This window comes from Schistocerca piceifrons, chromosome 8, assembly GCF_021461385.2.
Source record: "Schistocerca piceifrons isolate TAMUIC-IGC-003096 chromosome 8, iqSchPice1.1, whole genome shotgun sequence".
In the NCBI taxonomy this organism is placed as follows: Eukaryota; Metazoa; Arthropoda; class Insecta; order Orthoptera; family Acrididae; genus Schistocerca; species Schistocerca piceifrons.
The window spans coordinates 192,500-336,678 of record NC_060145.1 but is presented as its reverse complement, the minus strand read 5'-3'; positions in this window follow the sequence as shown (position 1 = coordinate 336,678).

Below are 144,179 nucleotides of genomic sequence, written 5' to 3'. Positions count from 1 at the left end.
GAAATCCCATTGTCCAAGTCAAAGCCTGCTGGCATACGAAGTGTTTAAGAAAAGTATTCTTCTTGTGTAGACCGGTGTGTTCATGTATTCCAGATGCCCAGTCAGAGTTTCAGCTCCGTACAGCCATCACGTGGGTTTTGAGAGCGCCATCAGTGGAGTTGTGTTTTTGTTGTGTGTTACGGAAACTGAACAGCTGGATTTAGAGCAACTACTTACCATCAAGTTTTGTGTTAAACTTGGATAATTCGTGAGCTGAAAAGTTCAAACAGGCCTGAAGGGAGAACACAAGGTTTTCGCTGGCGCAGATAATTTTCTTTTCAAAAACTAGCCGAAACATGTTCTTATGCGCGTTCTTATGAGATAAGACAGACGTTTAACAATAAGAATAATTGATGACCTGTTAAATAGTTTCACCGTACATCATATTTTGTCCGAAGTTTTGCACATGGTAAGGTTTGTGCCAAAACGGTGCCAAAAGCCTCCCAACTGAGCAGGAGCACAATCGATGAAACGAGTGCCTTGACCTTCTTGAGGCGACTGCCGATGACCACGACTGTTTCAGTAGTGCGACCACAGGCTAGAATATGAACGATTTTTCAGTACGGTCCTGAGACAAAGCAGTACAATGAGGTGGTCCACACTGAGACATCCCTGCAACCGAAAAAAAGATCGACTGAGCGAATCAAAGGTAAAAAAAAATCTGATTTTCTTTTTTGACAGTAGGTGTATTGTACATAAAGAATTTGTTCGTCCAGCGCAAATTGTCACCAAGTACTTTACTAAGATGTGCTTGAAAGGCCCAGGTAAAGATTGAATCGAGTGAGGCCGGACATTGCAGACAAGTGAATGCTGCGTCATGACAACGCCCCATCCCACACGATTAGTTCCATCACGGAATTTCTTACCTCAGAAGGCATTCCTCTTGTTTCACAGTCCACCTATTGACCTAATCTGAGTCCTTGTGACTCTTTTCTTTTCCAAAAATTGACTCTGGAGAACATTCGAATGTGATAGACGTGGTAGAAGCCCCACCAGTTGAAGCTTCTCGGCGCTGCTGTGAAGACTGGGAGCAACGAGCAAGCGGGTGTATAGCTGCAGGTGGGAGCTACTTTGATGGGGACAGTATTGCTGTTTGAAAAAAAAAACACCTTGACAGATAAAAATCATTCTTTTTCATTTCTCACACTCCTCGTATTTGATTGAAAAGAAAAGTTCTACAAGAACTAGCCTCGCCCGTCTTTATGGCAGTGTCGTGCTCTACGGTTACAGCAGCCACTGTTAACATAGAGAAACCAAGAGGTGAAATCAGAAGCACTAGCTGACCCGGTGGACATACAGTTTCAAAGCAGTTGCAGCTCCTATGAATATCGCACAGTACAAATCCGTCCTTAGAGATGAGTATGTCAGACGCCCGGCCGAGCGACCTCTAATCGTCACACATTTGTATCAGGCCTGCTGTGAGAACGTTGTTGCTAATTCTGTGCGAATTCATAACTCAACGTGCCTGCTATGCGAGAGAACTCTGAAGGGAGGCCTCTAAGCAGAGGGGCAGTCCCCCCACTCCAGCAGTGTATTAGAAGTAAACATCTTGAATGCTTGGTGAGCAGCAGTTTCCAGATACTTATTAAAAGACGTCCTCTATACACCATGAGCTGCACTAGAAATGTCTTATTACCCAAAAACGGTTTCCGAGTTTATAACCCATCACATGTGGCATCTGATACAGAGGAACTAACAACCGTATGTACATCGATAGTAGTGGGACAACCTATGAGCCAAGACAAGCTGCATTGTTGCCAAATTTATTCAAAATGGCGGCGATGACGCCATCCAAGATGGCGGTATGTAGACTTGGCAACATCGCATGACATCATCCAAGATGGCGGCTTTTGGCGGGAAAATAGGCCAATTGTGCTACATCCACTAACCTAACCTTCAGAAGAAAAAAATGGCGTGAAGTTTGAATTCCAACAGGATAATGCATCGGGAAAATAGGCCAATTGTGCTACATCCACTAACCTAACCCTCAGAAGAAAAAATGGCGCGAAGTTTGAATTCCAACAGGATAATGCATGCTAAAAACCATACTTGTCTTTATTACTATTGATTATCATTTATTAATATTCATTATCATTCATTGTAATTTATTATCATTCATTATAATTTATTATTATAGGCCGACCTCCACTAGAAAATTGCACCAAATTCAAATACCAACACTATATTCTCTCGAAAACTGTACTTCCATTAATTATTATCATTTATTATTTATTCAAGATAACATAAATCTATCAGAAGTTCAAATCCCAACACAATAATTGATCACATGTACGAGATTTCTCCATCACTTATCTTTTTCCACTGGTAGCCTATCATAATCGCGTCAGATAATAAACTGCACTTATAGTAATGTAAGTAACGTCCTTTGATTTTTCAGGGGGGAAGGGACTGAAGACTTTATTTCTAGCAGTACAGTCATCACTTGTTCTCCAACACAGTCAGCACACACATCTTTGATATCGCAGTGCAGTCACCACGACGTCCGCGTTCCAACTGAATTAGTTCAAATCCTCGCCACCCCTGGCCAGCGCACGGAGACACTGCCGATGCCTGTCACGTGAGGCGCCCATCCGCACTGGACTGCCGGTACGCTGGGGGCGAGTCCAGCGATCACTCCCACGTTGTAAACATGTTTTCGCTGGACACGCTGGAACTTGCCGAGTTTGACATCACAGCGGTCCCTTGTCTGCTCACGACGTGTATTCGTCGCCTCCGCACGTTTCCCGCCAAAAATTGTTTGCCTCAGAGCCACATCACACAATGGTCGGCTGTTCCCTGCTACACTTTTTAGGCGCCAAATTTGTTTTCCTGGGCACGTACAAACCTGTCGATGCCGACCACTCACCATCCACCACGTGTCCCTGTGCGAGCGAGAATGCAGTGTTACACTTTTCGCGGCAAAGTTTGCTCGACAGTGGAATCCGCCATGACTATATAACAGCAGGTTTGGACCGCACTAGAACGCTCGCTAATTGACTCTCTCTCGCGCGCGCGTAATAAGTGTACAATCGCTGTGCCGCCGCCCCGCATACGTCATACACCCTCCGTACACGCAACGGACCTAGTCTTCTGTAAATACCTAAGTACTTAAATCCATTTCGTTTTTAATCATATTAAATAATTCAATTTACAATTTCTTATACGTATGCAAAGGTGTTCAACTACCTAATTTCAATTACTTTTCGAGGACCAGACAGCCACCTCTTCCTAGGAACCAGCGCCAAGTTTGAATTCTGGCAGTAAAGAAAGGTCACTTCTACTTTCTCTCCCAACCTTACAAAATTGTTGTAAATAAAGGGCACTTGTACTAACCTCAGCAACCCAACCGCCACGCCCTCATAGGAACCAGTGCCAAGTTTGAAATCTGCCAGTAAACAAAGCTTACTTGTGCTCCCGCCACCAACCTAAGTAAATTGTTGCAAACCAAGCTCATCACCACTAAACTAAGCCACCAGCACTCAACCTCTTTGTACACGTTTTGGGTAAAAGGACTCAACCTGCACTAGGCCCATGGATGGAGGACCCAATTTACTTTATTTAGGAATGGAGTATATGTATCATACCGACATGTTCCACACCATACAGACCTGCAAAACAATCCTACATAACTCATGTATAATGCTCTAGACACACACTTGCTAATTGTAAACAGTTAAAAATAACTCATAGCCCAGCCTACAGACATGCGAACCGCTCGTAAATAATGCAAAACATTTGCGTCCCAATAGCCAAACAACTGCTAAGTTTCCGCAATAATTTCAGTGCCTAGGCTGATGGAAGGAGGAACGAGTGTACTTTATATATTTGGGACATATCTTTTTGAAACTTTTACTTCTCATAGCTTTCGATATGTAAGGCTGACATATGGCAGCTTCTGAACTCCAGTAGTGCACTACACCCTAACCTGCAGAAAAAATGGCGGGAATTTTGAATTTTGGCGGGAAAATAGACCAATTGGGCTACATTCACTAACCTAAGCCTCCAGAAAAAATAGGCGGGAAGTTTTAACTCCAATAGGACAATGCATGCAAAACCGTACATGTCTTTATTATTATTCATTATTATTGATTATCATTTATTATCATTCATTATCATTTATTATTATTTATTATTATTGGTCCACCTCCACGAGAAAATTCACCCCAAATTCCAATACAGTAAGGGCTTCAATATCATACTTGTATTTATTATTATTCACTATCATTATTTATTATCAAATATTATTTATTATTAGTAATTATCATTTATTATTATTGGCGTACCTCCACTAACATAGAAAATCGCTCCATGTTCTAATTCACATTCCATAATCTCTGGAAAACCGTACTTCTATTTATTATTATTGCCATTTAGTATTATTTATTATCATTTGTTATTATTTATTATTATTTATTCAAGATAGTCGATTTTTGCGGCAAGAAAGCCAGTTCCCTAACTTCCATAATAAAAAAAAATCCCTCACAATTTCAAATTCAAACACGATAATCTGTCACATCTACGAAATAAAAAAAAATAAATATAAAAAAAAAATCAGACCAACTGGGCCATGTGCACTAACCTAAGTCCACCTCACCCTACGAAGTTTGAATTTTTCGTTGTCACTTATTGTTTCACTCCTAAGGTATGAAAATCGCGTTAAATAATAATAAAGTGAACGTAAGTCACCTGTGAATTCGTGGGATAAGGACTCTGGCCATGGCCTACACCGTGTGGATTGAACATCAGTATTCGGGCCATAGTTTAGCTACAACATTTACAGAGGAGTATGTCCGACGCGAGTATAAAGGTCCAGGCTGTGAAAAGGGGCGGTCTCGCGCTCGTGGTGTGTGAGAGAGGCAAAGCAGACGATTTTGAATCATGACAGGTGACTTAGGTTAGTGGCATCGTTTGCCACAATTTTCTTGTGTTGGTAGCGAAACACGAACTGACCTTCAGAATTCAAACTTGTCTTATTTGTATAGAAAAAATGTGATATACGTCAATGTAGGTTGGTGCACGTTAGTAAACGGCAGTACACATTAGTACATGTTAGCCGACGAACATGGGTTGGTAAGGGGCCGTGGTGGTCGCTAGGGATTTTAACTATTTCATTCCAAGTGCAGGGGGGGGGGGGGGTGAAAATTTATTCCCAGTCTAGGTGGACGTGGAAGTTTTCCGCATCAGAGAGGTTAATTAATTGATCAATTTAATTAAGTAGTCATGGGAACTTTGTTACATTCACTTGCAGAGGTACTAAGCTTGGCGCACACGAAGGCTCACATGTACGGGCGTGTGTTTTTGCGATGATCTTCGATTAGGTAAGTGCAGAATGTGGATTGAATAATGTGAGTGGGTTGGTCAATTAACTTAGCGGGACATCGTGGCGAGCGTATGTGCTGGACCACTTGTGACGTCATGGAAGATTCCACTGTCGAGCAAACTTTGGCGCCAAACGTGCGGCAGGGCATCCTTTTTCAACAGGTACTGGATCAACCGACCGACCGTTATGAAGGCTGCATCGGCAGGTTCCAACCTGTCCACTGAACAGCTTTGGCGCCAACTGGTCGGTGGGGGGGGGGGGGGGGGGGGAGGTCGGACCCCACTGTCCACGAAAACATGTTTACATCGCTGGACCAACGCGGGCCTGCGAAGCCAGCCGGCGGCAGTAGGCTCTGACGTGAGCGGCAGCTGGACCGGCAGCTGGACCGGCAGCGGGCACTGGCGCATCACACGGCCGTCACGTGAGGCGACCGCTCGCTTGCCGGTGGCGCGCGGTGCGGTGCGCATCGGCGGCGACCATATGAACTAATTCAGTTGGACTGGGGACCTCGTGGCGGCTGTACTGGGACCTCTTGAATGTGTACTAACTCTGTTGGAGAACAAGTGCTGACGGTACTGTTTGAAGTAAAGACTTCAGTCCTTTTCCCACGAATTCACAGGTGACTTACGTGCACTTAATTATTATTTAACCTTAGGAGTGAAACAATAAGTCACAGCGAAAAATTCAAACTTCCATATTACTGTCCTCAAGAACATCGCCCCTGTATAGACCCTCTATATACTCCTTCCACCTTTCTGTTTTTCCTTCTTTGCTTAGAACTGGGTTACCATCTGAGCTCTTGATATTCATGCAAGTGGTTCTCTTTTCTTCAAAGGTCTCTTTAATTTTCCTGTAGACAGTATCTATCTCACCCCTGGTGAGATAAGCCTCTACATCCCCTACATTTGTCCTGTAGCCATCCCTGCTTAGTCATTTTGCACTTCCTGTCGATCTCATTTTGGAGACGTTTGTGTTCCTTTTCACCTGCTTCACTTACTGCATTTTTGTATTTTCTCCTTTCATCAATTAAATTCAGTATCTCTTCTGTTACCCAAGGATTTCTACTAGCCCTCATATTTTTACCTACTTGATCCTCTGCTGTCTTCACTATTTCGTTCCTTAAAGCTACCCATTCTCCTTCTACTGTATTCCTTTCCCTCATTCCTGCCATTTGTTCCCTTACGCTCTCCCTGAAACTCTATACAACCTCTGGTTTAGTCAGTTTATCCAGGTCTCATCTCCTTAAATTCCCACCTTTCTACAATTTCTTCAGTTTTAATCTACAGTTCATAACCAATAGATTGTGGTCAGAGTCCACATCTGCCCCTGGAAATGTCTTACAGTTTAAAATCTGATTCCTAAATCTCTGTCTTACCATTATACAGGGTGATTCAAAAATGCATGTAAATATTTTAAGGGTGTATTTGTGAGGTAAATATAAGACAAAAATGTTCTATAAATGTTTTTCCATAAACGTTTAATTCCAGAGTTATCGTTAAATACGAAAGTCATGTCCGTATCAAAACGACGGCAGTGCAAGCAGCAGGATGCCATATTCTGGTACGTAATTCACATACGTATCTCCCAACAGTTGATTCGAAACTGCATGAATGGTGTTTGTTTTTGTTTGCACGTGATGTTTACTCCTACTGTACCGAAGATGGCGCTGATGTTGTTGGTAACGGAAAAGTACGTCCTGTCGTTCATTCATCGTCGGAAGGCTAAAGGTTTCGTGCACATGATGTACTCAAACAGTGAGTATGCTGATATGCACCTTGTGTATGGTGCAGCAGATGGAAATGCACTTGCAGCAAGACGAAGGTACAGTGAGCTGTTTCCAGGAAGACGGTTACCAAGTCATCAGACGTTTGTATCTGTGGACAGACGTATGCGGGAGTATGGCATTCGTCCTGGGCCACATTCAGGTCGACCACTTGAGCATGCAGTGAACGTCGAGGAACATGTTTTGGACCTGGTAGACCAAGATCCATCTATCAGTACGAGACAAATTAGTGCTGCTGTACGACTTCCACAATCTACTGTATGGCGGCTGCTTCGGAGACAACAGTTGCATCCATTTCACCTGCAAAAAGTGCACGAATTGACACCTGAAGACTATCCTCGCCGTCAGCAATTCTGCCAGTGGTTACAAGAGCGTCATTTGAATGATCCAATGTTCATTCGGCGGATATTATTCACAGATGAGGCCATGTTTACTCGTACGGGTGTAATCAATTCGCATAATATGCACCAGTGGGCTGTCGAGAATCCTGGCGCGAGAATTGTGCGTGGATATCAACATCAATTCTCCATAAACATTTGGTGTGGTATTGTGGGGAATTACTTACTCGGACCTCATGTTCTGCCTCCAAGGCTGAATGGGCACGCGTACTGCGAATTTTTGGAGGGAGAATTGCCTGGATTGTTTCAGGATGTCCCTCTTGCAACACGAGCCACCATGTGGTTTATGCACGATGGTGCTCCCGCCCATTACAGCCGCAACGTAAGGGCGTACCTCAATTCTGCGTATCCACATCGATGGATAGGTCGCGGAGGACCAATTGCTTGGCCATCCAGATCACCTGACCTGAACCCTTTAGACTTTTATTTATGGGGCCGACTAAAGACATTGGTGTATTCTTCTGCAGTACCGAACAGAGAAGTGCTACAACAAAGAATTGAAGGTGGTTGTGAAATTATTCGTGGAGAGTTGAACGGACTGTGTAATGTGCAGAGATCATTGATGCGACGAGCACGGGTCTGTCTGCAAGTTCAGGGACAGCATTTTGAACATGCATTGCATTAAGATTTGTGCAAATACAGTACAGTACAGTACAGTCTGTAAAATGCTTCAATTTTCCTTAGTTATTGTGCATTGCTGTAGTTCAATCAACAGGACCTAAATTAATACAGTGTTCGCGAGGAATTGTTTCAGTTTGTTACGTCACGTTTATTTATCAGTTTGCGTTGTTAGTCCAAATGCACTGTAATTAAACTGTGAACTCTGGGAATTAAATACCTTACGTTGTATTGAATGTATTATCCTGTTTTGTTCATAACTCTGTAATAAGCCAAGTATGGAAAAAATTGTATAGAACATTTTTGTCTTATATTTACCTCACAAATACACCCTTGAAATATTTACATGCATTTTTGAATCACCCTGTATAATCTATCTGAAACCTTTTAGTATCTCCAGGGTTCTTCCATGTATACAACCTTCTCTCATGATTCTTGAACCAAGTGTTAGCTATGATTAAGTTATGCTCTGTGCAAAATTCTACCAGTGAGCTTCCTCTTACATTTCTTAGTCCCAATCCATATTCACCTACTACATTCCCTTCTCTTCCTTTTCCTGCTGTCGAATTCCAGTCACCCATGACTATTAAATTTTCGTCTCCCTTCACTACCTGAATAATTTCTTTTATCTCATCATACATTTCATCAATTTCTTCATCATCTGCAGAGCTAGTTGGCATACAAACTTGTTCTACTGTAGCAGGTGTGGGCTTCGTGTCTATCTTGACCACAATAATGCGTTCACTATGCTGTTGGTAGTAGCTTACCCGCATTCCTATTTTTTTATTCATTATTAAACCTACTCCTACATTACCCCTATTTGATTTTGTATTTATAACCCTTTATTCAACTGACCAAAAGTCTTGTTCCTCCTGCCACCAAACTTCACTAATTCCCACTATATCTAACTTTAACCTATCCATTTCCCTTTTTAAATTTTCTAACCTACCTGCCTGATTAAGGGATCTGACATATCTCGCTCTGATCCGTAGTATACCACTTTCCCTTCTCTTGATGACGACATCCTCTTGAGTAATCCCCGCCCGGAGATCCGAATGGGGGACTATTTTACCTCCAGAATATTTTACCCAAGAGAACGCAATCATCATTTAATCATACAGTAAAGCTGCATGCTCTCGGGAAAAATTACGGCTGTAGTTTCCCCTTGCTTTCAGCCGATCACAGCACCACAACAGCAAGGCTGTTTTGGTTAGTGTTACAGGGCCAGATCAGTCAGTCATCCATACTGTTGCCCCTGCAACTACTGAAAAGGCTGCTGCCGCTCTTCAGGAACCACACGTTTGTCTGGCCTCTCAACAGATACCTCTCTGTTGTGGTTGCACCTACGGTACGGCTATCTGTATTGTTGAGGCACACAAGCCATCCCACAAATGGCAAGGTCCACGGTTCATGGGGTGATATGAATGATAATCAATAATAATGAATAATAATAAAGACATGTACGGTTTGCACGCATTATCCTGTTGGAGCTCAACTTCCTGCCTATTTTTGCAGGAGGCTTAGGTTAGTGAATGTAGCCCAATTGGTCTATTTTCCCGCCAAAATTCAAAATTCCCGCCATTTTTTCTGCAGGTTAGGGTGTAGTGCACTACTGGAGTTCAGAAGCTGCCTTATGTCAGCCTTACATATCGAAAGCTATGAGAAGTAAAAGTTTCAAAAAGATATGTCTCAAATAAATAAAGTACACTCGTTCCTCCTTCCATCAGCCTATGCACTGAAATTATTGCGGAAACTTAGCAGTTGTTTGGCTATTTGGACGCAAATGTTTTGCATTATTTACGAGCGGTTCGCATGTCTGTAGGCTGGGCTATGAGTTATTTTTAACTGTTTACAATTAGCAAGTGTGTGTCTAGAGCATTATACATGAGTTATGTAGGATTGTTTTGCAGGTCTGTATGGTGTGGAACATGTCGGTGTGATACATATACTCCATTCCTAAATAAAGTAAATTGGGTCCTCCATCCATGGGCCTAGTGCAGGGTGAGTCCTTTTACCCAAAACGTGTACAAAGAGGTTGAGTGCTGGTGGCTTAGTTTAGTGGTGATGTGCTTGGTTTGCAACAATTTTCTTAGTTTGGTGGCGGGAGCACAAGTGAGCTTGGTTTACTGGCAGATTTCAAACTTGGCGCTGGTTCCTACGAGGATGTGGCGGTTGGGTTGCTGAGGTTAGTACAAGTGCCGTTTATTTACAACAATTTTGTTAGGTTGGGAGAGAAAGTAGAAGTGACCTTTCTTTACTGCCAGAATTCAAACTTGGCGCTGGTTCCTAGGAAGAGGTGGCTGTCTGGTCCTCGAAAAGTAATTGAAATTAGGTAGTTGAACACCTTTGCATACGTATAAGAAATTGTAAATCGAATTATTTAATTTGACCAAAAACGAAATGGAATTAAGTACTTAGGTATTTACAGAAGACTAGGTCTGTTGTGTGTATGGAGGATGTGTGACGTAAGCGGGGCAGCGGCGCAGCGATTGTACACTTATTCAACGCACGTAAGAGAGAGAGACAATTAGCGAGCGTTCTAGTGCAGTGCAAACGTTCTGTTATACATTTATGGCGGATTCCACTGTCGAGCAAACTTTGCCACCAAAAGTGTAGCACAGCGTTCTCGCTCGCACAGGGACACGTGGTGGATGGTGAGCAGTCGGCATCGACAGGTTTGAACGTGACCAGGACAACAACTTTGATTCGAAAAGTGTAGCAGGGAACAGCTGACCATTGTGTGATTCAGCTCCAAGGGAAACATTTTTGGCGGGAAACGTGCGGAGGTGACGAATACACGTCGTGAGCGGACAAGGGACCCCTGTGACGTCAAACTCGGCAAGTTCCAGCGTGCAGTTTATTATTTGACGCGATTATGATAGGCTACCAGTGAAAAAAGATAAGTAACGGAGAGAGCTCGTATGTGTGATCAATTATGGCGTTGGGATTTGAACTTGTGATAGATATTTGTCATGGATGTAAGGAAAATGGCTTTCTCGCCGAGAAAATCGGACATCTTGAATAAATAATAAATGATAATAATTAATAGAAGTACAGTTTTCGAGAGAATATCGTGTTGGAATTTGAATTTGGCGCAATTTTCTAGTGGAGGTAGGCCTATAATAATAAATGATAATGAATGGTAATAAATGACAATGAATGTTAATAAATAATAATCAATAATAATAAAGACAAGTACGGTTTTTGCATGCATTATCCTGTTGGAATTCAGACTTCCTGCCATTTTTTCTTCTGGAGGCTTAGGTTAGTGGACATAGCACAACTGGGCTATTTTCCCGCCAAAATTCCCAATTCCCGCCATTTTTTCTGAAGGTTAGGTTAGTGGATGTAGCACAATTGGCCTATTTTCCCGCCAAAAGCCGTCATCTTAGATGACGTCATGTGATGTTGCCAAGTCTACATACCGCCATCTTGGATGGCCTCATCGCTGCCATCTTGAATAAATTTGGCAACTATGCAGCATGTCTTGGCACATAGGTTGTCCCACTACTATCGATTGCTACAAGATGATAACTGTACATATACTGCAGTAATATAAGTCTGCTTACATTATGCACTCCTATAGCAATGACATGCTTGTCATTTAATACGATTAGATCTGAAATATGACATATAATATAGTACACAGTTTTTCATTTACGTCATGCTGTCAAATTTAAGCAGTGACAATTCTAGATAATGTTTGACGTAACTGTCATATAGAGTAAACATGGAACTGACAGGAAATTTCTAAGAGCATACTTATATATGTCTGTGACATGATTTCATATAATTATGAAATTTACAATTTTTGTCAGTTGTCATGTAAAGGTAGAATGTACAAAAGGCATGAGACAGCAGAATATTCTAACATATGTCGTCAAATTACACAGTTTTTTGGTGTAGACTAGGACTAAAAACCAAAATTATTTGGTAAAACACTGTTGAAATTTTGTAGATACATCTTATTCTGTAACTCTATTTGTTCAGTTATGTTGTTTGCTTGTTTTGTCAATACGTGTGTATATTTTCATTTCTTCTAGAATATCTAATAATCTGCCATTTTCTGCTTTCTGGAGAATGGCGATGTCTTTGTTAACATCATTAGCAGAATGCTTGTATTCTCTTAAAAATTTGTGTAATTTGACATCATATTTTGGGTCATTCTGCAGCCTTATTCCTTTTGTGTGTTCTACCTTTACATGCCAATTGTCGAAAATTGAAAATTATGTAACTACATGAGTGCATATCACAGACGTATGTAAATATGATCTTACAAATAACTAAAGACTGGTAATATGTGATATTTATGTCAAACATTATCAAGACTTGCCACTGCCTAAATTTGACAACTGTAGCGTGCATTACAAGCTGTGAACTACGTTATAGGACATATTTGAGGTCCTGTTGTATGCCACTGCTGTAGAAGAGCATAATGCAGGTAGACTTCTATTACTATTGTATATGCACATTTATCATTTTGTAGAAATCGATGCACATACAGTTGTGAGATGCCACTCATAACGGGTTATAAACCCGAAAACCGGTTAAAGCAAGTAAGGCGCTTCTAGTCCAACTGATGGAGTACAGATTATGTCCTTTAATAAGCATCAGAAATGGCAACGGTCAGCCCAGTCCCACCGAACGGCATAAACGCGACAGTATCGCTATTATAGTTTTACCAAGAAAGGCAAGGAACACATCTCGCGAAGTTTGAGAACAGAGACTATTGCTCATAAAAACGTATGCTTTTTGAAAAGAAGGTCTCGGCGTCAGTGACACGGACGCCTAACCTGTGACGGTCGAACGCCGACATGGAAGGTTGCATATTCGCATCTCGGCTCTTCGCAGCTACCGAGCGAGAGGTTAGCGCCATGAAGACAGTTCAAAGCCGCATCTGCCCTTCCTGATTTAGGTAACCTGTGATTTTCCTAAATCGCTCCAGGTAATGGCCGGGATGGTTCCTTTAAAAGGGCACGGCCGATTTCCTTTCCCATCTTTGACACAATCTGAACTTGTTCTCCGTCTCTAATGACTTCGATGTCAACGAGACGTTGAACCCAATATTCCTTCTTTCCTCTTCGCAGTTAGCACTGGTACAAGCTTGACTCTTCGTAGAACTTGAATATCTTCAGATCTCTTTTCCTTTGATAGCTAAATCCAATACATAAACGTTTATTTGTGCGACATCCACAACTGTTCTGTAACATGTTCATGGTAAACAAACCCGCTCAGTCCCTCACGCCGCTCGCCACTCTTTGGTAGCTTCGTGCTTGCAGCGTTTTATCTCTTCCGCGCTGCATGTCTATGCTCTTGCTATTCTTTTTCCCCTCCCTAGGGGAGAACATGTGTATGATGTTATTTCGAATGTTCCGCATTGTCTGTCGCTGACCTAAGAACAGTCTCACCTATGTTTCTAGCTCCCTTTCCTTTCTTCGTTTCCCTTCTCTTCTCGTTCATCCGCTTCGGTGTTTGAGGTTCCTATTTTTATTCTTCCTCCTTGTCCGCTCCTGAAGACCGGCCCACGCCTCTGACGCAGAACAGGTGACTGGGTAATGCGTAATTCCCAGCCCTGCGTCGACAGGTAGGGTTCGCACGTACCCCCTGGTACAGGCTAGGCACAGGGAAGGTGATTGCCTGAGCTGCAACCTTCACAGAATGCCGATCGGTCCGCCTCTCTGTCAGATTTTCGGGATGTGTGACCTGAGGTGTGAACAATCACCTAAGGTGGGCGCCACCCTTGTGAAGGAAGCCTCCAGTTGGAAGGAGCGCACCATTGGAGACGCTAGCAGTCATGGGGGATTTTCTCGGAATAAGTCAATCATCTTCCCAATCAACGTCTACGAAACGTAAACATAATGAGGCTAATGATTCGAACACCCATCCCGCTGCATCACGGTTCCTCATGGTCTCACCTACTGAAGACGGTCAATCTTTAGTCACGGTAAATCCGTTTATTGTTCAGAAAGGTGTTGATGCAATTGCTGGCCCTGTGAAATCCAGCACTCGTTTACGGAATGGCACTTTGCTTTTTGAGACTGCTTTTGATTCTCAAGCACAACTTCTTGCTGCCTCGCTTGTCCACGGCTACCCTGCGCGTGTAGAGGCTCATAGAACTTTGAATTCTTCCCGTGGTGTAATTTACACCAGGCTGCGCGACAGTCTAACTGAAGCCAAAATCTAGTCTTACCTCTCTGATCAGGGTGTCATTGCCATCCGTCGTGTAACGACAAAGGTAGATTCCTCCTTAATGTCCACCTGTAATCTTTTCCTCACCTTTGATAGAGTGGTGCTGCTGTCTAAGATCAAAGCAGGCTAGGAAATTATCACAGTTAGGCCATACATTCTCAACCTGATACACTGCTACCAGTGTCAACGTTTCAACTGTACTCAAACGTCTTGTTGACACCCAGCCAAATGTGGAACATGTGGTAGGAATGCACATGACAGCGATTATCTGCCTCCTTCTCCCCACTATATCAACTGTGATGGCTGCCATGCCACCCACTCTCGGGATTGTCCCGTGTGTCTTGATGAGCGAGTTGTCCAAGAGATTCGGGTAAATAAGAAAGTGCCTCACCCAGTAGCTCGCAAATTACTGGCTAGTCGCAATGCCTGTGTTCTGGCACCTATAGTTCTGTTCTTGTTACCCCTCGCTCCATTTAGGACGTGGCCACGCAGACATCTAACATTCTGGGTGGTGTCTGTTTGTTCTATATCGTGTCTCCCTACCACTTTCGCGCAACAACACTCTGAGCGTGTTTTTAGGGAATTCACTAGTTTGAACCTGGGACCTGTTGCTGGTAAGGAGATGCCACACCACACATGACATGTAGAGTTCAGAAGAGTTCAGTGAGACTAGCTATGATATAACCAAATACTTAATGATTTCAGCAACAGCTCCACTGGACTCCCTGTAAAAGAATCTTAATACTAACTAAATTTAGTGGAATGGGTTCAAGGCTTTCCTATTTTTAGTTAGCTGGTAAAATAACGTCGAAAAAGAAGTTCAGTTTACCATTGGTAATTTTATTCTACTCACAAAACATTGTTTATAAATTGCACTATTGATAAAAGGAAATGTTTTAATACAGGATGATAAAAACCAACTCCGTTCAACAAAAATGTGAACGAATATTCCCTGAGTGGGTTTCCAAGTTCTACAATGGATCGAAGGATGACCTATGCCATATCACATCTATAATCTAGGTTTAAATTAACTTTCATGAAAGAGAAAACTATCAAAATGGTCTACAGTGACCCTCAATTATCTTAAATTACTTATCTAACTTGTCGTAAATTACAGTGACTGATGTGGCTTCTCAATAACTATATAACAGAAAAATCATCGCGTTTCAGATTTTTACTTCATGTGACAAATGTGAACACCATGAGCTTTAATTGACGATTGACACTAGTATTACGCAAAAAGGGGGTGTAACAGATGAGACTTCTGCAGTTCTGAGTGAAGCTTTATGCGCTGTTATGCGGCATCGCGTGCGTTCATTACCTTGTCGGTGTTCGTCAGGTGGCGGCGGGCAGCACAGCTCCGCTCACCTCGCCGTCTCAGAAGCAACTCTCTCCTAACTTCTCCTTACTACAATTTACCGAAGTTGGTTAAAAAAAACTATCTAGCTGTGTTTTCATCTGACCAGTTAGGGTCTCAATGTTAACCTTAAGCTCCACCTACAAAATTTCTATCTATCCAATGAGAAACGTTATACTTTTCGTGGTGGGGCAATGTTTTTAAAATTTGCAATGTAACAGAGACGCGAAAAAGTCTCACGCTAAAACTTGCAGCTGGGGGTGGCCCTTTTTGTGTTATCGTAAGATCTATACTGTTCTTCTGGAGGGCTCTAGCTTTTAACATGGGCTGGGGGGTGGTCCTAGCGGTTAGCTAGCTATGTGGGTTTCCGTCCCTTATCGTAGGGCCTTCTTGCTTAACACGGTTCTGCTCTCGGCTTCTGTTCTCGCTTCTCCCCTCGGAACTGCATTTGTCTCACGGTGGGAAGGTATGACGTGCATTTAGGCATTCTTGTGTTAGTCTGTGTTATTCCATTTGCTGACTCGTTACTCGTATTACTTTGGTTAATTTAATGTCACGATTTATTTGGAGCTATGTGACGTACTACTGGATTTGCTTATCATGTCAGGGTTTTCATGGAAGGTGTTGGATTTGCCTGACACCTTACGTATCACCACCCTTCGAACTTAATTTTTGCACTGAAGTTAGGCAATGATTGAATCGTTGTCTAAGTCAGTCAAAAATTATTCTGTTATCTAAATTTTGTTGTCTACTGTTCAGCCACGTTATTCTGTTCTATGCTAGTTTGTATTACTAATTTATATTTTTATATTCTTCCACATTATTATCAAAATATGTTTATATTGACAAGGGAAGAATATTTTTATTCTATTATAATTAGCATTTTTTAATTATTTTCTTTCTTCATTTAATTGTGATGTTTGTTTTTTAAGAAGTTTGCTATCGAAAGTAAGGAGTCTTTCACATCGATTTTCTTAGAAATATTGTTTTCATAAATGTAGTAATTAAGTAAAATCTATTCGTAACACATTTTCTAAATATCATGTACAAGTAAAATTTTTTTGTTTCTAGACACTCATTTCAACATTGTTACACTAACAAATAAGAATTATTTCCAAGAATTGCTTTGACAAAGAAATATACATACACAAGTATTGACATATTATCCTAACAAATGGTACAAATGTTAAAAAAAGGGAAAACAACCAACAAGATAATTTTTTATTCTTTGTTTTTATAAGGAGAAAATAAGTAAATTATAGCTATCCTTTTATTTTTATGAGGAGAAAATAAGTGGCATATAGTTTTAGTGTTTATTATGCCTTACTTTGTTTTTTTATATACTGTCCATTTCAGAACTGATGACTTATTTTTTATCGATAGTCTATTTTTTACCTAAGTCCATAGTCAATGACTGTTATTTTGTAGTGTATTAGCTGTCTGGTGTGCTTAACTTATTTAGTTTTTCATACGTTTCTTTTGCACAATTCCTACATCACATAATTTGATTTCACACATTCACACAATCGTATGAATGTTTAAGCATGAGGTTGGCGAATGTCTTTGCTCAAAGGTGATGGACTTGAGCGAGATAGATGTGGCGAGATGGATGTGGGCAAGTATTTGATGTACAGCTTCGTTCGTTGTTCCTTGTTGGCTTTTGCAAGTGTGTGTTGCTGTTATGGAGGTCCCATAATGAAATTGAGCTGTGAGTGCAGAATCTCGTGGTTTACTGGCTTTGTATGCGTGAAAGTCATCGTTATGTGTCGCTGAAAGCAGTCGTTTTTCGTTTTAATACTTTGCAGACGACTAGTTTACAATAGGATAGGGATTTGGGAAGGTATGTCGTCTATTCTTCACCCATCTTCTTTCTTGATCTCAATCTTGCGAATCTTCAACTTCTGCTCTTCCTGCTTTTTCTCTGCTTCTTACTTGCTTCTTGGTTCTTCTCCGGGCAAGATATGGAAATATTTATTGATAACTAGTCGCTTTGAAGGTCTCCTCTTAGTAACAATTTGATAAATTGTTTGGGCATGTCATTTTTACTTTGTGGAAGTTTTCTTCAGTTTCGTGCATCAGCTTGCTGTTTAATAGCAGTAGTGTGACTTTTACACATATTTTTTTGCCAGTGGTGGCTTTCCCAAGCAGTCTTCTCGTCGGGCTGTTTTTTGCTCGCTCCGCTGAATGGGGGTGTTCTGAGACCCTTCTGGCATTCGGTGTCCTGTCGTGTCTCTGCAGGGTTCTGCAACTGTGTGGTTCCGCGTTCTGTCCCAGCAGGGTTCTGCTTAGCGGGCAGATCTACATCCCACTTACAATACAAGGGCCTTCTGTTGGTCTCGCTGTCCTTTCCTTTCTCTCGACGGTTCTGCCTTGTAGGAATCATGTCTTGCTAATTATGTCCTTTTTTTTCTTGATACTTCTCTTGTTGCAACTAGTGGGTCATTGCATCTTGTCCTTGCTGGAGTTTTTACAATGGTTCTTACAAAAAGTTTTTCTTATAATCATCTATCATATGTCTAGTACCTACATTGTTTTACGCCTTCTTAAAAAGCTTTACAAATTTCGGCGCCCTTTCCATGTTACAATTCTAAGATAGTTTGAGTCTTAACTTCTACAAAAATCCTCAAATTCGTTTCTTTATTTTTTGTGTAGTGTCGTGGTGTATAGCATTTTTGTATTTCATGCTGTTAGACTATCTACACTTCATCCATTCACCTTTATGTATGGTACTATTGATGTTATTATTGTTTTCGGTTTTATTGAAACTACTTTCTTTTTCCCACCTCCCTCTCTCTTCATTCTTCTTTCTCCTGACGATCTTATCTGCAACATAATCTTGAAATATTGTGCTGATTAATTACCAGTAATAAAATTAATCTTCATACTTGTACTGAAAGTATTTAATACTGCCAGTCTTAGGTAAAAATACCTCTGCTTTATCTCGTAAAATACCCTCTAATTCTCTTTTACTGTGTTCCGAAATACCTTGAACTTATTTCAGTTTTTCGTCGATTTCTTTATGAACTTCTAACATGAGTTGAGGCGATTCCCCCTTTTGTGCATACCATTCTAATTCTTCATCCTCTTTATCTCGCGTCATTCTTAATTGTTTGTTTACAGCTGGTATTTCTTCTAATTTTAGTTTTTGCTCAAAGAGAAGTGTGACATTCCCGAATGTTACGCTACCTTTTCCCATATCTATTATCGCTCGTCTCTCATTTAAAAAATCTGCACCTATAATCAAATCTACAGTTAGTTTAGGTATAATCACGAAGTTGGCTTCGATCTTTTGACCTTGACACGAAAGAGTTAACCTTGTTTGTCTCGTAACTTCCGCAGCATTGTTTCTAATAGGACCTCTTACTTTAATCTTAGGTGTTTTCAGAACTGGCAATTCCTCATTGGCATTACACTGCATGAATAAATTTTCTGAGATCGCAGTCAGTTTACTTCCGCTATCAATTACAATATTGACTGGGATATGCTTTACCATGGCCTTCACAATTGGTTGAATTTGAAAGGGTTGGTTCTCTTCTTCTTCTTCTTGCATCAACGAATTGTCCACTGAATCATATATGAGTCTTTTTAGGAATTTCCCTTGTGAATTCGAACTTTCTGTAGGATAAGCTTCGACTGCTACTTCTCTCTCTTTTATTTCCTCTTCTCTATTTCTTCCTTCATTCATGCTTTCTTCAACATCCTCTACTTTTTCCTCATAGTCGTCTATCTTCTCCTTCTTCGTCGCTACTTCCACATAATCGCATCTAAATGCTCTAATTATCGCTTCATAACTTCCTTCATTGTATACGTTGGGTTGTGTGCCCACTCGTAACTTATTTTCAACTTCTGTCGACTGCGCATTATCCTCATTGAATTCGCTTTCCCTGGTTTCCATCTCAAATAGCTCTGCAATACTCATTACTTCGTCCTTTCCTCCTACATTCGTTGTGCATGCCTCTGGTAACTCATCTTCCTCGTCAGTATTCTCCCAATTAATTTCGTCCCAACACGATATTGTTATTTTCTTGTCTTCGTTTTCATCTGGTCCCTGCGGATTTGTTTCTTCTTTCTTCACTTCTCGTGTTAAGATTTTTACTTCTCTGTTCAAGGTGCTGCAATTGTCCTGGGTCGGTGCGTCATTCTCTTTGGCATGGGAACTTAGCTGTCAATTCGAACGTTTATCGGGGTTTGGTGGTCTTACCTCCCCCTCTTCTATCTGTATTCTCTTTTCTTGTTCAGCTTGTTGATAGTGGTTTCTTTGTTGATAATTTGTCGGTCTATTGGTTCTCCAGTACCCGTTCCGGTTGTCGTTATTCCCTCTGTAATAGTTGTTGCCGTTCCTGGGGGAATTATAGTTATTGCCATATTCTCTTCTAAATCCATAACCGGTTCCTTGTTGAAATCTACTGTCGTTTCTTGGTGCGAAGTTATCACATGGTTCGTAATTATTGTTTCTTCGTACTGTGTCTTGTGGATTCCACTGCTTTTTGCTTTCGTTTTGACGTGCGATTCGTCTCTTTCTTGCGTCATCTTCCGAAAATATGAACTCTAGTTCCCTTAGAATACCTTTAAATGCTTCGACGTCATTGCCTCCGCGACCTACTATTGATAGCTGCTATTTCAATGGTAGCTTCATCGCGTATAATTTAATCAACTCTCCGTCACTGTATGGTACATCTAAGCATTGATTTTTCTTTGCCATTAATTCGAAAAATTTCACGGGACTCTTCTCTCATGAATTTTGAAAATATGGGTTCTGTAATAATTCGTACTTTACTCTGTTCTGTGCTTCGCTGGACCAATATCGTGAGGAAACTTCTCTCTGAAATCTTCGTACGATCGGCACGTCGCTGCAACATTCTGCATGGTTTCTGCGACTGTTCCTGACATGTGTGCACATATAAAATCTAATTTGTGTGCTAGCGTCCAGTGTTCTGGTAATCCTACTCGGAATTGATCAATAAAAGTTCGTGGATGTAATGAGTTTCCTTCTCGAAAGTATTGAAATTTTCTGACTGTGAGGAAATGATCGTTGTCGTACTTCGTCATAGTTCCATATGAAATTCGCGATTCTTCGTCACTTTTGTTTCTGATCATTTCTCCCGTCGTTCTTTCCGGTTGTGGTAGATCCATTGGGTATTGTCCACTGTAACTTTTGCCTACCCTTACGTAGTATCGTTGGAGTGGTACGCAATAATTTTCTTCCATCCGTTGTGAACGTGTAGCTGAATGTATTGCACTGTACTCTTCGCGACCCGGCTTTCCATTGTCAGGTATTGGTTCGGTAGCTTGTCTGGCTAACCTTGCTGCTTCATTGCACGATCCAAACTGTCTTGAAACATACATTTGTGGTTCCGCATGTGTTTGTGATGACGTTTGTTCATCAAGAATTTCGAAACGTGTTTGTTGCTGTGCAGGCTGTCTGATTTCACATATGTTACTTTCCGCCTGTGATTGGAATCACAAATGCGTAATATCTTCGTTAATTGCTTGTTTTTCCGGTGCTGTTACAGATACGTATGTGGTTGCAGACTCTGTGCTTGTTCGATCCTGTTCACTACGCTCTTCAATGGTTTGCAACAATTCTGTTCGCAATTTCTGAAATTGTCGCTTCGTTTGCGCTTCTATTTTGACTATGCGGTTATCATATCTTTTCAGCGCTGCTTTTGTGATACGTTTGTGTAACACACTATTTTCAACAACTTCACGCGCTGTACCTGCTGCTTGTCTAGTAATTTCGTTTATATGTTTCTCTAGTTTCTTGACTTCTCCCTGGGTGTTGTTACGTAATGTTTTGATCTCGTTCGCTATGTCTTTATTTTGCCTTGTCGTGGTTTCCGTAATTTGTTGTAATAATTCTGCCAGATTGGTGGGTCCTATTGCGTTTTCTTCCGACAACGCTCTGTGTTTTCGCCCAGTGTTGGTTCGCAACCGATTGCATTGAACTGTGCTGTGACACGTTTCTGCTCGCATTCCTTGTACTCTGTGGTGAGGGAGCTCTGATTACTTGTACTATGGGTTCTACGTATTCAAGACGCAAGTTAGAATCCTCATCGACTGTCTCTCTACTTTCCTGCTCCTCTGTCGTATGCTGACTTATGTTTTCTATGCCTTGACGTACATTATCCACGTTATGGTGCGTTATATGTCCTATTTCTCACGATACTGCATCGTCTGTTGTACTGTCCTCTATTCTCTGTCCATTTTCATGCTGGGTCTCTACCTCAATTCGTTCAAGGTCTCGATTTGCCATTGCTAACCTTTTCGAATCCCTTATTTTCTGTTTTAAAAGCAATTCACGCGCCCTACTTCAACATGCGCTCATACGATCTCAGGCGTTTCATAAACTTTTTGTTCACACGACTTGACAAACCATTCACTTACTTGTTGGGTCAGAACCAACTTGTCAACGATGTATCCGCCACCTGTGCGCTTGCATAGGAGAGAAAACTTAATTCTAAGAATTTTTAAAATTCATAACTTCATTATGCTATTGTCTCTGCTAGAATGTCGCACTTCTTATTGAATGCTTTATTACTATCTATCGCTGCAGCTACTGTTTTCAACTATTTATGCCTTCAAAAATATTTTTTATTACGAAAATTTTTTAATAGGATATTTTCCTGACCTAGTTAGGCATGTGGTCGACCTTCAATCATGGTATTTTACCATCCTGGCAGGCTCGCCATTCTCTAACATTATGCATGGTGTCTTTCGCGCAACGACGCTCAGAGCGTGTTTTTTAGGGAATTGACTAGTTCGAACCTGGGACCAGTTGCTGGTAAGGAGACGCCAGACCACACATGACATGTAGAGTTCAGAAGAGTTCAGTGAGACAAGCGATGATACAAAAAAATACTTAACGATTTCAGCAACAGCTCCACTGCACTCCCTGTAAAAGAATCTTAATACTAACTAAATTTAGTGGAAGGGGTTCAAGGCTTTCCTATTTTTAGTTAGCTGGTAAAATAACGTCGAAAAAGCAGTTACGTTTACCATTGGAAATTTTATTCTGCTCACGAAACATTGTTTATAAATTGCAATATTGATAAAAGGAAATGTTTTAATAGAGGATGATAAAACCAACTGGGTTCATCAAAAATGTAAACGAATATTCCCTGAGTGGGTTTCCAAGTTCTACAATGGATTGCAGGATGACCTATGCCATATCACATCTATAATCTAGGTTTAAATTAACTTTCACGAAAGAGAAAACTATCAAAATGGTCTACAGTGACCCTCAATTATCTTTAATTACTTATCTAACTTGTCGTAAATTACAGTGGCTGATGTGGCTTCTCAATAACTATATAACAGAAAAATCATCGCGTTTCAAATTTTTACTTCAAGTGGCAAATGTGACCACTATGAGCTTTAACTGACGATCGACACTAGTATTACGCAAAAAGGGGGTGTAACAGATGAGACTTCTGCAGTTCTGAGTGAAGCTTTATGCGCTGTTATGCGGCATCGCGTGCGTTCATTACCTTGTCGGTGTTCGTCAGGTGGCGGCGGGCAGCACAGCTCCGCTCACCTCGCCGTCTCGGAAGCAACTGTCTCCTAACTTCTCCTTACTACAATTTACCGAAGTTGGTTTAAAAAACTATCTAGCTGTGTTTTCATCTGACCAATTAGGGTCTCAGTGTTAACCTTAAGCTCCGCCTACAAAAATTCTGTCTATCCAATGAGAAATGTTATACTTTTCGTGGTGGGGCAATGTTTCTAAAGTTTGCGACATAACAGAGACGTGAAAAAGTCTCACGCTAAAGCTTGCAGCTGGTGTGGTCCTTTTAGTATTATTGTAAGATCTATACTGTTCTTCTGGAGGGCTCTATCTTTTAACATGGGCTGGGGGGTGGTCCTGACGTAACAGAGACGCGAAAAAGTCTCACGCTAAAACTTGTGGCTGGGGTGGTCCTTTCGGTTAGCTGGCGACGTGGGTGTCCGTCCCTTATCGTAGGGCCTTCTCGCTTAACACGGTTCTGCTCTCGGCTTCTGTTCTCGTTTCTCCCCTCGGAACTGCGTCTGTATCATGGTGGGAAGGTATGCCATGCATTTAGGCATTCTTGTGTTAGTCTGTGTTATTCCATTTGCTCACTCGTTACTCGTATTACTCTGGTTAATTTAATGGCATGATTTATTTGGAGCTATGTGACATACTACTGGATTTGCTTATCATGTCAGGGATTTCATGGAAGGTGTTGGATTTGCCTGACACCTTACAGACATGCATCCTCAAATTCGGGTCTGAGGTTGTGAAATCACCCAGTGTCAAAGTCGAATCCCCCATCCCACAGCGCAACAAACCATCAAACTCTCCCTTCAAGGGACGAAGAAACCAGGTACACAACCAGTAGGCAGGAAAGGACCAAAGGAGTACTCCCGTGAAGACTTCCTCCATCCCTCCAGCCAAACAACACCTGAGTCTCCCTCTAAACGGAAAAGCTCGAAGAAGTCCACCAAAGGCAAATGGTCTTCTCCTTCGCTAACTCGAAGATCCTGTTCGACAGTGTAGCCATATGGTACCTTAGCCTGGCCGGCCTCTGTCTGGACGGTGTGCACCACCAACCGTTATCCAGCGTTGGACTCCATGGAGCGACCACACAAGCAAGCCGATCATTCTGTGGACCCCATGGAGCAGGATACTCCTGATTCTGTGCCCTGTAGTAGCGACTCAACACTGGCTGTCACTGGGCTGCCGCCGAGCTGACACCCCTACGTCTCTTCTTCCTCATGACTGTCCTGCAATCGAATGTTCGCGGCCTTCGGTCCCACAAACAGGATTTACAGCTGCTTTTAGCATCGGAGCATACCCTTGTACTCTGCCTTCAGAGCCGCGAGGGGAAGCCATGCTGTCTAAGGCACCTTGACATGGTTCACGGGGCTCCCCCCTGTCGGAGGTTCGAGTCCTCCCTTGGGCATGGGTGTGTGTGTTGCCCTTAGCGTAATTTAGTTTAAGTTAGATTAAATAGTGTGTAAGCCTAGGGACAGATGGCCTCAGCAGTTTGATCCCACAGAAGATACCACAAATTTCCAATTTTTTTTCTGCCTTCGCCGGTTCTAGGTGCTTCAGTCCGGAGCCGCGCTGCTGCTATGGCCGAAGGTTCGAATCCTGCCTTGGGCATGGATGTGTGTCATGTCCTTAGGTTAGTTAGGTTTAAGTAGTTCTAAGTCTACGGGACTAATGACCTTAGATGTTAAGTCCCATAGTACTCAGAGCCATTTGAACCATTTTTCTGCCTTCAGGAAACGAAATTGCGTCCTCACGACCTCTTTGAGCTTTCACATTACTCATCTATTTGTTTTGACCTTTCCCCTGAAGTCGGCATTCCACCTCATGGGGGCGTCACGTTGCTCGTATGGGATGACATTCATAGTCAACGCATCTCTGTGACTACTCATTTTCAAGCTGTGGCAGTTCGCACTTTCCTTCCGCACCTGACTTTTTCCCTCTGTACCATTTATGTCACTCCGTTCATTCAATGTCACCAGGGCAGACTTCTTTATTGGGGAGCTACCTCCCCCATTTTTGCTACTCAGTGACTTTAATGCGCATCATCCCCTTTGGGGTTGTCCCAGGACCTGTCAGAGAGGTGCCCTCTTGGCTGACCTTCTTAAGTTTCAAGCTCTTCCCACTATCACCCTGCCTTCCACTTTCTGCTTAACACATACAACCGCATCTGGGCAGAGGGCACATTTCTTGGACGCTGGCGTGAAGCCACCGTCATGCCCACACCTAAGCCCGGTAAGGACAAATATCCTCCTTCTAGCTACTGCCCCATCTCTCTTACCAGCTGTGTTTGCAAGGTGATGGGACTTATGATTCATGCCCAGCTGGTATAATGGCTCGAGCCTCGCAATTTACTGACGAATGCACAGTGCGGATTTCGAGCACGGCGTTCTGCAGTTGACCATCTCGTTGCTTTGTCCACTCTTGTCATGAATGGTTTTCTGAGAAAATCCCAGACTGTGGCCGTGTTTTTCGATTTGGAGAAGGCCTGTGACACCTGCTGGAGAACTGGTATCCTCCGTACTCTTTACACGTGGGTCTACCGTGGTCGCCTGCCCTGCTTCCTGGGCATTTTTATAATGACTACAAGGTGAGTGTGGGTTCTGCCTTGTTGGACACCCTTATCCAGGAAAACGGTGTGCCTCAGGGTTCCGTATTGAGTACTTTCCTCTTTGCTATCTCCATTAGCCCTGTCATAGCCTGTCTCCCAGCGGGCATCTTCAGCTCCCTTTTTGTTGAAGATTTTGCGTTTATTGCAGTTCTCCACGGACCTGTCTCACTGAGCAGCGTCTTGATCGTCTTTACTCCAGGAGCATCTCCAATGGCTTTCATTTTTCCACTAGCAAAACCGGAGTATGGATTTCTGGTGACACAAGTGGTTTCTCCCACCATCTTTACATCTTGGGCCTGTAGCCCTTCCGTTCATTGAAACTACGAAATTCCTGGGGCTCATGTTCGATAGGAAATCCTCTTGAGCCTCCGATGTATCTTACCTGGCAGCCCACTCTACATGGTTCCTCCATGTCCTATGTATCCTCTATGGTCCTTCCTGGGGTGCCAATCGAACCACCCTCTTCCGTTTGTACCAGTCCCTTGTCCATTCGAAACTCGACTATGGGTGCTTTGTTTATGCGTCTGCACGTCCATCCCTCTTACACTGTCTCAAAACTATCCACCATCGTGGCATCTGTTTGGTCACACGCGCCTTTTACAGCAGCCTGGTTGAGAGTCTGTATGCTGAAGCTGCCTGTCCTAACGCCGTGATTTTCTCCTCTGCAGGTATGCATGCCGTTTGTCTGCCATGCATGGCCACCCATCCTATGTCTCCATCTTTGACGATTCCTTTGACCGTCAGCGCTCGTCCTTCTTCTCTGTTACCTCCTGGAGTCTGCTTTCGGAATTTGCTATGGCGGCTTAACTTCACACTACCTGCACCTTTTCGAGTGAGTGTGAACCCTTCACCACCTTAGCTTCGTGAAGCTGCCCATGTTAACCTTGGCCTCCATCGCTTCCTAAGGACACTACTCCAGCCTCGGTCTATCGCCTTCAGTTTCACGACCTCCCCATGGAACTTCGCGATACTACCTTTGTATACACTGATGGCTCTCGAACTGATTGTGGGGTCGGGTGTGCCTTCGTCATTGTACCACGCGTGTCCTTCGATATCAGCTTCCGGCACACTCCTCAGTATTTACAGCCGAGCTCTTCGCCTTGCATCAGGTCACGGAGTACATCTGGCGACACAGCCTTTTCAATTGCCCTATGCTCAGACTCACCCAGTGCCCTTCAAAGTCTATGTGCGCTGTTCACCGCCCATCCCTTAGTGCATCGGGTGCAGGAAAACTACTCACTCTTGGTCGAGCCAGTGTGATGTTTCTGTAGGTTCCTGGTCATGTTTGTCTGCCAGGAAATGAGGCTGCTGACGCTTCTGCCAAAGCCAGAGTCCTCGTACCTTTGCCCACGAGTACCTGTATTCCCTCCGATGATCTCTGTGTTGCTCACTGTCAGGAGCTGGTGCCCTGTGGCATCGCCAATGGTCCTCCCTTCACGGGAATAAGCTCTAGCTTATTAAGCCTCTCCCAGCGGCTCGGACGACCTCCTCTCGGCCTTCCCGCTGGAAGGAGGTTATTTTAACTCGGCTGCGTATTGGAAACTGCCTTTTTAGTCATCGTCATTTGCTAATTGGCGCTACCCCACCACTTTGTACACATTGCACTCAAGTTTTAACTGTCCGCCACTTACAGATGGAATGTCAATTTTTTACACTTTTACGTTTCATTTTGGGTTTGTCGTATGAGTTATCGGCCGTTTTAGTAAATGAGGCGTCGGCTGTCGACCGCGTCTTACTTTCTATGCGCCAAAGCAATATGGTGAAGGCCATATAACATTTAGCTTTGGACATCCGTTTATGTATGGTGTCTTTTTTCTAGCCCTTTTTCCACGTGCCTGTTTTAGCTGTCTTCTGTTGTATCAGTTTGGACTGACATATAGTCGTTTTTTAACTCCTCTCTGTCTTCGTGTTCTACAGTTTTGACTCGGGGGCGTATGACCCCAGTTGTGTTTGCGCCCTACAGCAAAACAAGAACAGAAACCCGCTCAGTTGTAAAATTCTTTATTGAAAAAGCCTTGAACGATAGAAGTCTCTGTACACTACCACGGTTTCAGGGACTTGGCCAAATTATGAGGTGTATATGAAAATCTGAAGTGTAACACAGTTCTAAAGTGCTCCATTAAGCTATTAAGAAATTAAAAAAATTAAATGTTGAAATTTAGAAACTGAAAAAACAGATAAAATGACTGAACAGCAGCCTACCTAGTGGAAGTAGGATGTCATGTCCATGGTCTAACAACTAAAAGGAAAACATCTGCCGTAGGTGAACCATCAAATAACATCCCAAATTGCGGCTGCAAAGTACTCTAATGACACTCGCGGCCTAGGAAAGTTCCTCTTGTCCGTAAGTTGCCATCGGGATTGCATAAAGTCTACAACAATAAAGCCTCCATAGGACGTTAGGTCGAAGCCACGCGCTAAACCGAAGTTAAACTAAGTAAGGACCCTGCGCTGCAGAAAGCGCAAGTCAGCTTACTACCTAATATAACGAGCCACACGAAAACGCCTACATTCGACGCCAAAACACACCAAACGGTAATTCAGCGCCCCCATGTGACCCTCGCTGAGCAATAACGCTATGGGGCGAATCCGTCGGACGCAACGCGAGGGGGCGGAGGGCGCATAACACGGCGCAGGGACGTTGCTTAGTTTAACTTTGCTTTAGAGCCTGACTTTCACCTAATGTCCTGTGATGCCTTTATTGTTACAGACAGTTTGCATTCCCGTTGGCAATTTTCGGACAAGGGGAACTTTCCTAGGCATAGATGGAAATTTAGAGTTATCCGCAGACACAATTTGGGATGTTATTTGATCGTCCGTCTACGGTAAATGTTCGCTTATTAATTGTCATAACATAGGTACATTTTAGGGGCAAAGGAACTGGTGCATGTGCCTAATATCGTGTAGGGCCCTCGGAAGCACCGCGAAGTGCAGCGGCAGGTCGTGGCATCGTCTCGATTAACTTCTGTGTTGGGCTGTCCATAAATCCGTAAGAGTACGTTGCAAGGCATCCCATATATGCTCAATAATGTTCATGTCTGGGGAGTTTGGTGGTCAGCGAAAGTGCTCAAACTCAGAAAAGTGTTTCTGGAGCCACTCTTTAGCAATTCTGGACGTGTGTGGTATCCCATTGTCCTACTGGAATTGCCTAAGTCCACCGGAATTTCACAGAGTCCGAGCATTAACAAGGAAGTCAAATGCTATGCCAGTACCGACAGGAAACAAGGTGACACCACGAAAAGGTCATCCATGCGGGTGGGTGAACTAGACCTGGGGGTATGGAGTATTTTTAATATTTTGGAAGACGAATGCTAACCTCTAAGTAACCACATAAAAGTTCGAGTTCCGACTCTTAAAAAGATCGATTTTTAAACAATTTTCTTCCGAAAAAAACTCCTGTTTTCCCCATATTTTATTTCCTTTTTCTGAGAGATACGGGTTGGTGGCATGCCCCCCCCCCGCCACCCACCCCCTACCCCCCACCCCCCACCGTTGCCCACAAGTGTGGGTGCCCATGCACCGTCAGAAATTGTCAAAGCATGAGCAAATACGCTAAGTGCCTTAGAAGTAATCACAGTGTACGAGACTGTAGACATGAGAAACAGGTATGCAGTATCGATTCAGTAACAACAACAAACAAATCCACGTGGGATATATAGAAATGCGCTAAGAGTTACAAAAACTGACATGGGGAACAGGAATGATAGAAGAAATACAGCAGATACGAGTGACTTCCGTCGGAACTGTTAGATAGACATACGGGCTATGAGACGCCGGGGTGAAACTTGCAGTTTACCAGGATGCAATGGTTTTTGCATACAGGCAGTACCAGTGGCATGTTACAAATGTAAGAGACCAAGGCAGCTAGCAAGGCACTGCACAAAGTTCACCAGGATTACACGGGGAGCAAACAGAACGTGAAACAGGCATAACCCATGTAGCGTGATGGCAATTGACTATGAGAATAAACATGAATTTACTGAGTTACGCATCAACTCGCCGCGCCGTCCAGCGCAGCTGGATGGCCTATGGGTGTACTCAGAGAACGATGATTGGCCTCCCGGTCGAGTGCAGCAGGACCGTTACAGGTGAACTTCATGCGCGCTGCGTTAGCTCTTTACTCTCTCCCTCTCTCTCTCTCTCTCGATTTTACAGGAAAAACAAATCTGATTTTTGCGTTACGTATAGCTTCATATGTCAGCTTCATGGTGAAGTGCCTGTCATCTGGCTATTGGTCATAGTTAACTGTGATATTCGTATTCATGTAAGACGCTGAACAGAATTCGAAAAGGTTTGCAATGAAGTATATGAGTTGCTAGGATTTTGTGTTTGGCGCTTATTTACACCATATGTTGTTGCAAATGAAATGTAGCCAAGATAATGAATTTTTCTTTAGACTTCAGAGAAAGTCTCTGTCTCCAGTGTCGATGAAATGAAATTGATGTAAAACGTTAGTTTCCGACCGCACGCACGTGGGAATGAAAAATTCATAGTATACTTCACACCTCCTAAACCATCTGATGTATAGAAACGAGATTTTGGCAAAAGATAGCACACAATAAGGAGAGCATTTTACCATACAGTTGACGTAAGGACTATTCTTATCTACAATGATATAGCCGAAACCACAGTTTTTATTTATTATTTTTCTATCCAGTAGAGCAATTTTTTTTTTAAATTTCATTGATAGCTAGCGACGAGAGAATTTGCTAATATGGAAATAAACATGAAATTTCTATCCTCATGTTACCGCAAATCGACACAGCAAAGTTCTCCATAAGGTACTTACGTCTCTAATCGTCTATTGCTTGTTTAATAAGCCACTGTGTTTCAAGATTTTGCCGCAATAGCTGCTGGAGGGAGAGTTTGTGCAATCTCCCTCTCTGTTGTTCACATCTTTGGTCGTCTCATGAGCGTATATCAACACAGCATGTCGTGCTGTAGTTTAAGTGACATATTGTAATGAAAAAGTCTACCTTTCTAAAACCGAAAACCTTCTTCCTTCCTAATATGGTGTTTGTTGGTCTTTTGACTATGTGTGTGCGTATCGAGTTTTATTATTTAATTTTTTTTCTCTAAAATCTTCTCGGTATACAAGCCACTTCACGTTGAATTAAAACACTGGAGCTTCCAACTGCTGTCTCCGTCATCGTTATCAGGAGTTTAAATGCGTCACTGCTTGTACTGTCTTGGTGTTCTGCCTGTAGATATAATGGCAACATCTGGAAGCTTCCCGAGAAGGCCGGAGTGACGCATGCCCGGAACGCGAGTTGGACAGCTCCTTTCAGCTCAGTCCCGCCACAGGGGCGAGTGACGTCACAGGGTGCGAGGGCTCGGCGCCACGTTTGAAACTGCCCCTCCCGCATCACTACAAGCGTCAAGCCTAAGTTTTTGTTTACACTCAGCAAATGTAAACTGGCCAGCGACTACTTCGTTTATTGCAAGCTTTCCAAATATTCCCGATGGTTTACTTTTTTGGTAAGTATCACAATAACTGTTGGCAATAACGAAAATTAAACCAGTTTGCTATATCGAAAAATCAATTTTTATTTATTTATTTATTTACTTTTGCCACATGTGTGAATCCCAAAACAGCTATTTTCAATTTGAAACCACCTGCAGAGGCGCCACTAGCGTTGCTTCACCGACATGAAACAATTTATTTGAGGCACTTCGTATGACTTCAGGCTAGTGAGAACAGCTGTGCGCCACCTGGACATCTTCGCAACTCGTCCACTCGGTGCGCCACTCGTGGTCGCCAACTGAGGTGGCGCGGTCCACGAAGCAACGCGACGCAACCACGCCACTCCATCTCTATGTGAACCGCTTCACTTGTTAACATGGAGGTGGTGCAAAACAGAACAGCGCCACGACCCCACCAGACGTCTGCGCCACGCGATTTCTGAGTGAATTGGGTCTTACTTGCAGTCATATTCCAGTTGTCTGCCGAAATCCTTCTTGAACACTCTGGGCAAGAATATCAACATTCGACAATAGCCCTTGAGTACAGTTTGTCCTTTACATGTGCCCAAAAATAAAAATCTAGTGGACTGAGTTCGGAGATCGAGCACACCAAGATGTTGCTGCCCCACGTTCTGAGCATTTGTTTGGGAAACTGGTTTAAAATTGTTCTTGCTTGCAGAGTAAAATGGAGCTGTGCCCCATCGTGTATGAACCACGCGTTATGACGTAAGTGTTGTAGAATGACTTCCAGCAAAACTTTCAAATATCCCGTTAAAATTTCACTGTATGATGCGCCAGTCACTGCTGCTTGGCAAATGGAAGGTTCAATTAATGTGTCTGCAACTATGCCTGCCCATATTTTAATGCTAAACTGTCGCTGATATATTATTGCAAAAAGTGCAAAAGGGTCCTCGTCCGACCACAGACGAGTGTTGTGAAAATTTTGAACTACATACCTGGTAAACTTTGCTTCATGTGTGAATAGTATTGCACACAAAACGTGTTAGTCGTGATAACACACCCCCCAGTAGCCAAGTACAAAAACCTTTTCCGAGTCGAAAATCTGTTTCGGTAAGATCATGCAATCTCGGAAGATGGTGTGGGTAAAGAAGCTACTTTGGTAATACTTTCCAAACTGTCACCTGACTCACATTCTCAGTTTCTGCTGGCATTATTGTCCGCAGTAGGGGGAAGTACTCGATCTTATAAATCAGGTGTTCTAATACAGTTTAGTCTTAGTCTGTGAAATGATCTTTCCTCAAAAGAGCACGTCTCCACAGGACGTTCGTGCATTCTTTGAAAGGTCTCATTGTTCGACAAATGTCTATTAGGAAATCCTCCTGACGAGGTCGTCAGCTTCAGTATATGCTTCCATGGAGTGCCTCAGACTGGATAGTACACACAACTTCACCAAAATGAACACGACCCTCACTACCGGAGCAGATGATACGTCCATCACAAAATCTTTAAAATCAAAAAATTCTAGTGGTTGTGATAAAATATCGACGAAGTTAACTTAAGAGAATGCTTCTGAATTGTTGAAATATAATGAAGTTAAGCCGTTGTTTAAGAAAGAAGAAAAAAAATAACGTCAAATTTCCGTCAAATTTCACTTTTGCCCCTATATTCAAAAATTTTAGAAAAGGTGATATACAGTCGGCTTCTTAGCATTTGGCAACAAATACAAGGTGTATCAAAAGTCTCATCTGATTTTTAAAAAATCGTAACTACGAGGGCAGTTCAATAAGTAATGCAACACATTTTTTTTCTGAAACAGAGGTTGTTTTATTCAGCATTGAAATACACCAGGTTATTCCCCATCTTTTAGCTACACAACACTATTTTTCAACGTAATCTCCATTCAATGCTACGGCCTTACGCCACCTTGAAATGAGGGCCTGTATGCCTGTACGGTACCATTCCACTGGTCGATGTCGGAGCCAACGTCGTACTGCATCAATAACTTCTTCATCATCCGCGTAGTGCCTCCCACGATTGCGTCCTTCATTGGGCCAAACATATGGAAATCCGACGGTGCGAGATCGGGGCTTTAGGGTGCATGAGGAAGAAGAGTCCACTGAAGTTTTGTGAGCTCCTCTCGAGTGCGAAGACTTGTGTGAGGTCTTGCGTTGTCATGAAGAAGGAGAAATTCGTTCAGATTTTTGTGCCTACGAACACGCTGAAGTCGTTTCTTCAATTTCTGAAGAGTAGCACAATACACTTCAGAGTTGATCGTTTGACCATGGGGAAGGACATCGAACAGAATAACCCCTTCAGCGTCCCAGAAGACTGTAACCATGACTTTACCAGCTGAGGGTATGGCTTTAAACTTTTTCTAGGTAGGGAAGTGGGTGTGGAGCCACTCCATTGATTGCCGTTTTGTTTCAGGTTCGAAGTGGTGAACCCATGTTTCATCGCCTGTAACAATCTTTGACAAGAAATTGTCACCCTCAGCCACATGACGAGGGACCCAGCGGGAACAAACCTTGAATATCCCAACTGGTGAACAATTGTGACAGCACTACCAACAGAGATGTCAAGTTGAGCACTGAGTTGTTTGATGGTGATCCGTCGATGATCTCGAACGAGTGTGAACCTGAAACAAAACGGCAATCAATGGAGTGGCTCCACACCATGCAATTGCAGGAGTCACAGCTGTGCACGGCCGGCCCCCACGCGGGAGATCAGTCTTGCTTGACCTTGCGGCGATGATGACACACGCTTTGCCCAACGACTCACTGTGCTTTTGTCCACTGCCAGATCAACGTAGACATTCTGCAAGCGCTTATGAGTATCTGAGATGCCCTGGTTTTCCCCCCACGCGGGAGATCAGTCTTGCTTGACCTTGCGGCGATGATGACACACGCTTTGCCCAACGACTCACCGTGCTTTTGTCCACTGCCAGATCAACGTAGACATTCTGCAAGCGCTTATGAGTATCTGAGATGCCCTGGTTTTCCGCCAAAAGAAATTCGATCACTGCCCGTTGTTTGCAACGCACATCCGTTACAGACGCCATTTTAACAGCTCCGTACAGCGCTGCCACCTGTCGGAAGTCAATGAAACTATACGAGACGAAGCGGGAATGTTTGAAAATATTCCACAAGAAATTTCCGGTTTTTTCAACCAAAATTGGCCGAGAAAAAAAATGTGTTGCATTACTTATTGAACTGCCCTCGTATATGTTATGTGAAATAAGTGCATGAACAACGTATTGTTGGAAAGAGCAAACTCAAGTTTTACATGGTTCCCGCGAGCTAGCAGCAGTGTGCTCCCACTTCAGTATTGGTAAAAATGGTCTCGGGAAAACAGAAAGCATTTTATGTTCTACCGTTTTGCGCAGTGTGGGTCAGTAATAACTGTTCAGAGTGCCCTTCGTACTAGGTATGCTGTGGATTCTCCTACAGCACACAGCATTAGACGATGACATAAGCAATTTCGAGAAAGAGTTTGTTCGTGTGAGGGAAAATCGTTGGACCACCATGGTTTCACAAAAACTCCGCAATATTCCATTCGCCGTGCAGCTCGACAGCTCAACATGCCTCCGATGTCCATTTGGCGTGTGCTGCACCGACGTTTATACACGAGACGATACAAAATTCAGCTACTGGAAGGTCTTTATCAAGGTGACAAACAGCAACATGTGGAGTTCGAAACTTTCGTTCTTGGCAAGATGAAGGATACCAGTTTTCTTCCACGTTTATTGTTTAGTGACGAGGCAACATTCCATTTAAACGGAAGGTGAACTGTCATAATGTGAGAATATGTGGTACGGAACAACCACATGAAGTTGTACAACATAAGAGTGACTCTACGAAATTTAACGTGTTTTGTGCAGTTTCACAGGAAAAGGTGTATGGACCATTTTTGTTTACAAGAAGCACTTATCTCGATATGCTTGAGAACTTCCTTTTCCCAAAGCTGGAGACTGATTCGATCGACTTCATTTACCAACAGGATGGTGCTGCGCCCACTGTCATCTGGAAATGCGGAAATTTTAAATCAAAGGATTACTGAATGACAGATTGGTTGCACTGGACGAAATGATTTAGCCTAGCATTACTGGCCTCCAAGGCTACCGGACCTGACTGTGTGTAATTATATCTTGTGGGGGTTTATAAAAGATTCTGATTATGTGCCTCCGTTACCAACAACAATGAATGAACTGATACATTGCACAACAGCAGCTGTGGAAACTGTAACTCAAGACATAGTCGATGCTATGTGGGAACAATCTGAATACTGCATTAACATACGCTGTGGATCTCAAGGGAGGCATACTGGACACCGGCGAAAAGGTATGAAGAAACACTTTTGAGTTTCTCGTTCATCAAAAAACAAAATTTATTGTATATGTTTATTAGTTTCAGAAAAATGGACTTGCCAGATTGGATGATTTGTTTTGATACATCATGCATATTGCCCAAGCCTCAGTTCGGATTCGAAAGGCTTCTGATATTGAGAAGGCTATCTACATATACAGTGAAGACGTATTTGGTTCTTAAGACAATACATTACAGGCTATTGTTATATTTTGTGACCTGTCTTAGACACTTGACTGTTAAATCACAATATCCTTTTAAGTAAAGTAGAATAATACAATGCAACAGAAATGGTGCAAAATAATTTAATTCCTATATCTCTGACAGGAAACAAAGGATGTAAGAAGGACAGAGACATGTATAAAGCTATGACGCATCATCCAACTGAAAGGTAATTACGTGTTGCGTCCCACAAGGTTCCGTCTTAAGGCACTTGCGTCTTCTTGTGTATATCAATGACCTTTTATCAGCAACATTACCAGATGCCAAGTTTGTTTTGTTTGCAGATGACACAAACATTGCAATGCATACCGAATCCAGTTTAGTCTTAGAAATATTGGTTAAATAAACATTCGTGAACGTAAATAAATGGTTCCTAGCCAGTTCTTTGTCACAAAGCATTGAATAAACAAAATAATAAAGAAACATCCAATTCAGAACTTGTAAGAGGTTTCCCAGCAGTATATGGCTGAAATGTGATTACACAGATAGAAGTGGACAGCATTAAATTATAGGAATTACAGCATGATGATAAATTCAGCTGGGAGTAACACACCACAAACTGCTGAAGCGCCTAAACAAATCACTATTTACAATTCGAATGTTGGAAGACATGGGAGACATAAAAATGAAAAAGTTTACATACTCATACTATGCTTACCTTTATTCCATAATGTGTGTGGTATTACTTTCTAGGATATCTCATCAAGCCAACGTTTCATGGATACAAAAGCGTGTACAGAGGCCTGTTTAGGAAAGTGGGAACATTAACTATAGCTACTAAATACACTTATTGCTTAATAAAATTTGTCATTAAAATATATCTGCTTTTCAAACCAAAACTTAATTCGTGGATTCAGTACTACAAGTAAGACTGAACTTCACAAATAATTAAAGTCATTTACTTTGGTCCAAAATGGTATCCATCATTCAGGAATACACATTTTGAATAACTTTCTAACAGCCATTTAAATTTTAACTACCAATCGGGTTCAGGTTCAGAGAAGACTAAAGGATTTACTGGTGGCCAACTCCTACTCCATTGATGAATTTCTTAGCAGAAACAACTGATGTGTGTGCGTGTGTGTGTGTGTGTGTGTGTGTGTGTGTGTGTGTGTGTGTTAGTAATAAAATCAAATAATGTGAATATTAATACAATATCATCTCTCTACAACTTCAATGCAATAATGCGATCATTGTAAATAAATGTTGAAAAACGGTTTTTCTGTTAGGATTTATTACTTCATAAATGAACATTTTTTGACTCATTGCACATCCATGACGATCACTTCAGGTAGGGTCTGTGGGAGGTACATAAGCATATTTGTTTTTAATTGTAAATATTGTAACATTCATTTAAACGGGAAACTTTAAGGTTACTTTGAATGAATGTATGAACTGTGGAATGGATACAAAACTCGAATTATCATGTTGCGTGTTGTAAGTTCAAGTGGTGTGCTCACTCTGTGATATTTTTTGCAAAACTTTACATGAATTGATTGGGCAGTGCAGCTCCCAATACCAATAAAGAAGAGCAATCACTGCAAAAACCCTTTACCCCCTTACGCACTGAATCACCTGGGCCTGTTCAAAACTGGTTCCTGTACACATAACAACTAAATTAAATTGTCCTACCTATAAAGCAGCAATGGAGTAGCGTGATATATTCTGGTCTCTTATGAAGAACAAAATATGCTAGCAATGCTGGCATTAATACTTGAAATGCACATGAAATGATTTTGGCTGATAAATGAGAACACTAAGAAAACCCAACTTCTTCAAAACAATATATGACCTGGAGAGGGAGGCGGTACTGATTATGATGAATTACAACACTGAGATTTTTTTGCAAAATTATATTGCAAGTTAAGTTTGGCTTTTCAAAAACATCTGACAAGTGCAGTTACATTACTCCCAATTGATTCACAAACAATGGGATTTAAATAGCAAGTAATATCTAACTTCGCTAATTTAACATAAGTGTACATAATCAAATTACATATATCTATGTTAACAAATCTCAGCAACATTACAATAGTGAAATATGTAACTGGCCTTTTTATCAAATCATTTTATGTATATTCTGTGGTTATTCAACAATTACAACTTATCAGCCAACTCATCTGTACCAACATGCCATCAAAAATAAAAATAATAGTTATTTAACATCTTTACCTTGGTTGCATGAAGAGTTCTATTTCCATGATCAACAATATCTACATACCTACATTACTCTAGCACTTGGTGGCTTCACACAGCGCACCACAAAGACTGCCTACTCCATCATTTTTCCATAACAGACAGCTGCCTACAACTGTGATGCAAGCGCTCTCTTACTCCAACTCCAGCAGTATCTCTGGGTCTGCGATATAAAGCATATCAAAGACATACATCATTTATAAAAATCTCATTTGGGTGCCACATACAAATGTGCCCCAGTATACTTTTTTCACAACTCTTCAGCAGGGTTTAATAATATTTGACACATGTGACTTACAACAAATATGTGGAAAATTTACCTAACTGTATATCATCATAAAACTCAGAAGAATTGATAGTGCTCAGGTGCACTAGTATAAATCATAATCTGGTTATATTATGAGTAAATTGTCTCATAAACAAGGTTGATGAGAAATAAGTTATGTAAAGACAAATCAGTATGCAAACCTAAATGTTAAGATAATGGTATAAGATTGAGCAAGGGAAAGGAGGAGACATGGTTGAAGCCTATGAACATGTTGAAGTGACTCCATCATAGGGTCCATTTCTTTTTGTTTTGTGCTGGTTCAACAACTTAGTGGTGACCCATGCGTATTGTATTCAGTGTACCAATACATTAGAATTCCATATTTTTTCCTCAATCATGTGCAGAGGTACATGAGGCAACAGATTGCCAACAACTGTAGTTGGTGATTACCTTAAGATCAGTAACGTGATGACCAGCATCATCACTGCTCTTTGCAGTAGAGACTCTTCTGAGATCCAAACAACATATAATGTCTCTTATGTTGAAGTATGAATATCAGTAGTTAATTGCTCCAATACAATGAACAGAGTTAGGAGACTGGATAATGCAAGGTACAAAAAAGCAGCAATTGTAAGGTAGTGGAACGTGGCCATTTCTACCTATGTCAAGATCAAGTAATCTATCTGATCAGAAAAAGCTCAGCAACCTAATGAAATTACAGACTGGATAATGCAACAATGCTTTATATCAGAGTGAATAGGCAAAATTGAAAGTGAATTCTGACTAAGATCACATCAATAAGTGGGGCATCAGGCTGCCAATTAGACATAGAATAACCTGACAGAAAACATTACTGGTTCATAAATTATACTGTGTCTCTCAGTGGCCTGGTATATGCAATATTGTGATATAAATACTTAATAAAATCTAAGAACTGATTGGCACCAATTGTCCTTGTACTTGGAATATATGCACATCTTAATATCTAAAACAAGGGAAGAGAAAATATTAATCATAGACTCCCAGTGGCCTTTCTACATACATAAATGCTGATCTTAATGACCATAAGATGATTGGGGCTGCAAGTGGTTTAGCACATGTAATACATGTAAATCTTAATATCTATAACAATTATAGAGGAAATATTACTCAGGAGCTCCAAGTAGCCTTTCTAGACGAAGCAGTTGCTGGCATTAACGATTAAAAGTGACAAAAATCTTCTTTGAGGCTCACAGTGGCCTGGTTTTACCTGAAGTAAGTGCTGATCTTAACAGCAAATATGTAACAGAAAACATGTTTGTGGCTCAAGGTGGCCTAGTTTTACACAGCATAAATATCAAAGCTGAGAAAGAACCATAAAATGAAATTAGATATAATTTTATATGGCCCTCAGAGGCTTATGAATAATTCACAATGAGTATACGTAACTCGACGTGGCTTTTACAAAAGCAAATTGTATAAATAACAGTAGTGTATAAAACTATGGCTCTGTATGACCTGTTTGAGTACATATTAGGCAAATAGAATCATAGAGTCACAGTATGGTATCATGTGAGTAAAGACACAATATTTATAGGTTGTGTACCACCCTCAGGGCTTAATAAAATTATGTGTTAAATTACCTATATCTCTAACAATGTGCATATCTACAGGGAAGGATATGGGAATGATTGATAAGGGCAGTTCATTTTATCTGCAAAGAAAATTATTAACAGTCTATCATCATTCTTCTTGAGTCAAGAACTGCTATGGCCATAGCAGAGAAGAAATGTGATTATAGTACACGCAAGCATAATCACAGGAGTACTAAGTGCAATATAGTTTTAGATAAATGTAACACATCACAGTAAATAATGAGATAAACATGCAAAGATATGAATGAATTTCAGAAATAGTGGAACTTGTGTATGTGATTAGTAACCTGGAAAAATCAGTCATGCATGCTAACATAAGGAGGTAGTATCATATGAAATCTCATAAGGAATGGTGAAAAAAATGTTTTCCAGGTGTAAAGCTGCTATGACAGTCTTCCCCAAACACCTACAGTCATTTGGCACAAGGTAAGACAGATTTTCCTGGAAACAACACAAAATATATAAAATACATATTAGCATCATATACTATCATTATAGAAAATCGTAAATATATCAATATAATCATTATTACTGGAGTGCAGCTCAGGGCATGAACACTCATTAAACATCAATATTCCATCATTATTCCAAAAATTTGGTGCAGCACATGGCATGAGCACTCAGTAAATATTCTAACATTACTCTTACACCCAACACAAAATGCAGAAAAAAATATACTTTATCCTAAATCTTTATAGGCAGTCTGCCTAATATACCTAGTACACCAACAGGAAAATCTTTATAAAAGCCTGTGAGGAAACAGTGTGAGAAGTGTCAGTGGAGTTTAGTGTTCCATATATGCTGCTTATGTCAAATTTTCTATGTACTTCAGTTCCTGCTTATGAGCATTATGGCTCGCTTGGGTACAATGAGACTTCGGTACACTGATTCTATAAAATACATGAAATGGGGAGTATATGTAATGGACATGAGTTATAGGGTACATTGATTTCTTAAATCTACATCGGTGAAAGCAAACAAACCATTGGCATCGTTAAGTACAAGAGGTACATCAAATTAGAGCACAAGACTGGGTATAAATGGAACATGGCAATATTATAAAGTACAAAGAGTGACTAACCTAACAAAAATTGTAATAATAATTCATCAGACGATAGCATAAATGTCAGCAGTAATACTATCTTGCCTAGGGTGTGCAATAATGGCAAAGTGGAGTAGCATAATATCAAAAAATTGCACATTTCATGGTATCAGTAACGACAAATAACAGCACAAATAAATCAACATAAGATATACAGAGGCTATGTACAAAAGGGGCACAAAACTCCGCCACAGCTGGTCCCAAGCCCGGTTGAAAAAGGAGGAGGGGGAGGAGTAACACCTCATTAAAAAGCCTTGGTTTACGAGGTCCAGGTGATAGTACCTCGTGAGGGTCCCTTGCCAGGGAAACGGTGAAGACGTCAACGACAGTGAAGGCGGTGATGAAGTTCATCAGAATGGCGGAACTGGCGGAAGAGGCACGCTTTTGTATAAGAGCCCCAGACTGTAGCGTCTGTTCAAACAGTGGGCGGCTGCAAAAGGCGACTGTCCCACATGTTAGTGGCGGCCTCACTTATAATTCTACGCTAAATGCTTGAATTTTTATCATCGAAAGGTTCAACTACCTTACACAATTTTGGTAAACATTTTTGGAAAGCAGTGATCAATTAATTGTTACATTTTGACTAAAGTTCAGTCTTGACACATCATGTATGTTTTAATAATATAGGTAACCGGTTTCGGTTCTTTCTATAAAACCATCATCAGACCCATGGCTCCCTTAGGATGGTAGACGGAGCTCTCCTCGCTGCGTAGCTCCGCCTACCATCCTAAGGGAGCCATGGGTCTGATGATGGTTTTGTAGAAAGAACCGAAACCGGTTACGTATTTTATTAAAACATACATGATGTGTCAAGACTGAACTTTAGTCAAAATATTTCAACTACCTTACCCCAAACCGAACTTTAACCTAAGACATGATGGTAAATTTCAAAAGGACAACTACTCCAGGAACTAACCAATCTTCCACCGCTATTCATTGCGGTGCAACTAGGCCTTTGGATTCTAGAGAGCCTAGAACATCATTTAAGAAAGAATCGGAGCTTCCTAGTACTTCTTCAAAGATAAGACCCAAGAAAAAACATCTACTGGGGACTCTGGACATCAACACACTTATGGAAGTCAAAATATCCACGGGTATGCTGCCGGTCTATAGTGTCCAACGGGCACAATATTTCGGCGATGATTCATGTTGCCATCATCAGGTGAACTGACGGACTAAGCTCCTCCCTCGTGATTTCATCTATCTCAACAGATTGTGCTGCAGTGGTTGGGCGGAGAGCACGTTGAATCTGCCACTCTGAGTACTCAGAGTAGGCACTGCATTTATTCCATACACAGGCGCACTCTCGGGGAAAATCGCCCGCATTCTGAAGAAACACCAGGTCGGAACTGTGTTTCGTCCTCCAAATAAATCTCGTGCACTGGTGGGGAGCGCCAAAGATGACCTCGGTTTGAGGAAGGCCGGCGTGTACCAGATTCCGTGTCAATGTGGCAAGTCGTATATTGGTCAGACGATGCGTACCGTCGAGGATCGATGCCGTGAACACCAGAGGCACACTCGACTGATGTATCCGAGCAAGTCGGCGGTCGCTGAACATTGTTTGTCGGAAAATCACGCCATGGAGTATGACCGCACGCGGATTCTGGTACAGACGTCGAGATACTGGGACAGCCTTGTTAGAGAGGCCATCGAAATTCGCACCAATGACGACCTCATAAACCGTGACTGTGGCTATAATCTTAGCAAGGCTTGGGAACAAGCGATTTGGTTAATCAAGAGTAAATCGAGCAAACGTATAGTTGTGACGACCACGGCGGACAGAGCCATCACACCGACGTCATCTCAGACGCCGTCGCAATCTGTTCCACCGCGCGACCGAGGCGCGGAGCGCGGACGGCGGAGGGAGCGAACCGCGGGCGGAGGGTATTTAAATCGGCCGCCGCCGCGACCGAACCCAGTTCCCTCTGAGCAGCCATAGCGTACTGATCTCCGTGCCGGCACGTTCACAGGAGCTCAGTCCGTCAGTTCACCTGATGATGGCGACATGTATGATCGCCGAAATATTGTGCCCGTTGGACAATATAGACCGGCAGCACACCCGTGGATATTTTGACTATCAAATACGCCAGGAGAAACTCAAGAATCACATCACACTTATGAAAGTTGGAAAACTAAAACACCTAACAGGCACCCTCAATTAACACAACATATTTATATTAGCACTTCAAGAAACAAGGCATCTGGATGAAAATGCCTTTGAGTCAGGTGGATACAGGATCTACAATGGAAAACCAGCCATTAAAAATTCCAATAATACGAGTATATTAGGGACCTCATTTGTGGTCAAACAGCAGCATATGGACTCAATAACTAATTTTAGCTCCCCATCAGGGCGAATTTGATTTCTGACGTTCAAGTCGGGCAATAAACGTTACACTATTATAAATGCACATGCACCTATCAACCAACATAACAGAACAAATGTTGACAAAGTGGAAGATTTTTGGGAAATGCTAGAACACGACACATCCATATTTTCAAAAGATCATATAAAAATTTTAGTGGGTGACTTTAATGCAAGAGTTGACAAAGAAATAAAATTTAAATCAGTAGTTGGAGATTTTCCAGCACATGCAAGAACCAACAGAAATGAGGAAAGACTCATTTAATCTAAAACTAATGTCGACATGTTTCAGGATACTTGCAAGAAAGAAAAAAACGTGGGTATCACCTAATCCAAATCAAGGTGGATATCAGTTGGACCATGTGGCAATAACGACTCGCAGCTACAAGGAAATCTTGGATGTCAGAGTGAGGAAGGCCCTAAACATAGACCATTATCTGACTGAAATAAAGACCATGTTCCAACCAAACAAACCTAAACCAGAACCAAGAAGATTTGAAAGAGTAAACACTAAATTTCTCATACAAAATCAGAACAAATTCTGTGATATACTAAACACAAGAAAAATGGGTGATTGGGAAGAAATTAAAGAAACAATGCTAGAGTCAGTTAAAGAAATGGGACAACCACGAAGAATACCAAAACACAGATGGTGGAACGAGCTGTGTGATGAAGCAATTGACAATCGACTAAAGGCATAAAAAACATGGAACAGTAATGAGAAACACGAATACTGGGAAGAGTTTAAAGAAGAAAGGAAAAAGGCAGCAAAAATCATCAGATCAGTGAAAAGAAAATATGACAAAGACAGATTAGAAGAAATGGGTTTCGACATTAAAAGGAACATCACTAGAGACTTCTGTAAGACTTTCAGAGAAGTTTTAACAGGATTCCAGTCACCAAGTTTACATTTTAAAGATAATAATGGAAAAATTGTTTTAAGGAATATAGAGAACTGCCAAATTTTAGCTGAATACTTTGAAAATCTATTAAATTGTGAAGAGCCTAATGACAGATTACACTTTGAAAAGCCACAACATGAAAATCCACCTTCTTAACCACCTACAGTAGAAGAAATAGAAAAGATTATGAAAGCATTGAAGAATAACAAAGCACCAGGTGAGGATGGGATAGTAGCAGAAATGTGGAAACTAGGGGGCTTATCCACATGGCAGAAAATTCACAAAATAATTAAAGACATTTGGACAAAAGGAATCATACTCAGTGACTGGAAACAACCATGGATCCATCCTCTCCATAAAAAAGAAGATAAAACAGACACCAACAACAACAGGGGCATATCCTTGTTACCAGCGACATACAAAATACTTTCTAAAGCACTTTTAAATAGAATAGAGGAACAAGCAGGACCTAATATAGGAGACTATCAAGCAGGATTTAGAAAAGGTAGATCATGTGCAGAACAGATTCTTAATTTAAAAACAATCTTGAGAGTGAGAGCTATACAAAGTAAAAATACAGTAGTTTCGTAGACTTCAAGAAGGCCTACGACTCAGTTGACAGACAAACACTACTACAGATACTTTATGAATCGGGGATAGATGAAAACACAAGAACACTTGTTGAACAAACGCTCACACATACAACATCAAGAATTAAGTTTCAAGGCGAAATTTCTGAACCATTCAAAATTGAAACGGGAGTTCGACAAGGAGACAGAGTGTCCCCAATTCTCTTTAACTTGGTTTCAGATAAAAGAGTAAAAAAATTGGAAAGCACATTAAAAAACAGAGGCACAAAGGGTATAAGTACGGGCCACGGAAAGAACAAATTTGAAGTGAAATGTTTAGCCTTTGTGGATGATACGGTATTGATAACTGCAAACCGAACAGACGCAACAGTTATGCTTGATCTGTTACACAAGATTGCTGAAAAGACTGGGCTAAAAATACCCTACGAAAAAACTGAGAATATAGAACACAAACATAACACAGAAAAGATTAGGAAAACAAAGTATGGAAAAATTAAAAGAGGGGATAGATTCAAATAGCTGGGGGAGTGGATCCAAGCCAATGGACTGGATAACACAACAAATAAAGAAAGAACGCAAAAGTTAGAATTTGCATATAAATTAACACAAAGCTACTACAATAAGAAATCAATATCCATACAAGCGAAGATTAAACACTATAATTCAGTTATTAGGACACAAGCAACGTATGGATCAGAGTGCCTAACACTGAATATGAAAGGCGAATTAAGAGAACTAGAAATAAGAGAGAGAAAAATACTAAGAAAAATTCTAGGTACTGAGAAAAACAGGGAAAATAGGTGAATTAAAAGGAGAAATGAAGACTTATACAAAAATACCGAAAAGATCACAGATTCAATGAGGAAGAGACGGCTAAAATTTTATGGACATTAAAAAAAATGGAAGAAACACTGATTACAAAGAGAATTTTTAATTACGTTAATAAGCTGAAAAAACCTGTAGGATGGATAGATGCAGTAAAGGAAGACGCCAACAAAATAAGTGTTACAGAAGAAATAGTATGTTACAGGAATCACTTCAGGCTACTGATAGAAAACGCGAACTATGAAGAAGATGAACCAAAACCTCGACCCAAGAGAGTGTGGACAGATGAGCAGAGACGAGTAGTTGGTGAGAAAATGAGGAAGTACTGGGAAGAACGGAAGAAAAAGAAACACTATAAGTCTTAAGTTGTATACGGTCCATAGCTGGCCAAATTCCTAAACAAAAAAATGGGACACAAATTCTTATTATATAAAAAATATGTTTTGAGTTACAGTGGTCAGACCACCCAAGAGATGTGACTCGGTGGGCACACGTCAAAATAAATAATGGTGTCTCTTTCAGTCGTTGTTTTCATGCACAAACGTATGAAAGTAGAAAAATGCAAGGCCTATACTTTTGGTAAGAGAACCGACCTGCAAGATTCTCCCTGCCAGGCACGTCATCACCTAATGAAATGATGAACTGTCGAGGACTCGTGAAAAAAAGGCACCAATAAAATTTGTATAAGCATAGGAAATGTGTCAAGTAAATGTTCTGGTTTGTTTTATAGGTATGTGGACTCGCATGTATAACTAAAATAAGCATAAGTTATTTACTGGTAATGTAAGTAACGACTTCTGCCAAGACTAATCAGAAATTTCATACTTTCTGAAACATAACAAAAAATTTTTATACATAGCAGAAAAAAGTGTTAAAAGTATATACATTAATAACAGTAGTGTAATGTCTTCAGAGTACAAGAAGTAGAACTGAAGAAATAATTTATGTCGTCAAGATTGGTGCATATCTGTGAAGTATATAAAGCAGCTGGTTACATAAATTTCGTAGACTCAATGCCGTAGAACTTTGTTTTCAAATGATGACTGCTGAAACAAGCATGCTTATAATTTGTTCATAATCGCAGCCGTATTCTGGGCGCTAAAACTTAGCTTATTGGTATTTCAATAATTTCTCATTATTGCTATAGGACGAAAACTGAAATTTACTACATATTCAGGTGTTGCGACAAAAGACGTAAAAGATTTTTGACAAATTCAGTGTATCAGTTTCAAAATAGTGTCTAACGCCGCAGTCCGGGAAAGCAAAATCGTATAAAAAGTAATTTGTGTGATGACAGAATATGCTACGTTGTAGTTACGTAGCGCTATGTAATTGATCCGTCTCTGTGTTTGGCTTGGGAGAATATTTTTGGGATGAACGTAGATGTGATTACTTTTGGAAATCGATGTTCTCAAATAAATATACTAGACAGTGTATTGGTGGTGTTACTGAACTCTGGCTATTCTACTGTTAACTGATTTCTTGCTAATGACTTTGCGATTAATTCCATAGGATCTATGCACTGTTGTTAAATCAGATGGTCATCGCGAGTAAAAGGAGGTAGCTTTGACTGGAACTGTTTTTGGCATTATCTTGACTAGCCGCCTCGTTAGACAGAACTGATTGATCCTTGTTGTTATTGTTGCCTGTAGTCCTGAGACTGGTTTGATGTAGCTCTCCATGCTACTCTATCCTGTGCAAGTTTCTTCATCTCCCCGTACTTACTGCAACCTACATCCTTCTGAAACTGCTTAGTGTATTCATCTCTTGGTCTTCCTCTACGATTTTTACCCTCCACGCTGCCCTCCAACGCTAAATTTGTGATCCCTTGATGCCTCAGAAAATGTCCTACCAACCGATCCCTTCTTCTTGTCAAGCTGTGCCACAAACTCCTTTTCTCCTCAATTCTATTCAGAACCTCCTCATTAGTTATGTGATCTACCCATCCAATCTTCAGCATTCTTCTGTAGCACCACATTTCGAAAGCTTCTATGCTCTTCTTGTCCAAATGTTTCACCTCCATACATGGCTACACTCCATACAAATACTTTCAGAAACGACTTCCTGACACTTAAATCAATACTCGATGTTAGCAAATATCTCTTCTTCAGGAACGCTTTCCTTGCCATTGCCAGTCTGCATTTTATATCCTCTCTACTTCGACCATCGTCAGTTATTTTGCTCCCCAAATAGCAAAACTCCTTTACCACTTTAAGTGTCTCATTTCCTAATCTAATACCCTCAGCATCACACGACTTAATTCGACTACATTCCATTATCCTCGTTATGCTTCTGTTGATGTTCATCTTATATCCTCCTTTCAAGACACTGTCCATTCCGTTCAACTGTTCTTCCAGGTCCATTACTGTCTCTGACAGAATTACAATGTTATCGGCGAACCTCAAAGTTTTTATTTCTTCTCCGTGGACTTTAATACCTACTCCGAATTTTTCTTTTGTTTCCTTTACTGCTTGCTCAATATACAGACTGAATAACATCGGGGACAGGCTACAACCCTGACTCACCCCCTTCCCAACCGCTGCTTCCCTTTCATGCCCCTTGACTCTTATAACTGCCATCTGGTTTCTGTACAAGTTGTAAATAGCCTTTCGCTCCCTGTATTTTACCCCTGCCACCTTTAGAATTTCAAAGAGAGTATTCCACTTAACATTGTCAAAAGCTTTCTCTAAGTATACAAATTCTAGAAACGTAGGTTTGCCTTTCCTTAATCTTTCTTCCTTAGAAGTAAGGTCAGTATTGCCTCACGTGTTCGAATATTTCTACGCAATCCAAACTGATCTTCCCCGAGGTTGGCTTCTACCAGTTTTTCCATTCGTCTATAAAGAATTCGTTTTAGTATTTTGCAGCTGTGACTTATTAAACATATAGTTCGGTAATTTTCACATCTGTCAACACCTATTTCCTTTGGGATTGGAATTATTATATTCTTCTTGAAGTCTGGGGGTATTTCGCCTGTCTCATACATCGTGCTCACCAGATGGTAGAGTTTTGTCAGAACTGGCTCTCCCAAGGCCGTCAGTAGTTCTAATGGAATGTTGTCTACTCCCAGGGCCTTGTTTCGACTCAGGTCTTTCAGTGCTCTGTCAAACTCTTCACGCAGTATCGTATCTCCCATTTCATCTCCATCTAAATCCTCTTCCATTTCCATAATATTGTCCTCAAGTACATCGCCCTTGTATAGACCCTCTATATACACCTTCCACCTTTCTGCTTTCCCTTCTTTGCTTAGAACTGGGTTTCCTCCTGAGCTCTTGATATTCATATAAGTGGTTCTCCAAAGGTCTCTTTACTTTTCCTGTAGGCAGTATCTATCTTACCCCTAGTGAGATAAGCCTATACGTCCTTACATTTGTCCTCTAGCCATCCCTGCTTAGCCATTTTGCACTTCCTGTCGATATCATTTTTGAGACGTTTGTATGCCTTTTTGCCTGCTTCATTTACTGCGTTTTTATATATCCTCCTTTCATCAATTAAATTCAATATTTCTTCTGTTACCCAAGGATTTCTACTAGCCCTCGTCTTTTTACCTACTTGTTCCTCTGCTGCCTTCACTATTTCAACCCTCAGATCTACTCATTCTTCTTCTACTGTATTTCTTTCCCCAATTCCTGTCAATTGTTTCCTTATGCTCTCCCTGAAACTCTGTACAACCTCTGGTTCTTTCAGTTTAGCCAGGTCCCATTTCCTTAAATTCCCACCTTTTTGCAGTTTCTTCTGATTGATCATAGACAGTAAAATCCTGTCATTTGCATACAATGTTGCTTGACAATGATGGTCAACTGTGTCAGAAGATAATTTTTTTATGAAAGCTGCTGTCGAGTGAAGTTCTCTAACGTAATCAGAGTGACCACGCTGTTCGTTAGAATTAGAAGTGGGCTGTTGAAATAAATTCGATATGTCGTGGCCATCATTCTTGCAAGCTGTGGCGTCAGATTGGGCTGGCTTATCGTCGATAATAAAACTCTGTTTGCTCAAAATATCATCTGTATGCGTGCTGGTATTCTGAATGTGACTTCCAGGAAGTTGCTGTGTTTTACTTTCTGTAGTAATCGACATCGTCTTCTTGAAGATGTTAGTGTTGGGTTCTGACTGTAGGTTGTCATGATTATACATAGCTGCTCTGAAAGAGATAAACGGAATGGTGATACATTGCGTGGTTTCAGAGGAAACCGTAACAACAGTAAAGCGAACAGGAGTGTTGTTAGAAAAACTTTGCTTCTCAGAATGTCAGTGGGCTGTGAGGGGTACACATAGTTTCCTTTTTGGCAGTACTTGTTGCACAATTCAAAGATTCAGTGTGAGGGAAATCGTCTTGTTCTTCAAAAAATTTATCATTGTGACGCAGTGACCATCTGAAATTTCTAGTATGCGTCACGGAGCGAAACAAACTCTGTTCTGTGTTGAGACAGAAGGTGGTGTCTGATGTTTGATTATTCGCATCATTGATCTGAGTGAAATAAAAGTTATTTGTTGAGGACTGATTTTGCTTTATGAATATGGTCTTCAAATCGATCGCTGGGGAATAGCATTTATCAACACAAAGGTTGACTGAAGCAGACGTGTTTGCACACGACGAAGCGGAAAGCTGTGGTGTGAACGGAACGTTTGCGTGACAAAAGGCGGCGTTGTGTGTACCATTTTTGAGTTGATAGAAAACTTCTTTCCTGTTAGTGTCATCATGCTTAATAACCCTTTCAGACCTGGCGGCCAATATACTGGACACTGATATTTATACACATTTTATAACAACAAACGATTTCATCACCATTGAAACCCAGTTGCTTGCTTACTGGACATCTCTCGCGTTACGTTCCATGCATCTTGCTACCCTCTTTGCTGGAACTGTGTACTACATCGAAAAACAATCAAGATGGCGGACCCGTTGCGAAATGCTCCAGGTAAGACATATTTACGTGTTAAATACTGTAATATACACATTTTCTGGTGCTGAAACAAATATATTGGGTAAGAGCCATCTGTAGAGATTGCGTTTAACGTAAGAGATGTGAGATTATGAACGTATATGAGCTATTATGACACAAAATTACGTCGTCGAAAATTATGGACATCAGGATTCGACGGTAATATTTTTTTCCTCATAAGCTGCAGTGAAGGCATTGATATAATGGTTGTTTTCAACCTACTACTGTCTTATAACGTTCTTACAATTAATGCTGCGTTTCTCTTTGGATTCATAGCATATTAGCTAATAAATTATTTTATCTGTGGTATCCAGTAGTTAGCTTTGTATTTTATGACTTTTCATCTGTAACATACATGGTAGTTGCTAAAACTCGGTTTTTATTTGTAGATCACAGGAAGGTATACAACACAACAAATCCAGACCAAATCAAGGAGATCCTGGATCTCTTAGCAGCAGGAGATGTTCCTGATATCGATATCGATATTTCAGATGACGAATATCATCTTGAAAATATTCCAGGCGCTGTTTCCACAACTCGAAGGATGGGAAGTGAGAAAACGACAGCGAAAGATGATTTGTTGGTGAAATAATTTGAATTCATAGAAGATGTGGTGGAGGTAGCGTCAGTTCATAATGATCTAGAAGGTGACGAAGTGCCACATGAGCTATCTGTACCTGCAGGGACTGTATGTAATAGTGAACCAGACAGAATATGACTATCTCACTAGGAAAGAAGAAATAAAGTACAGACGTCACCCTTGGTCACCTCCTCCTATTCATTTTGAGAATCAGTGTTATACTGATCAAGAAATTGAAGAAGAACCTGTCTCTTACTTTATGAAATACGTTACTGAACAAGAATGGGAAATGTTTTCAAGAAACACGAATATATATGCATTACAGTCTGGTTCTACAAATTTCAAACCAACTAACCCAGATGAAATAAAAGCTCTCATTGGCCTGCATATAGCGATAGGAAACTTGAAATTTCCTTGAGTGAAACTTTAATGGGACAAGTTACTTGGAATAGGTTTATTCTTAGATTCTATGACTAGAGATAGGTTTTCCCAGTTGCGAAATGCTCTGCATATTGTCAACAATTTGGAACGCCCTGTAAACTTAAGTGACAAATTGTATAAAGTTCGATCTTTGTACAATGCCATGAGAGGAAGATGTTTAGAGCTTTCCCTTGAAGAATCTTTATGTATTGATGGTTCCATTCAAAGGTCAGCTTTCAATCAAGCAGTATGTGAAAGACAAGCCGTGTCCTTGGGGAATTAAAATATTTGTTTTGGCTGGAAGATCTGGTGTTGCTTATGACTTCCTAATATATCAGGGTAGTCCAGAACAAGAAACTATTCGGTTTAGGTGTGTCTGTTGTTCTCCATTTGTGTGACAGAATAAAAGTGAGGGACACAAGCTATATTTTGACAATTACTTCTCTTCTTATCATCTTCTTCAAGTACTACAATACAGAAAAATTTTTGCTGCTGGTACAGTTCGTGTAAACAGGTTTTTTTTTCTTCTATGTTGATAAATGACAAAGATATCAGAAAGAAGGACAGAGGATTTTCTGACCTGGTTGTCAGTAGAGACCATAATGTAGTCCTGACAAAGTGTCTTGATAACAGAACTGTGGTATTGGGTTCAAATTTTGTTCGAATAAGTAAAGAAGACACTTCTGAACGATGAGACAAAATTTCAAGATCATATGTAAAAATGAGGCGGCCTGAAGTTGTTAAATTGCACAATGGATCAATGGGTGGAGTAGACTTGTTTGATCAGCTGACTGGACTGTACAGAATCTTTATTACATTCAGAAAATGGACTCTAAGAATGCTTATGAATGCTGTTGATTTTGCTTTGGTCAACAGCTGGTTAGAATATCGAAAACACTGTTCAGTGAAAAAAATTCGAGACGAAAAGTACTTGACTTACTGTATTTTCGACTGAGTGTGGCTCAATGTCTTGTGAGAGCAGGGACAAACAGAGAGAAAAAGAAATGGGCCAAGCTGGAAAAGAGACCCAACAGAAAAGATCCAGAGCAGAGAGACGACCTCAAGCAAATGTACAATACGAAGGTATTAACCATCTACCAGTGGTAGATCTACGAAAAGATGGAGATAGATGCAAAAACACACCATGTCAAGGGAAATCAAAAATAATCCGTTCAAAATGTGATGTTCACCTTTGCCCAAAAAAAGATGCAAATTGCTTTGTGGCTTTTCATACAAAAAGTGTGTAAAGAAAACTATCTTCTGTAAATATTCAACCTATTAACTGTTCTGTAAATCGTAATTCCAGTAGTTAAAATTATTAATATAACGTATAGATTCCTGTATTTTGTAAAAAAATTTCCACTATTGAAAAGATTTTGCACAATAAAATTGCTGTATACTTTGTAACTACTGACTTCTTATTTCACATTACCAGCACCTCCGAGACCCAATGTCCAATGTACTGGATATTTCATTTTTTAAACCAAGTATGACATACTGAAATTTTGCTCGAATATGCAATAAATAGGTCCATATAGACACGATAAAGTGAAAAAAATTTCTATTTTTAAAATAATTCAGGACTGAAGGGGATAAGGGCGCTTGATAAGTTCACTATTAACTGTTTCAGACTGCGTGTGTGGCTCAACAGAGCGGTCATGTGCGTCACTCCATAAATTTCTGACGTGGAAAACTTAGCTTTGTTATCAGATTCAGTAGGCACAATTGGTTCATTATTGTTTTCAGAGATCATCAAACTGCTGTTGCTGACCGTAGCGTTGGAGGAAAAACTGACATTTCATGTTGTTTAACAGAGATCATGGTTAATTTCTCAGTAAAATGTTGCTCTGTATTGTACACGGAATTTTCAATAGAATGTGGGGTTTGCGACATGGGAACGTCTGTAGCAGAATCTATATAGGCGTCACCATGAACTTTTGAGACATGCATCTAACCAAGTGTCTTGATCTATTCTGTCATCAACTGATTGTATTTCATCTATAAGCTTTTTATAGGTTTCACTACATTGATGTCTTAAAGCATTAATGTCGGCTCTCACAAGTTTGGTACCATCTGCGCATTGCCTGGCTATGGCTCCAATTTTATCGCAAAGACCTTTTCCACTGGCCTTAATGTGTATATCTACCTGTTTGAAACAGTTATCAGTCGTTTCTGTATACGATTTAAGCTCGTCACATATGATGGAAAATTGTTCATTGAACTGAGTGGTAGTGTGAATTCGTATTTCTGGTATTTCTTGTCATATGATGGTGGCACCATACACAATCATTAACCTGGCTCCAGCGAGGTAGGATGCCCTTCCCTATTCCTCCACTGGGGTAATTCCTGCCTGGCGTGTCCACGTCGCGGGGGTGGGCATCCTACACTTCAGTAGGCCGGAGTGCTAGGATGGCTGAGTTCAGGCGGGGACCCAGTCCCGTGGGGTATAACACGGAACCCATGCCCAGGGTTACGGGTGAAGACCTTAATGGCAGCCATGGCAGAGAAGGAAGACTTTGGAACGGCATAGCTGGCAGATGAGGCAACCCTCCTTTCTGGGGATTAAATGAGAAGGGAACCACTGCCTTGTGGTGGAGGAGAAACTCCAAAGGCTAAGGGAGACAACCCCAACAGAAAATTCTTCCTTGCGTTAGCCCTAGCAAGCCAGTAGGAAAGTCTTCATATATTGCTTTCAAAACACAGACGAGCCTCGGAACGAACCACTCAGGATTTGAACCCACTGCTTCTTCAAGTACTGGTGCAAATGATGGGAGACCTGATGATATTCATCAGTACAAGAAGATGAAACCAACTGAACTAAAAAATAACCTAAATATTGGCACCCTTAATATATTAACCCTCAATGGAAAAATGGAAGAAATGACAGATGTATTAACAGAGAGGAAGTTGGATATATTGGGATTAAGCGAAACAAAGTGGAAGGGAAAAGGTGAGAAGAATTTGAGAGGAGGAGGAAAATTGTACTGGAGTGGGAATAACTGGTATGGAAGAAATGGTGTGGCAGTGATGGTGAATAAGAATGTACAAAGCTGTATTGAAAATGTGAGATATATATCAGACAGGATCATAATCTTAAACCTGAGATTCCAAAAAGAAACACTAAATGTAATCCAGATTTATGCACCTCAAGTGGGATGTAGCGAAGAAGAGAAGATGGACTTTGAAAATGTGTTAGAAAACCATATAGAGAGTGCTAATATAGTGATGGGAGATTTTAATGCACAGGTAGGCAAAGACAGAAAGGGATTTGAGCAAGTATTGGGATGTTTTGGATATGGAGGCAGAAATGAAGAAGGGGAAAGACTCCTGAATTTGTGCCAGAGGAATGGAATGAAAATAGCAAACAGCTGGTTTATGAAGAGAGAAAGTCATGTTATCACCAGATACAGTTGGGATGGAGGAAAGAAGAGTGTAGTTGATTATATTCTAGTAGATAGGTAATGGGGAGAGAAAGTAACAAATGTGAAGGTAATTCCAAGTGTGAGTGCAGATGGAGACCATAGGTTACTGGTGGGACAACGGAAAATGAATCAGCGTATGAAAAATAGAAAACAGAAGAAAGTGATGAGGATACGGGATTGGAAATTGAAGGAGAGTAATGTGCTGAGAAGTACAGAGAATTAATAACACAAAAATTTCCAAAAGAAGTTTTCTGTGATGTAGAAAAAGAATGGAGTTTATTCAAAGACACTTTAGTCGAAGCAGCACAAAAAGTATGTGGCAGAACATCTGGAAAGGAAAAAATAAGACAGACAAGTTGGTGGGATGATACCACAATCCAAGCAGTTAGAAGAAAAAATGGAGCATGGAGAAAATGGTGGAAAACTAAAAATGATGAAGACCATAAAAGATATATAGAGGAAAGGAAGAAGTGCAAAGAAATAGTGGAAACAGCAAAGAAAAAGGCATGGGAAGAGTTTACAAAAAAACTTGAAGAAGATTGAAAAGCAATAAGAAAATGTTCTATAAAATTACGAAAAATAAGGCCTCTGAAGTACCAGTAAAGACGGAAACAGAGGACGGTACCATTATTGAAGATCCAGGGAATATAAAAGATCTCTGGAAATAACATTTTAAGAAGCTGTTAAACGCTGAGGAGCAGGTACATGAGGAAACAACAAATAATGGAGAAATTGAGAGAAGTTGGGAAGCAGAATTAGGACAAATTACACGGGAAGAAATGGAAAAAGCTGTGAAGAAGATGAATGGGGGGAAAGCCCCAGGACCTGATGAAGTATCAGTGGACATGATAAGAGCAGCAGGTCCAGTGGGAATGCAGTGGCTGTATAGAGTACTATCAAGCGTGTGGAGAAATAGTAAAATACCTGACGACTGGAGAACAGGATACATGGTTTCCATCTTCAAGAAAGGCAATAAAAGACTTTGTAAAAACTACAGAGGAATAACCCTCATGAGCCATACAGCCAAGATATTTGAAAGAATTTTACTAAATCGAATAAGTGAAAAGATAGAAAAGGAGCTGAGTGAAGAACAGCATGGGTTTAGGAAAGGGAGGAGCACGATCGACCTGATATTTTCTATCTGTCAACTGATGGAAAAAAGTTGGGAGTATAACAAGGGGGTGATAATGGATTTTATAGACAGAGAAAAGGCATATGACTCAGTTAACAGGGAGAGACTCTGGGACGAACTGAAGAAGATAGATATAGAAGATGGATACATTAATGTTATAAGGACAATGTACAGAGGCCACAATTGTAGAATTAGAACACCATTGGGGAACTCTGAATACTTCGAAATAAGACAAGGACTTAAGCAAGGAAGTATTCTATCTCCTGCGCTTTTTAATGTTGTGACGTAGGGAATGAATAGGGCAGTTAAAGATATAGTAAAAGAAAAAACAAAAAGATGATTTTTGCAGATGATATGGTAATATGGGGTGATAAAGAGGTAGATGTGCAGTTACAGCTTGATGGGTGGAAGGAAATAATGAAAAGGTATGGATTAAAAATAAATAAAGATAAGAGTAAAGTAATGCTATTTGGAAGGGAGAAAGGAATCAACGTAAATATTACCTTGAATGGAGAACCCCTCAAAGTGGTTGAAAGTTTCACTTATTTAGGGAGTGAAATATCTAGGGATGGAAGAATAACTAACGAAATTAATAGGAGGTTACAGAAGGGAGGCTATTTCTACCAAACAATAAAACATCTGATTTGGAATAATGAAGTTTCAGAAAGAGCAAAACTCCTTATGTATAAGAATTATTACATCCCTATTGTCACCTATGGTGGAGAAACATGGACAATGACAGAAAAGGACTGGAGCAGACTGCAAGCAGGGGAAATGAAATTTCTCAGAGCAGTTAAGGGAAAAACAAGAATGGACAGAGTAAGGAATGTAGAGATTAGAAAGGACCTCAAAAAAAAAAGTATGAGAGAAGAAATTGAAAGAAAGAGATTAAGATGGTATGGGCATGTTAAGAGGATGCATGGGCAGAGACTCCCCAAAATTATGGAAGAACTACAGATGGGTGGGAAAAGACCTAGAGGGCGCCCAAGAACACGGTGGAAAATGGGAGTGAGAATATCTGTTGAAAAGAGAGGTGTGACCTGGCAGCAAGTGGAGGAAGAAAAGTGGTGGGAGGACCGAGCCAAATGGAGAGGACTCGTCAGCACCCAGACCCAGCAGTAGCTGGAGCAGGATTCGGATATAAATGATGATAAAGCGTTCATCATTCTTAGTAAACCCTTCATTAAACTAAGTAAACTGTTTGACAATGATTAGCACGAAATTTTGAAGCGTCGCTTCCGTATTCTTTTTAAGTGGTGCGTCGGGGGTCACTTGTGTTTTATAGTGTGGAGACATCATCTACAACATGGACGTCTCGTTTGTTGCATTATCTGCACAATTACCGTTAATGAAATCTGACGGATTTTTAAGAACAGACTGAGCACTTTTCACTATTTTTCCTCTGACATACCATTGGCAATCTGATTAATTGTGTGAAAATATGATAAATCACTGACCTCATTCGGTAAATAATCAAATTCTGAATTGTGCCCATCCGCCATGTCCAGAGCAGTGGCGTCCAGAATACCAGAATCTAGCATCAAATTAGTGGGTGAAATTATAGTGTCACGAAACTGTAAATTATATTTGGAAAAGGCATTCATGTTTTCTGTAGTGCTTTGCAACTGTTGCAACGCAGAGTTATCACTATGATTCTCCACATTGTTGCCCATAATCGGAAAACTGTCCATCTCGACAACTTTAATTGTCAGATTATGCGCCGGAACTATGACACTTTTGCGCGGCATCGTATAAAATACAGGGTGCAAATCGAAAGAGAAAAATATTGAATAATACAATCAGTGGAAAACAAGGCGGGGCATAAGAATGCCGATGAACTGTGAAGAAATGTTGTACAAGTTAGTAAATTGCGTTGCGTCGAAAAATATCTAACTGTTATTATTGCCACAGAGTGGTTGAGAGAACAGAATATATATATCTGACTATTTTAATATCAAAGATTTCTCAAGGCAAACGACTGGCAGATCTGTCACCACTAGCTTTCTTTAAAAAACTGAAGTAATAAACTTTGTGATTACGTTGAATGAATGTCTGATATGTGGAATGAATACTGAACTCGAATTGTCGTGTAGCGTGTTGTAAGTGCAAGTGGTGTGCTTGCTCTGTGTTATTGTCAACAAAACTTTACACGATATTGATTGGGCAATGGAGCTCCCAATGCCAATAAATAACAATCACTGCAAAAAAAAACCTTCAGCGCCTTACGGTCTGAATCATCTGGGCCTGTTCAAAACTGGTCCCTGTACACATAACAAATAAATTAAATTGTCTTACCTACAAAGCAGCAATGGAGAAACGCGATATATTCTGGTCTCTCATGATGAACAAAATATTCTAGCTACATGCTCAGCAGTGTGCAATATCGGCCATAATATTGAAAATCCGCATGAAATTCTTCTGGCTGATAAAGGAGACATTAAGGAAATCCAACTTCCTTAAAAAATATATGACCTGGACAGGTAGGTGGTACTGATTAAGGTGAATTACTAACACTGAGTTTTTGTTAGAAGCAAAATTATATTGCTAGTTTGGCTTTTCAAAAACATCTGACAATTGAAGTTACATTACGCACAATTGATTCACAAACAATGAGATTTAAACAGCAAGTATCATCTAACTTCACTAATCCAACATAAATGCAGATCATCAAATTACATATATCTCTGTTAATAAATCTTAGCAACATTAAGAAAGTGAAATATCTGATTGGCCTTTTCATCAAGTCACTCTACATATATTCTGGGGTTATTCAAGAATTACAAATTATCAGCCGACTCACCTATACTAACACACTGGCAAAAACAGAAATAATAATTATTTAACAGCTTTACCTTGGTTGCATGATTACTTCTGCTTCCATGTTCAACAATACTGACATACCTTCATTAATCTTACACTTGGTGGCTTCACACAGTGCACCACAAAGCCTGCCTACGCCATGGTCTTTCTCTCACAGACAGCTACCTACAACTGTGCCCCAAGCGCTCTCTTACTCCAACACTAGCAGTATCTCTGGGTCTGCGATATAAAGGCTATCAAAGACATACATCGTTTACAAAAATCGCCTTCGGGTGCCACACACAAATGTGCCCAAGTATACTTCTTTCAATATTTATTGTGTGTTCTTGTTCTTCTTACATGTTCTATATCCTGCAGGACCTCCTCAGTATGGAGGAATCGGAACAAAAAGTTCACCTAATCTAATGTAAATACAAACATCTAGCTTCAGGTACTTTGCAGTTTGCAAGACCTTACATCAGGTACATGTATACCATGAAACTTCCTGGCAGACTAAAACTGTGTGCTGGACTGAAACTCGAACTCGGGACCTTTGCCTTTTGCGGGCAAGTGCTCTACCAACTGAGCTACCCAAGCACCACACAGGACCCGTCCTCACAGCTTTACTTCTACCAGTATCTCGTCTCTTACCTTCCAAACTTAACAGAAGCTCTCCTGCGAACCATGCAGAACTAGCACTCCTGAAACAAAGGATATTGTGAAGACATGGCTTAGCCACAGCCTAGGGGATGTTTCCAGAATGAGATTTTCACTTTGCAGAGGAGCATGCGGTGATATGAATCTTCCTGAAAGATTAAAACTGTTTCTTGTACCGAGACTCGAACTCGGGACCTTTGCTTTTCGCGGGCAAGTGCTCTACCAACTGAGCAACCCAAGCACGACTCACACCCCTTCCTCACAGCTTTACTTCTGCCAGTACCTCGTCTCCCACCTTTTCGGTCCGGCACACAGTTTTAATCTGCCAGGAAGCTTCATATCAGCCTACACTCCGCTGCAGAGTGAAAATCTCATTCTGGAAACACGTATACCATGTTCAGATTAGAATATATTTTAGCCAGAAATTTACAGGAGAGACTCGTCCAGTAAAAATACTACCAAGCAGGCGTCAGACCTGTGACGAGAAGTCAGACACAATAATTCGCTGTGTAGCTGAGGTCACTAACACATGTCCAGTGACGCCCCTCTCGGAAATAATCACTGAACACTAGTCCAATAAGAACTGTAGAGTAAACTTCCACTACTGACTGTATTCCTGAAACTAAAACTATCTGTGCACACACTGTACTCTGTACGTCGAGAGAAGAATATGGCTGGCAGCTGCCAGCGCAGTTGCCAGCATTCGAATCGGACGGTCAGCGAGCCATCGCCGGGCGGAGCGGGTTGCCAGATCTTCCCTTCCCGTCCCACCCTTCGGCCCGCGCAACACCCGGCTCCTTCAGAACGTGACAATGCCGCGTCGTTCATTGCAGCATTCCAGTAGGGGCAGCATTCTGCTGTCCGATGTGTTCCTTGATGGAATATTTTTGTCACATGCACTACCAGTGTTTGTCACCTTACACAACACACACACAAATATTTCCTTTAACTATGTTGCAGCCATTTGACTGCAACAGTTTTTATTTTATTGTTATACAGTTCAGATTTCGCTGTATTTCGTACCAGTCTGATATCTTTTGACATATAAATAAGTTACTGTACTTGAAAATGGTTTCTGGCCGAATTCCGGATCGTATAACAATAAAATAAAAATTATTACCTTCAAACGGCGGTAAAATCATTAAAAAAATTACTATGACTATGATTACAGTCAAAATAAAAATTACACACAGCCAGATTTTCAATATTAAGAAGGTAAAGCAAATCGCACAGATGTTACATGTAAAATATAGGCTAAAGACGTTAACTCTACTTTTCGTGTGGGAGAACGGAAATCCCAAGACCATCGTCATCTGATGGGTCATCTCTCGTCACTATCACTTAGTCTTCGGTATCTTCGCTGCTGCTGTCCTCATCGTCTGATAAAGGAATTACAATATCATGAACGGAGTCTCCTCTTACACCTTCTTCGATGTTTCACGTTGTAATCTCTTTTCACACTTGGTTCACGACGTTCTTGTAATTTTCTGGCGTTATTCATGTGACAGCCCCATTTACCAGCCTCTCTGTGCAAAATTTGTGGTAGGATCTTAAGGGACCAAACTGCAGAGGTCATCTGTGCCTAAGCCTACACACTACTTAATCTAACTTAAACTAACTTACACTATGGACAACACACACACTGATGCCCGAGGGAGGACTCGAACCTACGACGGGGGGAGCCGCACGGACCGTGACAAGGCACTTCAGACTGCGCGGTGCCTCTCTGTGTCTCGCAACGTGGAAGTTCTGTTTCGCTCCCGCAACATCTGCTTTTCTTTGAGCACAGGTGAGTTCAGTTGCGTTGTAATGGCCGTGGTACGGTGGAACACGTATAACTTTGTGGCCGTGGTTCTCTGCTGATGTATCAATCACATATTGAGTCTTCTGTGGCTTGCATTGTTACACTAATACCAGAAGTTCTGCTTTCTGCATATTCTGTTCAAAGTCTATTTCATTATCTTTCAACCGGCTGACTGTTTCGTCTCTCCTTGCAGCAGCCGTTAGTACCTTATTTAATTGTACAGAATGGTACAGCGCATTGTCCATTACAAAAACACTACCAGAACTGACGTTTGGTAGCCAACGAGTAACCACCCAGTCTTTGAATGTATCTGCATTCATCTCCTCGTGGTAGCCGACAGTTGTTTTTGACTGAAACATCATCACAGCACCGGACACAAAACTCTTCATAGAGCCAGCATGAAATACAGTTAGTCGCTCTCCCTTAACAGATGGCGCATAGTCCCGTGGCGCGTGTCGTCTGTCCATGCGACGGAACGTACATGAGGCACGTTGACCCATGTTTCGTCAAGCCATATTACATTTTCCAGGATCACTGCTAGCAACCTGCACAGGAAACGACATCTCCATGCGACAGTGTCTCCGCATTCCATTAATACCTTCCGTCCTGAGAACTTTTTCCAACGTATGACAATTTTTTTCAAAACAATGGGTGAGAACAAACCACTGTCCGACAGTGATGCCATCGACATTTTAAGTGTGGGATACTGCTTCCTGCCGTAGTACGCGTATATGTGTTGCCTGATAGCACTTTCGTCGAAGTTGTCTGCTTCAGTCACACTACAGTCTCTTCCTTGAATTTCCAGGCCTCACAGTAACAGGATTCGCGGCTGAATTGGCAGCCTCTTTATCATTTGTGACTCTCTTCACCGTCGCTGTATAGATGTTCAATGCTTCTGCCACTCAGTCAACCACTTTATTCACTGATATCAAAGGCCCACCATTGTCCCTTTCCCTTTCAAAATAAACACACAATCAGTACATAAATTCGTGTGCTTGGGATTTCAGCGTAGCTCCTGTCCCAAAAGCCCTCTTCTCTGCACTACAGGCACCCATTTTCCATTTATATACACTTATACACACTTTTCCACTTATACACACGGCAAGCAACTCACAGAAGTAGCGGAATGCATAAGTATACACACACCTGAACGTAGCATGTGGCACAACTGACTGGAAGCAGCGATCGGGCAAAACTATGGCAACACTGCGGCATTGCCACAGTAATGTAAACAAAAGCTCACAATCTGATTGGCCGTCGTGGATGCGCGAAGGATGTGCGCCAAGGCTGCATCACGAGTCAGGGCTCTTCTCTCGCCGTATGGAGAATAGTACCATGCAAACTAACACAAACGTAAGAAGGTATTGTCTAAACACTTCCAAAAGAAACAAAATTTGAAAACAAAAGCAATAGAACCGACGCTTCATATTTTTTGCTTCTTTTCAAGTCCTCTATCCATTCCCCAGAGCTTTCTACCATATTAGTTAACACTCTGTACACTAAGAAAGTTTACTTTATGTGATATCCCAAAAAGATCGCTGAATCACGCTAAAGTTGGCAACACACACTAGTACCACAGACACTAGCGATGTGTTACTTCTTGCTACAATCCGCAACGACGAATAGGAGAGGTTAAAAAGACACACACATTTGTCTCAGCACAGCAGTGCCCTCGCATGGAGGTCAATATAGGACCAACCATGGAAGCTCTCTGCCCAGTTAGTGACCTCAGCTGATGCAGTCAACATCATCGAATAGGAGCAGTGTTAGTCGTCTGAGATAGACATGTGCTTTTTATATGTTGAATATTGCACTTTAAGAGAAGAGTTTGTTAATTAGTACATAAAGCGATACTTTAATAGTCAATGACAGCCCTAAATTTTCAAGTACTCCTGCGGCAAATGATTGTATCAAGTTCTACATCTACATGGATACTCTGCAAATCACGTTCAACTGCCTGGCAGAGTTACGTAAATCTTTTTATCGTTCATGTAACGAAGTGAACTAACATTTTATGTGTTGCAGTTAAGATAAGCCGTCTCCCAGAGCCATCAAAGAACCCACAGTTATGGCTGGATGATTGTAGTTTCATGTGGTCATAACACTTGAGATAACACACAGCAGTGGTATGATAGCGAGTAAGGGATAGCTGCATAATAATGAAACATATTTCTCCCTCTTTCTGAGTTACTACATACTTAGTCTTTTGACAAACTAAATGGGAAAATGAGATTCTCAAAATGGAAGCCAAACATTATTGTCGAGTTTCAGATCTCAGTAGATAATGTCTGCAGTCACAGATGTTTAAAGAACGTAACGTTAACGGTTTACAGAACGAAATTTCTTTGAAAGAATTGGTAAGCCAGACATCACTTCATGCTAAGGAGAGACTGTGCTAGTGTGATGTTTCCTGCAGCTCTAGTCTGGACAAAGCAGAAAATTTGTATGCCTTTACAAGACGTCGCGCCCAGACGTAAATTGCTGTTTGGAAGCGAATATAGAAGACCCACGAAAGATGCTGCCGTCCTAGAAGGGCGTCGACCTCCCAGGAAGAAACGTTAAGAAAATACTATAATTAAGTTTTGTGAAATGCAGTGCAGTTCATTTAAAGTTCTATGAGAGTTCAGATAAAATTGTGATTCTTCGAAGAACTCCGCTAACAGCTGGTAATACTGTTGTTTATTGAAACATAACCGGTTCTGCAGCCTGCTGTAGCTGGAGAGTAAGGCTACAGTATTGGAATTACTTAAGAAGCTAAAGCGAAACGGAATGCTGTGCATGAAATTTACAAAGGGAGGATTCTCCATGGAGAATTTCGTAAGTATCATGGACTACGAAGAATACGAGACAAATTCTTGGAACACACGTGAATGAGCAGAGGATCATTCGACTATCTCATCAATAATTTGAATACGAATGTTTTTTACATGATCAAGAACTTTTAACAGCCAGTAAATGCAGAGGAATGACTGGCTATGATAAATAGAAAGATAAGCACACAGACTGATGTCATTGACCACTAGTTAGCTGTGGTGTAGGGATGACGTATACACGTCGTAATTACTGGTTACTAAAAGGTCCTGGGTTCGATACCAGACTTCTTATATTTTTACTGACTCAGTTACGAGTGTATACTACGTTTTATGTATACTGTTTACACTGCATCGCTAAGAATATTTTTAAGGTCTTGCCAAAGAACTCTATCTTCACACCTATCCCAGTATATCACACACATTTAATTCCTAATAAATTACAATGAACCATGAAATTTTACAGACATTTGATGCTGCGAATTCAATTCATCAGCAGTGTTAAGACTAAACATTTCAATTACTCTAAATACTCTGTAAAAGTGAACCTTCCAAATTTTTTTAAAAGAACATGAAACGTTTTGTTTAATAATTTGTCTAAAAGTATGAAATAAAAAATATCAGGTAAACGTTTGGTGCACCTCATTTTCGATTCATGATTTTGAGCATCATTCAGAGGCACATGGAACGTTTCTCTGATCTACTTATTTATTTTAAGCAAATCATTTCATAAAATATTTGACTGATTTCTTCCATTTATGAATTTCAAGTTTTATTCAGAAAGGATGATCTTACTGACTCCTCGTTTGCCTTCCTAACGTACTTGATTCGAAGCAAGACTTTTTGACTTTTAAATACCGCACCAATGTATCTTTTATGTGCAAAATACCTAGGTCTTGAACAGAAGAAATTTTTGACACTTCATTTACAACACCTTTTTGTGAAATATTCAATTTTTCTTCGAATTATTAATTAAGTTTTCATTCATTACCCTGATTACTTTCAAGCAGTTAAATATTTTCATGCCAAACTAGATCTCTTGCTGGACACTTTGATACCCCGTTTACCTGTTTCTCTCCCTTTGTTCGGCTAAGAAAATTTGAACAAAACCTCATGGTCTAAGTTATAGGGAGTCTTGTTTTCGCTCCCCGCACGCGTTCACAAAAACGTATCAAGTGTTAAAACATATGACAAAATAGTTCTTTCTGCGTGCTGTTATTTCCAAAATTCGTCGTTTCCATACCTTGAACCTTCTATGCGATACGACGATTTTTACGACCACTTGATTCCCGAAGTGCAGGAAAGGTTCGGACGCGACGCGAGCGACCCATCCGCGGATATAACAATCAATATCTCAAGAATGAAAAGAGATATCATTCCTGTCTCAACTTTAAATACAATTTAGATATATTGGTTTCATTTCATACACAATAATGTATGGCCGTAAGTGAACTATACGGAAAGTCTACACAATGTGATATATTACCTCTGCAAATTCTTAAAAATTTCGTTCAGCCATGTACTCAAGTTCATGCAGCACAGTAACAGTGAAGAATAAAGAAAATAAATTCTGACCTTTATCATTTATAGATATCAAGCTATAGGTCGCGGAAGAATCAAATTTTTTCACCAAATAGTTTTCTTAAAATCGGATGTTAAGTAATTCATAGCTGCCGTTGTATCCACTCCACTGCTTTGCAAAGAAAACACGTGGCTATCTCTCTGTGTTGCACATGCTGCAGTGACAAGATTCAAACACGTTTGAATTCAAACGTCGCCAGTTGCAGCGGCAGACAGGCAGCGACACAGATGTCTCTCACGTAGGACACTTCTGTAACTACACCTGCGGTTGTGTTTTGTTACCTGAAGCTGCTGCGCGCTGTCGCTCACTTCTGTCGCTCAAGTAGGACACGACCTAAAGCTACATCTCAGGTACAACCTACATGGTAAAACACAGCATCACCACATTTTGTGAATATTAAAACTACTAAGAGAACGTCTAAAATATACCCACAAAGTTGATAGATTCTAGGCGTATCAATCGCTCCTAGTCAAAATATACTTTTCAAGGAATGTAATCAACACTACAGCGAGCTTAAAGTAAAGACATGCTCCATTCTTTAAAATTAGTCTACATCGAAACAGAAAAAAAATTTATAGTGAGGGGATGCTAAATTTTTTAAAAAGAGACCGAATTGGCGATAAATTCTTGTCACTGCTAACATGATTAGTTACGACATTATGCAAATTACTACATCTACAGTATCGTGTGGCACTGTCTTACCAGTGGGACAGCAGTACACAAGAAAATCGTCCTTCCCATAGCGGATCAGAGGCAGATTTTATAACACTTAGACCAGCAGAGCAGACAAAGAAACGCTTTTTTTTTTTTTTTTTTTTTTTTGCAGAGTACCGAATCTGGGTGCAATATCCAAAAAATGGCATATACATCAGATCTAGAAACACTATTCTAATGTATTCTGCATTTTTGGTTCTAGGTAAAAGAAACAGGCACAAGGGAAAAGCTGTGGTAAATAGATATATTGAAGCGGGTGTATACTGCATTATAATCAATGCTTCCCCTAAGATATATATAGGCATGCACGTGTTCTTTACCTTACGCACTCCATAGTATTAATGATCTTCTCTGAACAGTAAATTTTGACTAGGAGCGATGGGTACGCCTAGGATATTTTAGTTGTGCGTATATTTTAGACATTCCTTTAGTAATTTTAATATCCAGAATATGTGGTCACGTTGTACTTTGCGTTTTACCATGTAGGTTGCACTTGACGATGCAGATTTAGGCCGCGGTACCTATTGTATTTTATTAAACAACAGTTTTACGAGCTTTAGGGGAGTCTTCCTAACATCATGCCTTTCAACAGCGACGGTTACCCAGAATATAAAACAGTTTCCGATAAAATTATATTGTCAATCAACAGTGGTTCTTCTGTATATACCATCAGAAGACTATATCACAAGTCGTAATATGTGAAGAAATTGTTCAAGTTGTGATTCGAAATGGACGTCAGGAAACTACACGCGGTGGCGACAACTAGAGCAGATCTAAATACGTGCGTACAAAAAGTGAACCTAAAATAGATACAGTCTTATAAAGGCAAAAATTCTGACAGACGAAACATTACACTACGTTGTGCTGTTGTTAACAAACCGGCCTTCTATATCGGATGGTGAAAGCTCAAACTGCCATTTCAATTTAGTTTTTGTACGGTTTCCGTAAATTACCTCAGACAAATGCCGGGATGGTTTCTGCAACAGGAACATGCTATACTACCTGCCCCAACTAGTACTGTATGTAAGTGAGTGTAAAATAAGTACGAGTTACGTATTTTATCTACATGTGTAAAGCCATGACATGCCCAACATCTTTTTTTAATTTTGAAAGTTGCCTGTTAACCGGCACTTTTAATAATTAAAAAGTTTTGCTATCAATAACACACGAACTGATGTTTGCTAACTTTTTGCAAAGACTTTCTTTCACCAGTACCAATATACAGTTTAGTCTTTGTGTCATCCGTGAACTTGAAGCTGGTTATAAGGTCGCGTCCTCGTAATTCAATCCGAGATATTATGAATTCAGTTTCGTCGCTCTCTCCTCCAACTTAGGCCATTTTACGTTTTGCTGGAAGTGCTGTCTACAAACGTAAATCTGTGTTACCACCGAAGTTCTCGACTCATATTCCAAGTGCAGGTTAAAAATCAAGTGTCTCATGTCCATTGTTTGCCTGATTTGAAACCAGCATACATCACTTATCTGCGTTTGATGTTACTCGTTACTCTTTTCCTAAGTTATTTATTTAATATTTATGCATACTTCTAGGGTACCTTTGTCTGGCGCCATAATCTGCGCCCATGTCTTCTTGTACAGTTTTTGTGGATATAAAATGAAAATAAATTAATCCTCACATAGTGATAAGCGCTGACAATACCCTGTTATACGCACGAAAATCTTCAGGTGCGAAGTAAATTTTGTCGTAGGCTGCTGAATGTAGAGCAGCTATTACTGATCCTTCACAGTGTGCATGTGTTCAAGTTTCGTGTACACTGACGGGAAAAAATCATAACATCAAAAAAAAAATTAATGTAGAGGAATGTATGCGCGAGCTAAACCGCTACAAATTTGAAATGTTGGTAAATTTATAACCGGTGTAACTGTCAAAATGTTGAATGCGAGCATGGAACCTTGCATGCATTGCATTGCATTGCAGAGTTGCCGGATGTCAGTTCGTGGGATGAAATTGCATGTCTGTTGCACTGGTGAATCATACAGGAACGGTGTAACGTTGTTGCTTTAATTTGTGGTGTAAGCGGTGCTCATGTTCAAGAGCATAAAAGTGGGTTAAAAGCTGTGAGCTATCTGAGGAAGTTAACCTTGCATTACTGTGCAACTGTTTCACCTGGAATTCAGTCTAGCTTATCAAATTCGCAACCAGACTAACATTAATTATAATTTTTAATCATCATACGACAACCGGTGATATATATATATATATATATATATATATATATATATATATATATATATATATATATATAAAGAGAATTTAAATAAAGGAAATAAATCATTTTATATTTGGAAATTTATTTTAAAATTGATCATTGAAATTTCAGCATATCAAGCTTGTTTCATAACTAAACTGGTGCCTTATTTAGGATTGTGAAAATGTGAGTTTGTAATCTTACGGAACACATCAAATATGGAGCCAAGATTGGGAGACTGCCTACAACACTGCATTCATAAAATAACACACGAAGAACGTTGAAACATATGCAAGAGGAAATTAGCCACAACCAACCGATTCAATTTTCACCCAAAGAAGTTAGGCTGATCTTGAGAAATCCATTGTCCTACGGACTTAGCAGACACGCGCTTAGCCGGAGATCTTACCACTTCAGACGCTCGCTGCGGACAGACTGACCTGCTGGGCTCCTACCGAGCGTACTTCAGAAATACAAACGGAAGTGACCAGAGAGGCAGCTCCCTATACCAACATGACAAGGGACAGACAGGACCATACTAAAAATAGAAACCTCTCTGCTTTTAGAAAGTGTAGCTACCTGTTCCGACGTTGGTCCTACTGTTCTCTAGCAGACAGGCTTGTCTGCTACCATCAAGCATGCAACTAGAAATACATTTGCTCATTCATCCTCTCACACAGAAGGGAAGGGAGATGACAGTATCTTATCATATACAGTATATAAAAGAAAGCGGATGTAGGTTCCGTATGAGACTGTGTGACATGAATTACATATAAACTGTGTTTTAAAGTGTTGTAGTGTGACAGATCATTCTTGTTTATGTGTAAAAGTAACACGTTTCACTGCTCAGTCTCCTCCCAGATAGTCAGAAACACCACAGTAAATTTAGAAGAAGAATTTATGCCGTAAATGACAACAGATTTAAGAAATTAACATGAAAGGGATCCAACAGAGACCTTTCAACGGTTAATGCTGTTTGTGGATGTCACTGGAGTTGTCATCCGATGATGTCACCTAAGCTCGATTGGAGGCAGATACGGTGATCGAGCATGCCAAGGCAACATTTTGACATGCTGCAGAGCTTGCTGTGTTAGACAGCGGTATGTAGCCGAGCGTTATCCTCTTGGAAAACACCCCTTGGAATGCTCTTCATGAATGGCTGCACAACAGGTCGAATCATCAGACTGACGTACAAACTTGCTAGCAGGGTGTCTGGACTAACCACGAGGGTGGTCCTGCTGTCACAAAAAATCGCACCCCACCCCTTAACTCAAAGTGTAGGTTCAGTGTGTCTAGGACGCAGACAGGTTTGGTTGCAGGTCCTCAGCTGGTCCCCTGACCAACGCATGGCCATCACTGGCACCGAGGAAGAACTAGCTTTCATCAGGAAACAAAACAGGCCTTCACCCTGCACTCCAATGAGCTCTCGTTTGGCACCCTGAAGTCGCAAATGGCGGTGCTTTGGCATCCGCGGAATGTACGTCATGGCCTAATACACAACCTCGTTCAAACTCAGTGAAGTGCTGATAATAACGTCTTTGTCACCTCAAAGGCATTTTTACTAACATGAACTCCCCACGTCCAGTCTCGAAGGTAAGTAACGCTTACGACAGTTACAGTGTGTATTTAAAGTAAACTTGATTTATTTCCTCATAGTGGCCTTACTAGCGCCAGTCATATGTGACTGCCGCGGAATTTGAATAGACATCATCATTCATATGTAGACACACGCCTACCAACATTCGGTTACGTCGCACGACTCCTTAGTATTACGATTTCCCTTCCGTCAGTGTAATAACTTCCACAGAGCATTGCACTAATGTGCTCAGAACTCCGAGACAGACATACATATTCCTTCGAAACGTGTCGCCATTAAAATAATTTGGAGACGTATATTCAGCAGCTAGTCATTTATCTAAGTACTGTAATTATAAACGGAAAACTCGATTCCCACTGCTCAGTGTAAACTACAATCTGGCCTTTGTTGGACTCTAGTAATTTCTATAGGATCTTGCGAATGATTTTCACAACGTTCGACATTAAGTTATACAAATTAAGCATGATATTGAGCGTTAGCTCTATTTAATTTAAATGTGAGCTGCTCAGTTGGTTTCTCATTCATTTTCGAAGTCAGCGTTACAAAATTGTCCATTCAGTCAAGAATTGGTTTTTAACAAGGTAAAATTTCACTAAATTACGGCTTAAAGATACTTTCCGCATAGTAGTTAAATATCTACAAACAGTAGCCACCTGTAAAGTGAACCACGGATGATTGAAACCACTATGAACGTAAATCATAGAAGGGTGCTGTTAAGTTGGTGGTATCAGCCTCCGCCCCTGTTGGTATGGCGGTTGCTGCTACATCTGGTTGACCGAACGCTGTTGGATAGCTGTGTGGCTTCACATAGTTTTATCGTAAATATCAAGACAAAGTTTTACGCCCGGTATCCCACAATTCCTTTTATATATTTCTAGGAATTTTGATGGGACTTGAGGTATCATTATGCGATTCGATGAAATGTGAAAGGAAGAATTGTTTAACACCAAACAAAGTTTGTAGTTTTATTTAATGAGAGGTACATATTAGCAGAACAACAGCACATTAAGTCGTCATAAGGACAGTGCGACGTACAGCTCGGATGATGCTTTAGAGTGCCCACTCATAAAGTCGTGCCGCTGTTTCCACTGCCTTCTTTAGGACATCTCGCGAACAGCATCTGCAGACAATTACAGTATTTTACTGAAATTGACCAGACACGTAAGAAACACGTCGTACTTAAAACATACACAACACAGTGTTATGAAAACAGACACGCGCCAGAAAGTGATAGGCTCGTACCCAAACCGTTGTAACACTTTGCAATTACACTGCTAATGCGCACATTTTACGAAGGTTGGAACTTAAATAGTGGCAACTATTTATTCACAACCGATACAAAAGAGTTTGTAATGGAACTGAAATGATGGTGGGCTGACAGTAATTTGGAGCCCGCGCGTCGGAAACGGGCGCGCTGGTGTGAGACTGCCAGGGAGTGCACCCTGATGCCATCTATTGGTGAAACTGGGAATTAGCGCTACCTGTCAGACAATGCACTAAGCTCTCGGAGTCAAATGTATTCTTTTTCTTGGTAATTATAAGTTATTACTGTACAATTTAATATTGTAAAGCACTAGTAGTAAATCATTATGACTGGTATGAACTCCAGGGTAATAAATATAAATATTCTAAAATACTAAATGATTTCGGTAAAAAGGTGGTAGGGGAACACCCCCACTCTTGGTGATACGAGCGTAGCTAGGGGTAGCTGGAGACGCAGGGACTGAACAATGGAATGGCCTGGGGAGTGTTGACTTCATCGGACGTGCGTAACTGTGCTCACGCAAAAGCGATTGTGCAACAGCGAAGAGGCGAATATCGTCGCCATTTGTGGAGTAGAACATGACGAATGGTTGTCGAAGCCGTCTCTATGCCACTGGGGCTGATTGTAAGAGTTCCTGCGCCCAGATTTTATGGCGGACGTGCAGTAGCTTATACGAGTGCTACAGCTCGTAGTTCCAGCCGCTATTAAGGGCATGAGGCGTGAAGAGCTGCGTTAGCCACCTGCATCTCACCACCAGCACCGACACGTCTACCCAAGGCAAGACTGCTTGCAATTGTTAAGTCGAACTTTGTATACATGTAAAAGGAGAATACCAGTTTTCTTTTATGCAAGTGCAGAGGACAGAATATAGTAATGAGTAAAATTACGATGCATGTTGTTAATTGTAAAGTGTAGTAACCTCAAACGTAGTATAGTGAAATCAGACTGAGGCCACCATCGCCTCTTTCATTTACAATTCTTTTGGTTGTAGAATACTTTAGCGTATAAGAATGTTGAAAAGAGCAATGGTCACACCAGAATGAGTCGCCTATTTAAAGTTACTTAAATTTTTCTGAGTAACCTTTCAAGTAAAGTCACTTAACTAATTCTACATCAATTGTCCAAAGAGTAATATCCAAAATCATTAAATAAGTTGAAGGATAGAATTTTGTTAACCTGAGTTGCATAAATTGTCTTGGTAGTAATTACCAAGCAAACTCACAGAAATTGAGAGAGTATTTGCTTTGTAGAATCACCTAGAATGATCAGAAATAGTAATATTCAGAATTAAGTTTAAATTCAACTCAAGCCGTTTCCCTTTGAAACGAGCCAAAAAATTGATTTATTCTTTTGCTCCTTCAGAGCTGGCGACCGTAGTTATAAGTATTTTCAGGAGGATTCGACGGTAAGTCTGCTGCTCTCGTCGTGCTGATAGGATCATCCACTGCTGCTAGCAGTGGTGATTGGATACATTAGCTCACTACCAAGTTAAGTGGGTCAGGCAGGCAGTGTTCCCGTGTGAACTGTAGGGCACTGTAGGCCGTGGATCGAACCCGTTCAATCACCACAGCTCTTTGGGAAATAGTCCGGTTAGGAGTGTACTAATCATTAGGTAAATACTGGCGAGTAACGGTCAAAAAATGTATACGCAAGTGAATCTAGCAAGGTCCATGTAGCACCTAGTTAATGTGGTGCAATGGCGAAGGTAGGAGTGGAATAAAAGTGAGCTGAGCTTGTGGCAGCTGTGCTGTATTCAAAGATTAACAACGTGAATTCACTACTACCTCTTACCATTAGGACTGAGCTATTTACGGTTAAAATACATACGTAGCAGTAAGCGCAAAGGCGTGACAGCTACAAGTCCGTATTGGCTTTATACATACGGAATTAGGAAGCGGTCATTCCGTCAGTGAAGGGGGTTAAAACAACCGAGTCAGTTGAGAACATACCCCATTTACTGATGGAAAGATTCGGCGGTTCGATCGCAAGTTACATCTTTGCACCTGTTGCTGTCCTTCAGAGTAGTCAGCAGCGTTGTGTAGAACCCGTTGCCAGCGATGTGGAAGGCGTAGTATACCGTTAGCAGAGCCTGTTCTGTTGATGGTGCGAATTGAACGGTCTACTGCCTGTCGAATCCCTCGAACAGTTCTGAAGCGAATGCCACGAAGTGGTTCCTTCATCTTCGGAATCAAATCAAAGCCACAAGGGCTTAAGTCCGGGGAGTATGGTAGATGGTACAGTACTTTCCAGTCCTATCGACCGAACAGAGCAGCCACAGCTTGTGCTGTATGCGCCCGCGCATTGTCGTGCAAAATGACGGGTGGGTTGCGCAGAAAGCGTCGCCGCTTCTTTCGCAAAGCTGGTCGCAGGTGATGCTCCAAAAACGAACAATAATACTGTGCATTGACGGTCTGCCGTGGAGGATCGCAATGCGTTAGGATAACACCATCACAGTCGTACACGAGAATCACCATAACTTTAGACAGCTCCATTCCACCATCAACAGAACAGGTTCTGCTAACGGTATACTACGCCTTCCACATCGCTGGCAACGGGTTCTACACAACGCTGGTGACTACTTTGAAAGACAGTAACAGGTGCAAACATGTAACTCTTTTCTATATTATAGTTGTATTAATATCACAGTCGTTTGTGAATGAAAGCACCAAATTTAATAGTCTGCGCAAATGTGAAGACTGCTATTCATTAGGTTTAACACCACACCGCGACATTTGGAACACTAGCATTAAATAAATGTAACTGTTCACATGCAACTGCACTTCGACCGTGCGACATACACAACATCCTCATACACACATCTAAGAGATGCACACAGATCTTTAACTTTTGGCTTATGTAATACAATGGGCAACATTGTCCCAGGAATCGATGGGATATGTTGATTTCCCCAGTCCCGTTCAAGACTTTATGGAGGTTCCCTTTGGTTATGTGGCGATTGCCGGAACTGGAATATCATTCCAATTTCCCCTCATTGGAAATCCCATTGTTCAAGTCAAAGCCTGCTGGCATACGAAGTGTTTAAGAAAAGTATTTTTCTTGTGTAGACAGGTGTGTTCATGTATTCTAGATGCCCAGTCAGGGTTTCAGCTCCGTATAACCATCACGTGGGTTTTGAGAGCGCCATCAGTGGAGTTGTGGTTTTGTTGTGTGTTACGGAAATTGAACAGCGGGATTTAGAGCAACTATATACCATCAAGTTTTGTGTTAAACTTGGATTTTTCGTGAGTTGAAAAGTTCAAACAGGCCTGGAGGGAACATTACTTTTGAAGAACACAAGGTTTTCGTTGGTGCAAGTAATTTTCTATTCAAAAACTAGCCGAAACATGTTCTTATGCGCGTTCTTATCAGATCAAGCAGACGTTTAACAATAAGAATGACCTGTTAAATACTTTCACCGTACATCAAATTTTGTCCGAAGTTTTGCACATGGTAAGGTTTGTGCCAAAACGGTGCCAAAAACCTCCCAACTGAGCAGGAGAACAATCGATGAAACGAGTGCCTTGACCTTCTTGAGGCGACTGCCGATGACCACGACTGTTTCAGTAGTGCGACCACAGGCTAGAATATGAACGATTCTTCAGTACGGTCCTGAGACAAAGCAGTACAATGAGGTGGTCCACACTGAGACATCCCTTCAAACGAAAAAAAGATCGAGTGAGCGAATCAAAGGTAAAAAAATACTGTTTTTTCTTTTTTGGCAGTAGGTGTATTGTACATAAAGAATTTGTTCGTCCAGCGCAAACTGTGAACCATGTGCCTTACTAAGATGTACTTGAAAGTAGGCCAATAATAATAAATGAAAGTAACTAATAATAAATAATAAATGATAATAAATAATGATAAGGAATAATAATAAAGACAAGTATGATTTTGAAGCCATTACTGTATTGGAATTTGGGGTGATTTTTCTTGTGGAGGTGGGCCAATAATAATAAATAATAATTAATGATAATGAATGATAATAAATAATAATCAATAATAATGAATAATAATAAAGACATGTACAGTTTTGCATACATTGTGCTGTTGAAGTTCAAACTTCCTGCCTATTTTTTCTGAAGGCTTAGGTTAGTGAATGTAGCCCAATTGGTCTATTTTCCCGCCAAAATTCAAAATTCCCGCCATTTTTTCTGCAGGTTAGGGTGTAGTGCACTACTGGAGTTCAGAAACTGCCTTATGTCAGCCTTACATATCGAAACCTTTGAGAAGTAAAAGTTTCAAAAAGATATGTCTCAAATAAATAAAGTACACTCGTTCCTCCTTCCATCAGCCTAGGCGCTGAAATTATTGCGCAAGATTAGCAGTTGTTTGGCTATTTGGACGTAAATGTGTTGCATTATTTACGAGCGGCTCGCATGTCTGTAGGCTGGGCTATGAGTTATTTTTAACTGTTTACAATTAGCAAGCGTGTGTCTAGAGCATTAGAAATGAGTTATGTAGGAGTGTTTTGCCGGTCTGTATGGTGTGGAACATGTCAGTGTGATACATATACTCCATTCCTAAATAAAGTAAATTGGGTCCTCCATCCATGGGCCTAGTGCAGGGTGAGTCCTTTTACCCGAAACGTGTACAAAGAGGTTGAGTGCTGGTGGCTTAGTTTAGCGGTGATGAGCTTGGTTTCCAATAATTTTCGTAGGTTGGTGGCGGGAGCGCAAGTGAGCTTTGTTTACTGGCAGATTTCAAACTTGGCGCTGGTTTCTATGAGGACGTGGCAGTCGGGTTGCTGAGGTTAGTACATGTGCCCTTCATTTACAACAATTTTGTTAGGTTGGGAGAGAAAGCAGAAGTGACCTTTCTTTACTGCCAGAATTCAAACTCTGCACTGGTTCCTAGGAAGAGGTGGCTGCCTGGTCCTCGAAAAGTAGTTGAAATTAGGTAGTTGAACACCTTTGCATACGTATATGAAATTGTAAATTGAATTATTTAATATGATTAAAAACGAAATGGAATTAAGTACTTAGGTATTTACAGAAGACTAGGTCCGTCGTGTGTATGGAGGGTGTGTGACGTAAGCGGGGCGGCGGCGCAGCGATTGTACACTTATTCCACGCACGTAAGAGAGAGAGACAATTAGCGAGCGTTCTAGTGCGGTGCAAACATGCTGTTATACATTTATGGCGGATTCCACTGTCGAGCAAACTTTGCCGCCAAAAGTGTAGCACAGCGTTCTCGCTCGCACAGGGACACGTGGTGGATGGTGAGCAGTCGGCATCGACAGGTTTGAACGTGACCAGGACAACAACTTTGGTTCGAAAAGTGTAGCAGGGAACAGCTGACCATTGTGTGATTCAGCTCCAAGGGAAACATTTTTGGCGGGAAACGTGCGGAGGCGACGAATACACGCGTTGAGCGGACAAGGGACCGCTGTGGCGTCAAGCTCGGCAAGTTCCAGCGTTTACGACGTGGGAGCGATCGCTGGGCTCGCCCCCAGCGCGAATGGCCGACCGCCTCACGTGACAGGCGTAGGCAGTGTCCCTGCACGCTGGCCAGGGGGTGGCGAGGATTTGATCTAATTCAGTTGGAGCGCAGACGTCGTGGTGACTGCACTGCGATATCCAAGATGTGTGTGCTGACTGTGTTGGAGAACAAGTGACCGTACTGCTTGAAAGAAAGTCTTCAGTCCCTTCCCCCCTGCAAAATCAAAGGACGTGACGTACGTTACTATAAGTGCAGTTTACTATTTGACGCGATTATGATAGGCTACCAGTAAAAAAAGATAAGTGATGGAGAAAGCTCGTTCATATGATCAATTATGGTGTTGGGATTTGAACTTGTGATAGATTTTTGTTATGGATGTAAGGAAAATGGCTTTCTCGCCGAGAAAATCGGACATCTTGAATAAATAATAAATGATAATCATAAATAGAAGTACACTTTTCGAGAGAATATCATGTTGGAATTTGAATTTGGCGCAATTTTCTAGTGGAGGTAGGCCTATAATAATAAATGACAATGAATGATAATAAATGACAATGAATGATAATGAATGGTGTTGTTGTGGTCAATTGGGCTATTTTCCCACCATAATTCCCGCCATTTTTTCTGAAGGTTAGGTTAGTGGACGTAGCACAATTGGCCTATTTTCCCGGCAAAAGCCACCATCGTAGATGACGTCATGCGATGTTCCCAAGTCTACATGCCACCATCTCGGATGACGTCATCGCCGCCATCTTGAATAAATTTGGCAACAATGCAGCGTGTCTTGGCACATAGGTTGTCCCACTACCATCGATTGCTACAAAATGATAACTGTACATATACTGCAGTAATATAAGTCTGCTTACATTATGCACTCCTATAGCAATGACATGCTTGTCATTTAATACGATAAGATCTGAAATATGACATATAATATAGTACACAGTTTTCATGTTTGTTATGCTGTCAAATTTAAACAGGTAAAATTCTTGTTAATGTTTGACAAAACTGTCATACAGAGTAAACATGGAACTGACAGGAAATTTCTAAGAGCATATTTATATATGTCTGTGACATGATTTCATGTAATTATGAAATTTACAATTTTTGTCAGTTGGCATGTAAAGGTAGAATGTACAAAGGGCATGAGACTCCAGAATAATTTAACATATGTCGTCAAATCATACAATTTTTATGTGTAGGTGCGGACTAAAAACCAAAATTATTTGGTAAATACACCTTATTCTGTAACTCTATTTGTTCATTTATGTTGTTTGCATGTTTTGTCAATACGTGTGTATATTTTAATTTCTTCTAGAATATCTAATAATCTGCCATTTTCTGCTATCTGGAGAATGATGATGTCTTTGTTAACGTAATTAGCAGAATTATTTTAAAAATTTGTGTAATTTGACATCATATGTTGGGTCATTCTGCAGCCTTATTCCTTTTGTGTATTCAACCTTTACATGCCCATTGTCAAAAATTGAAAATTATGTAACTCCATGAGTGCATTTCACAGACATATGTAAATACGATCTTACAAATAACTGAAGACTGGTAATATGTGACATTTACGTCAAACATTATCAAGACTTGCCACTGCCTAAATTTGACAACTGTAGCGTGCATTACAAGCTGTCAACTACGTTATATGACACATTTAAGGTCCTGTTGTATGTCACTGCTGTAGAAGAGCATAATCCAAGTAGACTTCTATTACTATTGTATATGCACATTTATCATTTTGTAGAAATCGATGCACATACAGTTGTGAGATGCCACTGATAACGGGTTATAAACCCGAAAACCAGTTAAAGCAAGTAAGGCGCTTCTAGTCCAACTGATGGAGTACAGATGATGCCGCGCGACTGCTACGGTCGCAGGTTCGAATCCTGCCTCGGGCATGGATGTGTGTGATGTCCTTAGGTTAGTTAGGTTTAAGTAGTTCTAAGTTCTAGGGGACTGATGACCATAGATGTTAAGTCCCATAGCGCTCAGAGCCACAGATCATGTCCTTTAATAAACACTGGAAATGGTAACGGTCAGCCCAGTCCTACCGAACGCCATAAACGCGACAGTATCGCTATTATAGTTTTACCAAGAAAGGCAAGAAACACATCTCGCGAAGTTTGAGAACAGAGACCATTGATCATAAAAACGTATGCTTTTTGAACAGAAGGTCTCGGCGTCAGTCACACGGACGCCAAACCTGTGACGGTCGGTCGCCGACATAGAAGGTCGCATATTCGCATCTCGGCTCTTCGCAGCCCCGATCGGGAGGAAGACGGTTCAAAGCCGCATCTGCCCTTCCTGATTTAGGTAACCTGTGATTTTCATAAATCGCTCCAGGTAATGACCGGGATGGTTCCTTTAAAAGGGCACGGCCGATTTCCTTTCCCATCTTTGACACAATCTGAACTTGTTCTCTGTCTCTAATGACTTCGATGTCAACGAGACGTTGAACCCAATATTCCTTCTTTCCTCTTCGCAGTTAGCACTGGTACAAGCTTGACTCTTCGTAGAACTTGAATATCTTCAGATCTCTTTTCCTTTGATAGCTAAATCCAATACATAAATGTTTATTTGTGCGACATCCACAACTGTTCTGTAACATGTTCATGGTAAACAAACCCGCTCAGTCCCTCACGCCGCTCGCCACTCTTTGGTAGCTTCGTGCTTGCAGCGTTTTATCTCTTCCGCGCTGCATGTCTATGCTCTTGCTATTCTTTTTCCCCTCCCTAGGGGAGAATATGTCTATGATGTTATTTCGAATGTTCCGCATTGTCTGTCGCTGACCTAAGAACAGTCTCACCTATGTTTCTAGCTCCCTTTCCTTTCTTCGTTTCCCTTCTCTTCTCGTTCATCCGCTTCGGTGTTTGAGGTTCCTGTTTTTATTCTTCCTCCTTGTCCGCTCCTGAAGACCGGCCCACGCCTCTGACGCAGAACAGGTGACTGGGTAATGCGTAATTCCCAGCCCTGCGTCGACAGGTAGGGTTCGCACGTACCCCCTGGTACAGGCTAGGCACAGGGAAGGTGATTGCCTGAGCTGCAACCTTCACAGAATGCCGATCGGTCCGCCTCTCTGTCAGATTTTCGGGATGTGTGACCTGAGGTGTGAACAATCACCTAAGGTGGGCGCCACCCTTGTGAAGGAAGCCTCCAGTTGGAAGGAGCGCACCATTGGAGACGCTAGCAGTCATGGGGGATTTTCTCGGAATAAGTCAATCATCTTCCCAACCAACGTCTACGAAACGTAAACATAATGAGGCTAATGATTCGAACACCCTTCCCGCTGCATCACGGTTCCTCATGGTCTCACCCACTGAAGACGGTCAGTCTTTAGCCACGGTAAATCCGTTTATTATTCAGAAAGGTGTTGATGCAATTGCTGGCCCTGTGAAACCCTGCTCTCGTTTATGGAATGGCACTTTGCTTTTGGAGACTGCTTTTGATTCTCAAGCACAACTTCTTGTTGCCTCGCCTGTCCACGGCTACCCTGTTCATGTAGAGGCCCATACAACTTTGAATTGTTCCCGTGGTGTAATTTACACCAGGCTGCGCGACAGTCTAACTGAAGCCAAAATCCAATCTTACCTCTCTGATCAGGGTGTCATTGGCATCCGTCGTGTAACGAGAAAGGTAGATTCCTCCTTAATGCCCACCTGCAATCTTTTCCTCACCTTTGGTAGAGTGGTGCTGCTGTCTAATATCAAAGCAGGCTAGGAAATTATCACAGTTAGGCCATACATTCTCAACCTGATACACTGCTACCAGTGTCAACGTTTCAACTGCACTCGAATGTCTTGTTGACACCCAGCCAAATGTGGAACCTGTGGTAGGAATGCACATGACAGCGATTATCTGCCTCCTTCTCCCCACTGTATCAACTGTGATGGCGGCCATGCCACCCCCTCTCGAGATTGTCCCGTGTGTCCTGATGAGTGAGTTGTCCAAGAGATTCGGGTAAATAAAAAAGTGCCTTACCCAGTAGCTCGCAAATTACTGGCTAGTCGCAATGCCTGTGTTCTGGCACCTATAGTTCTGTTCTTGTTACCCCTCGCTCCATTAAGGACGTGGCCACGCAGACATGCGACCTCAAATTTGGCTCTGAGGTTGTGAAATCACCTAGTGTCAAGGTAGAATCGCCATCCCCCGTCCCACAGTGCAACAAACCATCAAACTCTCGCCTCAAGGGACAAAGCTACCAGCTACACAACCAGTAGGCAGGAAAGGACCAAAGGAGTACTCCCGTGAAGACTTCCTCCATCCCTCCAGCCAAACAACACCCGTCTTCCTCTAAACGGAAAAGCTCGAAGAAGTCTACGAAAGGCAAACGGTCTTCTCCTTCGCCAACTTGAAGATCCTGTTCGACAGTGTAGCCATATGGTACCTTAGCCTGGCTGGCCTCTGTCTGGACGGTGCGCACCACCAACCGTTTTTCAGGTTGGAATCCATGGACTGGCCACACAAGCAAGCCGATGCTTCTGTGGACCCCATGGAGCAGGATCCTCCTGCTTCTGTGCCCTGTAGTAGCGACTCAACACCGGCTGTCACTGGGTGGCCGCAGAGTTGACACCCCTACGTCTCTACTTCCTCATGACTGTCCTCCAATGGAATGTTCGCGGCCATCGGTCCCACAAACAGGATTTACAGCTGCTTTTAGCATCGCAGAATACCCTTGTACTCTGCCTTCAGGGCCGCGAGGGGAAGCCATGCTGTCTAAGGCAACTTGCATGGTTCACAGGGCTCCCCCTATCGGAGGTTCGAGTCCTCCCTTGGGCATGAGTGTGTGTGTTGTCCTTAGCGTAATTTAGTTTAAGTTAGATTAAATAGTGTGTGAGCCTAGGGACAGATGACCTCAGCAGTTTGACCCCACAGAAGGTACCACAAATTACCAATTTTTTTCTGCCTTCGCCGGCCATTGTGGCCGAGCGGTTCTAGGTGCTTCAGTCCGGAACCGCGCTGCTGCTACGGTCGAAGGTTCGAATCCTGCCTTGGGCATGGATGTGTGTGATGTCCTTAGGTTAGTTAGGTTTAAGTAGTTCTAAGTCTACGGGACTAATGACCTCAGATGTGAAGTCCCATAGTACTCAAAGCCATTTGAACCATTTTTCTGCCTTCAGGAAACGAAATTGCGTCCTCACGACCTCTTTGAGCTTTCACATTACTCATCTATTCGTTTTGACCTTTCCCCAAAGGTCGGCATTCCATCTCATGAGGGCGTCACGTTACTCATATGGGATGACATTCATAGTCAACACATCTCCATGACTAATCATCTTCAAGCTGTGGCAGTTCGCACTTTCCTTCCGCACCTGACTTTTTCCCTCTGTACCATTTATATCATTCCGTTCAATCAATGACACCAGGGCAGACTTCCTTATTGGGGAGCTACCTCCCCCATTTTTGCTACTCAGTGACTTTAATGCGCATCATCCCCTTTGGGGTTGTCCCAGGACCTGTCAGAGAGGTGCCCTCTTGGCTGACCTTCTTAAGTTTCAAGATCTTCCCACTATCACCCTGCCTTCCTCCGTCGGAAACGAGTGGAGGAGGCTCAGGCAATTCCCCTTCTCGTCTCTGAATCATGAGTGCTACAATGCCGCCTTTACTATGAGAGAGCTTGATCATTTTCTCATTTCATCCCGATCCTGTGCCCCAGGCCAGACGCTATCCACATTCAGATGGTGCAGCAGCTATCTCTTAAGGGAAAGCACTTTCTGCTTAACACATACAACCGCATCTGGGCAGAGGACACATTTCTTGGACGCTGGCGTGAAGCCACCGTCATGCCCACACCTAAGCCCAGTAAGGACAAAAACTCTCCTTCTAGCTACTGCCCCATCTTTTTTACCAGCTGTGTTTGCAAGGTGATGGGACTTATGATTCATGCCTGACTGGTATAATGGCTTGAACCTCGCAATTTAATGACGAATGCACAGTGTGGATTTCGAGCACGGTGATCTGCAGTTGACCATCTCGTTACTTTGTCCACTCATGTCATGAATGGTTTTCTGCGAAAATCCCAGACTGTGGCCGTGTTTTCCGATTTGGAGAAGGCCTGTGACACCTGCTGGAGAACTGGTATCCTCCGTACTCTTTACACATGGGTCTTCCATGGTCGCCTGCCCTGCTTGCTGGGGATTTTTATAATGGCTTCAAGGTGAGTGTGGGTTCTGCCTTGTCGGACCCCCTTATCCAGGAAAACGGTGTGCCTCAGGGTTCCGTACTGAGTACTTTCCTCTGTGCTATCGCCATTAACCCTATCATGGCCTGTCTCCCACTGGGCATCTACAGCTCCCTTTTTGTTGAATATTTTACGTCTATTGCAGTTGTCCACGGACCTGTCTCACTGAGCAGCGTCTTGATCGTCTTTACTTCAGGAGCATGTCTAATGGATTTCGCTTTTCCACTAGTAAAACCAGTGTATGAATTTATGGTGACACAAGTGGTTTCTCCCACCATCTTTACATCTTGGGCCTGTTGCCCTTCCGTTCATTGAAACTACGAAATTCCTGGGGCTCATGTTCGATAGGAAACTCTCTTGGGCCTTCGATGTATCTTACCTGGCAGCCCACTCTACGTGGTTCCTCATTGTCCTATGTATCCTCTATGGTCCTTCCTAGGGTGCCAATCGAACCACCCTCTTCCGTTTGTACCCATCCCTTGTCCATTCGAAACTCGACTATGGGTGCTTTGTTTATGCGTCTGCACGTCCATCCCTCTTACACTGTCTCATAACTATCCACCATCGTGGCATCCGTTTGGTCACAGGCGCCTTTTACAGCAGCCCGGTTGAGAGTCTGTATGCTGAAGCTGCTGAAGTACCCCTGTCCTAACGCCGTGATTTTCTCCTCAGCAGGTATGCATGCCGTTTGTCTGCCATGCATGGCCATCCATCCTATGTCTCCATCTTTGACGATTTCTTTGATCGTCAGCGCCCGTCCTTCTTCTCTGTTACCTCCTGGAGTCTGCTTTCGGCACTTGCTATGGCGGCTTAACTTCACACTACCTGCACCTTTTCGAGTGGGTGTGAACCCTTCACCACCTTAGCTTCGTGAAGCTGCCCATGTTAACCTTGGCCTCCATCGCTTCCTAAGGACACTACTCCAGCCTCGGTCTATCGCCTTCAGTTTCACGACCTCCCCATGGAACTTCGCGATACTACCTTTGTATACACTGATGGCTCTCGAACTGATTGTGGGGTCGGGTGTGCCTTCGTCATTGTACCACGCGTGTCCTTCGATATCAGCTTCCGGCACACTCCTCAGTATTTACAGCCGAGCTCTTCGCCTTGCATCAGGTCACGGAGTACATCTGGCGACACAGCCTTTTCAATTGCCCTATGCTCAGACTCACCCAGTGCCCTTCAAAGTCTATGTGCGCTGTTCACCGCCCATCCCTTAGTGCATCGGGTGCAGGAAAACTACTCACTCTTGGTCGAGCCAGTGTGATGTTTCTGTAGGTTCCTGGTCATGTTTGTCTGCCAGGAAATGAGGCTGCTGACGCTTCTGCCAAAGCCAGAGTCCTCGTACCTTTGCCCACGAGTACCTCTATTCCCTCCGATGATCTCAGTGTTGCTCACTGTCAGGAGCTGGTGCCCTGTGGCATCGCCAATGGTCCTCCCTTCACGGGAATAAGCTCTAGCTTATTAAGCCTCTCCCAGCGGCTCGGACGACCTCCTCTCGGCCTTCCCGCTGGGAGGAGGTTATTTTAACTCGGCTGCGTATTGGAAACTGCCTTTTTAGTCATCGTCATTTGCTAATTGGCGCTACCCCACCACTTTGTACACATTGCACTCAAGTTTTAACTGTCCGCCACTTACTGATGGAATGTCAATTTTTTACACTTTTACGTTTCATTTTGGGTTTGTCGTATGAGTTATCGGCCGTTTTAGTAAATGAGGCGTCGGCTGTCGACCGCGTCTTACTTTCTATGCGCCAAAGCAATATGGCGAAGGCCATTTAATATTTAGTTTTGGACCTCCGTTTATGTATGGTGTCTTATTCCTAGCCCCTTTTCCACGTGCCTGTTTTAGCTGTCTTTTGTTATATCAGTTTGGACTGACATATAGTCGTTTTTTAACTCCTCTCTGTCTTCGTGTTCTACAGTTTTGACTTGGGGGCGTATGACCCCAGTTGTGTTTGCGCCCTACAGCAAAACAAGAACAGAAACCCGCTCAGTTGTAAAATTCTTTATTGAAAAAGCCTTGTACGAGAGAAGTCTCTGTACACTACCACGGCTTTAGGGACTTGGCCAAATTATGAGGTGTATATGAAAATCTGAAGTGTAACACAGTTCTAAAGTGCTCCATTAAGCTATTAAGAAATTAAAAAAATTAAATGTTGAAATTTAGAAACTGAAAAAACAGATAAAATGACTGAACAGCAGCCTACCTAGTGGAAGTAGGATGTCATGTCCATGGTCTAACAACTAAAAGGAAAACATCTGCCGTAGGTGAACCATCAAATAACATCCCAAATTGCGGCTGCAAAGAACTCTAATGACACTCGCGGCCTAGGAAAGTTCCTCTTGTCCGTAAGTTGCCATCGGGATTGCATAAAGTCTACAACAATAAAGCCTCCATAGGACGTTAGGTCGAAGCCACGCGTTAAACCGAAGTTAAACTAAGTAAGGACCCTGCGCTGCAGAAAGCGCAAGTCAGCTTACTACCTAATATAACGAGCCACACGAAAACGCCTACATTCGACGCCAAAACACACCAAACGGTAATTCAGCGCCCCCATGTGACCCTCGCTGAGCAATAACGCTATGGGGGCGAATTCGTCGGACGCAACGTGAGGGGGCGGAGGGCGCATAACACGGCGCAGGGACGTTGCTTAGTTTAACTTTGCTTCAGAGCCTGACTTTCACCTAATGTCCTATGATGCCTTTATTGTTACAGACAGTTTGCATTCCCGGTGGCAATTTTCGGACAAGGGGAACTTTCCTAGGCATAGATGGAAATTTAGAGTTATCCGCAGACACAATTTGGGATGTTATTTGATCGTCCGTCTACGGTAAATGTTCGCTTATTAATTGTCATAACATAGGTACATTTTAGGGGCAAAGGAACTGGTGCATGTGCCTAATATCGTGTAGGGCCCTCGGAAGCACCGAGAAGTACAGCGGCAAGTCGTGGCACTGTCTCGATTAACTTCTGTGTTGGGCTGTCCATAAATCCGTAAGAGTACGTTGCAAGGCATCCCATATATGCTCAATAATGTTCATGTCTGGGGAGTTTGGTGGTCAGCGAAAGTGCTTAAACTCAGAAAAGTGTTTCTGGAGCCAATCTGTAGCAATTCTGGACGTGTGGGGTATTCCATTGTCCTACTGGAATTGCCTAAGTCCACCGGAATGCACAATGCCCATAAATGGATGCAGGTGATCAGACAGGATTGTCATGTATGTGTCACTCTAACTTCACACGTCCCATACTATTACAGAGTCTCCACCAGGCTGAACAGTCCCCTGCTAACACGCAGGGTCCATGGATTCAAGAGGTTGTCTCCATAACAGTACACGTCCATCCACTGGATACAATTTGAAACGAGACTTGTCCGACCAGGGCACATGCTCTCAGACATCAACAATCCAATGTCTGTGTTGACGGGCCCAGGCGAGGCGTAAACTTTGTCGTGCAGTCGTCAAGGGTACAGGAGTGGGCTTTTGGCTCCGAAAGCCCAAGTCGGTGATGTTTCGTTGAATGGTCCGCACGCTGATACTTGTTGATGGCCCGGCATTGAAATCTGTAGCAGTTTTGGGAAGGGTTGGACTTCTGTCACGTTGAACGATTCTCTTCCGTCGTCTACGTCTGCTACATCTACATGGTTACTCTGCAATTCACACTTAAGTACCTGGCAGAGGGTTCATCGAATCATTTTCATACTGCTTCTCTACCATTCCACTCTCGAATGGCGCGTGGGAAAAAGGAACACGTAAACCGTTCTCTTATTTTATTATGATGATCATTTCTCCCTACGTATGTGGGTGTCAACAATATATTTTCACATTCGGAACAGAAAGTTTATGATTGAAATTTCGTAAATAGATCTAGCCGTCAAGAAAACCGCCTTTGTTTCAGTGACTGCCACCCCAACTCGCGTGTCATATCAGTGACACTCTCACCCCTACTGCGCGATAACACGAAACGGGCTGCCCTTCTTTGCACTTTTACGATGTCCTCCGTCAATCTCACCTGGTAAGGATCCCACAACGCGCAGCAGCATTCCATCAGAGGACGGAAAGAGTAATGTAGGCTGTCTCTTTAGTGGGTTTGTCACATCTTCTAGGTGTTTTGCCAACGAAGCGCAGTCTTTCTTTCGCTCTCCCCACAAGATTATCTATGTGTTCTTTCCAATTTAAGTTGCTCGTACTTGTAATTCCTAGGTATTTAGTCGAATTGACATCCCTAAGATTTGTGCGATTTATCGTATATCCAAAATTTATCGGATTTCTTTTAGTACCCATGTGGATGATCTCGCACTTTTCTTTGTTTAGTGCCAATTTCCACTTTTCGCACCATACAGAATTTCTCTCTAGATAATTTTGTAATTGGAATTGATCGTTTGATGATTTTAAGGGATGGTAAATTACAGCGTCATCTGCAAACAATCGAAGGGGGCTGCTCAGATTATCACCTAGATCATTTATGTAAATCAGGAACAGCAGGGGCCTATGACACTACCTTGTGGAATGCCAGATATCACTTCTATTCTACTCGATGATTTACCGTCTATCACTACGGACTGTGACCTCTCTGAAAGGAAATCACGAATCCAGTTACGCAACTGAGACGATACTCCATATGCACCCAATCTGGTTAATAGTCGCTTGTGAGGAACAGCGTCAAAAGCCTCCTGGAAATCTAGGAATATGGAATCGATCTGAGATCCCTTGTTGACAGCACTCATTACTTCATGGGAATAAAGAGCTAGCTGTGTTGCACAAGAATGATATTTTCTGAATCCGTGTTGGTTATGTATCAATACGTCATTTTCTTCAAGGTGATTCATAATGTTTGAGTACAGTATATGCTCCAAAATCCTACTGCAAATTGAGGTCAGTGATATGGGTCTGTAATTCAGTGGGTTACTCCTATTTCCTTTCTTGAATATTGGTGTGACCTGTGCTACTTTCCAGTCTTTAGGAACAGACCTTTCGTCAAGTGAGCGGTTGTATATGACTGCTAAGAAAGGCGTTATTGTGTCTGCATACTCTGAAAGGAACCTGATTGATATACCGTCTGGACCGGAAGACTTGCCTTTCTTAAGTGATTTGAGTTGTTTCGCAACACCTGAGATATCTACTTTTATGTCACTCTTTCGAACAGCTGTTCTGGCTTCCAATTCTGGAATATTTACTTCCTCTTCTTTAGTGAAGGATCTTTTTACGGCCGCAGCGATGTTGTAGCTTTGATGTTTTACCGGATTCCGGATACTCACGGTACACTCGTGAAATGGTCGTACGGGAAAATCCCCGCTTCATCGCTACGTCTGAGATGCTGTGTCCCATCGCCCGTGTGCCGACTGTAACAACACGTTCAAACTCGCTTAAATCTTGATAACCTGCAATTGTAGTAACCGATCTAACAACCGCGCCAGACACTTGTTGTCTTATATAGGCGTTGCCGACCGCAGAGCCTGTTCTGCCTGTTTACATATCTCTGCATTTCAATACGCATGCCTATACCAGTTTCTTTGGCGCTTCAGTGTATAACGTCCTGTTACTTGTAGGTAATCTTTTGCTCAATAATTTTATCTATTTTTATGTTTCTAAAAGCTGATCTTCAATTTTTTTTTAATTTTTTGTTTGCTTCATGGAGTAGGCTACAACTATTGTTTTACTCCGGATTTTAGAATCACTTGATGATGGGACTATGAACCCGAAACCGTGTTAGTGTATAGCGACTTCAACACTTCGGTCCATAAACAGCTTTACAACTGCGGCGGATTTCTTTACCACGTACATAACTCAGTGCAGATGCCCCTGCCATCCGCCTCTCGATACTTCCAGCGGGCATCACTGGTTCCTACAGGATGCGGCGCGGGAATTTCCTCACTTCAAACGCGCAGCTGTCACTCATTGTTGTGTGAGGTTGAGCGAATTCGAAAGGACGGAACCTAACTTTTTTTTTTTTTTTCAAAGCTTAGTTTAGTAGCTATCATCAAGTGGAGGAAAGAGGAACGCTAGTTCGACTTGCCGACTTAGTTTTCCAGTGGTCGTTCGGTCATCTCAACGCAGCGTTCATTCAGGAAACCGTTTAATACTGCCCCTGCAGGTCGTGTTGGTGATCGAAAATCGACAGTTACGTGGGTGGACACTTTCATGGACACTAGTAGTGTGCCGAAAAAGAAACCAGGATCTTCAAGGACCGCCAGGAAACAAGAAAATCGTACCGTCAAGGGATAAAGACTCTGCCTATAAAGTGAGTTTCACAGAGTCCGAGCATTAACAAGGAAGTCAAATGCTATGCCAGTACCTACAGGAAACAAGGGGACACCACGAAAAGGTCATCCATGCGGGTGGGTGAACTAGACCTGGGGGTATGGAGTATTTTTAATATTTTGGAAGACGAATGCCAACTTTTAAGTAGCCACATAAAAGTTCGAGTTCCGACTCTTAAAAAGATCGATTTTTAAACAATTTTCTTCCGAAAAAAACTTCTGTTTTCCCCATATTTTATTTCCTTTTTCTGAGAGATAGGGGGGGCATGCCGCCCCCCCCTCCACCCCCAGTAGTTCTAAGTTCTAGGGGACTGATGACCTCAGATGTTAAGTCCCATAGTGCTTAGAGCCATTTGAATTTTTGGATGACACTACAGTAACGGTGTTACGCTTAATCTCTTCGCAAGGATTTTATTATTTCTAAGGATCAAAAAATGATTTCTTAACACTTGCAGTTTTATTGGTCGTGTTTATTTAAGTGTCTCAATTTTTATTGTATGTAAATAAATTTTAAGAATTTACTAACATTTTTTGGCGAATTAAAAATGTTTCTGAGACCTCCACGATCCGAGATAACATTTTTTTTTTCTTTAAAGTCTAGTGGACGCAATTAACATTTTACAGCGATGCTCTGGATGGAAGTTAATACTAAATATTTATATTTTTCAAGGAAAACTACTAGGATATGCTTCATTTAGTTTCAGTGTTGTTAACTGAGTAATGAAATGAAGCGTGCAAGTGTGCAGCGCCTGAGATGGAGAGGGCGGCGGATTTCAGTCCATAATAAGTTTATCAATATAGCACATGTGTATAACGTAGTTTCCATTGTAATGATTTTATACATATTTCATATACTTGTATTATTGAATATTTGTGTAAATCAATAAAATTCTTTAAACTTGTCTTGACATGTTCCAATTATGTAACGCAACATTTTTGTATCAGAAATAATGAAGTAATGAAATAAGTGTTACAGAAACCAATAGCGAGTATAACGTAACCATCTTTAATTAAGTATAACGTTCGAAGTGTTTCATAATAAATGTTACTGTAGCAATACAAAATGATTAAAATGATGATAAACGTAAAATAAAATGTAAAGTAAAAAAAATTAATATTTTCGGAGCTATTTTGCTTCTAAGGCAAAAGTGACCGTTATCTTGTCCAAGTACTCCAGAGCAAGTGCAAAAGGATTTTTGTACGTGGTCCGGAAGCCGAGGTATCAAACACTGTGCGAGCGCAGGCCGCTCAGAATCAACTGTCAGGGCGAGCGATGGCCGCTTCCCACACACTCGGCCGCCCGCTACAGCTGGACCACCCCGTGCTTGCACGCGTCGCTTTATTACTCAGTTAGTGTCACTAAAAATCAGTGAAACGAATCAGATTCTTTCTCAGAAATACAAGTATTCAGTATTAACCTCCGTCAAGCACATCGCTGTAAAATGTTAAATGCGTCCTCAAGATGTTGAAGAAAAAAAAAAAAACTATCTCGCCTCCTGAAGGTTGTAGACTTCTTTATATTCGTGAAAAAAGTCAGTAATTTCTTTCTTTAAAAGTTGTTTTTTTTTGGACTTGTTTAATGCCACCACGAGTTCCTCTCCAGTGCCAACCTCTTTATCTCAGAGTAGCACTTGCAACCTACGTCCTCAATTACTTTCTGGATGTATTCCAATCTCTGTCTTTCTCTACAGTTTTTGCCTTCTACAGCTCACTCTAGTACCATGGAAGTCACTTCCTGATATCGTAACAGGTATGCTGCCTTCCTGTGCCTTCTCCTTGTTACTGTTCTCCACATATTCGTTTCCTCTCCGTTTCTGCACAGATCCTCCTCATTCCTTACCTTACCTAAAGTACAAACATTCTTCTATAGCACCACATCCCACATGCTTCGATTGTCTTCTGTCACAGTTTTCCCGCAGTTCATGTTTCACTACCGTACAATGCTGTGCTCAAACGAGCATTCTTAGAAATTTCGTCTTCAAATTAAGGAATATGTTTGATAACAGTAGATTCCTTTTGGCCAGCAATGCCCTTTTTGCTAGCGCTAGTCTGTTTTTAATGTCCTCCTTGCTCCGTCGTTTGGTGTACTGAGATACCACACAAGAAGGTTTTGCGACAGTTGGTACCAGAAGTATCGTCGACGGCAGTCCGCAGCAGGAACATCGCTGTGCCCAAACTAATCACACTGCCCGCGAGGACCACGCCTCCTGGAGCAGCGGCGCCACTAGGAAGAGAGACGTGCGCTTAAGTTGCCGTGCACAAGCACAAGTTGTCAGAGTCTGTCACGTAGGAGACCTGACAGTGTTTACTTGCGAGTACGCGCTCGTCGTTCGTTACGGTCACGAGTTTTGCTCAGCGTTGCTTAGCAGTAGTGTCTGAGCCGACGTTAATTTTTCGTTCGCTTTCTAAGGCACCGTTTTTTCTTTCTTTTCGTACTTGCCTCTTTCTACCGGAGATTTATAGGCGTCAGGCGTTAGTATATTCTGACTGCCAGTGCCCTGGCTACGTTAGTCGGGCCGTGGCAATCCATGAATAGGGCCAAGGACAGGAATCCGCGGCTCGGCGTCTCCTCCGCCGCCTTTCGCGCGGCAGTGTGGCACCGGCCGATCGACGGCCGTTCCGGCAAGCCGCCGGAGGCGCCGCTACGGACAACACCCAGCGGACCGAGGACTGAGCGCATCGGGCCTCCCGCCATAAGTCACCGGTAACCACTGACAGTGACACCGATTCACGTGAACCAGTCCACAGCCTCGCGTGACGGACCGATCTTCCTCTTCGTCATCCGACGACTCCTATGGCCGCCTGGTGATTAACCTCTCACCCAGTGACAGTCAAGCCCTGTTGGTCCCCAACATTGATACAACCGACCACCACATGGAAGCTCCGTCGGTTGCTGCTTCTTTTACATCACCTCGTCCGCCAAATGGGCCTTGTGAGGACTCTTACCCTGTGGGTCCCTACCTCCCACCCCCTTGTGGTCCAAAATCTAAACGGTTTTCCGCTAGTGCCCATCGCAGCGGCCGTGACTGGGATTCAGATGACTCCACACCTTGAGCAGCCGCACCTGTTGGTGCCATGTTCCAGGACATGGGTCCCCCTCCCGACTCCTTCTCATAAACCACTGCTACAAGAAGGAGAAGATCTATTCTGTTGTGGTTTACAGTCCCACAAACTACATTAAAGTGAACACGGAACTCCAACGCCTTATTGCAGGCCAACTGCAGCCAGTTCACCAGAAAGTCCAAGTCAAAAGTCCCTGACAGAAAGTCCTTAACTTTGTGAAGTCGAGGGCTATGGACTACTACACTCATCAGGCTTCTGGCGACAGAAAAACAGAATTCGTCATCAGAAACCATCCCTGCGAAGTTATAGAAACTTACGTCGGGGTTGAATTATTCCATCTCAGGTTTCAGGACCCTTTGGTCCACCAATACAACAAGAGGGATCCTGAGACCCAGAAGGTAATCCCTATGCCCGCCCCTTATTAGGAGAGAGGACGTCGAATACCTTCAGCAAATCTCCTATCTCCTGTGTGCCAAGGTGTGTATTGAATCATATGGAGGCCACAGTGCCCCCTCCATCTGCCGTACATGTCGGTGTTTGTGACACACCACAATTACTGCTCACTGCCTTTTCGGTGAGTCAAGTGTGCCAGCTCGCATCTGTCAGAGGGCTGCAAACTCCTTACCTTGGAAAAACCCACATGTGCAAACTGTTCAGGCACCACTCACGACCCACACCATTTGATTTCCAGGAGGGGTTGCTCTGTATACCAGAAGGCTGAGAAGGCTTGACACCCTGAAAGAAGGAAACCAGGGACTAATTGGTCACCCCTGCCTTCTTGGTCCGCGCCCATTTCTCCATCTGTGACACAGGAACCCCCTCTAACTCAAAGCCCTACAACCACATTCGCTGCTGCAGTTCAGTATACTTCTGCTCATCTGCATCCTGTGACGAATACCAATGCCTGCCAAACAGATAGACTGTCTGCAGCCTCCCACCCCCACCTGTTGAAGTGCCACAGGCCTCTATTGTGGCACCTTCTACACACGTAACCATGCCCAACCCTGCCCACTGCAGAGTCAAGCAGCCCACCCAAAATATTCCCCCAGTGATGGATACAGATGCTTCTTTCTGGGATGACATGAGAGAGATCTTCCAGGTTATCTCTCTCTTCGCACAGCCCCACATCAGGGCTATCATTCGTGAAACAGGTCAAAAGATCCATCTGTTGGACTGGCAGATTTTGTTATAATGGTGAATCACCCACTGCACAACCATCAACCCACTCGGGATCTAGTTGTCTGTATTTTTTATACTAATGGCATTCAACATATGAAGACTGAACTGAACACCTTCCTCTACGACCACCATGAGAACATTTTACTTGTCTCGGAAACCCATCTGAAACCTGCCACCGATTTTCGACTCCACAACATGGTTTGCTATCGCACTGACCGACTCCATTGACGAGGTCACGGCTCAGCAGTGTTCCTACATAGGACTCTCGTCCATAATCACGAGTCTCTCCAACCACTAGAACATATAGAGGCTATGGCGGTCACTATTTCTACCCGTCTTGGGTGCTATTACTTTCACTGCGGCGTATTTCTGCCCTAACCTACCACTTTTTGAAACAGACTTCTGTACATTGACATCATTTGACAAACTCATTGTTGGGACAGATATCAATGCCAAGCATCCAACTTGGCATTCTCACATTGCTAATGCCAAGGGTAGACACCTCCTTGAACTGGAAGATCCTCCAGCACTTATGGTCTATGGGCCCTGTAAGGTGTTAGGCAAATCCAACACCTTCCACGAAAACCCTGGCATGATAAGCAAATCCAGTAGTATGTCACATAGCTCCGAATAAATCGTGACATTAAATTAACCAAAGTAATACGAGTAACGAGTGAGCAAGTGGAATACTACAAACACAAGAAGGCATAAATGCATGTCATACCTTCCCACTGTGAGACAGATGCAGTTCCGAAGGGAGAAACGAGAACAGAAGCCAAGAGTAGAACCGTGTTAAGCTGAAGGCCCTACGATAAGGGACGGACACCCACGTCGCCAGCTAACCGCTAGGACCACCCCCCAGCCCATGTTAAAAGCTAGAGACTTCCAGGAGAACAGTATAGATCTTTTGATAACACTAAAAGGACCACACCAGCTGCAAGTTTTAGCGTGAGACTTTTTCGTGTCTCTTGTTACGTCAGGACCACCCCCAACCCATGATAAAACATAGAGCTCTCCAGAAGAACAGTATAGATCTTACGATAACACTAAAAGGAACACACCAGCTGCAAGTTTTAGCGTGAGACTTATATGCGTCTCTGTTACGTTGCAAACTTTAAAAAACATTGCCCCACCACGAAAAGTTCAACGCTTCTCATTGGATAGACAGAATATTTGTAGGCGGAGCTTCAGGTTAACATTGAAACCCTGACTGGTCAGATGAAAACACAGCCAGATAGGTTTTTAAGCCAACTTCGGTAAATTGTAGTAAGGAGAAGTTAGGAGAGAGTTGCTTCTGAAACGGCGAGGTGAGCGGAGCTGTGCTGTCCGCCGCCCCCTGACGAACACCGACAAGGTAATGAACGCACGTGATGCCGCATAACAGCGCATAAACCTTCACTCAGAACTGCAGAAGTCTCATCTGTTACACCCCCTTTTTGAGTAATACTAGTGTCGATCGTCAATTAAAGCTCATGGTGTTCATATTTGCCACTTGAAGTAAAAATCTGAAACGCGATGATTTTTCTGTTATATAGTTATTGAGAAGCCACATCAGCCACTGTAATTTACGACAAGTTAGATAAGTAATTAAAGATAATTGAGGGTCACTGTAGACCATTTTGATAGTTTTCTCTTTTGTGAAACTTAATTTAAACCTAGATTATAAATGTGATATGGCATAGGTCATCCTTCGATCCATTGTAGAATTGGAAACCCATTCAGGGAATATTCGTTCACATTTTTGTTGAACGCAGTTGGTTTTTACCATCCTGTATTAAAAGATTTCCTTTTATCAATAGTGCAATTTATAAACAATGTTTTGTGAGTAGAATAAAATTTCCAATGGTAAACTTAATTGCTTTTTCGACGTTATTTTACCAGCTAACTAAAAATAGGAAAGCCTTGAAGCCCATCCACTAAATTTAGTTAGTATTAAGAGTCTTTTACAGGGAGTGCAGTGGAGCTGACGCTGAAATCATTAAGTATTTGGTTATATCATCGCTAGTCTCACTGAACTCTTCTGAACACTACATGTCATGTGTGGTCTGGCGTCTCCTTACCAGCAACAGGTCACAGGTTCAAACTAGTCAATTCCCTAAGAAACATGCTCAGAGCGTCGTTGTGCGAAAGTGGTAGGGAGACACGATATAGAACAAACAGACACCACGCAGAATGTTAGATGCCAAGGGCAGACACCTCCTTGAACTGGAAGATTCTCCAGCACTTTTGGTCAATGGGCCCCCATAATCCCACCCATATACCATTTCATTCCAACTGCCAGCTGGACTTTCTGAACTGGCCTCTGACCCAGCCATCACTGACTGGGACAAATTTTTCAGGATCCTCAAAAATACCACCTGGCAAAATCTCAATCTGACAACATCTACCAATCTGGTTAACACTGGTAACCACGAAAATCCAGAAGGCAAGGAAGGCCTCTACTTCCATTGTCCCATGGTCTTTAACCCCACTGAATTACTTGCTCCTCCTCCTGTGAAAACCAAAAATCCGGAAGAACCGCTACTGCAGGTGGTGGAAGCAGTTTCGTGTCCCTCAGGATAAGTGTCACATGAGGAGTTTCCAATGTGAATTCTACTACCACCTCGCTTATTGTAAAACAGAACAATGGGAGGACGGGATGACTGCCTTGGTTTGTTGTGACAGCCCTATGGCGCTCTGCACTGAGGACCAACCACGCTATCCACACAGTAGATGGCTTAACTGAAGATGATCTCCAAGTGGTAGAAACTCTGGCTGATGCCTCTGGGGCTCAGAACCAATTGCACTTCCTGGACCTTACGTTCGATGAACTCCAGGATGGACGCCATATTGTGGAGGCCCTGGCAGAAGTCTAGTGGATCCTCCAGTAGAAGTGTGGGCAGTCAGCTCGAGGTTTGAATGGCATCTTAAACGAAAACCTCCGTCGGATCCTGTAGAAGCCATTGGCTTTGTTTACCAGCATCCTGAACTGCTGTCTCACAGCCGTCCTTCCCCCCCCCCCCTCCCCACAGCAGAAGCAGGTCAAACTGATTGCCATCCCAAGCCCGCAAAAGATCCTAGGGTGCATTCTAACAACAAACAAATTAGCCTTCTGAATACCATGGTAATGGTCCTAGAATCTTTCATCCTCCACCACATTTCCCAGCCTCTGGCGGCGGCTGAGACAATCCGTCCGCCAAAATTCGAATTCGCTTCCCACCTGCTGGAATCTCCAAGTTCCTAAGATAACGGAACATGTCAGCAAGAGCTTTAACCGCACCATGTCGATGGCAGTGGTTTTCCTGGATCTGCAAAACGCGCATGACAAGATATGGCAGGATAATTTTGTGCCCAAAATGCTGATACAGAAGACCACACCAGTCATCTATATCAAGATCGTAGATGATTTTCTCCACGACAGAACCTTCTTCGTTACTCAGCAAGGAAAATGCTCGAGCTTATGTCACATGTCCATGGGTACCCATCAAGGCTCTGTGTTGTCTCCCATCCTCATTAACATTTATGTTAATGATATGCCAGTCATCCCACACTGCAACCTGGCCCAGTACTCCGATGATACGGCGCTTTACACGACCGATCCCAACACAGACCAGCTCATCACTCGTCTCAAGAAGTAGATGGATGTGACTGTCACCTGGTGTCGTTCAGATAAGATTTCCCTTAATGCCACCAAGACTACGGCAGTCTATTTCACCAAACAGAGCCCTATAACCTTACACAACATCACTATTAGAGGCGTCCAGGTCCCATACCAGGTATCTATGTGATTCGATGGTTACAAAGCTGCTCTTCCATCGCCATAGAGAATACAACACCTAAAAAGGACAGAAGCTGATAAAAGCTATGTACACACTCTTCAACAGCAGGAAAGTGAACTTAGACACCAAGTTCAGATTACTGGTCGATTGTCCACCCTTCCCCCACCTATGGCTCCTCCATTGTGGGCCACGATGGTGCTTCCCGGATGCAGACCCTCCAGAACCTGCAGAATGAAGTGCTTTGGTTGAGCCTGCATGCCCCTCCCCTCACGACGGTTGTCACCCTCCGTGAGGAAACAAACGTGGTAACTCTAAAGACGTCCATTCGAGATAAGACAAGGCAACTCTGTGATAAAGTAGATGCGCTGCACGACATGTTCACTGGCTTAAACCACATTGGCAGCACGACTCCCCGGCACTGGCACCGCCACCCTGTTCCTCTTACCATCCTCGAGGAATCTGGACCATGGCTAACGAAAGCCCTGTTACGGCCACTGATAAAGTGGCTACGACCAGTGACGCCCATATTACGACCGCCGATTTCAGTACCATGTAGTTGTGTTCCTTGTTGCCTGCTGCCTTAAATTCCATCGTCGGAGAGTGGTACAGGGCTTCAAATTCCACCACCACACCTTCAACGTACACTCCAATGACGTCACTGGAATGATGTCATTGTAGACATAAAAATTTTACCCTTACACCAAGATAGTGAGACCGAGATCAATCGGTGACGCTGTACCCTAACGTACCACAAAAAATGTTGTCAGTTGCAAGATGTAAATCAGTCCGAGCCTTCCTAGGTAGTTCCTACAGACCGTTTGTCATGATTTCAGTCTTTGAGTCGTCGAGTTAGATAGAAATCGTGGCCAATAGACAGACAGTGGTTAGCCCTCAGCAGGAACAGAACAGTGAACAGAATTACCGTGTATGGACAGAGGCCGCCTACCTTGAGTTTTAACTGAGTACTGTTAGTTTGGAACTGTTCTTCGAGCAGTACCTCAGTGCAGAAGATGTCTTCTGCGGACCTGAGTTCAAAATACATTATTTAGTTTGTGTTCATGGAGCTGTAGTCAACGCAGGACAGATTGGCTAAACTTGCATTCTACAACTGCTGTAACCAGCGTTACCAAAGTTGAGTGATAAATTTTGCTATTTACTGTTGTGGGATACTGAGTGTGTGCTGCCCTTGAACCCACGCATCCGCCTTTCTAAGACCCCATTATTACTCTTTTTCAACAGCAGCGAGATTTTCATGGAAGAAGAACCCCTGAGTTCACAACACGTCCGTCATAGGTTATTTTTCTACCAAAGTAACAGAATTCCTTAACTTCATCTAAAACTTATTTTCATAAAATAAAAAGTGAGATAGTTAGCACAAAAAACAACTGACCAAAGTGCCAGTTCTTCGAAGCCATTTTTTGATCCTTACAATTAATAAAATCGTAAAAGTTCTTTAACAGCATGGTAGCACAACTCTTCGCCAAAAAATTGAGTCTAAAACGGTTACTGTAGGGCCAGCTATCGAGAGCGCGTTTGTCTCAAAAATCTATGTATCTCGAAGAATAATTAATATATTCTGATTTCTCAAACAAGTATTTTTTTGACTTACCAAGGGCTATATTTACAGTAAATAGCAACTATGGAAACATGATTGTTAATGCGTTGTACAGAACTCGATTTTTAGGGTTTTTTTCAGTTATTTAAGAAAAACCTGTTTTTGGATTTTTGCTGATTTGTTTGGCCATGTTTGCCACCTTGGTTTGAGTTTAATGAAAAATAAACTCCGTCTAAATTTTAATTTCCTATATGCTTATATTTTTTGTTTTCAGGCAATTATTTTGGCAAGTTTAAGATTAGACCGTCACAGAAGGCTTCGTCTATTACTGTTTCGTTCAACAATGCCTAGGCGCTACCGCTCATGCACCTTTATGTGAAACAGTTGTTCAGGTTTCGTGTGGAATAGTCAAATGCAGTCGAGTCACACCACAAGTATATGAACAGTTTGCAGATTTGAATAAGATAAGAGGTTCGAAGGTTTTGGTCACACAGTAAAGGAAACAGTCACTGACTAATCGCTTTATTTACGGCGACTGTGCGAAATTAGGATCGGATTTTTAGGTTTTTATAAAACGGATTTTAGCGCCTTATTTTCTTGGAATACCCCATATTAGGTTGAAACAAATTATCTCCCCGTTTTTGGGATCTTTTAATCAAAAGTACAATGAACGCTAATTTTAACATAGAAAATGTTACTATAGTTTTATTTCTTTGTAGAAAATAAACAATTAAATACTTCCTACAAGGGCACTCGAAAAAATGCATAAAAAATTGAGATAATTGAGATATTTACGCGTGCTACAATTATTTTTTCTTTGTAACATTTTAATAAAAAGTGTTTCTCACAGTAGTTTCATTGAAAGTTTTTGTGTGTCACTCACACAGAAGTACATTGGAATCATGTATCTACAGGGTGTGGCTAAATTCCCTAAACAGACTTTGAGGACAGCTCCCTTACAACTCCTCCCTCCCCCCCCCCCCCCCCCCCCCACACGTAATAGCGGACACTTTCTTCATATGCGGGATTCGTCAGACGTATATTCCTTAATTTAGTGACGCATATTATTCCCTCTGGACCAGGTATTTCCTCCAGATACATCTCCATCTCGGAGATTACATTTACTGCTTGGGTGCGGACGCTAGGCATTGAACTGCAGCAGATAGATGTTGCAAGTGAGCTCTTAAATATGTCAAGGATGCAACATTATTAATGTTCTTAAAGGCAGTCTAGGGTTTTTTAGTGAAAGCTGATTCACTAGAGTCGGATGTGTCTACTACCTCTTTGACTTTTTGGTAGTATTCTGCATAATATAAATCAGCCAGGTCCACAAATGTGTAAGTATTGGTTCAGGTGGAAGGAAGATGTTTGGAGCTATTTCCGTAAACAACTGAATGCGGAGAGGAGCTCTAAGAAATACTTTCTTGTCACAGAAAATGACACCACCGCCGCCCCACACGGAACCCAGTGTTCGTGTGCGGTTCGGCCCCCAGTGGACTCTCCCCCTCCTCCCCAGGAACGTCTCATACCAGACGAGTGTAACCCTAAATGTTTGCGTGGTGAAGTAACGGTGGTGTGTATGTACATGGAAACGGTGTTTGTGCAGCAATCGCCGACACAGAGTAATTGAGACGGGGTAAGGGGAACCAGCCCACATTCGCTGAGGCAGATCGAAAACCGGCTTAAAAACCATCGACAGGCTTGCCGGCACACCGAACCTAGACACTAATCTGCCGGGTGTATTCGTGCTGGGAGCCGGCACGCCTTGCTGCTCGGGAAGCAGCGCGTTAGACCGCGCGGCTAGCCGGGTGGGCCACTTCAGACTTTCTGACTTCCTCTGCCAGATGGCATAGGCCTTGGCAATGCGGGTGCCGTGGATCGTACTGACATGTAATTATTTCAGTGTTGCTCCCACTTTTAACATATAGCCAGCACAGCAGCACGAGTCGCCCCTGGAAAGTCCTCTTTAGACCCTTTTAAGCCTTTTTGTACCATTTAACCCCTTTCGGGCTCTATAATGTTAAAATATACAAATCCGAGCCCTAGTAATTAAGCACAAGTCATATCGTCAATCTTACTCTTGGTTAGTAGCATCCGTTGGCGGGCTACAGTATTATTTAAGCAGTTATTAAAGCTACCACGAACCGTTTTAGCAAAATTGGTTGGACTGGAAAAAAACGGTACAGCAATAAGAAACTCTAGTGTGAAAGTAGAACTAAATTTATCTGTTAATATGAGTATGAGTCTAGCCATTGTTAGAAAGTGAGTTCAATGAACGAAGTGAAAGGTACGAGTTACTATCCTTTTCACTTACAACGGAAGAGTTTTAAATTTCCTAAAGAAAAGAGATTCGTTTTTGTTGTAGGCATTACGATCAGCCAGTTCTCTTTCTGTTTATCATTCCCTACGCATCTCCAAATTATACTGTGAACGGAAAATATCTTGTGGCACCAGAGGAAATTCTTATGCTGAGGTGCATACATAAACGTCTGTATTTCAGTGGTATAATAAACGAGAAGTGTTAAAATGATTTGTGTAACAGTGACACGCGTGTCTTTTAATCATGAACGTCTTAAAAGTCTTTCACACCCAACTGCGAATGTAGAGTTCAGCGTACTATGAATGTGAGAACCAGAGGACCTATACCACGTTGTGAGCGTCGGTCAGCAACAAAAACACGCACTGGGGATTCCACTTTGTCGGTTGCTGAACTTGGAATATGAGAAACCTCCTTCTGTCTACCACAGACGTCTGTGTAAAACTACTACTGATCGCTCTTACTGCAGAGAGTGGGTGACTGAATCGCGAAAAAAGAAACCTTTTTTGGCCTGTCGACTTACACGTACGAGGTGCAACATGAAGAGTTGTAATGAGTGAGTTTGCTCGGCAAGATCGGTGGGCTATTTGTGTAAGAAAGAGAGTGCTCTCAGGATGGTGATTTTGTGTTACATGTGGCAAACCATAATGGTAACTGTGAAGTACGTGAGAAGGCTTTATGATTGTCACATAAATGTCAAATAATTAAACATCAGAAATTGTTAGTACAAAGTGTACTGAGACAAGTCACGTATTTGCAGGCATTGGTTTCCTTACAGAAAGTACACTGATCAGAGAGAACATCATGACCACCTACCTAATTGCTCGTATTTCCACCTTCGGCACGGATAACAGAGTTGACACGTCATGACATGGAAGCAATGAGGCCTTGGTAGGTTGCTGGAGGGAGTTGGTACCGCATCTACACACACAAGTCACCTAATTCCCTCAAATTGCAGGGAGGGGTCGCTGAGCTCTGACGCCACGTTCAATCACGTGCTAGATATGCTCCATCAGGTTAAGATTTGGCGAGTTGGGGCCAGCAGCACATCAACCGGAAATCGCCACTGTGTTCCTCCCGTGTTCCTCCAACCACTCCATCACACTACTAGCCTTGTGACATGGAGCATTATAGCGCTGAAAAGTGCCACTACCGTCAGGGAACATGATCGTCATGAAGGGGTGTGCGCGGTCTGCAACCAGTGTACAGTATCCTAGGTCACCACGGTGCCTTTCACGAGCTCCACTGAACGCACGGATGCAGACGTGAATGTTCCGCAGAGAATAGTGGAGTGGCTGGCGGCTTGTTTCTGTCCTGCAATACAGGTGTCAGGAAGCTGTTCTCCTGGAAGACGACATATTCGTGCATTCCCATCGACATAATGAAGATGGTATCTGCATTCATCAGATCATAAATCGCTCTGCCATTGCTCAGAAGTCCAGTGCCAATGCTCACGCGCCCATTTCATAGGTAGTTGACGACGTCGTGTTGTTATCATTGTCAAATGAATGTATCATCGGCTACTGAGGCCCATCGTTAGGAGTGTTGGGTGGACTGTGGGTTCTACACAATTGTACTCAACCCAACATTAATGTCCGACGTTGGGTCCGCCACAGTTCACCGCCTGTCCTGGTTTACCAGACTGCCCAGCCTAGGACATGCAACATCTGTAGTGAGGGGTGCCCTCCTAATTCGACGACGTCTGGACATGGTTTCACCTTGGTTTCGCCATGTGTTGAAGACACTCACCACACCTAAAATGCTAGTGTCAGGTCTCTGGGCAGACAATCTGCCATTGGTCAAACTCAGATACATTGAGTGCATTCTCAGTTGTATACACGGACAGCACACCCACTGACACTACATACGCCGTGCATGTGTCTCACTAGGAATCATTCCTCGCCAGGTGACGCTACTATTACCGCCTGGAGGGTGTTTATATCGATAGTAGGTCTGTGGTCATGATTTTCTGGCTGATCTGTGTAGTCAATTTCCCATTACACATAGCGTTGTCATCATAGTGCTAGTACACACACTCTAGCCCAATTTGCAAAAATTGGGGTTTAAGTGTCCACTTAGTACTATAGACAATTTGTATCAGGCCATTTGTAGAACACTTTAGTGAACGTGACAAAAGTTATAAGAAAAATATAATCCAATAGAAAACTTTCAGACTTCAGTACTTACATATTATCTACACTTTGGTATCATTGAGCACAAAAAGTTGATACCATCAGAACCACATCTGCAGACGTTACAACCAAGAATAAACGTTGATCCTGGGGTACAGTTGGTCCCTGTAGGTACAAAACAAAAATAACATCATAAAGGAAAGTCGATCCACGGAATATGGCGGGCATTGCCAGTTACCAGCAAAGAGAGCAGTTGCAGTATGTGATAAAAACCCTGAGTTGGCTGATGCCAGCACAAAATATGGAAGACTAAAATATTTCCTGATGGGAGCTTGTTGGAGAATTTGTCAACTATCACAATAGATGTATCAAGGAATTTTGACATCAACCTGAGACACTATAAGTAAATAATCTAATGTCCCAAGTTGCTGTCAAACCGTCTGCTCCGCATATACGCTCACCAGACAAGGTTTTAGTGATGTCTCCTCCCTTAAAAGAACACACAGGTCAATTTGAATAATGTAGATGTGTAATGCTTCTACCATGTAGTCGTGTGACTACTCCACCCTTCATTTAAGTGGTGGCAGTGAAGTCCTTACACTATGTGCCAGTGAGTTGTACGGAGACAGTGCCTATTATGGGTCGACATGCAGACGTGTAGACGTCACAGAATGCCAGGCAGTAGATTTCGTTGCTTTGTTGATTGGGGCTGGGGGCAGAGAGGTCATCCGTCCCACAATCGCTGGTAGCTGAAACTAAGGGAGAAAGAACACTGTAAGTAGGCTGTTTATGTTTTCTCTATGTAAGTAGGCTGTTTATGTTTTCTCTATCTATGTAAGTAGGCTGTTTAGGTTTTTTTATTGGTAACGCCACCTCTGTATGAAAATCACTGGCTGTGCTCTGTGCAGTCTGTGGCTGCTTTGCATTGTTGTAATACTCGCCATTGTAGTGTTAGGCAGCTGGCTGTGAACAGCGCGTAGCATTGGGCAGTTGGAGGTGAGCCGCCAGCAGTGGTGGATGTGGGGAGAGAGATGGCGGAGTTTTGAAATTTGTCATGAACTGCTATATTTATATATGATGATATCAAGGTAAATACATTGTTTGTTCTCTATTAATATCTTTCATTTGGTAACTATCCCTATCAGTAGTTAGTGCCTTCCATAGTTTGAATCTTTTATTTAGCTGGCAGTAGTGGCGCTCGCTGTATTGCAGTAGCTTGAGCAGCGAAGATTTTTGTGAGGTAAGTGATTTGTGAAAGGTATAGTTTAATGTTAGTCAGGGCCATTCTTTTGTAGGGAATTTTGAAAGTCAGATTGCGTTGCGCTAACAAAATATTGTGTGTCAGTTTAAGCACAGTCATGTATAATTGTTCAAAAGGGGACGTTTCATATGTCGACCCTTAGCCGAGGATACCTCACTGGAATCTTCTGATTTTTTCTTGTAGTTTGTGTAATTAGTGTAGATTTTGTTTATTGCTAGCGCGTAATTATAGAGAGAATTTCCTTTGTAGTTGTAGATTTTCATTGTTGTACAGTGAAACAGTTGTGGCATGCATGTAGATTTGCAGCAAGTTTTTCGCAGCTGCGCTTGCAATTAACTAAATATTATTTTCAGTGCTATGTTAATGTGTTCTCTTATTTTTGCTCTTCAAATTGTGCTTTTCTGTGTTGTCGTGTGAAATATTGTATGGCGTGTATGGCGTGTGAAAAACGTAATACTAGGCTCCAAAGTAAACTGAGAAATGACAGTGAAAATGAAAGCAGTGTGTTAGCGCCACCGAGTAATGAATTAACTGATGTTCAAAGTAGTAATTTGGTAATTGCGCATAGGGAAATGGAGCGGGCGGCAAACAATGGCGTGGACAGTGAAACAATTAGTGAAGAGGGAAGCATTATCGATCGATCGGTCGGCAATAGCTCGCCTCAGAAAGCCGAAATGACACGACACGATCTCGCAAATACTGTAGATTCAGGTTTTGGATCCTCACCGTTTTCTCAAATAAGCCAAGACACATTTTCTGCTTGTCAAAATGTGAATGTTTCCGGTGTAAATTCACTGCCGAAAAGCACTGAGGAACATGTTTCAGACACCAATGCATTGTTATTACAATTAATACAACAAATGGGACAAACACAGCAAAAGCTTCAAAAGTTAGACACAATGGAAAAAAATCAGAGACAAACACAGCAAAAGCTTCAAAAGTTAGACACAATGGAACAAAATCTTAAAAAGTTAGACTCATTGGAGCAAACTCTTGAACGAACACGTGAGGATTTAACTGCTGAGTTACATCACATTGAATCGAAATGTCAAAAAGTCTGTAATGACGTAAAAACACAAATTTGTGAGCATTTCCAACCTATTTTTTCGCGTCATGAAAATGCACTACAGAATCACGAAGCAGCCATAAAAGAACTGCAAACTATTGTTCATGAAAATGAGACCTTGCAAGCAAAATTTGACTCAGTTGCATCTACCGATACGGTTATGCAACTTGCAAAAACTCAGGAAAACTTAAATGTCACAGTAGACACGATTTCAACACAAATGGACACTCTGAAACTTGGTTCAGAAAAACATACAGAGGAAATGAGTTCACTATCGGATAAAGTAGCCGAACTTTCAGATCAGTTCACTAACTTATCTACAAAGGTAGATGATGATCTGAATGACACAACACCTGTAGCCTTCATAGACACTGAAGAGTATGAACAAATTAGAAAATTCAAACAAAATCAAAATCAAATCAATACACAGTACAAAAGAGAAATCCGGGAAGTGCAAGATCAGTTGGCACAAGTAGTACAAGAATTATGTATTTCAGAGGACACTCGCGCCCCAATACGGGAAGAGGGACATACAAATACGGAACAGACACAAAATAACAACACAGGGCACTTCGGAAATTGTGAAAGAAGTTGGCAAGGTACGCTGAATTTTGAGATGGAACCGCCGAAACGACGTAACAATGACCGACATGCGACTTGCCGACATGATGATTTTGACTATAAGCTGTTCATTACTACACGTAAATTCAAAACATTTAAGAATTCTGGCCACGACATTCATCCACAAGCATGGCTCCATCAATTGTCTCATTGTTTTCCTCCCAACTGGTCATTAGAGCACAGATTAGAATTTATGTGTGGCTATTTAGAGAATGAATCAGCTGAAAGAATGCGATCAGTAATTCACGATTGCCACAGTGAAGGAGAGTTTTACCATGCCTTCCTCTCAGCATATTGGTCTCAAACCACACAAGACCGTGTAAAACATAGCATCATGATGATGAAAAACTTTGAACAATCTGAATTTTCTTGTCAAATATTTTGAAGACATGTTGCATAAGAATCAGTATCTTTCAAACCCATACAGCCCCTCAGAACTCATCCGCATTTGCTTACTCAAATTGCCTGAACATTTACGACATATTATTTTGGCAGGACGTTGCAAAGATGACATTGAAGCTTTTCAGGGACTCCTACAAGAATTAGAAATTGACACAGATAGTCGCGGGATGCGAAAACAGGAAAACAATCACTACAGGTCACATCCGTCACAATTCCGTGACGACAGAAACAATAACTGGCCACGACAAGCCTATTCTTACAACGCAAATCGTGACCAAAACAGACACCTCCCATATGACAACCACTCGCAGAGTAATAGTTACAGAGAAAGATCACATTTCCGTAGTAATGAATATGACAGAGATAACCATAGAAACAGACAATATGGTAATCAGAACTATTATTATCAAGGGAGACAGAATAATTTCAGACGCAACAGTTCAGCGCGCAGTTACGATTCAGGGAGAAATTCTCCACCACATGACCGACACGAAAGAAACTGTGTAAACTACCGACAAAACGACAGACCTGAATTCCATCAGAACTGGCGAGCTTTAAACAGAGCTGGGCCCTCTCGGCAAGGCGAATTTGTGGAAGTTAGGCCTCCTAATCCCAGTAACGACGCGCGGCAACAAAGAGACAGACAATGACTCGCACCGCAGGCATACACGTGCGCCGGCTGGCTCCGAGAAAAATAACATTATATCTGGTACTGCTAATGAGATTTTAATGCAACATTTTGGTTCACTTGAAAATACATTCTGGATTTAAAGTACTTTCTGTGAAATACCAGATGAGACAGTGGTTAGTTTATGTGACAGCTTCACGATTTTATCACGACGCTACTAATGAGTGACAATTTACAATGTTGCTTTTGCGGTGTTTCTGTTTTATATCTGCACAGTTTTTCTGAATAATTCTGGAAAGTAAAACATGTTTTAGTAGTAACTTTTGTGGTATAGCAACAATGAGACAGCCTTTTTCGTGGCATAACAATACGTTACTGTACAGTACTTTCTTCATCACAACAATAAGCGTAATAACTACGATATCTATACGCAAAGCATTTCACTTTTGTGTATTATGAGGTAAGTACATTGACTTATGCAGAACTTAGCTTTCGGAGGACGATAACTACGACACTTCCACGCAGATTATGTTGCAACAAGACGCACATTTAGCGCTACAGTACACGTATTTGAGTGATTAATTTTGTACTTAAAACATTTATTTTTAAAGATTTTTGAATTACAAAGAAAGTTTTCCGTCATCATTTCATTCCATTGCTGTAATCTGTAACACCTGAGGGTATAATTACATTAATCCTCAGGGGGGTATACGCCTACTTTGTGTACCATGTGTTTGGCAACCACAAGGAACCCTAGCTAATATGGTATTTGCTTATACAACTTTACACATCGGTACCATATTTCTCTAACACACAAATTACACAGCTATCTGATCATGTAACTGAGAGATAAACTTTTTTATTACATCAGTGACATATGTTTACGCAATTACAGAGTTGGATTACTTCACACTTACGAAATTGTATTTTGTCTGTACTGTGTGAACTGTTCATATTTTTTTTGGAACCATTGTGATACTATGAGAGCTTTGAATGATGTATTTGGTATGGATTCATGATTTTTAAAGTACGTTTGAGGCAGATGACACTTTTGACATGAGCAGAGAATTTTTTTAATTATTGGAGGAAGCTACGACGATTTTGAGATTTGACTGAGGTGTTATGATGTTATTTTTACGACGACGATGTGTATTATGCTGCTGAGGTATGTTTACGATTAATAGGCTGAGGCTATATGAGTTATTTGATTATGCTTCATATTTATAATGACGAAATATTGACGAGTGTCGATGGATACATATATGTGTAATAAGGTAAGGAGTAATGAATAGTGGGTAGGGACTCTTGACTTGTGAAAAAGGATGTTGGAAACCAAGAATCGTGCTTTAAGAGTTATGAAATGTGTGTAAATGCGTGAATGTATCACAATGCCGGCGAAAATTTTTTGGACACTGTTATATTTATAGGATTTTGTTTCTACAGATTTGCAACGCTAATTCTTGACCTGTGAAATATTTTTATGTGAGACTGTCACTGTAGCGGAAACTGGTGTCGTAAATATTTCCGTAAGAAAGTTAAGTGACCACCTGCACGTAATGCGTCGTGGGCACGCAGCTGTGTCAAACACCTGGAGAACAGGCCATTAGGGTGTGCCTTTCCGGAAGCACAGGTAGAAAAAAAATAAAAAGGGAAAAAAGGCAGGCCTTTATCCTCGCCATTGACATTCCTTTAGAGAAAATATTGCAAATGCGACACCCTCATTACTTCCATTAACCTTGCTATTGACATTCCTTTGTAGAAAGCATCGCAAATATTACACGCTCATTACCTGAAAACATATGATTACTCATACGTTGTGCTAATTACTGCAATGCTTATGAATTGATGGGAAATATTCGTACATCTGCATACCTGATTATGACAAGTGTCTTTCTATGAGAGTTGAGAGCTACTGACTTACGAAATGCCACATGACTATTAAATGATATTTTTATGCTTTGCTTTTCGTAGTTGCTAATTTCACTTGATATCTGGTTTCCAGCTGTGTTGCAGCATTGCTTTTATAAAATAAAATGCATTTGCTAATGTGAACACTTTCTGTCAACAGATCTATTAAATAATAATTTTATGATCCACATTCTTTAAAAAAGGAGCATTTGGAAAGGAAAGAACAATAAGAAGGAACTAGTAACAGTAACACATAATTTTCTTTTCAAGTACATGGTAATATTTCTTTTTACAATCAGTTGTTGTGGTGCACCACTTTAATTTACATAGACATTAAGATGTGAATATACACTTCCCTTATCTGCATTGTTGTTTTTACTGTAATATCTTTTCTGCTTGAGCTATGTCATGTTTAGATATAAGCTGCTGTTTGCCAGGCATAGTGCTACTGAACTTTAATTTGTGTTACTCTGCTAAGCCAGATTTATTTTTTTGTTGCTGCACATTGGCTCATATTAGTTGTAATGTTGCATTGCTTGGTAATTTAGATTTACTGTAGCTTGCTTTGCAATTTTCCAATTTTTTTGGTCATTGCTGTTTGTGTTACTTATTTTGTGCTGCTGCATTGCCTCATCCCTTAGTTTAGCATCTGAGCTCAGTAGATTTAAGTTAGCTTAAGAGGGGGTAGCCTCTAAGAGAATGAGTTGCGATGAATTGGAAGAAATGCATTGAGAAAACAGGTTTAGGTAGGATTTTCTTGGAAATAAATGTTGAGGTAAGAAATGTGTGAACATATAAATACAGAAAGCATGCTTAGATAGAATTTTTTTGCTGGAAACAAAGGATGAAATAAGAGGAAAGATATATGAAGTTATGGGTTGGACTGCAGTACCAAATGTTACACTGAAAACGAACCCTGTCCTTTCCTATTGGTGTTATCCCACTATATGTTTGTGTACCCTTGTGTATTTGTTTTCTTCCTGTCTCTGTGTAGTTTCATAGAATTTTTTCTTCTTTTAATATTAAGCTACATTCACTATGATGAGGAATACTGTTATCCTCAAATATAATTGGCATTAATAATATGTTATTTACTTTGTAAAGATGTTAGACATTATTAATTCTGTTCTGTTCAATGCTCATGTGTGAAGTTGATGTTTCAAAAGTTATTGTGATCCCTTATGTATTTACTTATGTCATAATTCCTGTAACACTGATGTATATGTTTATTTCTATTCTTTTGTAAAGCCCCTATTACTACAAATGTTATCTGTACTATTATGTTCTTTAATGATGTATTTGTACCTTTGTTATTGTATTCTTATGTTATAAAATTGTAATTGTCACCAGTTCATGATATTATTAACTTGTTAGTTACATTTCACTGCACACGTTTCTGTTGGTCATAGTATATGGACAATATGTGAGAAGTTGGGACTGTTAGTGTTTGCACGTGTGTTAATAATTCAGCAAGGGACTGGATAACAGCATTGCTAGTTCTAAAGACAATTCCAAAAACTTTGTGAGTGCACAAGTGGTGGTTATGGACTTGCTATATTATCCGCAAGACTCTTCAATGGTGATTGTGCACCTGCACAGTCACAACAGATGGCTGCTGGCTATCTCTACAAGGACTACAGTGGGTCTGCATCTTTGCTGACTCACCAGTACCATTATCTCTACAAGGACTACAGTGGGTCTACATCTTTGATGATCCATCAATACCATTATTTCTACAAGGACTGCAGTGGGTCTGCACCTCTGGTGGCCCACCAATACCACAATCTCTACCAGGACTACAGTGGGTCTGCTCTGTGATGACCTAACTACCAATATTCTTCAAAACGTCGACTGACTCTGCTGTGGGTTTACTCTGTTGTGGCCCATTACCTGTCTGCATGTCGAGCAGCACTGTCTTTCCGTTGGAAGGACAACACTACTTCTTCAAGACTGCATGGAAATCCACTACTTCTGTGTGCATTTTCTTTTACTGTTCAGACTTTGAAAAAAAAAAAAGGAAAAACACTGTAATTTTACTGTGATGAATCAGGACTATCTTTATAGACTCTGAGAAAATTTTAGCTTTTGACCAACATTGTATCAATAAGTGTGTGCATTTGATTTCTTTGTTATTGTAATTATGAAAAATTTTATCAAATCATTATTGGCCACTGCCCAAAAAAAATTTGTAAAATTTTTTGTAGGGAGCATGGGGGCTATGTAAGTAGGCTGTTTATGTTTTCTCTATGTAAGTAGGCTGTTTATGTTTTCTCTATCTATGTAAGTAGGCTGTTTAGGTTTTTTTATTGGTAACGCCACCTCTGTATGAAAATCACTGGCTGTGCTGTGTGCAGTCTGTGGCTGCTTTGCATTGTTGTAATACTCGCCATTGTAGTGTTAGGCAGCTGGCTGTGAACAGCGCGTAGCATTGGGCAGTTGGAGGTGAGCCGCCAGCAGTGGTGGATGTGGGGAGAGAGATGGCGGAGTTTTGAAATTTGTCATGAACTGCTATATTTATATATGATGATATCAAGGTAAATACATTGTTTGTTCTCTATTAATATCTTTCATTTGCTAACTATCCCTATCAGTAGTTAGTGCCTTCCATAGTTTGAATCTTTTATTTAGCTGGCAGTAGTGGCGCTCGCTGTATTGCAGTAGCTTGAGCAGCGAAGATTTTTGTGAGGTAAGTGATTTGTGAAAGGTATAGTTTAATGTTAGTCAGGGCCATTCTTTTGTAGGGAATTTTGAAAGTCAGATTGCGTTGCGCTAACAAAATATTGTGTGTCATTTTAAGCACAGTCATGTATAATTGTTCAAAAGGGGACGTTTCAACACCAACAACATAGTCCTGTCGATAGGGCAAACAAAGAGGCAGAAGGAACATTCGGAGGGCAGGAAGACTAAAAAACACTAGGCGGGGAAAGAGGTGGAGGGACGACAGCAGGGGATTTCCCAGGAGCGCTACACGTTATGGCAGAGGATGGTAGATTCCACCAGGAGAGATGGAAGTAAGAGTGCACATGGCGGGCATTCCCTCAATTGCACGAAGTTTGTTAGACACGAGGATGGCCACCAAGAGTTGGCCTATGACTAAGCAAAACGGAATTTGATGTGAAGCCACAAATCCACCGACATAGGAGTTAAGGAGAATGGGGTTGGGGGTAGATTGCTGCTGCCCCTAGCCAGATGACTGGCTAGTTCATTACCTGGGGTACCCACATGGCCAGGAGCCCAAAGGAAATCAGCCACATAAACAGCATGGCCAAAATCAGCGAATAGGTTGCGGATGGCAGAGACAAAGGGGTCTCGGATAAAATAGTGGGCAATAGCCTGATGTCCACTATTCGAATCCATACATAATAAAACTTGAGCGAGGGAGAACAATTTAATAAATCAGAGGGACCAGCAAATGGCAATAGGTTCTGCAGTAAGCATACTACACGTGGCAGGCAAGAAATAGTGTTCCATTCCAACAGAAGACATGATGGCATATCCCACAAGATCAGCAGATTTAGAGCCACCGTCGTAAAAAGCGGTGGCATCCTGAAACCCCTGTAAGAGCAGGCAGAATCAACCACAGAGCACCAATAGAGTAATGGAGGCTTTTGGACCCTTGGACAGATCCATCCTAATCCAGGAAGGAGAAACTAACGAAGTGTGTGTGTGTGTGGTGGGGATGGGGGTGGGGGTGTTCAAGAGAGGACATGTGAAACACAACAAGGAATGGAAGATGAAATCATGGTGGAAAGAAGCGAGGTGGAACCTAACCAGAAAACCCACCCAAGTGACGTCAAAGGGGCAGTGATGTCCCAAAACCACAAAAAGAATAGAATAATAGGATTGAGCTACGAAGAGCTGATACCGAGAATTTAGCAAACCAGGAACTGTGACTGCTCAACTGAAAAGGTGAAGCGATCCCTGGGTCAGCAAGAAGACTGTCGTCAGGGCAGCGAAATGGATACCACAATGATGGACTGGGTACAAGAGGAGCATTATGTAAGGGACTGCTGAGCCATAAACCTGAACATCATAGTCCAGATGAGACTGAACTGAGGCCTGATAAAGGCGGAGAAGAGTTGAACGATCCACAGGAAAAATGTATGATTAAGGAAACAGCTAACCTTCAAAAGACTGATGTGGGGCCGTCAAGTAAGCTTTTGGTGAAAAACAAGACCCAAGAAACAGAACTGAGGGATCATGGTCAGGCGTTGGATGTTGAGGTAGAGCTATGGATCAAGATCTACCATTGCACAGCGACATACATGCGACATGCGATTTAAGTGTATAAAAGTGAGGACTGTGTAAGAGAGTTCACACAGGAGTGGGCTGGATGGAACCCAGGGGCTTTCATCCCACAGAGGGCACTCAGTGGGAACTAGCCCAGATACAGAAACCGTCCACATACACAGCAGGGGTGAATGACAGTCCGATGGAGGCCACAAGTCCATTAACAGTAGTGACGAAAAGGACACGTAACACAGAATCCTATGGAACGCCATTCTTCTGAGTCCACAGGGATTGGGAATGGTGCCAACCAAAACTCATAACAACCTGGGATGGAAGACAGCTACTGGAAACTTGGAGAGGTAGAATATATCCCACACTCATGACGATGGGACAGAAGAACGTAAGGAGAAGACAAAGTATTCTCAACACACACACTTACTATGTTTCATTAAGTAACAGGTTTCGTGACGAAGGTACTTAAAGGTATTAACACTGGCTGAGGTTGGGTGCCACTTAAGGTCTTGAAAATCTCGCCGGCGAATACAGATTATTATGGAAGTGACCATGCACCACCACAGGACCTGCAGGTGATGAAAGACGCCCGTCGAGGGGAGAGGGGGTTGCTGAAGGGGGTCTTTTAGGGCTGTGGGCGCAGGTGGCCTGTCAGAAGGGAGATCGATATTACAAATCATCACTGCAGTGATCGTCAGTGAACCCGACTGTAACTTGCTTAGGGAGTCCTCTTTGCCAAACTTGTCTTCAATATTTCCCACGAAAAAATAACGATTTAAAAGCTGTGAAAGTATTGCTGTCAGTCCTTGCATTGATGAGGTAGCAGGCAAAGGGTTTCACCCCAAGCCAGTAAGCCTGGCACTCCTCCCAAGGTGTAGCCAGGGAAGGGAAGGCTGCTGGATCGTAATAAGAAGCATTAAAGGGTCCATTCCTAACTTAAGACATGGCCATAGAAGAACGGCCAGTTGTATGAGCTTAATACATTTCATACACAAAGTGTCCCTATGATACCACCCACTCCGAGCAGGGGCTCTCCCAATGGGCGCCACCAGGCCACAGCAATGGCTGTCTGGCATGGCGGCCGTTGCCGTGAGTTCTGGTGCTGCAAAATGACACGCAACCACTCCTAGACATACACTGGAAGATAGCAGCTCAGGTATCAGTAGCGTAATCCCTGTGTTGTCACTGGGCTCTATCAAAAGGGTACATAACGACCTCACCACATGGACTGGCTACTGGGCTGGCTGTACAGCAATGAAGGACAATGGATCCGAGCAAAAAGATTGAAGAGGCGGTAAGGTCACACCCTGAAGACGCTAATTAAGATGGCCTTTGAAACACCCCCGTTTAAATTCTTTATTGGGTTTTATGTAATTTATCGAAGCCGCCAAACAGCTAATTATTATAATTATATGACCATGTGCTTAATGGATGAAAGGCTATCGGTTTTTCTGCTGTAGTTTCGGGGGCATTTCAACCGAGTGCGGCTGTTTTGCAACTGAATAGTGGAATGATTGAAAGTTTGTATATTATTAAGGACCATAAAGGTTGCGATATACAAACTGTATATTTTCTACTAACACACAAATTCTGAGGCAGTTGCTACCTTCGCCTTACACATCTAATTACGGTTACATTTCTTATTGGTTGCTGATTTTCAGGTATTTCGTCACACACAATGATGATGGTTAACATCCACAACAATCCTCACTGCAATCCATGGTTGTTGCTGGCCGACGCGGTTGACGCGAAACACGTAATTCGGCACTTGCCACTTTTGGTTTCATATCACTCGCGAATCGGTATCGATGAGGGTCCACCCCACGACGATCAGGGGGACGCGTTCATCTGTCACACATCGGTGAATTTACTCGACCACCATTCTTGGCCGTCTCTCCAGCACTACTTCTCACTCGACACTCTCCCCTCCCAGTACTACTTCGCATTCGACACTAGTCTCACTGCCTCCTGCAGCACTTGACAATCGACTCGTGTCTCCTATCGACCTGGGCGTCGGATACTAGCGTCTAAGTTCGTGGGATCACGGATCCCTTACACCTTCCCCAGTTGCCTCGCACTCTGGGGACAAAATGTAGAAGGGGAAGTCAAACCCCGAAGAGGATTAAAACCGCTGACAAGGAAAGGTGAGAATGAAAAACAAGAGGAACAACATTGTAAGGGAGAGCAGAAACCAGGGGGGCAGCACGGTCGGTGTAAGCAAGGACACAGAGAGAGGAATGGGAAGGAGCTGAGGGGAATGCTCAATGACAGGGAGGAAGGGCTCAGGGGAAGGGAATGCAGGCCAGAAAAGAAGAAAAGGCAGCAGGAGCTTGGGGCCCCATGTACGCCACATACAAACTCATGGAAGAGCCATGAGTCCCCTGGGGAAGAGGAGGTATTTGTGCTGGACTTGCCGATGACCACATTTCTTATCTATCCCCTTTTGTAGGTGTCAAACGCGTTTTCAAGGAATTGTATACCACTCGCAGCCATGTAATATGATATGAACAATGGTCACTAAAAATCCTAACCAACAGTGGCTGTGGACGACTGATGCGATATGGAAATGCAGTTGGTTTCAAACAAGACTGGAGTTGTCGCTGTAAGTGAATTCAGGCCCGTCTCAAACAGTTCCTTAACGGGCACTGGAAAGCAAACTGCATGCAGTGGTTATTTGGAGTTCGATACTTCTCAAAGGACGCTTTCTCGCTTTCTCATAGTGACACATAAAGACAGTTTCCAAAAGAAAGACAGAAGAGAAAAGAAACATTATAACAGAAAGGATAACTGGAAAAACAGAAAACACAGCAAGCAGCGATTCACTTTCTTTGTCTATATGATAAAGCAGAGAAGAGAATAGCGATGCATTTTACAAGAGAACCACTCTAACTGCACAGAAACACACAGTTAAGAATAATTCGGGGTTTCTACGTTAAGTGTTTTGCTTATTGTTACAGATATTAAGTGAAATTTACGGCAGCATTTCATCGACATCACTATCATAACCATACAAATGGAGTGCCCCAAGTGAGCCTGTGACGGGCGTGTACTATAAGCTGTTTCTGTAAAATATTGCGAGCTAGAAAGTTCGTCAATGAAGTCCTCACATGCTTACAACTGGTGTTCTCAATCCTTTCCATAACGCAATACCGCATATTGCCCTAACAGTGAGAGAAACGCTCGACAAAGATGGATGGGAACCATTTCCCCAGCCATCATACATTCATGATATGGACCTACTGGATTTTGATTTGTTTCACAAAGTGTAGAAACGCCTCTGTGGAAAACATTTTGATACAACTGATGACGTTTCCATTGAGGTGAACTGAGTAATCAGAGATACAATGACGGTGCTCTACCCGAAATACACAAGTTACCAAGACTTTGGGAAGCTGTCGTAAACAAGAATGGAGATTGTATTGAAGAGCTGTGAAGGTATTTTGTAAAATAAACTATTTTCTTCAGTTCTATCTTACTTTGTGTGGAACATCCCTTTAAGGTGCCTCACTTACCTCACCTTAATGCCTACTACCTGGTTCTTCCAAAATCTAAAAAGAAATATGGAGTTAGAAATATAGAGAACTTAAAAGTGTATAAGAATCGAACGCATGAGTGAGTGACTGGTAAATATAATTTTTCGAATATGAGGAACTTCATAATTAGTGATGCAGAGCAGAAACGTAGTAGATAAAGTACTGTGCAAATAGCAAGTAAAAATTACAGTCAGTCTACCAGAAAATGAACTGTATGTGTACAATGACAAAGTTTTAATTATCACTTATTTTCAGTACCAAACATTTGATGAGTTGATTAAAAGTAAATATGGACAGTATGTGTTTCAAACTGCAAAAACCTGTTAAACGAAAATGTTAATTTATGGATTGTGTTTTGGATTGGACCTAAATAAGATTTATTGTATATAGAATAATAGCGTGTCACCATTCCATTGTTTACTGATTTTACATGAGAACCATTTTGAATTAGTCAAACATGAAAGTCTTTTGTATTTCAGTTTCTTAGTATAGGACTGTGATGGTTATGAACGTTTCTTATGTATGAAATATTGTTTATTATAATTGAAAATACATGCACCTAAATGTAGAGAAAAAGATTGAACAGAATAATTTTCTATAATAATTACTTACATAAGTATTTACATATTTTTACTATTCTAAAATATGTTTATCTTATGTTATGTGGAAGAATTTTCATTAATACCTGTGTCTGTGCGTCATTTGCAAAAATATATAAAATATCTCCTTAAAAGTCTGATATAAAAATTAAATTAAGGAAAATATCCTTAAAAATTATGATTTATTTGTAAATTGAATGAGAATGAGATTTTCACTCTGCAGCGGAGTGTGCGCTGATATGAAACTTCCTAGCAGATTAAAACTGTGTGCCCGACCGAGAATTCAGAATTTCACTCTGGAAACATCCCCCAGGCTGTGGCTAAGCCATGTCTCCGCAGTGTCCTTCTTTCAGGAGTGCTAGTTCTGCAAGGTTCGCAGGAGAGCTTCTGTAAAGTTTGGAAGGTAGGAGACGAGATACTGGCAGAAGTAAAGCTGTGAGGACCGACCGTGAGTCGTGCTTCGGTAGCTCAGATGGTAGAGCACTTGCCCACGAAAGGCGAAGATCCCGAGTTCGAGTCTCGGTCGGGCACAAAGTTTTAATCTGCCAGGAAGTTTCAAGTACAACATGGTTTCGATGTTTGTGAGTTTAACTTCAAAACACTGCTCAAATGGTAACACTTCTACACAGTGTAACAAATACACATGTCACTGTGGTATTTCGTCTCATGTTAGTTTTGAGAACCGGTGATGAAACGAAGGGGCATGAGTAATGATACATATATTACCATAGATATAAGTTTTCCAGACTCAAGTTTTGCTTTTTGCATTTCCAAGAAATGTCCATAGTGTAGGTAAACTGTTACAGTGTAGGTGCCAGTATGTGCAAGCTCATTATGTCTAGCGGCAATGGTGAGAGTTGATGGAGTGCGACAGGACGAGCTGATACTATATTATAATGTTAATTGTAATTAATTTAACGCATTCTTTGTTTTGTTTTACCTAATGTTTGTTAAAGATTAAGATGTTAATACTTAAATTATGTTGTATATAAAACTAACAGTTAAAACGTATTGTCGAAGTATATATGTAATTAACGAGAAAGTAACTGCTGTAGAGAAATAAATATTACGACGCTTACGGGATTTATCGTTGTACAAAGATCTCGATATGATCTAGCCTTCTGATTGGAATGTCTAAGTCAGTCTTTGCTTGCCTTTTTGAAGAACTGTTTATGAGAGCGTTTTGAGCAGACATGGAATAAACCTCAGATAAACTCTGCAAATGCTGCTTATGGAACTGAAAATTATTACGAGTTGTTCCCCATTGTGATGGAATATGTTGGCTCTATATCTGCCACTATTAAAAGACAGCTTTGCACTGATGGAACGGACGTCATAATGCAGCTTGTTAATGATGGCTACCTATTTGTACGAAGGACCTAGCCACCTTACATCGATTATGGGCTGTTACATGCAGCCAAATCAGTAATTGATTATAGTTGTGTGAAATAATGTAGTTTCAACAACAGAGGCATATTAACTGCCCATTGAAGTAACTATAAAAATAAGTAATTCTTATTACTCGTATTGTGCAACCAGTGGACATATTCTCAGGAAGCCGTTATGCGAAATTAAGTTTCTGTTTCTATCAAGCCAATCTCTCTCTCTAGTATGGAGCTTTCATCTGCACAATAAGCTGCTAAGTCACTGCAACTAGTCTGACATGTTTCATTATGCGAGTAGTGAGTGCATCACAATCCAGTGTTCCATGTCGTTAAAGTTTTCTCATATTCAGCAGTTACAAAAGAAAGTTGGTACAATCTAGAGTTAACATGTTTTAAAATCGAGTAATACAACAGATCCATCTAAATAATAAATTGACTTTCAACCAATGCAACAGATCCGTTAAATAATAAACTAACTTCCAGTAGCACATGTGTCAAATGGCTGTTAAATATGCAACGAAACATATTCAAAAGGCAAAGTGCCTGAGTCACTATTAAGCAAAATAATTAACTACTGAAAATTTGTTGTTCTGGTACTGTTCATGCCACTGTGCAGTGCCACTTTCTGCACTGATGGCGACCATGGACCACATGTCACCTAACATCCAGCATGGTAGCCAGTCCGTTGTGGTGGGGCCGCAATGTACCCTGTTGGTTGTAGCCCCCTGACAACACAGGGATCGCTCTACTGATGCCTGCGCCGTTAACTCCCCACGTATGCCAAGGAGTAGATGCCCGTCTCCCTCGGGCATCAGGACTCCCGGCAATGGACATCCTGCCAGGTGGCTATTACTGCGGCTGGGTGGCGCCCTTGGGGAGGGCTCTTGGTCGGAGTAGGTGGCATCAGGGCGGATGACCCGCAATGAAGCGTGGTACATCATCTCTCGCTGGCGGCCAGCCGCCAGCAGTCTCTAAGCGTTCTCAGGCTCAATTTAATGCTCAGAAGTACGATGCGGAAACGTTCCCCTCTCTGGCGACGCCGTGGGAGGAGCGTAAGTCTCAGGATGGAGGTAACGGTTATTCGCCCCGATTCTTAGTTTGCACGAGAGCTGATGGGGAGTCTTTTCTATCCACAAAGCCTCAGTTCTTCGTCGAGCATTTAGAGGACAAGTTTGGGGAGGTGGAGGGCTTGTCCAAAATGCGCTCTGGATCAGTACTGATACAAACGGCATCCTCCGCCCAGTCACGCAGGTTACTTGCTTGTGACAAGTTACCATTACACCACATAAGAGTTTAAATATGGTCCAGGGTGTTATTTTCCATAGGGACCTACTTTTGCAGTCTGATGACGAGCTGCGCGCCAACTTAGAGCGTAGAGGTGTTCATTTCGTGCGGCGTGTTCATCGGGGTCCGAAGGACAATCAGGTTGCTACCGGTGCCTTCATCTTGGCCTTCGAGGGTGATACATTACCGGAGAAGGTCAAGGTGATGGTCTATCATTGTGACGTCAAGCCCTATATCCCTCCCCCGATGCGGTGCTTTAAGTGCTGGAAGTTCGGCCATATTTCTTCCCGCTGCACTTCCAGCCTCACATGTCGTGATTGCAGACGCACATCACATCCCAATACTCCATGTGCCCCGTCTCCCATCTGTGTCAACTGCGGAGAGCATCATTCACCTTGCTCGCCTGACTGCAAAGTCTTTCAGAAAGAGCGTAAAATCATGGAATATAAGACCCTGGACCGGCTGACCTATACCGAGGCCAAAAGGAAATATGACAGACTCCATTCTGTGAGAATGACATCTTCTTACGCAGCTGCTACAACAACTGTGCTAGCCCCATCAGTTTCGAGACTTCCAGCCAACTCGATGAGCAGTACGACTCCTCCTGCCCCCTTGCCCGTGGGGGGCTCTACCCAACCGGTTGCTCCTGCACCACCTACCTCAGGAGCAACATCCTCCCACCCATCGGGGACGTCCGTCCCCGCTTCTCAGCCGGAGAAGCGTCTAACTTATTCGGCTACTCTCGCCCGTAAGGGTTCCCTTGGGTCCCTCCCTTCCCAGGTTTCCACCAGCGGGAAGGATGACGGCCGACAGTGGCATAAGTCCCCACCAGCGGCCGGGCGTAGGGCTTCATGATCCTCCTCTGTCCCGGAGACTGAATTGGTGAAGCCTTCCCAGCCGGTGAAACCCAAGGTTCAGCGAGAGAAGTCCAAGAGAAAGACCTCTAAGGCCAAAGACCTTGTGGTGGCACCGACCCCACCGCACCCTTCGAGCTCTGTGTCTGAGGATGAAGTCGAGATTCTGGCGTCCGCTGAGGACCTTGATCTCGCCGGTCCCTCAGACGCCATGGATGTCACTCGCACGGGTACTGAATCGGTGGCAGTGAGTGAACAAGCGGCGTAAATTGCCTTCCCAGTCCCTTCACGCCTTTCTCAGCCATGGAAAATATCATCCTCCAGTGGAACTACAGTGGTTTCTTCCACCATCTAGCTGAGCTCCGACAACTTATCAGCCTTCACCCTTTCTTCTGCATTGCTCTTCTGGAAACTTGGTTTCCAGCAATGCGAACCCCTGCCCTCCGTGGCTATTGGGGTTATTATAAGAACCAGGCAGCTTATGAAAGGGTGTCTGGTGGCGTCTGCCTCTATGTCCTTCACACTCTGCACAGCGAGTCTGTCCCTCTACAAACACCTTTAGAGGCTGTCGCTGTTCGGGTGTGGAGGCCACAAGCTGTTACCTTCTGCAGTCTTTACCTTCCACCGGATGGTGATGTCTCGCAGCATGTCCTGGCTGCGCTGATAGCCCAATTGCCGCCACCTGGGGGTCAGTGGCAACAGGTCGAAGCGCCACCGTTGAGCATTTATTGTCGCAGCTCGATCTCAGGATTTTAAATGATGGTGCCTTCACACACTTCAGTGTGGCGCATGGCACATACTCCGCCATTGACCTTTCGATCTGTAGCCCTAGCCTCTTACCGTTGGTCCAATGGAGTGTGCATGACGACTTGTGTGGTAGTGACCACTTTCCGATCTTTCTGTCACTACCACAGCGTCATTCTTCTGGGCGCCCTAGCAGATGGGCTATGAATAAGGCTGACTGGGACTTGTTCTCCTCCACTGCCGCTATTAAGCCTCTCTCTAGTGATGACACTGATGCGGTGGTTCAATCGGTCACCACCGGCATCGTTACTGCCGCCGAATCTGCCATTCCCCGTTCCTCTGGGTCCTCTCGGCGGCGGACTGTGCCTTGGTGGTCGCCTGAGATCGCTGCAGCGATTAAAGATCGCCGGCGGGCGCTACAGCGTCACAAGCGACATCCCTACATTGAACACCTCATCACCTTCAAACGCCTGCGTGCGCGGGCCCTCTGCCTTATCCGCCAAAGCAAGCAGGAGTGCTGGGAGCGGTATGTGTCCACCATTGGCCTCCATGTCTGTCCATCGCAGGTCTGGGTCAAGATCCGACGCCTCTATGGCTATCGGACCCCTGTCAGCGTCCCTGCGCTCTCATTGAATGGAGCAGTTTGTACAGACTCCGATGAAATTGCCAACAGCTTGGCAGAGCATTTTGCTCTTGGTTCCGCTTCTTCCAATTACCCACTGGCCTTCCGCTCCATTAAAGAGCGGATGGAACGTCGGAGCCTTTCGTTTCGCACCCACCACCCAGAATCTTACAATGGTCCATTCAGTGAGTGGGAATTTCACAGTGCCCTAGCCTCTTGCCCTGATACCGCTCCTGGGCCAGATGGCATCCACTGTCAGATGCTGAAACACCTTTCAGTGGACTGCCAGCGATGCCTCCACGACCTTTACAACCGTCTTTGGGTCGAGGGGGAGTTTCCTTCGCAATGGCGGGAAAGCATTGTCATCCCCGTTTTGAAACCTGGAAAGAACCCTCTGGAGGTGGACAGCTACCGTCCCATTAGCCTCACCAACGTTCTTTGCATGTTGCTTGAACGGATGGTGAGCCAGCGCTTGAATTGGCTACTGGAGTCTCGGGGCCTTCTGGCTCCGTCTCAGGGTGGGTTCCGTAAAGGCCGCTCCGCCACCGACAATCTGGTGAGCCTGGAGTCGGCCATCCGTACTGCCTTTGCCCGCCGTCAGCACCTGGTCGCTGTCTTTTTCGACGTGCGGAAGGCGTACGATACGACATGGCGTCATCACATCCTTTCTACGCTCCATGGATGGGGTCTTCTGGGCCCTCTGCCGATTTTTATCCGCAATTTTCTGCCGTATCGTGCCTTCCGCGTGCAAGTCGCGGCCTCATCTAGTTCCTCCCACGTCCAGGAGAATGGTGTGCCACAGGGTTCTGTTTTAAGTGTCTCCCTGTTTTTAATACCCATTAACGGGCTCGCTGCGGCCGTGGGAAATTCTGTGTCCGCTTCCCTGTATGCTGACGACTTCTGCCTTTACTATAGCTCTATTGGCATTGCAGCTGCTGAACGTCAGCTACAGGGTGCAATCCGCAAGGCGCAGTCTTGGGCTGTAGCGCGTGGTTTTCAGTTTTCGGCTACCAAGACCCGCGTTATGCATTTCTGCCGGCGCCGACCGGTCCATCCTGCGCCGCGGCTTTATCTTGCCGGCGAACTTCTTGCTGTGGTGGAGACCCACAGGTTTTTGGGTGTTCTTTTTGATGCCCGGTTGACTTGGCTGCCTCATATTCGGCAGCTTAAACAGGCGTGTTGGCGGCATCTCAATGCTCTGCGATGCTTGAGCCACACCAGCTGGAACGCCGACCGATCTACCTTGTTACGGCTCTACCAGGCGTTAATCCAGTCCCGTCTGGATTATGGGAGCCTGGCTTATGGCTCCGCTTCCCCATCTGCGTTGCGGGTACTGGATCCAATACTACACAGCGGGATACGACTTGCCACTGGTGCCTTTCGCACCAGCCCAGTGGACAGCGTACTAGTGGAGGCAGGTGTCCCTCACCTGCGGTTACGGCGCCAACGTTTGCTGGCCGCTTATGCTGCCCATGTTTTTAGCTTGCCTGGGCATCCAAACTATCGTCTCCTGTTCCCGCAATCGGCCGTCCATCTGCCAGAACGTCGGCCCCGGTCTGGTTGTACGATCGCGGTCCGCGTCAAAGAGCTTCTCTCCGGGCTTAGGGTTTTCACTGTTCCACCTCCTTTCCGGGCCACTTTGCGTGCACCCCCATGGTGTGTTCCTCGCCCTTGCCTTTGGCTCGACTTGGCACAGGGCCCGAAGGACTCAGTCCCTTCAGAGGCCTTCCGCCGCCGCTTTTATTCCATCCTGGCCACGTATCAGGGCTCTGGCATTGTTTACACTGACGGTTCGATGGTTGCTGGTCGTGTCGGGCGTGCGCTCACTCTAGGGGACCATTCCGAACAACATTCCTTGCAGGATGGCTGCAGCGTTTACACTGCTGAGCTGGTTGCCATCTTTCGTGCCCTAGAGTACATCCGCTCCTGCTCAGGTGAGCCCTTCGTTATCTGTAGCGATTCCCTGAGCGGTTTACGAGCTCTCGACCAGTGTTTCCCTCGTTCTCGTCTGGTGATGGCTATCCGCGAGTCCCTCCCTACTCTTGCCCGTTGCGGTCGCTCTGTGGTCTTTGTGTGGACCCCCGGTCATGTCGGTATCCCGGGCAATGAACATGTTGACCGCCTGGCCAAACAGGCCACCGGTGAACCCACTCTAGATATTGGCCTTCCGGAGACTGATTTGAGGGCGGTCTTACGCCGCCAAGTCATCTCGTTCTGGGACGCTGAATGGCGCGGTCTGACCACCCATAACAAACTCCGTGCCGTCAAGGAGACGACGACTGTGTGGCACTCCTCCTTGCGCGTCTCTCGCAAGGAGTCTGTCGTCCCATGCCGACTGCGCTTTGGGCACACACGGATGACCCACGGCCACCTATTGCGACGTGAGGGCCCACCTTTATGTCGCTGCGGCTCCGTTTTGACAGTGGTCCACATTTTATTGGACTGTCCACTTATAGCTGTGCTCAGGCAGTCGTTCGCACTGCCTGACACGCTCCCTGCCCTTTTAACAGATGACTCTGCTATGGCTGACTTAGTTTTACGTTTTATTCGGGCAGGGGATTTTTATCATTTAATCTGAGTGTTTCTGTTTTATTTTATTGTTTTGTGTGGATTCTGGCCTTGGGGCCTACGATTTTAAACTGATTTTTTAATGTGTTTCTAAGTGGTTGGCTTTTCCTTTTTTAATTTTATGGTCGGCCTACCACCGTCACACTCTGTGTGATTTTACTTCGTTTTGTCTTGTCTTTGTCTAAGTTTCTCTTGTTCTGTATCGTCTGTGATCTATTCTGTTAATCGTTTTTATTCTCTGTGGGTATCCTTAGTATTTGGAAAAAGCGACTGATGACCGTAGCAGTCTGGTGCCTTTAATCCCACAAACCAACCAACCACCTGTCTATGAATGAAATTATAGTGTAGAAGCAAAATTTGGAAAAGGATTCTGGATTTTCCGACTATACACGCCCAGAGACAAACTTTCTTGTACCTAATGAACATTGGTCTCACCTAGCTCATTTAATATGAAATAGGACCAGACTGATCAATAGCACAAGAAAATTACCCAAAGTTTTAAAAATCATAAAGACCTAGTTACGAATACCACAAACACAGTTTCCTTTCATAGGTACATATTGTTTTGTATTTTATGTCGTTGACTTCTAAGTTTACTTTCATAATGTTTATATAGATTTTGTATTTATGTCTTGTAAAAGAATGTTTTGGGAGTAACAAAATTTTTTTCAGCTCTTCATAATGTTCTTATTTTTCCCTTACATTTTAGTAACTGGGTCATTCTTACAGAGTTTCCACGTTACAGTGAATAGATTGTAAATGTGGTTCCATATAATTTTCATTACCGTAGCGTACCTTTGGACTGTATTAACATTAACAGCGTTTTATAAAGTATTCATGAATATATTTCTTCAAACCTTAAGTTACTTATTTCAGGATATCATGTTTATTTTAAACACTTTTCATCGTTACATTGTGCATGGAATTTCATTAATCGATTTTTATGGCTAAGTTTTACAAATAATACCTGAATGGCTAGTACTAAATCGGTGATCCCTTGATGCCTCTGAATCTGTCTGAAGAGCTGATCAGCTGTACCACAAATTTCTCTTCTCCACAACTCTATTCATTACCTCCTCATTAGTTACATGATCTACGCATCAAATCTTCAGCATTCCTCTGTAGCACCACATTTCAAAATCTTCTATTCTCTTCTTGTCTAAATGGTTTATCGTCCATGTTTCACTTCCATGCATGGTTACACTCCATAAAAATACTTTCAGAAAGGACTTCCTAACACTTCAATCTATACTAGATGTTAACAAATTTCTCTTCTTCGGGAAAGCTTTCCCTCCCGTTGCCAGTCTACATTTTATACCCCCCCCCCCCCCTGCTTCGACCATTATCTGTTACTTTTATTTCCAAATAAAAAACTCATCTACTACTTTAAGTGTCTCATCTCTTAATGTAATTCCCTCACTATCCCCTGATTTAATTCGACTACATTCCAGTATCCTCGTTTTGCTTTTGTTGATGTTCATCTTATATGTTCCTTTCAAAACACTGTCCATTCAGTTCAGCTGCTCCTCCAAGTCCGTTGATGTCTCTGACAGAATTACAATGTCATCAGCAAATCTCAATGATTTTATTTTTTTCTCCCTCGACTTTAATTCCTTTTGAAAGTTTTCCTTTTTTTTTCGTTGCAGCTTGCTCAATATACAGATCGAATAACATCGGTTATAGGCTACAACCCTGTCTCACTCCCTTCTCAACCACTGCTTCCCTTTCATACCCCTCGACTCTTATAACTGCCACCTGGTTTTTGTACAAATTGTAAATAGCCTTTCCCTCCCTGTATTTTACTCCTGCCACCTATAGAATTTGAATGAGGGTATTCCAGTAAACGTCGTCAAAATCTTTCTCTAGGTCTACAGTTGCTATAAACGTAGGTTTGCCTTTCCTTAACTTCTCTTCTATGGGACGGCTTGGGGTCAGTATTGCCTCGTGTTTTCCAACATTTCTATGGAATTCAAACTGATCTTCCATGAGGTCTTCTTCTACCAGTTTTTCCAATTGGTTTTAAAAAATTCGTGTTAGTATTTTGCAGCTGTGACTTATTAAACTGATAATTCGGTAAGTTTCACACCTGTCAGCACCTGCTTTCCTTGGAATTGGAATTATCATATTCTTCTTGAAGTCTGAGCGTATACCGCCTGTCTCATACATCTTGTTCACCAGACGGAAGAGCTCTCTGAAGGCTATCAGTAGTCCTAACGGAATATTGTCCACTCCCGGGGCCTTGTTTAGACTTAAATGTTTCAATGCTTTGTGAAATTCTTCACGTAGCGTCATATCTCCCTTCTTACCTTCTTCTACGTCGTCTTCCATTTTCATGATATTGCCCTCAAGTACATCTACCTTGTATAGATCCTCTATATTCTCCTACCGCCTTTCTGCTTTCCCTACTTTGCTTGGGACTGGTTTCCCATTTGAGCTCTGAGTATTCAAACAGGTGGTTCTCTTTTCTCCAAATGTCTCTTTAATTTTCCTGTAGGCAGCATCTATCTTACCCCTAGTGATATATGCTTCTACATCTTTATATTTGTCCTCCAGCCATTCCTGCTTAGCCATTTTGCAGTTCCTAATTTTTTAGATGTTTGTGTTCCCTTTCGTCCGTTTCATTTATTGCATTTTTATGTTTTCTCCTTTCATCGATTAAATTCAATACCTCTTGTGTGACCCAAGAATTTCTACTAGCTCTCGCCCTTTTACCTAATTGATCCCATGCTGCCTTCACTATTTCATCTCTTAAATCTACCCATTCTTCTTATAATGTATTCCTTTCCCCTTGTTCTAGTCATTTGTTCCCTAAAGCTCTCTCTAAAACTCTCTACATCTCTGGTTCTGACTGGTTATTTGTGTCCCATCTCTGGTTCTGACTGGTTATTTGTGTCCCATCTCTTTCAATTACTGTCCTTTTGTCGTTTCTTCAGCTTTAATGTGTAGTTTATAATCAGTAATTTGTGGTCAGTGTCCACATCTGTCCGTGGGAACGTCTTACAATTTAAAAGGTGTTTCCGAAATCTCTGTTTTGCCATTATATAGTCAGTCTGAAGCCTTCCAGTGTCTCCAGGCCTCTTCCACGTATAGAGCCTTCTTTTATGATTGTTAAATCAAGTGTTGGCTATGATTAAATTATGCCCTGTACAAAGTAGTAGCTTCCTCTTCCATTCCTTTCCCCCTGTCTGTATTCACCTACTGCTTTCCCTTCTATTCTTTTTCAGTCAATATTCACCTATTACTTTCCATTCTCTTCCTTTTCCTACACTTTAATTCCAGTCTCCCATGACTATTAAATTTTCGTCTCTCTTAAATTTTCAATAACTTATTTTATTTCATCATACATTTCCTCAATCTCCTCATCTGCATAGCTAGTTGGCATATAAACTTGTACTACTGTGGTGGGTGTGGGCTTTGCGTATGTGTTGGCTACAATAATGCCTTCACTACGCTATTCACAGTAGCTTATCCGTGCTCTGTTTTCTTAATACATTGTTAAATCCACTCCTGCATTACCACTCTTTAATTTTAAATTTGTAAGTCCGTATTCACCTGGCCAGAAGTCATACTCCTATTGGCAGGGAACTAAACTAATTCCCACTATATCTAACTTCAGCCTCCCTTTTAAAATTTTCTAACCTATCTGCCCTATTAAGTGTTTTACCCAAGATGATGCCATCATCATTTAATCACACAGTAGAGTTGCATGCCCTCTGGAAAAAGTACGGCTGTAGTTTCCCATTGCTTCAGCCATTGGCAGTACCAACACAGCAAGGCCATTTGGTTGATGCCACAAGCCCAAGAAGTCAATCATCCAGACTGTTGCCCCTGCAACTACTGAAAAGGCTGCTGCCCCTCTTCAGGAACCACACGTTTGTCTGGCCTCTCAACGGATACCCCTCCGTTGTGGTTGCACCTACAGTACGGCTATCTCTATCGCTGAGGCACGCAAGCCTCCCCACCAACGGCTAGGTCCAATGTTCATGAGTGGGGGGGAAAGGGGGGGGGATGAAGTTGGCAGTATATCGTACGATAAAAGAGCAGCTCACTTTCACGTCAGTGATCCTTTCTGAAACCGTCCTGATTCGTGAACATAAACCATTCCTTCTCAGGAAATGTATCATATTCGATCTGAGAATATGTTCAAGAATTTTACATAAACCGATGTTCAGGATATTCATCTGCGTAATTCTGCAGGCCCTTTGTTTCACCTTTCTTACGAGTTTGTACAGAAGCCATCTACACTTCTTTCTTGTCGCTTGGGAGCTTTTGCTGGCCACATTGTCATTGCTTGAAATGAAACCAGAAGCAGAATGACTTTATAACCATGATGATATTTCATTGTTCATAATTCATGATGAAGAAAACAGAACTCAGTTACTTTCACATAGAAGTATTGAAATTTTATCATGCGAGACTGTGTGTACAAATTCCTCTAAAGAGGTGATGCTCAGTTATCTCCACGAAAGAAAAAAACTGCATTTATTTTTAAAAATAGTAACTGTCGTTTTGTGACACTTTTTTCCGCTAACTGGGCCCGGATTTTATTAGTAATGTAACATTAACAATTATTGTACTAACATCGTACTAAGGAATAGCAATAATGACCAGAGGTTTTCGACAACATTGGAGAAGTTGTGATCAGCAGGAACCATATATGGTCTGTCATGTTCAACTGTATTAGATTCAGAATACATATTTTTCCTTTTCCATATTGTATTAATGACAGATAAAGTTCTTGGTACTCTCTTATAGGAAAATAATTTGTACATAAATTTTAGAAAAACTATACCATGAACAAATAAATAAGGTGTAATTAAAACTGTGATATAAACATAATTTCTTCTTTTTTAATATTTTCCATTTAATAGAGATTTGTAGTTAAAAACCTACTCTTATTGCCTATGTGAATTCCAAATATTCAGATTAACATTTACCCACCTGTCCTGTAAGATGCATCTGATCTACTCTCTTCTGCCGTTACTCCTGAAATAAACAATAAAAATAACGCAATTAAACTCAAGTCTTTTGCTGTGTGATTCACTGCAAATCGCGCGGTTCCAGACTGTAGCGCCTAGAACCACTCTGCCACTCCGGCCGCCTTGCCCACAGGGATCGCCCGACATAGGTCCCAATGAAAATTTGTGGGACACATTGGAGAGGTCAGTTCGTGCACAAAATCCTGCACCGATAAAACTTTTGCAATTACCGACGGCTATAGAGGTGGCACGGCCCAGCTTTTGTGCACGGGACTTGCAACGACTTACTGAGTCCATGCCTCATGAGTTGCTGCATTATTCCGGGAGAAAGGAGGACCGGCACGATGTTAGGAGGAGTCCCATGACTTTTGTCACTTGAGTGTACGTGGGAAAGAAGATGTATGTGCGCGCTGACCACCAAGCGCTAATGTTCCTAGCATCAGTAAGATTCACGAGCAACTGAGTCATGTGTTGGGCAATACTGATTCCAAATACGACCTCTAGATCCGACTCTTAAAATCTAAACAGGCCAAGTAGTTGATTGGCTGGGCTATGCTGTGGGTGTTTGTGGCACTGACGGCACACTGGGATCAGGCATTCATACAGAATTATTAAAGGAAGACATTAGTGGAAAAAGACGTACAGCCAAACCTAACAAGAATAAAAGGCTTTCAGGTGCTCAATTAAGAGACTCATATGCCTCACGTGGAAAGTGAAGGACAGTGGGTGGAATGGTTGGCTACCAGAGTAGTTCATCCTAGCAATACCAATATATTTTCCGTAACGTGTACTACCAAAGGGAGAGTTAATTAATTGTTAACGTTTCCTAACAAACCACTTTTTAAACAGTTGCTGATGTTTAAATAAGGTCCAGAATCTTAAAATGTCTCTTAGAACAGTCTTCACAGTCCCCCGTTCCGTAGCCAAGGGGCAATACTTTATGACGACCACAAAAAAATTAAAGAGGTACAATTTCATTGTCACTGAGTTTTGTAAGAAGAGTCTTCAACGTGAAAGTATGAATATGACATGGGTGCGAAAAGCCACATCCACTACTAACACTTAAATTTTTGTGTTGAGTTTCACTGAAATATTTAAGTCAATTATAGAATCTGGTAAAATAATAACAATTTTTCTCAAAATTTTTAAGTATGGTGCACACGAGTAGATATTTTGAATAGGTGGGCATAAAATTCCCTGCGCTCCCTTGGTAATGTGAGGGTTAATAGAAGACGTGATAAGAATGTACCATAATCATCTTGGCCACGGCTAGACCAAAAAATTGAACAGAACTGTTGTTGTGGTACTGCAGGGCAAGCACTACTGAAAGGAACTGCAGCAATCATAAAGAGCTGTGACACGTGACAGAGGGCAAAGCGCGAGAACACTCGAGCTCAAGGTGAGGTTCAGGTTATAAAACCACCCACACTGACTATCTTCTGTGTGTGGATTTCTGTTGAGCGCTACTCAAAGGGCAATTTGGGAGACAATACATCCATGTTTTGGTGGATGTGTCCCTAAACGTATGCATCTGAATGCAACAAACAGTACCATGACGAATCTCCAGTTCCCGTAACAATGGTACATATCAGAAAGCCAGAAGCCAAAAAATTGTAGCAATTATCCACTGCGTCAGGATTTTTAGTGGGCGTTCTGTGTGAGCGTCTGAGGTGGTGACGCAACAGGTGCAGGAAGGCGAACTCGGGAGCTGGTGTGGGTTGCTGTCGGATTCCCTAAAGTGTTAGTTGAACAGCTTTGTCTGGAAACACATTTATTACTTGCGATTTTATGGTGTGGACAGTCTTCAGCAGCAAGGTGGGAGGCGCAGTGAATCACTCACTCTAGTGTGAAGAGGAATGTTCGCTGCAACTGTCAGTTGGCTTTGTCCACTGTACAGGTCAGAAGTGGGATAAAGCCTGCATGAGGACAGTTTCTTACGATGGGTTGCCTACATCAGGGGCAAGCATACATACAGAGGCAAAACTTATTGTTCTGACCTGTGTCAGCCCTCAACATATGTTCTCTTATGATTGACAGATCCTTAACATATCGATATACCACATTTTATATCAAACTGATATCAAGTTAATTAATTAATTACCCCCACCCCTCCCCTCCATAATCATCTCACCCTACCCCTCAAGAAAACTCCAACCCCCCACACCCCCTCGCCAACAGAGTAATAATATCAGGCTTCAGTTATTCTCATAGTCCCCTCACAGTCTATCAATTATCAAACTGATATCAAATTAATTATACAAAATAATTAAAATGATCAATTAATTACCCCCATCCACTGATGAGGACTTAGGTTTTCCCCATCCGGTACGTGTATCACTTCCTCCAAGACTCCTCTCCCCATTCACCTCTGGAAATGATGGGACATTGAAATTTTGGCAGAAAATTCAAAAAGTGGCGAGAAATTAAAATTTATTGTAGGAAATATCAAATATTGTGTGCTCACCCTGAGGTTTGGAGACCGACTTATATACTTTATAATGTCACTACGAGAGGACGCTGTTGTCCACCCCTCCCCACCAACACCCCACCCCTCCCCCCATTACTGCACCCCCACACCCTCCTGCTCCACTTGCGAGGGAGCTTCAGTCTGTGCAGAGCTGCCTGAGAGGACAGATGTAAGTCTTTATTTTCAATGCAATACAGTATATTGTTTATTTAAACAATTTGAGCTGCGATTGATCAAACACTAGGCAGTGGCTCCATCCAGTTTCGTCAATAACAGCTGGATGTGGAGTGGATATTTTCGCTATTAGTCTAGCATTGGGCAGTTGCCCTATTGCATCTAGCCAGTAGACCTATGTGTTAGTACGGGTTGATAATAATAGCAGAGCAGCAGGCTATCACTGAAATACAGGGGAGTAGCCTCCTGTCGGTCTACAAGTGCATACCTGCTGGTGTGGAGAGGATATTTTCGCTTAGTGTTGCTCCAGCCGGTCTAGCCAATAGCCCTATATGGGAAGGATGGATAATAATGGAAGGACGGCAAGCTATCACTGAAGTACGTGGGAGTAGCCTCCTGCTGATCTACAAGTGAAAAGCTGCTGCTGAGGAAAATAAGGATGGGTAATAATAATATTAGAACAGTGACTAACTGGCCCACTGTGTCTGTATTTCCTTTCCTTTTTTTCCTTTATTGCAATTTCAACCCACTGCCTCATGTGGGAGGGGGTGCGCTGGGAGCTTCCCTCTGATGCCGCTTTACAGCCGAGAGATTTTAAAAAGGACAAGAAGATATAATGTGAAAGAAATATATAAAACAAGAAAAATGTAAATGGGAGACATTGTCACAAGTGAAAACCACAGAGAGCATAAAGGAAAACCTCACTGGATGAAGTTGTTTTAGAAACACTGGCGGCACTTATAAAAAATTGAAAACGTAGATCACAGCATTAAAACCCACAAAGTAGGAAAATAATTTAAAACACTGTACTTGTAGCAGGACATTTAAAGAAATCAAGGAGCACTACACAAGCTAAACTGGAAAGAACTGACAAAGGAGGGGAGGGAAGAAGGAGGGAGAAGAATAGGGAGATGAGGAGGTAAAAAAAGGTGGCAAGGGCGAATTGGCGTGCTACCTACAGCAAGCACGGGAAGTAAGTCAAACAGTTGGCTGCCAGCAGTGACTGAGGCAACAACTTTGTAGAGCAGGAGAAGCTTTGCCTGCAAACTCGAACAAAAATGCCTCAGATGAAGACTGCAAGCGGCTTATGGCATTCCTGTAAGTTGTTGGGATACTGTATGTAAAATTGAACGATGCCAAGAAGAGAAATTGAGCCCATAAAGCGAATGTCTAAGATGGCGGCCACTGAGTGACGCGCGTTTCTTTGGCTCGCGAGCTTTTCCGCTCATTGAAGGTGTTACAGAGAAGTGCGGCAGTCCACAACGTGTGCATCCGACTAAACAAGTGTTACTTGCCGTGGTGTGTTGTTCTCCGTTGATTACCACAAGTGACAAGTGATAAGTGAGTGAAAAATGGGAAGAGCACGAGTAAGCGGCAGCAGGCGAGGCTACAGGGGCGCAGGCAGCGCGGTCACCCGGTCTCCGGCGGCAGGTGAGGCCTCGCTTCCCGACATCGGGGAGCTCGTCCGGTCCCAGGTGAGTGCGGCGCTGCACAGTAAAGACACGCTAGACGTAATAGTGCAATCCATCACGGACTCTGTGACGGCCGCGGTCATGGACAAACTGCAAGAGTCTGTCGGGCGCAACAGCACCGAAATCCAGTCTCTTAAAAAGTCCCTGGCCGCACAAGAAAAAAAAGCCGCTGACCTAGAAGCTAAACTGTCTGCGGCCACCGATGAAATTGAGCAGTATCAGCGAAGGAACAGCTTGCGCTTGTTCGGGGTAGCTGAAAACGATCGAGAAAACACCGACGACCTGGCCATTAGCCTCGTGCGTGAGAAACTTGGCGTGCAGATCGACGTGGCCGATATTGACAGAAGCCACCGTGTTGGGCGCAGGATACCAGGTGCGATGAAACCCAGGCCCATAATAATTAAATTTGTGTCATACCGGAAAAGAGCTGAAGTGTTTGCTCAGAAAAGAAAACTCGCCAAGAGTGGGGTTACCCTGAGGGAAGATCTGACGCGCGAAAGACTAAAAGTTTTGAACACTGCGATCACACAGTTCGGCCTTCAAAATGTATGGACCCAGGACGGCAGGATCGTAGTCAGGACGGAAGGAGGGAGGAAAACGGTGACGAACATGTCCGAACTGAAAGACTGAGCGAAATCTCGCGAGACACAAAGTCTCATATTGTACTCTGTCTAATATAAGTTAATTTTTATTCTTTCTTTTCATTTTTTTATGTAAATATTGCTTCGTTATTTCTATATGTACCATAAGTACTCTATTTAAAATCAGTCAATTGTTTCACATAAATATTGCTTCTTTATTTGTCTATCATAAGTGCTCATGTATATTCATATTGTCGGTCAAACGGGAATTAACATTCTCCATTAACAGGAACCTCCTTAAAACCGCCTTTCTATATCTGTTATTTTCATCCTCGTCACTACCACTACTACTACTATTATCTTTTTCGTAACCACTACTGCCACTTTCCCTCTTTCTTTTCGCTCCCTTCTCCGATACCTCCAGCTTGTCTTTCACCTTTAGCCCACAGACGCTTGAGTCAGTCACGACCTTGGACACACCTGTAAATATGTCTTCCCCCGCGAAATCCAGCTTTTGTCCCTCTTCCGGCCAGCAGGTAGACGGAGCGCGCTCGGTCCTACAGGCGCCCACAATGGGACGGACCGGTTCCGGCGGCGGGCTCTTTGTGGCCCACGCGAACGCTCAGTCGCTAACGGCTCACTTCGACGAGTTCTGTGACCTGTTCTGCCAATCGCTGTTTCATATTATCCTCGTCTCTGAAACTTGGTTGAAACCAAACATTTCTTCCGACGCTATCCGAATCACTGGTTACTCTCTCCTAAGGGCAGATCGTGAAACACGACGCGGGGGTGGTGTGGGTGCCTATGTTCGCTCTGATCTGAGACCTACTATACTATGCACATCGGATGCAAAGGGCGAAGGAGAAGCAGAGTTCTTGTTTTTCGAAATAGATACATCAAATCAGAAACAGCTAATTGGAGTAATCTATAAACCTCCAAACGTCGGTGCTATGTCCTCCTTTCAGTCTGCCCTGTCCTCGCTCGTGACACTGTATGAACACATAATCATTATGGGCGACACAAACATCGACTTACAGTTAAAATCTCCCTCTGCAGAAAAACTAAGGAGACTGTTCCACTCCAATGATATGAGTTTAACACCGCTGGACCCAACTCATCACACGCCACACAGCCATACACTCATAGATATAATAGCAACAAAGCGACCAGATAAAATAATTCGCGCCAATCAGACATCCGCTCCAGGACTCTCTGCTCATGACGTGATATTCTTAAATTACTCAGTACATACTACCAAAGAAAAATCTCACCTGGTAACCTACAGAAACCTAAAAAATGTTAACCACGACGCTCTTCAAAGGGATTGCTCAGACATCCCTTGGCATGATATAAGCAATGAACCGACTTTAGACGGAAAAATTCGGGAATTATGTCGCAAAATTATTGCACTGTATGATAAACATGCTCCTCAACGCACTGTCAAGGTAAAGAGAGCTCCCGCTCCGTGGCTCACCACTGCATTACGCCAGTTAATGAATAAACGTGATGCTGCACATAGGGCCTTCAAGCGTAACCCAACTCCCGAGGCGTACGAAGCTTATAGGAATCTCCGAAATAGAACCAAGCAAAGCGTGAGGAATGCCAAAATCAGACACGCCCGCTCTGTCGTATGCGGCATATCAAAACCTGCTGCACTGTGGAAAAAACTGCGCAGTTTCGGTATAGGGAAGCGAAGATCTGACGCTGTTTATCAAGCGTCTGCAGAAGAATTAAACGATTTCTTCTCAACAGCTGTAAACTGCCACGCAGCGACAAATTACCAGCCCCAAGATATCAATCTCTCGAGAGACAAGTTTTTCCTAAAACATGTCACTACCGGCACAGTACACAAGGCAATTATGAGAATCTCTTCCGAGGCAGTAGGAAATGATGGAGTGAGCAATGGCATGATTAAGAACGTCGTAAACACTATTACTCCAGTTATCGCAGACATCTTCAACCTGTCTCTTGTCAGTAGTACATATCCTACTGAGTGGAAGCAAAGTTTAATTCAACCTATACCCAAGACTGACAACCCTAAGTCGCCAGGTGACTACAGGCCGATCAGCATACTTCCTGCAATATCTAAAGCCCTAGAATACATCGTCCATGAACAGCTGACGGATTACCTCAAAACTCATCACATCCACGACAAATATCAGTCAGGCTTTCGAAAGCACCACAGTACAGCAACTGCATTAATCAAAGTAACTGATGACATTAAACATGCTATGGACAGACGTGAAGCTACCATCCTAACACTGCTTGACTTTAGCAAGGCTTTTGATACAGTTGACTTTGATATATTACTAATTAAAATGAAGCAACTGAATTTCTCAAACAGCGCAATACACTGGTTCGACAGCTACCTCAAAAACAGAAGTCAACAAGTCATTTGTGGGTCGGAAAAGTCATCATGGAAAAACGTGCGCTCTGGAGTTCCCCAAGGCTCCATCCTTGGTCCATTACTCTTCTCACTTTACATTAATGATATTTCTTCAGTGATTCACTCCTGCAACTACCATCTATATGCCGACGACATCCAACTGTACATAAGTGCAAGCCCCAAGAACATTGCTGACGCAGTAGCGAGTATGAACGCAGATCTTCGCTCTGTTTCTCGATGGGCACAGAACCTAGGTCTGAAACTAAACCCCAAGAAATCCCAGGTCATACTTATATCTCATCCAAAGTTAATCAGTCGGTACTTTCGCGAAACAGTCCCTCAAATACTCCTCAATGGTACCCAACTACCATACCAAAAAACAGTAAAAGACCTTGGAATAATCTTGGATGAACACCTAAACTGGGAAGAACAAACAGTCACAGCTTGCCGGAAATCGCTCTCCTCCCTACATGCAATTCAAAAATTTAGAAAAATATTTCCAACCCATGTTAAACAAAAATTAGTCCAAACACTAGTCTTGCCTAATCTTTACTACTGTGATGTAGTTCAACACGGCACAAATAGTGAAAATTCGAGATGCCTCGAGCTAGTGATGAATGCTTGCGTTAGATACGTATGCAATATACTGTTGTATGATCATATCAGTCCTTCATACTCCCAGCTAGGTTGGATACGCCCACATAAGGCACGCGATCTCCACACGATGTGCTTACTTCATCGATTTCTTAGCCACTGGTGCCCCCAATACTTATCTTCTCATATTAAACACCTATCATCATTCCACAACCGCAATACCAGATTGGATACATCTAGCATCTTGGCTGTACCTTTACATAACACAAAATCTTTCTCCGTGTCATTCTCCATCTCAGCCATACGACTATGGAACGCGCTCCCCTGTGATCTGCGTCTTATCCAAAACCACTCAACATTCAAGAGGGAACTCAAGACTTACATATTAGGGACGGTATAGCCACCATTGTTGTGCCCCTCTCATCTTTTTCTTTCTCCTCTCCATCATAGCTTCGAATCTTACCATTCTATTTCTCTTCCTCTAACCTATCTACCTCTTCTATATCTCTTTCACCCCACTCCATCGTCTTATGTCTCTGCTTGATGAGAATAACTCACAAACTGCAAGAATATAACGAGAAAATTCCCAACTAGCAATAGGACTGACATTCATAAAAAAAAATATGTTTACTTTCATATACATAGTCATTATTATTATTATTATTATTATTCTTGATTGTCATAATTATTTTTTGATTGTTATAATTATCATTGTACTACTTTTATAATCTCTATTTTTTTCTTTAACATTAATACTGTATAACATGTTATATGTCCTTAATGTTCTGTAGAAACTGAAATTTGTTGAATCTGAGTATGCCTGGTTAGGTGTAAGAGAGGGCCTGAAGGCCCTAATCTTGCCAGGTAAAATAAATGCATAAAAAAATAAATAAATAAATAATAAGATACTTGCAGGCTGTACTGTGGGTAGAGTAGCAGTCATGACTGTTCGCCACACCCAATCCTACAGCCATCAGATCAATTTTTTTTTTACTTTTGTACAGAGTGAATCATTAATTTAAACTGTGTTTTAATAATCATTCTTGAATTTTGAAGAAACTGGTTCCCCCTTTTATTTCATCCTAATCATACACCTACATAGGGTTCCTTCCTTGTGTTTGATTAATCCGAGTATCCTGTGTTACAGATTTGTGAAGTGCAAAGTCAATATAAAAAGGCGCCATTTAAATTGTTTTTGTCTTTTTTTAACAATTGCAAAGTGTTATAGTAAAGGTTTGCTTAAGTAAAATTCAATCCGAGTGTGTCCAAGTTAATGGAATCTGTTAAATGACTATACAGACTTAGTTCAAAGAACGATAGCTTTTGAAAGTAAATTCCAGTAAGAAAGAGGTTTTCTTGAAGTGCTCACTATAAAAAGTGTGTGCTTTAGTATCTAAGTATTTTAGTATTTAAGTTTGTTGATTATATAAAATACTTTTCTAAAGGTCCCCCCTGGTCAAACTTTTTTTGGTTTCCTTGAAGTTATCTACCGGACCGTTTCTCTTTTAAAAATGTAGTGTATAAGGGTGCAGCCAAACATTGTGTAAGTGGAGTAATATTTATTTGAAGAACGAAATTAAACAGTGGCAAGAAAGTAGGTAAAATGCATACTCCTGCGTTTCCAATACTTCACTGTTTCATTGCCAAGATAGACTGGCGACCATTAGTACGTGTCTTAAACCACTAACTGAACTTGGAACTGAGTTGTCCTAGCTTCAATATAATACTGTTTATAATGAATTTCGTTCTATCCAGCCGCTGGGTAAGATCTTAGGAAACGAATTGAATAATCTGATTTACTTATCCATTAGACACAACATACGGTCAAATCCTGTAAAAAGGGTAAATCTGTTGATTAGCTTTTCCTATTAACAGGACTATCCTCTCATAGCATACTTTATTTGGAAACTAAACTAAATTTAGTAACAGAGTTATACATGGCAACGTAGAGACAACATTTCCTTTTCTTTATGTAAAGGCACACTAAATTGCAATAGTAGTGGAAGGGTTATACATCTACATCTACGTCTACATCTACATCTACATCTACATGGATACTCTGCAAATCACATTTAAGTGCCTGGCAGAGGGTTCATCGAACCACCTTCACAATTCTCTATTATTCCAATCTCGCATAGCGCGGAAAGAATGAACACCTGTATCTTTCCGTACGAGCTCTGATTCCCCATATTTTATCTTGGTGATCGTTCCTTCCTATGTAGGTCGGTGTTAACAAAATATTTTCGCATTCGGAGGAGAAAACTGGTGATTGGAATTTCGTGAGAAGATTCCGTCGCAACGAAACACGCCTTTCTTTTAATGATTTCCTGCCCAAATTCTGTATCATTTCTGTGACACTGTCTCCCATATTTCGCGATAATACAAAACGTGCTGCCCTTCTTTGAACTTTTTCGATGTACTCCGTCAGTCCTATCTGGTAAGGATCCCACACCGCGCAGCAGTATTCTAAAAGAGGACGGACAAGCGTAGTGTAGGCAGTCTCCTTAGTAGGTCTCTTACGTTTTCTAAGTGTCCTGCCAATAAAACGCAGGCTTTCTTTAGCCTTCACCACAACATTTTCTGTGTGTTCTTTCCAATTTAAGTTGTTTGTAATTGTAGTACCCAAGTATTTAGCGGAATTTACGGCTTTTAGATTAGACTGATTTATCGTGTAACCGAAGTTTAACGAGTTCCTTTTAACACTCATGTGGATAACCTCACACTTTTCGTTATTTAGGGTCAAGTGTCACTTTTCGCACCATTCAGATATTTTTTCTAAATCGTTTTGCAGTTTGTTTTGATCTTCTGATCACTTTATTAGTCGATAAACGACAGCGTCATCTGCAAACAACCGAAGACGGTTGCTCAGATTGTCTCCCAAATCGTTTATACAGATAAGGAACAGCAAAGGTCCTATAACACCACCTTGGGGAACGCCTGAAATCACTTCTGTTTTACTCGATGGCTTTCCGTCAATTACTACGAACTGTGACCTCTCTGACAGGAAATCGCAAATCCAGTCACATAACTGAGACGATATTCCATAAGCATGCAATTTCAATACGAGTCACTTGTGTGGTACAGCATCAAAAGCCTTCCGGAAATCCAGGAATACGGAACTGATCTGAAATCCCTTGTCAATAGGACTCAGCACTTCATGTGAATAAAGAGCTAGTTGTGTTCCACAGGAACGATGTTTTCTAAACCCATGTTGACTATGTGTAAATAGACCGTTTCCATCGAAATAATTCATAATGTTCGAGCATAATATATGTTCTAAAATCCTACTGCATATCGATGTTAACGATATGGGCCTGTAATTTAGTGGATTACCTCTAATACCTTTCTTGAATATTGGTGCGACCTGAGCAACTTTCCAATCTTTGGGTACGGATCCTTCGTCGAGCGAACGGTTGTATATGATTGTTAAGTATGGAGCTAATGCATCAGCATACTCGGAAAGGAACCTAATTGGTATACAGTCTGGACCAGAAGACTTGCTTTTATTAAGTCATTTAAGTTGCTTCACTGCTCCCAGGATATTTACTTCCACGTTACTCATGTTGGCAGCTGTTCTCGATTCGAATCCTGGAATATTTACTTCGTCTTCTTTTGTGAAGGCATTTCAGAGGGCTGTGTTTAGTAACTCTGCTTTGGCATCACTGTCTTCAATAGTATGTCCATTGTTATCGCGCAGAGAAGGCATTGATTGTGTCTTGCCACTAACATACTTCACATACGACCAGAATCTCTTTGGATTTTCTGTCAGGTTTCCAGACAAAGTTTCGTTGTGGAAACTGTTATAGGCATCTCGCATTGAACTCCGCGCTAAATTCCGAGCTTCTGAAAAGGATCGCCAATCTTGGGGATTTTGAGTCTGTTTAAATTTGGCATGTTTGTTTCGTTCTTTCTGCAACAGTGCTCTAACCCGTTTTGTGTATGAAGGAGGATCAGCTCCGTCGTTTGTTAGTTTATTTGGCATAAATCTCTCAATCGCTGCCGGTACTATTTCTCTGAATTTAAGCCACATCTGGTCTACACATATATTATTAATTTGGAATGAGTGGAGATTGTCTCTCATGAAGGAGTCAAGTGAATTTTTATCTTCTTTTCTGAATAGGTATATTTTTCGCTTATTTTTCGAGGATTTGGGGATTACAATATTCAATCTCGCTACGACAACCCTGTGCTCACTAATCCCTATATCGGTTTTGATGTTCCTTATTAAGTGACGATTATTTGTTGCTAAGAGGTCAAGTTTGTTTTTACAACCGTTAACTGTTCTCTTTGGCCCATGAACTAACTGCTCGAAATAATTTTCAGAGAATGCGTTTAGCACAATTTCGGATGACATTTTATGCGTACCTCCGGAATTAAACATGTATTTTCGCCGACATATCGAGGGTAAATTAAAGTCACCTCCAACTACTATCCTATGAGCCGGGTACATGTTTGAAACTGGAAGCTAGGACAGTGGTGTCAGTATGTTCATGGACCTTGGCGAAGATGGTGTTGTCAATGCGGGGATCGTCAGGTATGGAGAAGACGTCAGAGAGATAGGATGCAAAATGATTAGCCTTACTGAGGTTATCACAAAAGGGGTGGTTGTCATATAGGAGTGGGTAATGTGGGGCAACGTTGCTGCCAGTGGGGAGACGTAAGATGGACCAGTACTTGGAGGAGTTGATAGGGAGAGTGGTGTTGAGGCATGCACAAGTGTGACGCCATTTCCGGCGTTTCTTTGCTGTCAGTCGCTGCAGATGAGTCTCTGAAATTGTTCGTGACAGAGGAGTGCATCACGAGTGTGTAGGTGGGAACAGTAGAGCGGATGGGTCTCACAGAGAAGGTGTATGGTCCTTCGGGGTGGGGGGGGGGGGGGGAGGGGAGGGCAATGTTGATGGATCGCTTTGACAGGAATGTTGGCTGCCACAGTACCAGACTGGATCTTCTGGAGGATGGATGAAGTGTGGGTGATGCCACCAGTATGTTGGAAGGTGAGGGGGTGAATTCTGACCTAGGTGGCAATGAAGTCCTGGTAAGCATTCCAGTCGGCCCAGGGGTAACTGTGAATAACTTTGGGCAGGGGGTGATGGAGGGCGAGGGGTGAGGGAGATGATAAGGAGGGCTGCGAGGTGATCAATGATAATGAGATCGAGGACTTCAGCGGTATGTGACCAAGGAGGTTCAAGGAGGCGAGGACGACATCAGAGGTGGTGTTACATCAGGATTTGTGTGCTGGAGGAGGAGGAGAAGAAGGTCACCTTGGATGAAGTCAACAGAGGTATGTGGGGTCATGGGGAAGCATGTTAAGGCATGCAGTAGTCACATAGGTGAAGGAGGTGCAATCAGTGGGTGCCAGGACGTAGTATGGGATGAGAGTAGCGGGAAGAACATAGATGGTGGTGCAGATTATAGTCAGGGTGAAAAGAAAGACTATGAGAATAAAGTGTTCAGTAAAGCCATGAAGCAGGGGGTTGTTGTCAGTCAGGGATATACTTCAGGTGGCCAATAGCAACCCCATCTCACGCTAATGGTCAGGGGTTGTTGGTACTATATAGAACAAAGGAGAGGTGCAGACAGTGTGGTAAGGTTAAAGAAAGGTTTCATTGAGGATGAAGGTGTCTACATGATGGTTGGACCAGGTGTGAATGAAGAGGGGCTTCATAGCAAGGAAGGGGAACATGTTTTAGTTAATGATACTGTACTGCTGTCATGTAGTGAAGGAGGATGAAGGAGGGAAATGAGAGTGACGAGGGTTTGAGGTGAGTGAAGATAAGGCATGCTTGGTTTTGGGAGAAGGTGTCATAATTGTTAAGATGAAAGATGCAATGGGTGGCAAGGGAAATATTCTGGAGGGTGTGTGCCTGCTGGAATGGGTGGACGGTCTGGAAGACCATGGTGAGGAAATAGATGATGTCTTCGGCAGTAATGGTGGGCAGAGAGAATTGTCAGAGTGGATTGGCTAGTTTAAGGACAGGCAGGGACGGTGAGTTCGAGTATGGTGGAAGAGGATTTATCTTTACATTTCTAGAAGTATGTGGGGTGAGCTTCATAGCAGACATTGCAAGAAGGAGGGGAGGTGAGGTTGTCTTCATTGCAGTGAGGGCAGGTGGGCAGATTTCTGTCGACAGAGGTGAGATGGTTATTGTAGATATTGTAGACAAGACGCTTATGGCAGTGGTAGGTTTGGGGATAGGATTGGGACGCGTCAGATTTACGTCAGTGCTCGTATATGAGGATTCCCTCGGCTAGGAGAAGGTAAACGGAGGAGGCGG